Raw genomic sequence first — 144179 nt, forward strand, 5'->3', positions numbered from 1 at the left:
TCCTGATCTCATGCTGAGATCTGATTGGCTGCCAAACATTCAACAAGGAAGTGTTGGCAGCCACCTTGGGAATGAGCTTCAGACGAGTAAAGCAAAGAAAAAGGGCCAGGATAGAGTCACCCTCCGTCCCTAGCCCTGGACTAGTGGTCCCTCACAGACACTGCCAGGGCTAAAGACTATTTTGTTTTTTGATTCTTGGAAAAGTCAGTGGATCCAGATCCGGTGATTTTTACAACACTTAATAAAATGCCCTTTTTTTTATTTGTCCCCAGGTGGGCCAGGACCCGGGCGCATTAGGGGATTGAAAAAGGAGGGGGGCCCTCCTAGGGCTTCTATTAGCCCAGGGCCCTCCACCTCTCTGGTGGCATAAAGCAAAAATGTGTGGGTGGGCCATGTGGTTCGACCTTGCCTTGGGGACTATCAGCTCCCTAGGGCAAAATAATTACTTAAAATAAGGGAGGCCCTTAAAAGACCCCTCCCACAGTCCCGGGGACCGTCACCTCCCCACAGCTAATTCTGAAATGTATGCGGGTGGGCCTGTGCGGCCCCCCCATAGCCCCAGGGACCGCCACCTCCCAGTGCAATCTTTTACAATTAAGGGAGCTGCTCCCCTCTTGCTGCCCTGAGGACTACCACTATCACGAGGCTGATATAAAATGATGAAGGGGGTCTGTTGCTAAATAAAACATTGGAGCCCCCCTCATGGGGACAATAATGGCTCTAGGGACAGCTACTCCCCAGGGTGGGCCTCCCCGGGACATAGCTGTTTGCCCTGACTTGGTGGGAGCTTTGACAGCTCCTGCCAAGTCAGATCCTACTCTCCACTCCCAGCAACTGAGAGATGTCAAACAGCTCTCACATGCTGGCAGCGGAGGTTTTCTCTGTTTCCCTGTCCTCAGACTTGCATGCAGGGAAACAGAGGAAACTATTGTTCTCACAGAAAGGGAGCTGCATGTTAAGCAGCTCTCTGTCTGTGAGATCAATGCCAGCTCCCACATGATGTGGGGAGCTGGCTGGGACTGCAGGGGCCCTGGGGGTCCCCTGGCAGTCTCATTGCCCAAAGGCTTTGTGTGGTGCAGGGTTCGCTGGTTATAGGTGTCACGATTCACCCTGGGCTTACCGTCGATACTGGAGAGAGATGGTGAGTGGCCCCGGTTCCTGCCAGTCCTGCTCTGGCCGCGGGAGGGGCGACCCCTTCCGGTAGCCACGGTGCTGTTTGACAATAGTAAGCCACTACAGTCCGTGCCCTCCAGAAGGAGTCCCAGAGGAAAAACCCCAAGGGGAAAAAACCTCCAACAGGAACTCCCTGAAACAGATGGAGGACACAAGGATTAGAACTCAAGATCCTGGAAGTCTGGAAGACTGAAGACAGAACAAGAACGACTGGCGTCTCAAAAGAAAACCAGCCGGAGCGTGACTACCACCGCTGAAGTTTTGCAACACAATGAGAAGAAAGAAAGATTCCCCTTATATACCCCTAGACAGGAAGTGACAAACAGGAAGAAGTAACACCACCATCTTGGTTTGGGAAGAAGCCATAACTAAAAATAGAAAACATGCTCCTGTGTAAGAGAAACAATGCATGCAGGGAAGAAAGGAAGTGCACAGCATGCTGGGAAGGAGAAAGGCATGCTTTATAAACTAGGCATGTGTATTCAGGAAGAGCTTGTGGTTGTGACAGGTGAAATGGTATTATGGAGGAGGGCCTGGGCACCCTAGAACAGCATTAACCTTGCGCGCTGAGCGCGGCGAGGACCACGACCCGATTCTGGGTCTCCGGCCCTGCCGCGCTTTACAGACAGCGCGCGCCGGAGAAAAGGGCCTCCGTGGGTGCCGCGACCCTTGACCCGGGCCGCGGCTTCCCCCGCGGCCCGCTCGCAGGCCACCGCGGTTTCCCTAGGTTGCGCTGCAGCGGCTCGCGGCGCAACAATAGGTGTTGTTCACAGGGCCTGGCTGCAGGCTGTGAACAGTAGAGGGTTGGGTGGTTACAGGGGCTTGGCCACAGGGCTGTGCGTGGTGTGGATTTGGTTGATTATAGGGGTAGGATGCAGGACTTGGCTGCAGGCCAGACTGTGCAGCCAACCCCCACTGAGCACAGCCAAAGGCCGTGCATCGCAGTGGTTGGATTAACGTATAGTAATGAAAATGACTTTCTGTGAGAACAAAATTGTAATTTACTGAAACAAAACAAACCTTTGCAGGGACGTTAAAGTTAGGAAATAGAATTAAAACATAAAATAGAAATTCACTTAAAAAACAAAACAAATGTTAAAGGGATGTTATAGTTAGGCTCATATTTTAAACGTACAAAACCATAGACATTCACCTGTTATAGTTAGAGTAATCTCAAGTATCTATGGCGGTCATTACGAACATGGTGGTCCGGACCACCATATTATGTTCATTGCAAGACCTTCACAGACGGAACTCTGCCAGTCTACCGCCGCCAGGCAACCTGGCGATGGCAGAGTTACTTATCCGACAGGGCAGCGAGGCAAAAATGTACCTGTTTTCCCCTCAGTCTTTCCCAGGCGGTTTAGCCCACCAGGGAAAGGCTGGCGAAACGGGTGCCCTGGGGCCCCCGTGCACAGCCCCGTTGTGCAGGTCACTGCCCGCTGCACTGCTCCATTGCAATCGGCTCCATGTGGAGCCGGCGTCAATGCACAGGCCCTGCATTCTGCTGGGCCGGCTGGCGGAAACACTGTTTCCATCCACCGGCCCAGTGGAATGTTGTTTATGTGGCCGGCGGGGTCTTCAACGCACTGGCAGTCTTTTTTAGATCACCAGCTCCGAACTCGGCGTGATTTCCCTTCAAGTTCGTAATGAGCACCTATATCTTGTGCCCTATGGTAACTATTACTCGCGCCCTTACCATGCACTGCTAATTACCCCACAATTTACGGCACCCATGACATCTTTGATAACATCACTTGATAATATCAAGTAATTTTTGCAGTAAAGTTCTGACGAAAAATCTATGTATAGTGGGGCCCCGAGTTATAGTTACCTTAGGGCATGAATTATAGTTACTTGAGATAACTCTAACTATAACAGGTGCATTTCTATGGTTTTGTATGTTAAAAATGTGAGCCTAACTAAAACGTCCCTGTTACCTTTAGTTTTTTAAGTGAAGTTCTATGGCTTTTTTAATTCTATTTCTTAACTATAATGACCTTGCAACCTTTGTTTTTTTCAGTGAATTTCCATGTTTTTTTTAATGTAAAGTAATTTTAGGTGACTCCTTACTGTGATGCTTCCAGACATACCTATAACAGTCAAACCCAGTCATGTGATTGGAAAGAAATATGAATGTTCCACCACTAGGAAAACTTAACACTCAAAACACCAGTAAATAAACGAACACATTGTCAAGCGATACTATGATTTGAACCTTCCGCCTCCTGAGTGGTGTGAAAGCTGAATTAATTACTAATAAATTTGCATTGATTAATACTTAAGAATTCACATAAATTAGGCTAACAGAGAGAAAATAGTGTGTCATGGAAAAGGTGCCCACTTGAGTGATCAACTAGTAAAGAATTACAGTTATAGTTTAAATTATGTGCACATGTAGAATAAAATGTATTAGTGGATCATAACAATATATTAAAATCAGAGACATAATAGACAACAAAAGTTACTTGAAGAAAACTGGTGACAGGAACAGGAGAAAAGGAGCCAAACATCGAAGTGTGAAAGGCTGTCTAGTTCTATCATATATTTAGAATTTAGGGTCTATTAGTCCTACTGTGAACTACAATATTCTGACTAATGGCAACTTGAGACGTTATTGTGTAGTTTTAGCTTATCTCCGACTCCACTTGACAGGAGCAGACAGTTGTGTTAGAAGTATGTGTGATAGTTAAGTGAGCAGTCCAGTTTAGTTAGTACAGTTGTGTTAGAATTGTGCGTGATAGTTAGTTAGGTACAAGAGAGATTGGAGGGAGTTAGATGCTGTTTTCTTAGAAGAGACAGAGTGGCAGAACTGTGGGGGGGGCCTGAAGGCCTCCACGGTCCTAGTCGGCTCCCTGCATCCTGCAGGAGCCGGCATTGCTCCCATAAGCATGGAGCTGCTTTTAATGGCAGTTAACGGCTTGCTGAGCAATATTTTCATCTGTCTTCCACGCACGCATCTTTGCGTGCAAGGAAGCCAGACGAAAACTCTGCTTTCGGCAAGTGAAGGCTGTTTGGCAGTTCTCACTTGTAGAAAGTGGACTTTATTTGCTTTTGCTTGGTGGGAGACCATGTTTTCTAAAAAAAAAACATTGCCATTTTTTGTTATGGCGTGGTCCCTCCGGGATACCCTTTCCTTTTTTTTGGAGTGTTTTTTTGGGGACTGGCTTTACCTGAAGCTGAGTCCCAAGATGGCTGCCCACACTTCCATGTTGAAGTGTTGGCAGCCATCCAGAGCTGTCCATTTCCCTGATTGAGCTTCTCAATATTTGCGAAGTTGCAGCCAGAGATATACAAATGTATTCTCCCATTCATTTCTAAAAAATTACCGATCGGATGTATACTAAATAAGCAAAAGCATAATCTGTGCATCAACAGCTAGCTTTTTGCAAAATTTGGTGTAATTCTGTTCAGCAGTTTGGGCTGTGGTAGTGTTCAAAGGTCCTATGGGAATTAACATTCAGAATGCAACTTTTTTGACCCCCCCTTTTTCTCTGCCTCCACTTGACGGATAACGTTGAAACTTTCCGTGCCGAACAAGAATCACTGGGGCACTTTTTAAGGAATGTTTTTTGAAGATTCATGAAACGGTCCCAAACAGATAGCCAATACAAAAAACACTTTTTCTATGGAAATATGTCCCTAACTATAACTACCTACTGCGATAACCAGTAGGAAATATATATATATATATATATATATATATATATATTCTCAAATATATATATTTGAATTTAATTTGAGAATCTTTTTTTACTGAATGAAAAAATTAACAAGTTTATTGTTTTAGTCAGTTAAAACTATAACAATATTTGCAACACAATACAGTATTTTTTACTGTTTTCATGAGAAACCTCCAGAAACTTAAAATGAGCAAGTTGGAAATTGAGTTGCTTGTATTTTAGATAAAAGTTCACAATAGCAAGCAAAGCCGGTTGATGAATATTGAAATCTGCTAAGTACTGTAGTGACAAGATTGAATTGAAGCAAAGAAAGTTGAAAGAGAAGGCAATGGTGATGCAGATTAAATCGGCATAATCAGGAATGCAAGGGAGTTTTTTGCAGGGAAACATATGGTTTCAGAATCAGGCGAAAGGTAGAGGTCAAGGTGGAAATATGAATGTGAATCATGGGCCCGATTACGGGGCCACTCACCTGAAAAGCAGGATGTCTGCAGGGGCGATGGTATGCCCCGACCTCCTGGTACACCTCTCGGCACTTTCTGGTGGGCACAGAAACCCCAGCAGGTGTCCCAAAAGGAGAGGGAGAGTGGAAGAGAAAGAGACAAAATGCTGCCACTTCTTGCCAGTCCAGCCAGGCAAACTGTATCTTCGGGGGGCAGGTCGTTGTTGATAGAGTGGTAGTAGAGGTTGTGCACTCAACTTCCTTGAAAATGAATCTCTCTGTCTGATACGGGCACAGGAGCGTTAGAAGAACACCAGGATGCTCCAGCACTTTTCTTGGATAATAATAACTGTTGGCACAATTACTAACACTGCATTACCAAAAACCCAAACTGAGTACCATAATAATAAGTACTGCGGTACTAGGGCTGGCTTGACAGAGATTCACTGTTGCACACTACAATTAAAACTGTGGATGCACTTATCATGCACAAGAAAGAAAAACAAAGGTATAGATTATACCACATATAACTTTCCTGCATGCAAGGGTTAAACTAAAAGGAACAAAAACAATCCAAGAAACACAAATGTCCACTCTGGGTTTAAACAGTTAGGGTGGCACAGTTTGGTTTGGTTTCACTGTGTGTGTGAAAAACCCTTCAAAAGAAAATTTCTCAAACCTGAAACACAGACATGAATGACACAATTTAAATCCAAGAGTTATGCTATGAGAGAAAGAAAAATCACGTAAATGCTCCTTTAAAATTGCACTGTCACTTTTTGTGGTACTTGAGCTCAAGCAGATTTCCTGAAGCACATTTAGGCAAGTAACTACAATTATAATGTAGAATGTTCAGAAATGCATTTGTCTCTTCAAGATAAGCACTCTGCCAAAATATAAGGTCTGAAATACACCAGCTCTTCTAGGAAAGCGTGGTGCTCAAAGAACAAACTCCCTGTAGAATACCAGTCACTTAGCTGCAGTCTTTTCCAGAGTGCTGGAGGAATGCCTGGTGTCAGCTGGTACAGGAACGAAGAAAAGAATTGCCTCAAAATTCCTGAATACGAGGATGACAGCAGGGGCTTGAATGCCAAATCAGATGCTGAGATCAGGAAGCAAAACAAAGCCAAGCAGGGAGGCATGTTTCACGCTGCTATTTATAGCCAATCAGGAAAGCAGTTGAGTTTCCACATGTGAATGAGTCACTACACCCAATTAGAAGCACGTCTACACCACACCCAATTAGAAGCAGATGTCTACACCTGCTCACATTAGCAAACACGCATTGATAAAATAAGCATTGATAAAACCAATTGTGTAGCACAGCACATTATGTTTACTTAGAAACATGAAGGTTTAACCAAGAACAGAGATATGATTTAACCCTAATCCCTAGGGATGCTGACAGATAACGCAGGAGGCACCTTGGGGATTCCTGACATGAGTACTGTGGTTACTCAGAATGATGTACAGGGAACGAAAATAATGTTACCTTGTCACACTTACGGAGGCCTCGGACTTTGGAAGTGGGAGTGTCTGATGCTAGGACAGGAAGGTGTTGTTCCATAGACGAATGAAATCAATTCTTTTCCAAACATGAGAGGACCAAGAGGTCAAAATTTTAATTTCCAAACAAATGTGAATCAGGTGCAAGGTCCTCAACCCATGCAACAGATGCAAATGCCATGTTTGCAGATGCCACAGTCACAGCAAATGCAATACCAAGTTGAAATGGTACCCAGGCAACAAATTCAGATACCTCAAGTCCCAATGGAACAGCAACAGATGATGCTTCCTCAGCAGGGCACAGGTCAAAGGTTTAACATGAGTAATAACACAATACACCAACACCCATTACACAATGAAGCTGAAGCGAATGAGGACTGAGTGAATGAGAGTTCAGATGAAGAAGAATGTGTGTTAGCAGCTTCATAAGAAGTTTATCAGAACGGTTTATATGTCAAGGGAAAAGTGATGGGTCACAAAGTCTCATGCCTAGTCAAACAGTAGCTACGGGCTCCACTGTGAGAAGTGCTGAAGTCCCTGATTTACCTCTTTCGGGGAAAACAGTAAAGATTGTAGGAGTTTCAAACCAGTATTTGACAAACCTGATTACAGAACCAGTCGCAGTTAAAAATTGAAATTTCAAAGGATTGCACAAATTTATAGTTTGCGAGTAGAGTCCGGTTTCTTTACTAGGAAGAGATTTGCTGTGCAAAACGAGATGTTCAATTACTTCTTCAAATGATGGAATTGTCATTCAGGCAAATAGTGATGAAGAAGATGACCAGTTTGAGGATACAGATTATAGCTCAGTAAAAGAGGAGTATCCATTAATCAGTTTCATTCTTGTTTTTACAGTGCAAGATCTTCCTTCTGACTTACAGGGAACAGTTACAATGAAAGTATGGGATTTTTCAGGGAAAGGCATTGGTCTAATAAGAGGAGTTGAGCCAGTTAAAGTCACAGTCAAGCCAAATGCATGTTTCCCCAGATTCCCCAAAAACCACATGTCACAGGATACTTTTGAAGGGATTGACCGCATAATTCCAGAATTTGTAACACAAGGCGTTCTAAAAGAAGTATTGAGCAGCCCATCTACCTCACCTATGATGGGATTGTGAAAGCCATGTGGGAAATTTCAGATTGTTCAGGAGTTGAGGAAAATCAACACTATTGTGATTAAATGTTGTCCAGTGGTGCCTAATCCAGCAGTGATATTGTTTTAGATCCCATGTGATGCTGAATGGTTTACCATAGTGGACCTATCACAAGCATTCTTTTCTGTACCTTTTCACAAGGATAGCCAATTTCTTTTCTGTTTTAAATTCCTTGATCGCGTGTATTGGTGCAGATTTCTTCAAGTGGTTTCAGAGTCACCGTCCATTTTTTATCAGATACTAAAGAAGAATCTGGAGTCTTTGGAAATGCCTTTCCAATCGACATTGGTCCAGTACATTGATGATTTGTTGGTTGCTTCAAAGACAAAGGAAGAGTGCAGGCAAAATACTAATGCCTTATTAAATCATTTGGGAAAGAACGGACATAAGATGTCCCCAGAAAAATTACAGTATTGCCAGAAAGAAATGAAATATTTGAGACACAAAATCGAAAAGGGAGCTAGAAAGATTTCCAAAGAGAGAGTCACTGCCATATTACAGATGAATCCCCCAGCTATGCAAAGAGATGTCAGAATGTTTCTGAGAATGGTAAGCTATTGTCAACAATGGATTTCCAATTTTTCAATTATTTCAAAGCCATTGCAGAAGTTGACACACAAAAAAGTTACTGTCCCCCTAGAGTTAGACCATGCTTGTATGAAATCTTTCACGGAGTTGAGAGAAAGTCTGTGCAAAGCCCCAGCTTTGGGAATGCCTGACTACACAAAACCATTCATGTTGTTTTGTCATGAACGTGATGTATGTTCGCTTTCTGTTCTAACCCAGGTACATGGTGCTGTAAACTGCCCCGTAGCATATTTTTCTGCTACTTTGGACCCAGTTGCAACAGCTTTACCTGGCTGTTTGCAAACTTTGGCAGTGGTTGATTTGAGCCTCACTCATAGTGAGAGCATTGTGATGGGACATCCCTTAATTGTTTGTGTCCCTCACTCTATTGAAGTTTTGCTTACCTGAACCAAGATCCAGTACCTGATGAATGCAAGGTTGACCCAATATGAAACCGTTATTTTGGGGTCCCAAATGTTACTCTGAAAAGGTGTACAGTGCTTAACCCAGCAGCTTTGCTTCCAAAAGAAAATGTTGAAATTGATAAATTGAAAGATTGAACATGACTGTCTGGTGGTTACTGAGTTGTGCACAAAACCTAGACCAGCTATTCGAGATACCCGATTGGAAGAAAATGACCAAATTATTTTTGTTGATGGTTCTTTTTTAAGAGATAACATGGGAACACTGAAAGTAGAATATGCTGTGTGCACAATTTCTGGTATACTCAAAGCTTCCTGACTTCGAGGAGTGTATTCTGCACAAGTGGCTCAATTGGTGGCTCTTTCAAGTGCATGCCATGTCCATTTTTACAGACAGCCAGTATCGATTTGGAATTGTCCATGACTTCGGTCAGCTATGGTCACAAAGAGGTTTCCTGACCTCTTCTGGTTTGCCAGTTAAAAATGGTGATAGAATCCATGATTTGCTACAAGCCTTACAAATGCCTGAAAAGATTGCTGTGGTGAAATGCAGTGTACATCAGAGATCGCAAGACTTTGTGTCAACAGGAAATGGATTTGTGGATCAAGTAGCAAGGTTTTGCTCATTGAATTGTATATCTTTCAAAGACAAATGGGAACTGTTACCTGAAAAGGAGATGTGTACAAATTATGCTTTCACTGTGATTGACACATGGGAGGAGCTGAAAGCTCTATAGGAAAATTTTGACAAAGAGGAAAAGAAATTGTGGGTTAAAATGAAATGTGTACAAAGAGAAGATGACATATGGGTGTCAGGGGAGGGCCAAGTAGTCCTGCCACATAACCTGTTGACTCAAATAGCTAGATATTGCCATGGCCAAGTACATGTTGGGAGGGATGCAATGATTCAAACTTTTAAGCAGTTTTGGTTTAATACAAAGTTTAGACAGGTTACTGAAGCAGTTTATCATTGTTGCATCATCTGTCAACAGATTAATGTGGGTAAAACGACTGTGGTTAATATGAGCCACATTGGAAAAGCAGGAGGTCCATTTAGCAGAATGTGGATAGATTTCATTGAGATGCCTATGTGTGGAGGATTGAGATATGCGTTGGTGATTGTTTGCATTTTTAGCCACTGGAAGCCTACCCTACATGAATAAATGACAGCCTTACTGTAGCAAAGTTATTGCTTAGGGAACAGATACCTCGTTTTGGTTTTCTGGTCTCTTTAGAATCAGATAGAGGAAGTCACTTAAAAAAAGAAGTAATTAGTTCAGCCTTAAATATTGAGCAGAAGTTGCGCTGTAGTTACTGCCCTGAAGCATCAAGACTTGTAGAGCAAATGAATGGTATCCTGAAGTCACGACTTGCAAAGATGTGTGCGTCCACATATCTGAAATGGCCAGACGCACTACTGTTAGTTCTGATGAATATGAGAAACACATCCTACAGGAAGACTGGACTGTCGCCGCATGAAATACTCATGGGCAGAGCAATGAGATTACCAGCGGTTCCTGCCAATGCTCTTGTGAACATAACAGATGATATGGTGTTGGATTACTGCAATGGTCTGGCTGATGTGGTCCGCTCTTTCTCTCATCAGATGGAGGACGCAACTGTGCAGCCATCCCAAGTCAAGAGTCATAACCTGAGAGCTGGAGACTGGGTTGTGATCAGAAAACACATGAGAAAGACATGTTTGGAGCCCAGGTGGAAAGGGCCTCACCAAGTAGTACTGGTTACTACTACTGTTGTGAAGTGTGCAGGATTTCCGAAATGGATTCATGCCAGCCATACTCAGAAAGTATCCTGCCCTTTGGATAGCAAAGAAGAGCTGTTGAGAGTACCCACAACGTCCAGACAAACTCCAGAAGCAGACAAGGAAATGGAGAATCAGAAACAGAGTCTGAGCAGGCTGAGGAAAATCCAGATACTCCTGTAAGAGACGAGACAAAGGATTTACAGGAGAGTGACATTGAACCAACCTCAACTGAGGTACCAGGAGAGTCTAGTTAGAGGAGGGCTCTCCCAGAAGCAGACAATCTTGAGAATCAAAAAGAACAGCCCACCGACCCGGTGGAAGGAGTTGAGTCAAATCAGAGTCAAAAGGATCTGACTCCTCTAAGAGAACCAGTTGCAGGTACATCAAGTCAAAATCCTGCAGAACAAGAAGCTGTAAACCCAGCCCTGAAAAGAGCATTGACAAAAGTTCACAGAAAGGAGACAAGTGGCCAAGATCACAAGCAAAGAGAAAAGTCTCAGTTGCATTGTCAACAATCAAAGAAGAAGAAGACACTACAAGAAAAGACGATTTGAGTGATGGAGAATTAAGTGGAGATCAAAGACTGAAAAGAAAAAGAATTGCAAATCGAACGTATGCAGGTCCTGGGCGTATGCAACAACTAGTGATTATCAGAATTAATTTTTGACATTGTGTTATGATCATGAGATTGCAGGTCAATATTTTGGCACGTGAAGTTGGTCAATGAACTGAACTTTGATAAGATTCTGTGAAACCAAAAAAAGAAAAGAGACACTGGAAACAATCTGAAAAGACTTTGAGATTAACTGATTTGACAAACTGCTAAACCGATTTGGCAACAGTTACCGATTTTGACCAAAGTTCTGGAAAAGAGACTGAAAGCTATGAATACTTGCAAAAGAAGATTAAAGGTTTTTGTTTTTGTTTGTTTTGCTGTATAGTTGTATTTTCTTTCCTTCTACTTTCTGAAACTTTACAGATCATGAGTGACCATAACCAGCAGGTTAGAAAGAATAGGTGTTGTAAATACATAGGTATTGGCTTAGCAATTGTATACATGATAGCTATGTTTGCTATTGTTTGTGATTATGAGCTTTCTGAATGAAGTTGTAGCTAATCATACCTCTGCTTTAAAAACTACTACTACACTTACAGAGTTAGACAAATTTACAAAGAATGAGATATATTTACAGGTAGATAATTCACAGGGAGATCTTTCCTCTAATGTTTTCTATCGCTTGCTGCATGAATGTGTTGAGATGCTGAATGTGAGAGAGTGTTATGTTTGCTCACAAATTGCCTTCATCAGAAGAAGAAGGGATAACCTATCATAGCTTGCCACTAATGTATGGAATTAGTTGCAGTCTTCTATTAACATGATTCTATAACCAAGAAAACATACAATATTTTATTCAAATCATGGTTTAGTGTCTTCTTTTGTTCCCATTATTAAATACCTGAGTAGAGTGGCTAAGGAAAATAATATAAGCCATAATATACATTGACATTTGGTAAAGCTTACGCGCACAGGAACAACCTTACATGCTTGCTTACACCAGTACAAAAAAGCTTTTTAGATCAGACTGATGACAGGAGAAAGGTATTAAAAGAAAAGTTAGATAAGGGCTTAGTAAAAAGGACATTTAGAAATTATTATGCATTTAGTGGAACTAAAAAACAAGGGAAGTTAGCTTTAGACGCACAACATGTTGGGAAGCTTTGTAAATACATGCCACAATCTAGAACAGATACTTTGTTTGTGGGAATGAATGAATGCAGGCATGTTTCTTTTCAGGAGTAAATGGCCTTTCATGTTAAATGGACAAGACCTAGCGATTACAGGGGTTTATTACATCTGTGGAACAAATTCTTATTACCGTCTTCCAAAAGGATGGTATGGCACATGTACTTGGGAATAGTTTTCCCAAAGATTTATCAACTTTGGAGCTTGAATGAGACACCTACACTGAATGAATTACACCTTACTAGACCAAAGAGAGAGTCTTATTCTGGCATAATTGGAGATTTACTTGGAGCTATAATTCCCTCAGTGGGAGTTATTCTAAATATTTTGAAAATTTAAAAGTTGTCTACTATTGTGGATAACATGCTGACTGGTTTTTCAGGAATTATGATGCTAATGGACACTGAAATGGCTGTGGTAAGATCTATGACTGTTCAGAATGCCTTGCATTAGACATCCTTTTAGCAATGGAGGGCGGAGCCTGTAAAATGCTGAAATCACAACATTGTTGTACTTATATATTCCTGATAATAGTACAGAAATTAGAAACTTCATTAACAATCTGACTAATGTTAAGTCCAACCTGAAAGTTCTGAAAGAACATGGAGTTTGAGAAAAAGTTGGCAAAAGTTTTACTGCTGTTGGAAATTGGCTGGGCAACCTAGTGAAAAGTATAATCATGAAAATAATACAGATACTATTTATTATTATAATTTGTATCATTGGCTTTTGGGGAATTCATAAATTGTATACTGTGATTAAAAGGCAGAAAATAAAAAATGATCAGAGGAGGGAAGAAATTGAATTAGAAAGATACATTTAGAGAAAATCAGGGAAAGAAAAGAAATGTAAAAGGTTATCATGAAACAAAATTTTAGAATAACAAAAATTGTGTTGTGTGATTTAAGGTATGATGACACATTTAGTCATCAGAGAGATTGTGAAAGGTGAATTAATTCCTAATACATTTGCATTGATTAATAGTTAAGAATTCACATGAATTAGGCTACATATAGAAAATAGTGTTGCATTGAAAATGTGCCCACTTGAGTGGCCCCATCACGTGTACGACAATTAATAAAGAATTCACACTAATAGTTTAAATAAAGTGCACATGTATAATAAAATGAATTAGTGAATCATAACAACGTATTAAAATTATGTATTTGCTTAGAATATATGAGCATTGATTAATCGTGGAGCTTTGGGCCTAGTCAACTAAGACCCATGCTAAGTTTCATGATATTAAATAAATGTTCAAAATTATTTTCTGATGCATGGAGAGAAGTTCACTGTTCATTGTTCCTTGTTCACATGAGGTTGACCAAAGCAAGCTGCAATGTTGCAATATTAAGTTAGCTGATGTTCTAACTTTCTCATGAGAACTGCTTGCTACAATGTCCTTTACTCAATGATAATATATTGTAATTTTGATGATGAGAAGCAAAGGTTCCCAGGAGCTGACAATGACTGTACTGACGAGAAACGTGATGGGCACCAAAAGTTACTCAAAGAAAACTGGTGACAGGAACGGGAAAAGAGGAGCCAATCATCGACTTGTGAAAGACTGTCTAGTTATATCATAGATTTAGAATTTAGAGTCTATTGGTTCCACTGTGAATGTACAATATTCTAACCAATGGCAACTTGAGATGTTTTTGTGTAGTTTTAGCTTATCCCCAACTGCACTTGACAGGAGCAGACAGTTGTGTTAGAAATATGTGTGACAGTTAAGTGAGCAGTCCAGTTTAGTTAGCACAGTTGTGTTAGACGTGTGCGTGATAGTTAGCTAGGTACGAGAGAGATGGGAAGGACTTAGATGCTGTTTTCTTAGTTTAATGCCTTTTACCAGTTTCATTAACTTAGAGCCCAACCGTGGCTGAGCCATTCCCTTTTACTGTCCCTTACGGCGAATGCTGACAAGACGGATGTCCAGCTGACATAGAAATTACAGTTTGCTGAATCCATTCAGGAGAGGTATAACAAAATGCAATTGTATATGATATAGATTTTGTTCTTTCTTTTAGGTACCAACCACTATTTTGATAGAGCCCAAGTTAGATGTTTTCCAAATTAACTTTTGACTAAATTACTTTTGCATGAAGCCCAAACATGACATTCTAATTTGAAGGTTAGTTAGTATGCCATGTGTTAACAAATGTGATTAACAAAGAATTGATTTTCTTTACCTGTTGACTCTAAATGTTTGCTATCTCCATTGTTCAGTTATTGATGTTACTGTAACTCTTGAATGTTTAATGATAAATGCTTCAGTTAGATTGAGATTCTTTTGCCGCTTTGGTCACCCTGTGTTGTTTGTATATTCATATCATTTGGTTTTTAGATTAATTTATTAGCATTGTTACTGTAGGGAAATAAACTTTCTACCTTTACTAAGAGGTGTGGTTATTCATGGCCACATGGGTCATGGTGCGGAAAGATTACTGGCTCAAAGTTTCTGGTAATTGATTTTTTGAACGTGCTATGTTATTGTTGGTTAGATTATGAGTAAAGATTGAATATATGGTGGAATCCCTTTAAGCGTAGTCAAAAGGTCCATCAAACCTCTAACGCGTCCCCTAATAAATAAGTTACTAAAGACCAAATAAGGTCAGACCCTCTCACAGTGGCAGCACAAGACTGTGACCTTTTGGCCAGAAGTGACTCTGTTCTGCTCTGCATCCAAACGTTACTATAACATTCATCCCAAACATCTTGCTAGTGTTACTCTTTAAAGAAATTGAATGGAGAAACCATTGCAATGACAATCTCTCTCTCTCTCTCTTCCATCCCACTGTGGGATGGAAGAGAGAGAGAGTGACAGGACCGCGGGTGGGCTGAAGGCCTCCACGGTCCTAGTCGACTCCCTGCATCCCGCAGGAGCCGGAATAGCTCCCAGAGGGGGGGAGCTGCTTTTAATAGCAGCTAACTGCTTGCAGAGCAATATTTTCATCTGTCTTCCCCGCACGCATCTCGGCTGTTTGGCGGCTCTCACTTGCAGAAAGTGTTTTTTGCTTGGGGATGGCGGTCCCCAGGGCCATCACTGGCTCTTCAATTGGAGCCCCACTCCAACTGCAAATTTAGTCCCGGGGAGGTGGTGGTCCCTGGGGCTGCGGGGGTCTGAAACTGACCCCCTCTCTTTTTTCCATGTTTGCCTGGGGAGGTGGCGGTACCCTGGGCTGCGGAGCGGGTGCACGGGCCCCCTGCATTGAAATACAAACAAGCCCATGGGAGGTGGGTTCCCTGGGGCTGCGGGGGGGACATGTCGCCCCCACCTTAGATTTAACTAGAGCCCCAGGGAGCTGGCAGTCCCTGGTTGGGTGGTGTGGGGGCCCGCACAGCCCCCTGCATTCAAATACAAACAAGCCCAGGAGAGGTGGTGGTCTCTGGGGCTGCGGGGGCACCCTTCCACCCCGCATTGAAACAGAATGACCCCCAGGGAGGTGGCAGTCCCCAGGGCTGTGGGGGGCAGTGCAGCCACTCCACATTAGATTTAACTAGAGCCCCGAGGATGTGACAGTCTCCTGGTCTGCGGGGTCCCCCGCATTATATTTCAGTAAAGCCCTGGGAAGTAGCAGTCTCCGGGGCAGTAATAAGCCCAGGAGGGGGGCTTCGTGTGCCCCACCTTGTTCTTTTAGATCCCCTGGGCCTGGCTTACCCAGGGGCTTTAAAAAACCAAGTGCAGAGACGATGTTTTTTTAAAAAACTTTGCTGTTTTTTGCTATGGTGTGGTCCCTCTGGGACCCCCAACACCAGAGCTAAGGAGTCAGGGTGTCTCCTTTGACCTCTTTTCCTTTTTTTGGGGTGTTTTTTTGGGAACTGGCTTCGGCTGAAGCTGAGTCCCAAGATGGCTGCCCACACTTCCATGTTGAAGTGTTGGCAGCCAATCAGAGCTGTGCATTTCCCTGTATGAGCTACTCAATATTCGCGAAGTTGCGGCCAGAGATATACAAATGTATTCCCCCATTAATTTCTCAAAAACTACTGTAGGTATTTATACTAAATAAGCAAAACCATAATCTATGCACCAACAGCTAGCTTTTTGCCAAATTTGGTGTAATTCCATTCAGCGGTTTGGGCTGTAGTAGTGTTCAAAGGTGCTATGGGAATTAACATGGAAAACACAACTTTTTTGACCCCCCCTTTTTCTCGGTCTGCTTGACGGGTCACCTCGAAACGTTCCATGCAGAACAAGAATCACTGGGACACTTTTTAAGGAACGTATTGTGAAGATTCTTGAAACGGTGCCAAACATATAGGAAAAACAAAAAACACATTTTCTATGGAAATAAGGTCCTAACTATAACAGAAAAATGAACGGAGCACTCTTTAAATAATTAATTTAAGATCCTAAGTATGTACATGGAATCAAACGTAATATCATAGAGTGTCATAAATGCTTATAAAGTGATAGACGGGGATAACATAAGTATGTGATGGTTCCAAAACTAGACTGTTTCAGTTATCAGTTTTAATACAAAAGTTACCAATAAATATGAAGCAATAATTATAAAACAAACAAAAAAAGATACATGAATATCACAAAAATATCACAAACACCTCAAATAATAACATATACATGCCGCACATTTAACATAAACAATCTAACCCAATTAGAGACAGAAGTTCTTCCTTAAAGAGCTTAAAGTCCAAACGCCAAACAATCCCAATCAGTTCATGGGAAGTGATGTACAATGTCCAATCAATTAGCTTTGGGCAGTAAGAGTTCTTGTCCTCCAATGTAAGCAGATTGGTTTGTAAATTTCCGATCACATTCAGCCGACACGTGTTTCGTCCTGTAAAGGACTTTATCAAGGCTGACAAAAACAAATCATATCACTCTTTATAATCACTTGTTTTTTCAAATAATCTCAACCAAACTCTTAAAATCAAAGTCTATAATCAATTTCCCTAAGAACCACCACATGCAAGTGAAATTGTTAAAACCAAAAACAAGTGCAATTATCGTGACTCCTATATCAAAATGCCACAGTTACCCCATCAAACACATGTGTATTAGGGACAAACCAAAATCCACATGCCAAGTCTTACATATTATTATTTCAATTGTTGTGTTCCAGGAGACATATTAATATTGTTTTAGTAACCAACAAAAGAAGTAACAACTATATTATATTCATGCAGGTTAGTATTACTGACTTGAACCCAGAGAGTAAACGTCATAAGTGTCTAAAAGATCAGAGACTCAAAATGGTCACATGAGTCAAATATAACATAGTCCAGTTTCCAGCTCCAAGGTGGTGAGGAATTATTAGATAATGTACCTTATCTTCCTGTACTTAGTATAAATTATTCCAGTAATAGTTAACCAATGGAATGCCGAAAAACTGTGCATCTGTAAAAGAGCGTAGTAGATCTCCAATGTACAATAGACCAAATCACATGTACTAAGCACACATTGATCAATCTGAGTACTACACCAACCTGTGTTCAATCGTCTCTAGTCCTAACTATAACCACCTACTGGCAACCGCCAGTAGGTAATATATATATATATATATATATCTTCAAATATATATATTTGTATTTCATTTGAGAAATGGGGAAATGTATCTCTTTTTTTACTGCAAGAATGAATCAGCAGGTTTTTTGTTTTAGTCAGTTAAAACCATAACAATATTTGCAACACAATACAGTATTTTTTTCTGTTTTCATGAGAAACGTCCAGAAACTTAAAATGAGCAAGTTGGAAATTGAATTGCTTGTTTTTAGATAAAAGTTCACATTAGCCCTGATTACCATACTTTTCAGCTAGCTGCTAGGGCTGAATCTCTTTTTCTAAGCCGGAATATTTTCAAATGTAAATGCTGTTTTACCTGTCATCTCTCACAAAGCAATATTCTGCTAATTACAATTTCTATTACAGGAAAAGTTCCAAAGACCATGCGAAATAGGTTTTCTATTATTAAAGAAATCAAGCTATAAAATGCTCAAGTAGAAAACCTCATCAATACGCAGAGTGGCATTGCAGAGTATAGCAGTAATCCTATCAATGGTGAGGAACTGTTTTCTATTTGCGGATGTATTTGTTTATGTACTTTAATAAAATGAAACCTGTTTAACATTCTATTTTGAACTTCCAGACAGCCATTTGAATAAAAAGAACATCGCATTATGCAACTAGTAGGATTTTATAATTCAATGCATGTAAGTTTTGAAAAATATATTTTCCAACTAGCATTGAGTAAAAGACAGATTTTAGTTCGCCAAAACATTATTTGCAAAGCTGAGAATGTTAAAATCGGACAATAAAACGGTTGCCTGTATTACTGAATTGTTTTAAACATGGATCTTGCAGTTCTTGTTAATTTTAAGTGATTTACAATTCCTTTAAAAAGAAGCAAATTTAATGAACAGTAAAGAATTGTTGGAATATTATGCCGGCTGAGATAAGGCAACGAAGAAACACACACAGGGCCTCATTCTGACCCTGGCGGACGGCGGAGGCCGTCCGCCAGGGTACCGCCGCTGAATGACCGCACCGCGGTCAAAAGACCGCGGCGGCCATTCAGACATTTCCTCTGGGCCGGCGGGCGCTCTCCAAAAGAGCGCCCGCCGGCCCAGAGGAAATGCCCCTGCAACGAGGACGCCGGCTCAGAATTGAGCCGGCGTAGTTGCAGGGGTGCGACGGGTGCAGTTGCACCCGTCGCGTATTTCAGTGTCTGCTTAGCGCCAGCCATTAAGAAGGGAGGGAGGAGCAGCTGAGAGGCGGGAGGGAGCGGCGAATGGGGGAGCGAGGGGGGCGGGGCCGCAGGGAGGCAGCGGCAGGGGAAAGCGGCAAGGGGGAGCGCACAAGGGGCGAAAAAGCGGAGAAACAATATAAGAAGGAACTAAAAAAGCACAAATGGGACGCAAAAGGAGCAAAAAGGCACAATAAGCACAATAAAGCAAGGCACAGCAATACAGTCACAATACGGCGAAAAACTGCACAATGCACACAAGTCTAGCGACGCAAATGGGGCAAACAGGCAGAATTAACCAGGGCACACAATACAGTCACAAATACAGAAAACGGCACAAAGCTTACCAGAAGCCCACTAGACGGGCCTCGAACACGCTAGCAGCAGCGTGGGCGGGGGTCAGGGACACGCACACAGCAAGGTGGTGCTGCGGACGTGGGGGAGCGAGCTCTTGGCCAAAATCAGGTCAGAGGTCACTCACCCTCGACGCGCAGCGCCAGCCATTAAGAAGGGAGGGGGGGAGGGAGGAGCATCTGGGAGGTGGGAGGGAGCGGCGAATGGGGGCACGAGGGGGGCGGGGCCGCAGGGAGGCAGCGGCAGGGGAAAGCGGCAAGGGGGAGCGCACAAGGGGCGAAAAAGTGGAGAAACAATCTAAGAAGGCACTAAAAAAGCACAAATGTGACGCAAAAGGAGCAAAACGGCACAATAAGCACAATAAAGCAAGGCACAGCAATACAGTCACAATACGGTGAAAAACGGCACAATGCACACGAGTCTAGAGACGCAAATGGGGCAAACAGGCAGAATTAACCAGGGCACACAATACAGTCACAAATACAGAAAACGGCACAAAGCTTACCAGAAGCCCACTAGATGGGCCTCGAACACGCTAGCAGCAGCGTGGGCGGGGGCCAGGGACACGGACACAGCAAGGTGGTGCTGCGGACGTGGGGGAGCGAGCTCTTGGCCAAAATCAGGTCAGAGGTCGCTCACCCTCGACGCGCAGTGCCAGCCATTAAGAAGGGAGGGGGAAGGAAGGAGCAGCTGGGTGGCGGGAGGGAGCGGCGAATGGGGGCGCGAGGGGGGTGGGGCCGCAGGGAGGCAGCGGCAGGGGAAAACGGCAATGGGGAGCGCACAAGGGGCGAAAAAGCGGAGAAACAATCTAAGAAGGCACTAAAAAAGCACAAATGTGACGCAAAAGGAGCAAAACGGCACAATAAGCACAATAAAGCAAGGCACAGCAATACAGTCACAATACGGTGAAAAACGGCACAATGCACACAAGTCTAGCGACGCAAATGGGGCAAACAGGCAGAATTAACCAGGGCACACAATACAGTCACAAATACAGAAAACGGCACAAAGCTTACCAGAAGCCCACTAGACGGGCCTCGAACACGCTAGCAGCAGCGTGGGCGGGGGTCAGGGACACGCACACAGCAAGGTGGTGCTGCGGACGTGGGGGAGCGAGCTCTTGGCCAAAATCAGGTCAGAGGTCACTCACCCTCGACGCGCAGCGCCAGCCATTAAGAAGGGAGGGGGGAGGGAGGAGCATCTGGGAGGTGGGAGGGAGCGGCGAATGGGGGCACGAGGGGGGCGGGGCCGCAGGGAGGCAGCGGCAGGGGAAAGCGGCAAGGGGGAGCGCACAAGGGGCGAAAAAGTGGAGAAACAATCTAAGAAGGCACTAAAAAAGCACAAATGTGACGCAAAAGGAGCAAAACGGCACAATAAGCACAATAAAGCAAGGCACAGCAATACAGTCACAATACGGCGAAAAACTGCACAATGCACACAAGTCTAGCGACGCAAATGGGGCAAACAGGCAGAATTAACCAGGGCACACAATACAGTCACAAATACAGAAAACGGCACAAAGCTTACCAGAAGCCCACTAGACGGGCCTCGAACACGCTAGCAGCAGCGTGGGCGGGGGTCAGGGACACGCACACAGCAAGGTGGTGCTGCGGACGTGGGGGAGCGAGCTCTTGGCCAAAATCAGGTCAGAGGTCACTCACCCTCGACGCGCAGCGCCAGCCATTAAGAAGGGAGGGGGGAGGGAGGAGCATCTGGGAGGTGGGAGGGAGCGGCGAATGGGGGCACGAGGGGGGCGGGGCCGCAGGGAGGCAGCGGCAGGGGAAAGCGGCAAGGGGGAGCGCACAAGGGGCGAAAAAGTGGAGAAACAATCTAAGAAGGCACTAAAAAAGCACAAATGTGACGCAAAAGGAGCAAAACGGCACAATAAGCACAATAAAGCAAGGCACAGCAATACAGTCACAATACGGTGAAAAACGGCACAATGCACACGAGTCTAGCGACGCAAATGGGGCAAACAGGCAGAATTAACCAGGGCACACAATACAGTCACAAATACAGAAAACGGCACAAAGCTTACCAGAAGCCCACTAGATGGGCCTCGAACACGCTAGCAGCAGCGTGGGCGGGGGCCAGGGACACGGACACAGCAAGGTGGTGCTGCGGACGTGGGGGAGCGAGCTCTTGGCCAAAATCAGGTCAGAGGTCGCTCACCCTCGACGCGCAGTGCCAGCCATTAAGAAGGGAGGGGGAAGGAAGGAGCAGCTGGGTGGCGGGAGGGAGCGGCGAATGGGGGCGCGAGGGGGGTGGGGCCGCAGGGAGGCAGCGGCAGGGGAAAGCGGCAATGGGGAGCGCACAAGGGGCGAAAAAGCGGAGAAACAATCTAAGAAGGCACTAAAAAAGCACAAATGGGACGCAAAAGGAGCAAAAAGGCACAATAAGCACAATAAAGCAAGGCACAGCAATACAGTCACAATACGGCGAAAAACAGCACAATGCACATGAGTCTAGCGACGCAAATGGGACAAACAGGTAGAATTAACCAGGGCACACAATACAGTCACAAATACAGAAAACGGCACAAAGCTTACCAGAAGCCCACTAGACGGGCCTCGAACACGCTAGCAGCAGTGTGGGCGGGGGTCAGGGACACGGACACAGCAAGGTGGTGCTGTGGACGTGCGGGAGCGAGCTCTTGGCCAAAATTAGGTCAGAGGTCGCTCACCCTCGACGCGCAGCGCCAGCCATTAAGAAGGGAGGGGGGAGGGAGGAGCAGCTGGGAGGCGAGAGGGAGCGGCGAATGGGGGCGCAAGGGGGGTGGGGCCGCAGGGAGGCAGCGGCAGGGGAAAGCGGCAAGGGGGAGCGCACAAGGGGCGTAAAAGCGGAGAATCAATCTAAAAAGGCACTAAAAAAGCACAAATGGGACGCAAAAGTAGCAAAAAGGCACAATAAGCACAATAAAGCAAGGCACAGCAATACAGTCACAATTCGGCCGAAAAACGGCACAATGCACACAAGTCTAGCGATGCAAATGTGGCAAACAGGCAGAAATAACCAGGGCACACAATACAGTCACAAATACAGAAAACGGCACAAAGCTTACCAGAAGCCCACTAGACGGGCCTCGAACACGCTAGCAGCAGCGTGGGCGGGGGTCAGGGACACGGACACAGCAAGGTGGTGCTGCGGACTTGGGGGAGCGAGCTCTAGGCCAAAATCAGGTCAGAGGTCGCTCACCCTCGATGCGCAGCGCCAGCCATTAAGAAGGGAGGGGGGAGGGAGGAGCAGCTGGGAGGTGGGAGGGAGCGGCGAATGGGGGCGCGATGGGGGCGGGGCCGCAGGGAGGCAGCGGCAGGGGAAAGCGGCAAGGGGGAGCGCACAAGGGGCGAAAAAGCGGAGAAACAATCTAAGAAGGCACTAAAAAAGCACAAATTGGACGCAAAAGGAGCAAAAAGGCACAATAAGCACAATAAAGCAAGGCACAGCAATACAGTCACAATATGGCGAAAAACGGCACAATGCACACAAGTCTAGCGATGCAAATGGGGCAAACAGGCAGAATTAACCAGGGCACACAATACAGTCACAAATACAGAAAACGGCACAAAGCTTACCAGAAGCCCACTAGACGGGCCTCGAACACGCTAGCAGCAGCGTGGGCGGGGGTCAGGGACACGGACACAGCAAGGTGGTGCTGCAGACTTGGGGGAGCGAGCTCTAGGCCAAAATCAGGTCAGAGGTCGCTCACCCTCGATGCGCAGCGCCAGCCATTAAGAAGGGAGGGGGGAGGGAGGAGCAGCTGGGAGGTGGGAGGGAGCGGCGAATGGGGGCGCGATGGGGGCGGGGCCGCAGGGAGGCAGCGGCAAGGGAAAGCGGCAAGGGGGAGCGCACAAGGGGCGAAAAAGCGGAGAAACAATCTAAGAAGGCACTAAAAAAGCACAAATTGGATGCAAAAGGAGCAAAAAGGCACAATAAGCACAATAAAGCAAGGCACAGCAATACAGTCACAATATGGCGAAAAACGGCACAATGCACACAAGTCTAGCGATGCAAATGGGGCAAACAGGCAGAATTAACCAGGGCACACAATACAGTCACAAATACAGAAAACGGCACAAAGCTTACCAGAAGCCCACTAGACGGGCCTCGAACACGCTAGCAGCAGCGTGGGCGGGGGTCAGGGACACGGACACAGCAAGGTGGTGCTGCGGACGTGGGGGAGCGAGCTCTTGGCCAAAATCAGGTCCTAGGAACCCATGTCCTGTGATGAGGTATTGAGTCCATCACCGGTCTCCCAAACACTACATGCCCTGGCGCCTTACCAGTTGTACAATGGGGAGTCTGACGGTAATTTCTCAAAAAGGAGTATATAGCATATTCGCTGGGCTGACCACTGGCATTAGTGGTGCGTAACACCTTGTTTAACATGCGCATAAAGCGTTCGACCTCACCATTTGCCTGAAGCCACCTTGGGGTGATCCTCTGGTGGCGAACACCAGATTTTTCAAAGTACTCAGATAGTTCCTTGCTCTGAAATGGGGGACCATTGTCAGCCTTGTTCTCAGATATGAGGCCATGAGTTGCCATTTTTTTTCCAGACGGGGAATCACCACTTCCGTGGCAAGAGAGGCGATCACTTCTATTCAGGATATTTGGAAAAATCATCCACCAGAACCAAAGTGTGTCGTCCATAAGGAAGGCTCCCAAAATCCAGGCTGGCAGAAATCCAAGGAGATTCTGGGCTGGGTTCAGTTTCTACCGGAGTGGGGCGGCTCGACTCTCCCGACGCTTGACACAACTGACAGGTTTTTACCACCCCTTCCACCTGTTCATCCATGAGTGGGAACCATAACTTGGATCTTAACCGGCTCTTTGTTTTCACCATTCCTTGGTGTCCATTGTGAGCCAATTGTACCACTCCAGAGGTGAGCGACGATGGGATCACCAATCGGCATCCTTTGAGGAGGCACCCCTCAGCATCTACTGTCAATTCATCTCTAACACGGTACAAACTCCCCAGGATCCTTTGTGACGAGGAAGTCAAAGTGGGAATCTGTTTCTTCACCACAAACCACTGATTATCACAGATGGCTCTTAAGACCTTTTGGAGGCATTCGTCGGTGGCCGTGGCTTGAACAATCTCACTGATAGAGGTCTTGGTCGGGATCGGTCAGAGATCAATCTGACATATTCTTCGGTCTACTCAGCGTCGTTGATCTCGTTTGCTGAGGCGGCTCTCGGGTGTCTGGAAAGGTAATCTGCTGGATTGTCTGATCCCGGACGATACTCAAGCCGGCATTGGTAATCTTGCAACTGGAGCATCCATTTTTCAATCCTCGGCAGAGGCTTCGAAGCTGTGCCATTACACAGAGGTATGAGAGGCTTATGGTCGGTAGTAACTAAGAATGGGTGACCATATACGTACATGTGAAAGTGTTTGCAGCCCCAGTGCACCGCAATGGCCTCCTTCTCTATCTGGGAATACCTCTGCTCTGTTTCAGTCAGAGACCTGCTTGCGAACGCCACCGGGGACCAGTCTTCACGGCTCTGTTTTTGGAACAGTACCGCACCCAATCCCCTTGGGACCGCATCCACTGCAACCTTGGTTTCCTTCTTTGGGTCAAAATACCTTAACGTGGTGTCACTTGAAAGAGCATTCTTGACTGTTTCAAAGGCTTCCTGCTGAACCAAACCCCAAACCCAAGGTTCCGACGATTTTGTCAGGGTTCTAAACGGTTGTGTTAACGACTCCAGATGTTGGATAAACCTGCCACAATAGTTGACCATCCCTAAAAAGCTGCAAACCTCAGTCACGCAGGTCAGGGGAGGAGCGTCCTTAACGTCTCTTACTTTTGCAGGGTGAGGAGCTACACCAGCAGCGGAGAAGACATAGCCAAAAAACTGTATGTGGTCCGTTAAGAATTCACACTTCTGACGATGGAGTGTGAGACCCGATTCTTGAATCCGTCATAGTACATTGCGGAGCTGAGAGTGATGCTCCGCAATAGTGGGGGCATGAATCAAAATATCGTCACTTACATTAATCGTGCCAGGCAGATCTCTCAGCAGTTCCTGTATGGTGTTTTGAAACACCTCCGCCACACTCGATATTCCAAAACTCAAACGTCTACACCTCTTCAAACCAACATGAGTGGAGAATGTTGTTATGTATCTCGACTCCTTGGATAGAACCAATTGGTGGTATCCTGAACGTAGATCCAATTTGGAGAACCAACATGACCCACTGAGCTCCGCTATTAGGTCATCTATGGTGGGTGTTAGATGTCTCTCACGTTTGATCGCGGTGTTGGGAAGGCGCATGTCCACACATATGCAGACTTCTCCTTGTTGTTTTGGCTTGCACGCCACCACTATGGGCGATACCCACAGAGTCGGTCCCGTCACCCTCTCGATTATGCCAGCCTTCTCAAGTTGTTCAAGTTCCTTCTCTACTTGGGGCCGGAGGTGGAATGGTATCCTTCTGTGCCTGAGTGCCACAGGCTGAACAGTCTCATCAATGTGTAGCCTCACCTCCTTGTCCTTTAGGCACCCAATTCCCTCAAATACCTCACGATACTCGGTTATGAGTTCTGCCACCGCCTCCTGGTGTATGCCAAACGCAAAAGTGACAACTCCCAGGTCCTCCGCCATCTGGCAGCCTAATAGCATTCCATGTCCGTCTTCGGCTACATATACTTTAGCGCCAATGACGTTAGACTCATGTGCTACTGTGGCATGGAACATACCCTTTAATGCCAGCGGGGTGTTCTGTCCATATGCATACACTCTGATTTTGGTATTCGTGAGTGTCGGTAGCGGGCTAATTTTTTGATATTCGCTGGCAGCGAGAATATTTATAGACGTCCCTGTGTCGACAACAGTGAGGATGTCATGAGTGTCCACAGTTACCTGGCATCTGGGTAGTCTCTTCGATGACTGGGCTGTGTTTCCAATGGTAAATAACAAATGAATGACATGCTCCTCTGCTTCATCGTCGTCCATGTCATCCCCATGTTCCGATTTACCTGTTGTGATGTTGACTGCTGCTGTGCTGGTACGTGATTTACCTGACCGACACACTCTCGCGAAGTGATTTAACTTCCCACATCCTGCACACTTCCTTCCTCTTGCCGGGCATTCCGTCGGTCGGTGTGGTGGGCCACTGCAGTATTCACATTGTCTCTGCTGTTGTCTTGGCATGCGCGGCTTTGTCTTGGTTGTGGGTGCAGCCACCATGTTCAGAGCTTCTTCTTTGATGGGTCTCTGTAGCGCTGCCTCCATGTGAGACGCCCACGCCTTTGACAGTTCCTTGGTGCGTCCCATCATGAGGATGTCAGCTAGAGACCTCCCTGTTTCCTCAAGGATTTGTTCACGGAGTTTTATTGACGCGCATCCCTGTATTACTTGCCCTCGTATCTCTTCTGCTTCATCTGCGAATCAACAGGTACTGGCCAGGCCACACAGCCGCAAGTGGAACGAGTCAATGGATTCCTCCGGTTGTTGTCTTGCTTGTCTTAAAACGAAGCGCTCATAATCTGTGTTAGCCATTGGTTCAAAATGTTTTTTCAGAGCCGCTATCAGAGTGTGATGCATTTTGGGGGCGTCTTCTTGAAGGTTCTTTTAGATATTGTAAATGTCCTTTCCCCCTAGATGAATGATCATCGCCCTCTTCTGATCGTCCTCTACCTTCGTTGCCTCAAAAAATGACATGACTTTTGCCACCCAGTCTCTCCACTTTGGAGCTTGTGCTGACGGAGCTCCTTCCTCCACAAACGGTTCTATGGGTGGAATAACAGACATTATGGATGACAGGCTGACGTGGCTGTCTGACTACCGTGGACCTGGGACAGTACCTCAGTGCAGTCTGTGTGGCAGCGCAGCGTCCCGATTTTTTTATCTCACCTGGAGAGAGACTTGACCGGTTGGGGCAGCACTCTGTTCTCTGGGTCCCTCTTTGCAGGCACTGCACAAATTTTGCTGCTCTGTGGGTGATTTTGGCAATAGGAGCTCAGTTGAGCAGCACCAGGGGCCTTGGTACATGGTCCTTCATGGGCGTGGCCACCGGCAGCCACACAATGCTCCTCACACGCAGAGCCGTCTTTTCTTCCTTTCGACGTCTCTTGTTTGCAGCCAGCTGTTAGCCTGCTGGCCTGGACACTCCTTCGTTCCAAGGAGCAAGGCAGCGGCGGTGATGATGTTGCTGAGCAACACGACTCAGCGGGGAAGTCAGGGCCCATGCCGCAAGAGCACCGCAGGCGCTGCGGCCGCCGTGAGGCAACAAACGCAGTGAGGGTTCCGAACCCTTGTCGCCAAATTGTAGTGTCGGCGACGGACGGAACTACTGTAGAAATAATTAATGCGGACACGCGGTGTGTTTGCTAACGGGACGCGGCCCGAAATGTGTGCACAGCTCCCACATGTAGACGCAAGTCACTCTCTTGTCTACCGCAGATCTTCTCTGTCCACGCCCCCGGCCCTCCAACCTTTATTACCCTGGTCACGTGACCAGGGGTGAGCTCATTAACACCCGATCAGGAGGGGGAAACACCATGAGGTGTCGGGGAGCAACACACCCCTTCAGCACCTCACAAAATAGGTAGTGCCCAGCGTCCAGTGTTCAGATGATTACATTAAGAAAGGTAAGACAAAAACCTGTCTTGTCACACAGGTTGCTCTTGATAAAGAACTGCATTAAAGTTGATTAGTGGAAGAAAACCTACAGGAGGAAAATTCACCCAAATAAATCCTCTTCACCATGGTAAGAAAATGGTGGAAGAAAAATCTGCTGGTAGTTTCTCTTGAGGACTACGATATCTTGCTACAAATCAAACCACTCAGCACTAAGGGTCAGATGTATAGTAAGCTGATCACAAAATACTGGTTGCAAATTGTTTTTACAACCAGTAAAGATCTTTAAGAGTCAAGCTATGTACTAATAGCTTGTTCATAGAAATCAGATTTGTTAAGGGTTGTGAATCAGTCTACCTGATGAATATAAATGAGAGTGGCCACAAACTGCGACTCACTAAAATCGGATTGGAGGCCGGCCATTAAAGGCATGGTGGCCCTCTGAGAACAGTAGACCATCATATCTGTGACTGGCTTTCAATAATGTAAACTTTTTTTTTTTTTTATTCTGCTGGTTTTCCTTAAAGGAAACAGGACTGTATATAAAAATGAAACCTTACTTTTGTGTTTTATTTGTTTAAGAGTTAATAGTGGTTCACTAGACCACTGCCAACTCATCAGCAATTTTTGTTTACATTCACATAAGGGAAGGGGTCCCTATAGGACACATTTTCTTTTGCAAATGCATTACCTGCTCCTTTGAGGTGCTGGTGATATTACATTGTTTTGCAACTAGATTTCAGTAGCAAAACATTGATACACTAAATACAGATGCAGTATGTTGAAGGGATGTTTACAACACAACCTCTTTAATCACTGAAAGAGTATTCATTTGCAATCAAATTTTAGTGGTCGGAAAATATATTTTTACTCCTAAAAAGAAATTAGAAGTTAGGAAAAATGATATTCTCAATTGCAGCCACTGTATTGGAGCGTATTTGGCTCTTAATCAAGCCCCAAGACCTTCATTACGAGTGCATCGACCCTTTACGTGATAATTATCACACATCTGATACCACTGGGTCTGGAATTTAAGAAGTGCCATTGTTATTGTGTATTCAGTTTTAAGCCCTTAAGCTTTCTGCACCAAAATTCAAATAACCCAATCTGATTCAGGCATTTTTTTGAGGTGTATATTGAAAGTTTTGACCAGCTAAACTCTACCTGAGGAAATTAGTTGGTGCACTGACTTTATTGCACCTTGTAATCACTGGCTGCAGAAACTCCATTAATCTGTAACGGCAAACCCTCCACAAGCTGGAGCTTGTGCAAGGGCCGCAAAATAACAAGGCCTCAAGGTTATAGGTGGACTATGAAATGGAGGACTGGGCTGATTTACTAGGGCCACACAACTGAAGCGAAGGAAGCTCAGATAAAATTCTGTCTCTTCAAAACCCTACACGGCTGGCATTGGACATGCGTGAAACTGAGGGCAGCGGGCCTACTGCCCCACGCAAATTCTTGGCCTTGCCCCCATGCCCACTGTGAGCTATTACACATTATTTGTGACTGTCCCTCCATTCGGCCTCATTGGGACTCAGTGGGGAACACATTAAGTGAGACCTTGCCAATTGTGAACCCTCTCCCCTGATGCCTGATCCTCTTACATAACACGGTGGGGGTCTCCAGACCTATCTTGCCCACGGACCTGCCATGTACACACAACACTAGCCACAGCCAAGATATGTATACTTCGTCACTGGCGTTCCCCCCCGCTTCCCTGTCATGTTGAATGGTTCAAGGCAATGCATCAGAGAGCCTCTCATGAGCGAATCATCTACAACCTGCTTGGTAGGTCTGAGGCCTTTCTTGAAACATGGGCGGCCTTCCACCATGCCGATGGGCACCAATCTTAGATCCCCCCTTCATCTACCCACTCATCGACCCATACACTTCTCCTTCCAGACTCCTCTGACAGCCATGCACAACAGCGTCTCCCCACCTCTTTCATCCCTAAATCTGCCCTTTTATTTCCTTCTATTTTCTCTCCTCCTTCCAATTCCTTCCTAACCTGCCTCCCTCCCTCTGCCCACTTGGTTGCTCACCCATGAAGATACATGCGGATACTTAGCCCTGATTGCTGATTGCCCCATCCACCCATGTACCTATGCCCCAGCGTGCCTCTGTACACCAGAGAGTGACCCCTCCCCTCCCCTTTGATACTGATCCAATGTACTTGGGCCCCCCTCAGGGATCCAAGCTTTAGTTTATGCCTTAGCCCTCATCTTACTATATGTACAGAACTGTGTATTGCCATTGTACTATGATCATTGTGCCTTGTGACTATGTGTTGGTTAGGTTCATGATATTTTGATGTCCTATACTCATTCTCCAATGTTTCACCCTCTGTAATGCATTGTGATGCTTTAATCAATAAAGAATGGCAAAACAAAAACAAGGCCTCAGTGGAATTTACCCACTTGTGAGTGACCTATGTGATGTGGTAGATAGCTTGTTTTTTCATTTAATATATGAATGACGCGTACCTCAGTGATTCCTTTGTTGTATATTAAATACATAAAAAAAGAACACTTTCATTGGGTTGATGTGTAAAATTTGGGGGAGAACAGCTGCAGAAAATAGAACATCTCTTGAGAAAGCAGGACACACTTCCAACCTGCAGCTAGCATGTTTGAATAGCCAGGCAAAACGTCTCAGAGTATCCCAATGCTCACCATAATTCTACAAGATAAATCCTTCCTCATTTTTTTCCAGTCTCCGGGATCAGTGGGACAGCTATCATGATGTCTCCCAACAAGCAACTGACCCAAGCAGTGAAAATAATCCCCAACTCTAACGTCCCCCAGACAGTTGTTATACATTGTAGTATGTTGCTATATGGGCTTGGTTGGCAACCCCAATACCCCTATCTCTGGCTGATGATCGAGACAGAAGGTGGCGTTTAATGTGTCAGGTACTTCTTATGTCTGCAAGCATCAGGTCCAGGTCCCCGCGTGCTGACCTAGGTGCAGTATCCTCCCGCCATCCAGCCCTCATCACTGTTGACTTGGCTTCCCCTGGACCGAGTATCCCTCCATTTCTGTCACAGACTAGGATTCATAGAGCAATGAATCCCAAAAGCCCATCTTCCAGAAGCTCCTACTCTGATTGGAAGTTCCACAGAGTATCATAGTGGATAGATGGGGAAGGAAGTTCCACAGAGTATCAAAGTGGCTAGCTTGGGGAAGAGAATTAGGTAAGTTACTGCGGGGAAGGAGACCTAAAAAAGATAAAGCAAACAAATCTGGACATGCTACACTCTCATGAAACAGACAGGTGCTGTAAAATGCTCCTCCAAAAGACACTCCCATTAGGTATTGGTAAGTTTAGTACACCAAAAGTGACAGCATTATGATACAAAGCAAGAGGATCAAATAATAAACCCAACAATAAGGTGATCATCTTACTAACTCAAATAACACATATTTGATATTTCAATGCTCACAAGATCTAGAAGGTATTGCATTTAGCTCCTTATATTTTACATTGCATGCAAGTATTGTTCTGTCAACACTCGTTAAACTTCACTCCGGAAGTATAGTCCTTGTTCAGTCCCTGTTCTGTACAGTGCAGGGATAGGATGAGTTGATACCACTTGGAAAATCTTTTGATAAGTCTTTTACCATGGTTGAAAACTTTAACAGTCACTTATTATTGATGATGCCAGAATGCATGAAGCTGAAACAATTTCACAATATTAACACCAAACTAAGGATAGGTATTTCCTACTTGAGAGTAGTAGCCAACATCAGAGCTTCATTTTTTAAAGTGGGCTGACTCATAAACTCTGTGACTCCAACTGCTCTGAAGACTCATGTATCAACATCCAAAATCACATCAACGACCGGTGCAAGTGAAGGGGCTACAGTTCCTTATATGGGAATCCTAATCCAAGCTAGCCGCCGAGGCTGTGTAAATTGTGGTCATCTTGAACTAGTGTGAATTAAGGTTGTTCAAATGACAGCCATCTTAACAGAGGTTTATAGTGCTAAGTTGATTGGCAAAACAGTGTTGTTGGTGAAGACCTCGGCACCTGGGGCCCAACAGTTCCACCAGTGTCATCATTGACTGCTTTTCTGGTGGTTGTTGCTGCCAAGTTGATGATTTGTCTCTGATGAGGCTGTGGTGCTAGAGTCAGGGAAACCATCTCTGTAAGAGAATCAGAGGAAGGGAAAGTGAGATGGGCACAGGCACCCCTGGAGCAGGAGAGAGTAATGACACCCACCATCTCCCTACCTCCCCCCTTGAATATTCAATCTTCTTGCTTGTACTTGGAAACTAGATACATGGAGTTTATGTCTCCCCTGTAAGCAACTATCTGCAGTCTTTCAGGAAATCAACAAATCAAAATAAACTTAGATATTCTTAGCTATATAGTGGAGACAGCATATCTTGATCTTGTCTAGCATCAGCAGTGAACTGTGTCTTTTATAGCTGTACTGTGATTACTTGCAGCTGAAGGTGACACATTTTCCTTTTACCATGGCACTTCTTATGGTTCCAGAAGGATTCAATATTGTGGTGGCCATGTTTGTTTGAGATATCTGAGGAAGATTTCTTAGGTGTGCCCATTGTGTAGGGTTTTTTCCCCTCTTGTGTGTGTAGGCCAGGTGCAGTTCTCTCATTCACGGCCCCTTGGAAGTACATGTGGGAGCCACCTCTTTATGGTATATGGGTCCCTTACCTAAAGGCCTCCTCCCTCCTGGGGAAAAGTAAGTCATTCCTTAATACAGCTGCATCTACCTGTGATGTCATATTATCTATACTCAGGATGTGCTTTACCCCATGGTGTTGTGGGAGTTCCTTGAGACAGGTGAGAAACATGAGCAGAATGGATCAGGAGCCATAAGACACATGCAGTAATCACTGTCCCTGTCTGAGTTCCAATCATGTAAAGTATAACCGCTGTCTCTTATATCAGATTTATTTTAGTGTTTCTTAGAATAGCAATGTTTGTACCATGCAGGGCAGTGGTATCATTGGGGTTCAAGATCAAAATGCTGTCCGTAAGGCAATATTTTTTAGGCTATATTCACATAAATTATATTTGAATTGGCGTAAAAGTTTTGAAGGCATTCTACCCAGCCAGAAGTCTTCACTGAAGTTTCTCTATTAGACGCCTCCAGGTTACTAAATTTCTAAATTTGAGTTGTGTTGTACTACACATACATAGAGTGCTGACTGTAAGCGAAAGCACAAGTAGTCTACATTTTATGTGCAAATCAGGTTCATTGTTGTAAACATCCCAGCTTTTATTTTGGGTAACTTGTTTAAAAAAAACATCTCTACAAGGGGAGCAGGGTCTTTAGGGGGCAAGAAAGCAGGTAGCAGCTGGAATGGTTTTGATTTGCTCCAGAAACCTTTCTTCTGGATCCAGTTGTACATCTACGTGTGTCACAGTGTTAATGGTGAATTACACTATGGATGTAGGCATGTCCCAGGAGCACCCTAGAGCAGCATTACACAGTCACCTGGTGTCCTGACAAGCAGTGAAACCCAGGCAGCGTAGCAGTAGTTAGCAGGCCATGTTTTGCAAGATAGGAGTGCAGCATCTCTGTTGAGCTTGGAAGTTTAGCCATCTCTGTGAGTGGGGGCCAGAAGACGGTTGACTGTTGAAAAGTTTGCTGCAGCTACTGGGGGGACTCCAGCAGGATCAGCAAAAAAGGACAGAGATCAGTATTCTTTCCTTTGAAGATGAATGCCATAATATTCTTATTCTTTTGGTTCTCTTTTTAAGCTTTTTTTGTATGTAGTACATGTCTGCAGTAACCTTCTAACAGGCTACATGGAGGGAAGCATATAGTACAGTCAATGCTGCAGTCTGAGGGGTCCCCCCTTGTGACTTCCTTCCTCAGCAGTTGCCCTCTTTTCTGATCCTTTTATAGTTGAGTGTCACCCCTTGATTTCCTTGTCACTTTTCTTTATGAAACGTACCCTGCAAACATGTGTTACCCAGCTGCGGTAGGATCACCTATGGATTCAACAGTAGAAAAAGTCCACATAGTGCATATCCTGTGTTGACACGTTAATCCATTCTGAGGAGAATGTGTCTATTAGTGATTAATGGCCTACGTGGACAATATTAGCAGAAATCTAGGACATTATACCCACGAAGTTAAGAAGAGAGACTGAAGTCCTTCAAAACTTAAAATGTTCCTTGATTCACATCTAATTTCATCTTGGTCTTTCCATGCAAGCTCCTGTTGTATATCCACTGACCCCCATTGAAACCCTGCAGTTCAATATCCTCACTGACTTCCATTGACTTTATTCTCTGATGTAGTTTACTATTTTCAGAATTTATGAAACATGATTGCTGCATGTTTCTTGCCTTGGCTGAGTTTCTACATTTCTATGCTTAAGGTAGGTGTTGGACTTGCACTTTTCTGAAGGATCATTCCCAAACATTTTGTCTTCATCCTCCTGGACCGATATTTGTTCACTTTTAGGACTCTGCACACTTTATCACTTTTAACCATTGCTAAAGTGCTTGTGCTCCCTTGTCTATGCAAGCTTACACTCAATTGGCACATTTAATTTACCTGTAAGTCCCTAGTAACCTGGTACTGAATATAACTTGGGTCTTTTAAATTAAATGCTACTAGATACCCAGCAGCACTGATTGCGCCCTCTATTATGTAGCCCTTTAAACATGTCTCAGGCCTGCCATTGCAGCCTGTATGTACAGTTTTAAAATGACATTTTGACCTGGCAAAATAAACCCTTTGTCAGGCCTATGCCTTCATTTTTAACACATATAAGTCACTCCTAGGCTAGGCCATAAACAGCCCATAGAGCAGGGTGCAGTGTATTTAAGGAGTTAGAGCATTTTTATATTTTACATGTCCTGGTAATGAAACACACTTAAACTTGTTTTTCACTACTGTAAGACCTACATCTTTCATAGGAAAACATTGAGTTAACTCTAAGTGATAACTTTCAATTAGGAGTGGATAGGAATGTTGAGTTTGGTGTCTAAAGAATTGTCATTTAAAATGCTCTCTAATGATAAAGTTGGATTTGAAGTCTAAATTCTGAAAATGGCACTTTTAGAAAGTTGACATTTTCTTACCCTAGGCATTTGGTGCCTGCATCCTGGTTCCTGGGCCACATGACTTGGTGCATATGGTTCCCAGACAGTGAAACAAAGGAGCATAGATTTTGGCAGGACAGGCCATCTCTGACTTGATGAGGGTGAGGAGCTGTCACCTACCGCACTAGCACATCCCAAAGGCACTACCTGAGCACACTCACAAAGGGTTTGACACTGTCTATTGTGACACCAGACGAGCTGGGGCCAGGGCAGAGCCAGGAATGTCCAGGCACCTCTGGGGGTGAGAACCACCAGAACCCTCTTCTACTTCAAAGTGGGCATCAAGTATAAAGATTGGACACTCAGACCTAACTTTTCAGTACACGTCTGGACCTCTGGATACTATGGAAGAGGGACTCTTGTGTTGCTTTGCTGCCAGAAGGACTGCCACTCTGTTGCCCTATTCTATTCTATTCACCAAATTTATACAGTGCATGGCTACCAGTAACCAGGATTCCCAGCACTAGTGGAAGAACAGTGAAAATACAAGCGCAAAACATTAGGGGAAAAGACAGATTTTTAGCTGCTTCCTAAAATGCAGGGCAATGTTTTCACTTCTCAGCTTGAGCGAGCTCCAAAGTTTAGGGGCAAGATATGAAAATGATTAACCTTCGTAATTAGCTCTATTTATCCTGGGTCAAGCTAGAAAATCAAGTTTGCAGTATTTGAGGACTCTGGTGGGTTGATAATGTTTAATCAGTTGGTGGAGATCGTTTGGCCCCACCTTGTGTTTGGCCTGATGAACCAGAAAGAGTACCTTGAACTGAACCCTTCTGCTTATGGACAGCCAATGAAGTGCTTCCCTAGCTGACTGCATTTTTGGAATCTCTACTAGTGCCCGGGCTGCCAGCTCATCTGTTGCTAGAGGGATGGGTTGTTACTTACAGCATGACTATCAGCTGTGTATCATTCGCATAAGACACCATTGAGAACCCAAAGGCACTGATGATGTCTGATAATGAATGGGCATGAATATTAAAAATGTGTAGGGCTCAATAAGGAGCCCTGCAGAACCCCACACTTCAACTGATAAATAGTGGAGTAAAATGATCCCCTGCTGACTTTGAAGCCTCTCTCATCCAAAAAGGAAGCAAGCCATTTTAAAGTTTTTTCAGTAATGCCAATTTTTTTCCAGGCATTGTAGCAGAATAGCGTAGGAAACCATAATTAATGTGGCTCTCAGATCAAGGAGTACGAGTGCCGCTGAGCAACACTGATCAAAGGCCAGTTTAAGAACTTCCGCAGACCTCAGAAGAGCAGTTTCTGTACCACGGCCAGCCGGAAACCCTGTCTGAGTTGATGGAGGAGATTATTGGATTCCAGTAAAACTGATATATTTCTGTTAAAATATTTCTCCAAGATCTTGCTAGGACCAGAGAATAGAGATATAGGCCTATAGTTCTCAAGTGCTTCAAGATCTAGCATGGGTTTCTTGACTAGGGAGCGGGTGATGACATGTTTTCATTCTGATGGTACCCATCCGGTCTTCAATGATAGATTATAAAGTTCTGGCAATGCTGACAACATTTCATAGCCACCCTTCAATACAATATCTATTGGAGCAGGATCAACTGGTGAACCTGATGTAATTGATCCTGCCACACAGGCGACCTCCTCTTTATTTAATTGTGGAATCTTCAAAAGTTTGATTCCATGATATTTTTTGCCGCATCCACCTTCCCAAGGAAGTGAGCTGCCAGTAGTTCACAGCGCTCCTCTGAGGGGGGTGGACCAACATCGACTGGGTTCAGTTTTAGAAAAGACTTTACAATATTGTACATTTCTTCCATGGAGTTTGAGGATGAATTGATCCTACTGGCAAAGTCATTTATGTGAGCTCTTCAAATGGCGTGTTGATATTTCTTTTTACAGGAGCTTTATACATTTCCTTTTCTGCCATTCATAATTAGTTCTCAATTTCTTTTCCTTGACCTTACAATCTTTTTTAGTTGTTTCAATTACTGAGAGAACCAGTTTAGGTTTTCACTGGGTCTAGTTTTTTTACAAATTTGAACCAAGTTTTTTCCTCCACCAGCGACAGAGAGACATCATTTAAATCAGTTGTAAAAAGAGCTAACTTATGTAAAACATGTTTCCAACTGGCTACATCTAGTTTGGACCACTGGTGAGATTTAGTAGCACTGTTAAATTTGGGGATTGCTTTCACTGGTCTTGGAATGGAGAATGGAATAAGATAATGATCATTCCACACTGTAAAGGAGACTCAACTGCCATGTTCTAGTAAAAATGGGGTCTAAAATGTGGCCCTTATGTGTAGGAGAGCTAACTAACTGAGTTAGTTGAAGCACATACAGATCTTGCATAAGGGGAGCGCTCTCCTTAAGAAAAGGAGCAATCCCAAAGGTTTGAGCCTTTTGCAAATATAAACAGGCCCATTTGTGCCAATATCTTGCAGTTCGTGCCACCCTCCAGTACAAAGCTCCAGTGAAGCCAACTCTTTGCACCACAGCAACCACTAGTGACACCTGGCAATGTCAGATCTGCACTTCATGTCACAGCAACAACAGCTAGCAATGACAGCTCCCTAGAAGCTCCAGCAATGACCATCTGTGACACCTGACAGAACCGTTGCACCACAGCGAAAACCGCCAATGACACCCAGGTTGCTCCTCACACTACATTGAGGACCTTCAGCGATGTTCTCCCTGCTCCTTGCAGTTCTTTCCACTGAGAACAGCCTGAACTTGTAACTTTCACTTGGTCTCGCACAATCAGATAACTGCGAGTGCCGCTTTGTGCTTTATGGGGCTTTACATATCTGAAATCTTTTAAATTGCATATCTGCGGCTCTGCTGATTGGACTTTTGTTATTTTGGTCTCAAATAATTTATTACATTTTAATCTATTTTTCTAAGTTGGGATGGGATTTTCTTGTGCAGTATTTCCACTTTATTGCTGTTTGACGTGCTACATAAATGCTTTACAGATTGCCTCTAAATAAAGTTCGACTGTTTTGTGCCAAGCTACCAGAGGGTTGAGCACAGGTTAATTTAGGGTTTGCTTGCTTCTCACTGTGACAGAGATTATGGCTGCTGCTTGAATAGGGTTTCACCCCCTCAACCAGTAACCCAATTTCCAACAGTTGGCCTTTCTTAACAGTGGATCTGTCCAGAATCAATGTTGATTACATGTTATTTTACTCTAATAACTTTGATAACATTTTGTTACCGAATATAGGCTACCCTCTCCTTTTCTGCTTGGTCTGCATAGTTTGTAAATCATTTCTAATGAGATATGAACCACGAGAACTCATTCTTGCCCCTGTGCCTTAAGAAAGAGCATATGCTTTCAAACTCTAGCACTCAAAGCACCATCGTAATCATTAGGATTACCTTCCCAGGAGTCTGACAAAGGAAAATTGCGGGATTCCCTCTCTTGATCACTTTACTTTTGTCAGGTAATGTGTACACCTCTTGGAAGATAATCCTGGGTATACTACCAGAATATTGTAGATGAGATCTCATAATACAAAAAGCCAAATATCAAGTACCAAAATATCCTGAAGGTACGTATCTGTAGGCAAGTTTAGATTTAGTGTGATTAAATCCACATATATGAATCTTAACGATTTATATAGCTTCAAGCATGGACGTCAATTTACCAAAATGCCAAGGATAGCAAATGAGACCTGACGCGTCATTTCATCTTTACTTTCATTCACACATATATGCTTACACAAACACACATTCACTCATACATACACTTTCTTTTCCATCATCCACAAGCATGCACACAACCTACACTTTTACTTACCTCAGCTACCAAGGAAGACAGTGGTGGCCGGCAGCTTTAGGAGGGAGGGAGCTTCACGCTTCATGAGGGGCAAAAGGTGGGGTGGCGTGGCCCCTCTGCTCTAAAGGACAGGCCGCGCCTGAAGGAAGGTCATATTCCAGCTAACTGTACTACATTTTTATTATGCTAATAGTGAATAATGCATTATTCACTATTGGCATAATAAAAAAAAAAACAGGTTGAAAACTAGAAATTGTTGCCCCAAGCAACGTCCATCAGTCCTTGTGTTCCTGGCACAAATGTTGCCACCTCTGAGGCCAGGGGTCGTAGACGCTGTGTCAGGTTCGCAGGGGGCAAGCTGGGGAATGCAACTGCGACCCCTGGCTACCACTGAATTACATCCATGGCTTCAAGGTGTGTGGATGTAGACCACAGCTCCTCCATTTTTCAAGTGCTATACTGGCTCCTAGTTGGACTAAATCTGCCAACAAGGGAGGAATCTCAGAAATAAAGTGCCACCACAATATTTCTTCTTTATTGCTACCTCTCTTTCTATATCTCTACTTCTTTTACCATTTGTAATTATCTTCTTTTTCTGCCTCTTTCTTGCTCTCATTTCTCTTTGTCAGGAATCACACTGTGTGATTTATATATATGAAGGGTGTATGTGAAGCCTGCTTGTCCTGGGTGTCTTACAGTCAGGGGGAAGCCACTGGCCCTCACAGAGTGCTGGTGCTCTGTGGCCTGAAGAGGCACGCACATGGAGGTCACACTGCATGGCAGTGCGTGGGATGTGAACTACGTTTTCCTGCAGGCTGATCTCCCACATATTCCAGAGAGATGGCAGAAATTTCAGATTGTTGGGTAAAACTTACTTCTTACTCGAGGGCATTCTTGGTAGTCATATTGACAATTTCAGACAACCTCAAAGGACATTACTGACCGCACTATTTTCCACATAAGCCATGCAGCAGTTGTACACTAGACCAACCACACATGCAAGCCCTGGCATCCGCTAAATGGTCAACCTCACAAATAAACCTCTAGTTTGCATCAAATCAGAGAAGGCAAATGTAGACCGCAGCTACGGTTTTCAACAAAGTGACCAAGGTTAACTGGTCCACAAACCCAGCTTGCATCACACCAGAAAATAATATAATTCCTGCAGAATCTGGCTCAGTTTGATGCAGACACGGACTAAGAAACGCTAAAGAACCATACAAATGAAAGCAGCACACTTTATAAATGCCAACACCAATACAAACTAAAGGCAAGAAAAGTGAAATTCCGCAGCAATATAGAGTGTGGCTGCCTCACTGAAAGTAACTCCATTTTAAAACAGTGAGTACAATTGCAGGTGCATCACAACAAACATCCATCAATGTTTTCTTCAGGCTCCGTATAAAAATGGGATTAGCCATTTACATTTGCATCTAACCTCTGTGATAATTCACAGATTCATAATGACCAATGACTGATAAGAACATTTGAGGGTAGGTGAAGGCTTCCATAAACAAATCACATGCAGTTTCCCAGTTTCTTTTAGGTTTTAGTATAGTCACACCAAATATTTAATGTTTCTTTACTATCTGAATTTATTAACACAGTTGGATTGAAGTGCTGTGCTGACATGTATAGTTCAGGTGTTATCTACGTTTGCATCATACATCTATTAAGCACACAATAATTATATAATGTGCCTCATGATAAGGTGAAAATGAGGTTGGAAGCAGGTATGTTTACCTCACAAGTTCCTTGTCTCAATGGGATGCAAATCAAAACCTTTCTTTTACAGATAAGGGTTGACTCAAGAGATGTTAAACCATCTAATTAGCAATTGATGTTAGCATTCTTTACTCAATCTTCTTCCTATGCTTTTGACAAGAGGAAAGAAAAGGACAAGGGGGCTGATTTAGACTTTGGCAGAGGGGGTTACTCCATCACAACCGTGACCGATATCCCACCCACTGTATTACAATCCCATTATATCATATGGGAATCATAATACGGCAGACGGGATATCCATCATGTTTGTGACGGAGTAACTCACCCACCAAACTCTAGATCAGGCCCGTAGTCAGCAGTTTGCAACATTCAAGAAAAATGTGAGTTTAGAAACATTCCTAAAGCATTCGTAAGCCTTACGCCTGGAGCAGAAGAGTGGAGAACTGAGTTACCATTACTTGAAGATGACAGTACAGTTCTAGTCATATTCATACAATCTGAAGCACAAATTAGAATTTTGAAAGCTTTTTAAAAGGTCTTGTTATTTTTCATTCCAATGAAAGTAGATTAGCCAACACATTTCGTCCCAATATTCAAGGGAATTCCTCATAGCTGAAAACACAATGTACAAACTTAATAATATACACTACTTCCATTATAAACATTTATTTACAGAAAGCTGAATCAGAATAATGTAAAAACACATAAATATGTAGAGCAAAACCATCAATGGAGAAAAGATAATGATATCTGCACCCCAGCCCCTTAGTAACATCATTGAATACATTTAACCCTTGGGAGTATGCACCGTTGTTGGTTGACTTGAAAGGTTCCAGAGAAGTTAACGCCAGAAACACATATCAAAATCGTGAAGCCAATGTAACTCCACTATCAAGAAACAATTAATTCTAATATATAGGTTTAGTATAAAACATTATTTCAACCAATATATATGCACAGTAGAAACAAATCCAGTAGAGATATTATTATAGGGCCTGATTTAGAAGTTGGCTGTAATAGTCCAGCGGTCGGTTTTCCAACTCAAAATGAAGCCATGACGGTTCGCTTGCACGATTTAGATGTTGGCGGTCCCATAGACTATAACCCTCCCACCGACTCTGCTGAGGATTCCAATCCACCATGAAGGCACCATAGGAAAGAGTGCATGACGGCAGGACTCACTCCACCCGCACTTACCTCTGTGCAGATTTGGATGTGCCTTACCACAAAGCAAAAAGTGGCGGTCCAACCTTCATTTCTGACTTGGCAGATTGGGAGGAAAAGCAGAGAAAACTCATTTTTTCTCTCAAGTCCACCTCTGTTTCTGACTGGACAGGACTTGATGGGACCCACTGTCTGTGCTGCCACAGAGAAAACATGACCCCCCCCCCATCACTGGACACAAAGGTAGGCAACCTGCATTGGCTGTATACGTTGGGGTGTCATTGTACCTGGGCTCGGCCCACTTCAGGCACCTGCATATCACAGTAATCTTTTAAATTACTGTTACATGCATATGTCAGGGGTCCAGGTGGGTCAGACATGGATGGGGACACACCGATACACAACACATATTGAATGCATACACAATTGTCATTATGGTGTCAGTATTCATTGCCAAATGAATGCTGACACTACAATGACGGTACAATCATACTTGTCAACTGTGCCAATGTGTGCACATTACAAGGTGACCTGTACCTGTCATGTTGTGCTTCAAGTTGTGTGTCAGTCAGTACATGTATGTGTGTGTGATGCAATTAGCTGGTTGAAGTGGAGGGAGCTGGTGTGGGTGATGTGCCTGTGTAATCATGTGTGCCCCTTGCATATGTCATGGATGTTGTGTATGTTGTGTTGTGTGTTGTGTTGCTGCATGCAGAATTCAGCTCAGTGTTGTTGTGTGGTGGTCAATGACATGATGTTTGTAGTTGTGTGTGTGTTTGTGTAGATGAGTGTAAAGTTGTGTTGGTTGTGTTGTGTGTGATGCAGGTGAACCTATATGTGAAGGGTAGCGTGTGTGTGTGTGTAACTTAGATCTATTTCATTGCCACTGGCATTGTCCGATGTCCACTGGGTCCAGCGATGTCCTCCCTCCATCAGAAAACCACTGCCAGTACATCACCTGCCCAAACTCAACATCTAAATACAGCCAGTGGGAACCTGCCTGTCTAACGGCTAGAAAGAGCAATCTGTCGTGGTGGTCTTCGGCTCGGCCAAAATACATCTAAATATGGTGGGCAGAACACTGCTGACTTGACGGTCTTCTCAGGCCCGCCGCCAATGCTACTGAGCGGTACCACCACCAAGATTTAAATCAGGCCCATAGTTTGAAGGCCAAAACGTGCCAGTAAGTTAAATCATAATGAAACATGATACAAAATCGTAACAGCCACAATGCAAAGAAACCTAATTTCTGCAATAAGGTGTTCCATTAAGAAACTTACTTTTTCTCACCTAAACATATGTTGAGACCAAGTTCTCCTGTGAGGATTCCCATAGAAGGTGTCAGCATACAGTCGAACTACTGAAGAAGTTCGGGGAAACTAAAGAAGTGGTCAGCATGAATCTTTAGATTCTGGGAAAGCCCAGCAAAGAGAACTGTTTCCTCTCAAGGTCAAGGGACAGTCTTCACGAACATCCCACCACCAAAAGTCAATAGGGTAATCATGTGTGAGGGGAGTCTACATACTTCCTAAGTTCTCTTCTCCTCGGAATTAGGTATGCAGCTGGTAGCCTTCAGCGTTTCGCTTTCCAGGTACACCATGAACAGAAGGCCTCTTCTCACCATTATTTCTCTGAGTGCATTTCCAACTTCCACTCGTAGGCCTATCAGTAGTCTAATAGAAACAATAATCCTTTCTCTATCTAATTAGAGCATGCTAAAACACATGCAGTATTAAAATAAACATTCTCAATCAAGGCCTAATGTCAAGCTAAGTTCTCTCGAAAATCAGAATGGATGCATGTTGCTGTATTATATGTATATATATTAAAGAAACAAAAATCAATGTTAAATTTGAATATACAAAACATTGTTACATTAGTCAGTTAATCAACTTAATACACCTATGTATGAATCCTTAACGCTTGCAGTGGTTACATTCAATTAGTTTGTTTCAATGTAATACACATTAATGAGGTTAAGTTAAATGTTAAATATAAATCTATAGGAGCATATAAATGTATATTCTTGATGTACACAGGGTGGAGCCTAAATTACGCTGCTCCAATCCCTCTCGATGGCTAGTGTAGCCATCACAATATTACATCAATCATTCCCTTGAGACCAGCTCAAGACTTTGTGGCCTTCAGCATCTTGCATTTTGACTCGCCTCCAATTCTACATTCCTTCTTTTTTTTTGACTCCTCTTCCGTGTTCTTTTCCTTCCTTGATTTCCGACACTTGCTCCCTTTAAAAATGGTGAACGAAAAAATCATACAGATAATAATGATTATAAAGGTCTAAATATAGAACCAAAATTATTCTACCTAAGTTCCCAAACCACTTGCAGACTGCAGCAAATCCATATCCAATTCCTTCCTAAGCAATCATAGCCTGTAACTTTTGTAAATCTTCCTTCAATACAATAATGTTTTTAATTAACTTCTTTATGTCCTCACTCTTGTTAGCGATATAAGTGCAACATTGCTGAACCGTCAACATCTTACCAATGCCACCCTCCTTTGCGAGAAGGATGTGGGATGCAAGGCAGTTGAGATCTACTAGTTATCATCTCAGTAAGGCTAACAACAATCCAGCTGTACTAGTGGCTAATGTATCTATTATACAAGAAAGTCAATGAGAGTTGAACTCCTGACTCCTTATGTTTGAATTCTCTTTTTGCCTATTTATTTCTCTGTTGGCCTCCCCATCTTGTCCTTCTTTCCGCAATCACTCTTCTTCTATCTTCAAATTCAACTATAAATATCTTTTCAACATCAGCCACGGAATAGGTCATAGGTGGTCATTACAACCCTGGTGGACGGTGTTAAAGCGGCGGTAAGACCGCCAACAGGCTGCCGAAAAAAAAATTGAATTACGACCGTGGTGGAAACCGCCAACAAAGACAGCCACTTTAACACTCTGACCGTCACGGCGGTACAAACAAACAGCATGGCGGTCACCACCAACAGACAGACGGAGGACAATGTACCGCCCACAGTATCACAACCTACCAATCCGCCACCTTTTCCGGGGCGGATTCACCGTGAACAAAAACACAGCGGAAACAGGACTTCGAAGGGAAAACGCTCACCTCTACACACCCCACGAGGAACCAGGATGCAATGGAGCCAGAGCTTCACATTTTCCCTGCCCTTATCTTCTTGCTCCTCTACCAGGAGCACGAACGCCAGCGGCGAAGATCACGGTGAGTACTGCACCTACGACACAGGAGAGGGAAAAAACAGGGACACACACACGCAACACGCAACACCCCCACCCCCACCCTCACCCACTACAACACACACACTAATACATGTTGATACATTACAGTTACACCCCCAACCCTTCCCTGGAAGAATGCAAAGAGAAAAGGAAATGAGTGTAACCATTGTAATATATTAAAATCCAGTATGCAAAAATATATATACACTATTAACAAATATATACACCAAGAATAGTAGTCCAGGTATTGCTCCATTGAAGTCCGTGGAATACTGGGCCCCCACTGCATGGGCGAGGCCCACACTCAATACCCGAACATGACGGAGAGAACACTGCAGGGGCATCAGATAGCAATAAAACAGGTACCTCAAGGGGAAGGGAAAGGGGGGGCACCTCAGCCGGTTGAGCACACGACGCCAAATCCACGCGGGGCCCCATGCCCACTGTTCAATCCTGGGGAGTGCAAAGCCACAGTCTCTCAAGTCTCTACAGTGGGTGAGTTGCCCACTGTTCAATCCTGAGGAGTGCAAAGCCACAGTCTCTCAAGTCTCTACAGTGGGTGGTTTGCCCACTGTTCAATCATGGGAGTGCAAAGCCACAGTCTCTCAAGTCTCTACAGTGGGTGGTTTGCCCACTGGTCAATCCTGTGGAGTGCAAAGCCACAGTCTCTCAAGTCTCTACAGTGGTTGGGTTGCCCACTGTTCAATCCTGGGAAGTGCAAAGCCACAGTCTCTCAAGTCTCTACAGTGGGTGGGTTGCCCACCGTTCAATCCTGGAGAGTGCAAAGCCACAGTCTCTCAAGTCTCTACTGTGGGTGGTTTGCCCACTGTTCAATCCTGGGGAGTGCAAAGCCACAGTCTCATAAGTGGATAACAGTCTCCATTGGTTCTGGAGGGGGCTTTGTGCCCAGAGTGCTTCATCCTGCCAAGGACAGAGGTAGTGGATGCCTTTCTCCACTGGCTCTGGAGGGGGCTTTGTGCCCAGAGTGCTTCATCCTGCTAAGGACTGTGTGAGTGGATGTATCTGTCCACTGGTTCTGGGGGAGGCTTTGTGCCCAGAGTGATTCATCCTGCTCGTGGCGGACTCAGTAGCGTCAGTGCCCTTGGCGCTCATGGGCCAGCGGAGCTTGTGGCGGCGGTGTCCTGTTCAGCGGTGCTTGTGGTGGGGGTGTCCTTGGCAGCGATGCTTGTGGCGGCGGTGTCCTGGACAGCGGTGCTTGTGGCGCCGGTGTCCTGTTCAGCGGTGCTTGTGGCGAGGGTGTCCTTGGCAGCGGTGCTTGTGGCGGCGGTGTCCTGTTCAGCGGTGCTTGTTGCGGTGGGGTCCTTGGCAGTGACTCAGCAGCTGGCGGTCCTGTCTGGGCCAGCGGGGCTGGTGCTGGCGGTGCTGTGTGGCCCAGTGGGGCTGGTGCTGGCGGTGCTGTGTGGCCCAGCGGGGCTGGTGCTGGCCGTCCTGTCAGGCCCAGCGGGGCTGGTGCTGGCGGTCCTGTCTGGCCCAGCAGGGCTGGTGCTGGCTGTCCTGTCTGGCCCAGCGGGGCTGGTGCTGGCGGTCCTGTCTGGCCCAGCGGGGCTGGTGCTGGCGGTGCTGTGTGGCCCAGCGGGGCTGGTGCTGGGGGTCCTGTCTGGCCCAGCGGAGCTGGTGCTGGTGGTTCTGTCTGGCCCAGCGGGGCTGGTGCTGGTGGTCCTGTCTGGCCCAGCGGGGCTGGTGCTGGTGGTCCTGTCTGGCCCAGCGGGGCTGATGGCGGTGGCCTCCTGGCCAGCGGGGCTGATGGAGGCCCTGATGGCGATGGCCTCCTGGCCAGCGGGGCTTATGGCCTCCTGGCCAGCGGGGCTGATGGCAGAGGCCTCCTGGCCAGCGGGGCTGATGGCGGTGGCCTCCTGGCCAGTGGGGCTGATGGTGGTGGCGGTGGCCTCCTGGCCAGCGGGGCTGATGGCGGTGGCCTCCTGGGCAGCGGGGATGATTACGGTGGCCTCCTGGGCAGCGGGGCTGATCGCGGTGGCCTCCTGGGCAGCGGGGATGATGACGGTCTTCTCCACAGTGATGCTCTTCCCAAACTTGCTGGGTTTCTTGTGCCCCTTCCCCACCTTGGAAGGTGTCGCAGCTGACGCCACACTCCCACCTGTACCCCTGGGAGCGGCTTTGGTAGCTGGAGTCTTCCCCCTCTCCCGCCGGGCACTGGCCAACTTTTGATGCTTGACAGGTGGGGGACTGTCCGTGCTGTGGCTCATTGCCACACTGGCTGCCCTGCTGCCTGGTGCACTCCAGAATCCGGTGACTACTGGCACCACTGGTCCCGGAGATGTTGTGGCTGAGGTGCTAGGTTGGGACCTGGAGAGTAAGGCCCTAGGAGACTGACGGGGTGGGGGAGGTGAGGGAAAGAGGTCAATGGTGGACAGGAAAAGTTTCTTGGGAACACTGGGACGGGTAGCTGGAGGGGGTTTGGGAGTGGAGGAAGAGGTTGTGGTTGTAGGAGGTGTACATTTTGTGACTTTGGGTGAAGGTGCATGCGCTGGAGGCTGTCGTGAGGTGGATGGCTGTTGGGTGTGTGTGTGCCTGCGTTTGTGTATCTTGGGAGGTGGCGTCACAGACACACTGGGAGAGAACACAGGGGACGTGTGAATGGTAGTGGGGGTGGTGACTACACGTGAGCGGGGTGTGGTGGTGTGTGTGCTGGTGATGGAAGTAGTGGCTGTAGATGTAGTGCATGCAGGTGTGAGTGGAGACGAGACTGGGAGGGAGGAGGGAGACGAGGAGGAGGGGGACACAGTGGAGGCAGCGGATGTTGGTGTGTCTGCATGTGTGTGATGCTTGCGTGAGTGCCTGTGGGATGTGTGGTGCTTATGTTTGCCAGAGCTTCCCTTGTGTGTCGAGGTGTGTGCATGCTGGTCTGATGGTGTGCTTGGGGTAGGCTGAGGTACAGGGGTGTGGGTCTGGGTGGAAGAAGTTGGAGCGGGGAGGCTAGAGACAGGGACAATAGCTGCCATCAGTGCTGAGGCCAGAGTCTGAAAAGCTCGCTGAAGGGCTGCCTGACCAGAATGAATGCCCTCCAGGAATGCATTTGTTTGTTGCAACTGCCTCTGTACACCCTGGATGGCATTCAAAATGGTAGACTGCCCAACAGTGAGGGACCTGAGGAGCTCAATGGCCTCCTCACTGAGGACAGCAGGGGTGACTGGGGCAGGGCCTGAGGTGCCTGGAGCGAAGGTGATGCGCACCCTCTTAGGTGAGCGGGCACGGGGCAAAGGCAGAGGGGCTGCTGGGAGGGCGGTGCTGGTAGGAGGGGTGGCGGCTGTACCTGTAGATGCGGGAGACACAGATGTGGCCGCCACCACAAGGGAGGTCCCATCAGAGGACGAGTCCGTATCACTGGTGTCAGCTCCTGTCCCTGCCGTGGAGCTCCCCTCGCCCTCCATCCCACTGGTGAATTCTGAGTCCGTAGTCTCGCCCTCCAGGGCCATGTGGGATGGAGCTCCCTCCTGCTCCGGTGCCACTGCTCCTCCGCCTGATGATGCTAATGCACACAAGAACAGGGAGACTACAAAAAGGGGGGACGACAGAAGAAAGACATGTTGAGTGCATGCATTACCGCTACCGTTGGTGGACACGACAGACACAGAAGCCCCCTGCACTACGCCACGCACTTGGGGTCCACTGTTCAATCCTTGGGACATGGCCTACAAGGCTGTGGCCGACTTTTGCACACATGGATGTCACAGGAGCCTGACTAGGTGTAGTTGGCACTGTACACAGGTGGGGTGGGGTGGGGTGCCACAGGGTCTGCCAGAAGAGGGGGACTTAAACAGCACACTCACCCTGGCCTAGGGAAACCCACAGCCCACCTCCCCCACCCAAACACCTCCACCGTGCGCTGAATCAGCTGAATGAGAGAGTACTCACCGCCTTGTGGCTGCTGTGATGCCCTCAAGCGCCCATCCAACTCTGGGTACGCCACCGCCAGGATCCTCAACATCAGGGGGTTCATGGTGCGACAGGCACCCCTCCCACGTTGGGAGGCCATCCCCAGCTGGGCCTCCGCCGTCTTCTTGCTCCAGCGGCAAATGTCCTCCCATCTCTTACGGCAGTGGGTCCCCCGTCTGTGATAGACCCCCAGGGTCCGGACGTCCTTGGCGATGGCACACCAGATGTCCTTCTTCTGGTGGGTGCTGACCTACATGAATTGTACAGGGGAAAAAGAAAAGTTATTACCAACTGCACGGTCACAGTCATTGGCCCCCATCCCTACCCATGCCATATGGCACATGCACTCACCATCGTTTCATGTACGCCTCAATCCCCCCCCCCCCATCTTTCATCCACCCCACTCCACACAGGCATAGCCCATACAGCATGCTCCCAGTGTACTTACCTGTTTGTCTGGAGGACCGCAGAGTAGCGTGTACTGGGGGAGGACCCCATCCACTAGTTTGTCCAACTCCTCCGATGTGAAGGCAGACGCACAAGCCCTTGTCTCTTCCAGACTGAGGTCACAGCAGCACTTGCAGTGTAGGTCCTCTCTTGTCGAAGATCAGGTATCGAGTGATTGAACAGATAGAAAATGGCGGTCACATCCACGGCGGTGCGTACCGTCACCGCCGGGGTACATCGTCATTGGCTCCTCGGACCCATAGGGTCCAATTTTAACCAATGCAGAATTGCGCCGCGGTCTTCGACCGCCTACCGCGACGGTGTACAACGCCAGCGCAGTTACCTCACATCCCATTGTCCCAATTTACAGGTCAGGCAGCCGCCATTTCAGGTGCCCAGATGGCTTAATTTTTAACTGCGTCACACATACCTAGGCCGTGCCTCAACACTCATACATGCAAATTTCAGATTATGAATCGTGTTCTGTGTAAGCTGTGGGTATGTACCTCTGAGTTGGTTGACTCTGTGCTCGCTGTTGTCCTTCATAGGCACCGTCCGCTGGGACATGTGAGGAGATGCCGGCATCCTCCGGTGTACAGACCGCTGGTGGACCTGTCGATAATGGAGACATGTGATCATCACCTACAGGCTTGATCGTGCCACAATCCTGGAACTGTTTGCCCAGTTGGAGCCAGACCTGATGTCAGCTATCCGCCATCCCACAGGAATCCCCCCTCTAGTGCAGGTGCTGTCAGTACTCCATTTCCTTGCAAGTGGGTCATTTCAAACAACAGTGGCCATAGCATCAGGGAGGTCCCAGCCTATGTTCTCCAATGTGTTATTCTGAGTGTTGTCTGCTCTGCTGAAACACATGGAGAGCTACATTGTTTTCCCTCAGGTGGAGGAGTTGCCTACAGTGAAAGGTGATTTCTATGCCCTGGGACATATACCCAACATCATAGGGGCCATTGATGGGACACATGCAGCTTTGGTCCCCCCCGCAGGAGTGAACAGGTGTACAGAAACCGGAAGAGCTATCATTCGATGAATGTGCAGATGGTGTGTTTGGCAGACCAGTACATCTCCCATGTGAATGCCAAATTACCTGGCTCAGTGCATGGCGCTTACATCCTGCGGAATAGCAACATCCCTTATGTGATGGGGCAACTCCAGAGGCACCGTGTGTGGCTATCAGGTGAGCACCGGGAAGCAAGTCAGTGGGAGTGGTTGTCTAGGTCTGGGGATATCCCTACAGGTTAGTGTGTGTCTAACAGTTGTCCCTCGCCATTTGCAGGTGACTCTGGTTACCCCAACCTGTCATGGCTACTGACCCCAGTGAGGAATCCCAGGACAAGGGCAGAAGACCCTGAGGCCCATGGGCGAACTAGGAGGATTATAGAGCGGACCTTCGGCCTCCTGAAAGCCAGGTTCCGGTGCCTCCATATGACAGGTGGATCCCTATTCTACTCACCAAAGAAGGTGTGCCAGATCATCGTGGCCTGCTGTATGCTTCACAACTTAGCTTTGCGATGACAGGTGCCTTTTCTGCAGGAGGATGGTCCAGATGGAGGTGTTGTGGTAGCTGTGGAGCCTGTGGACAGTGAAGATGAGGAAGCAGAAGAAGAGGACATCGACAACAGGAACTCTGTGATCCTGCAATACTTCCAGTGAGACACAGGTAAGAATACTAACCTGCCTACTACATGTACTTTAACACTACTACCTCTCTACTGTCTCTCCTTTTCACCCAGTGAATGGTCACTGAGTTGTCACTTTCCCTTACGATTTCACAGATGTGGGTCCCACTGTGTGACATCTGCTTTGTTTCCTCATGGACTAGATCTGTGTGAGATAGGTATGTTGACATTACAATTGAAAGAGCATTTTGTCACTGTAATTGCTAATACACTATTTCGAAATCACAGACAGACTCCAGATTGTTTTGTGCTTTAAGGGTGTTTATTTAAGTGCTCAATATTGAAGGGTGCTGTAAAATGGTGAGGGGTGATGGTGTAGGAATGTCCATGGCAGAGTCCAGTCTATTAGTCTCACAGGTGCATTGCCCAAATGGGCATAGGAAGTGGAGCTCGGGCAGTTTGAGGATGGACAGGGTGACAAGGTGGGACAGAAGGATGACAATCACGGTGGTCTCATTTCTTGGCGGGGATCTTGGCATCATTCTCTGTCTTTGTCCTGGATCTCAGGGACCATTTGCGGGGTGGTTCTCCCTCTGCAGGGGGTGGGGTGCTGGTGTGGTGTTCCTGTTGCGATACCTTCTGTCCACTAGCGCCGGCGGATGTGGTGGGAAGTTCATCGTCCAGGCTAGTGTCAGGGGCCCCTTGTTGTGCCACAGTGTCCCTCCTGGTGTTGAGTACTTCCTTCAGCACCCCTACAATGGTGCCCAGGGTGGTATTGATGGATCTGAGTTCCTCCCTGAAGCCCAAATACTGTTCCTCCTGCAGCCGCTGGATCTCCTGAAACTTGGCCAGTACCGTTGCCATAGTCTCCTGGAAATGGTGGTAGGCTCCCATGATGTTGGAGAGGGCCTCATGGAGAGTGGATTTCCTGGGCCTGTCCTCCCCCTGTCGCACAGCAGCCCTCCCAGTTCCCCTGTGTTCCTGGGCCTATGTCCCCTGGACCGCGTGCCCACTGCCACTGCCCCCAGGTCCCTGTTGTTGTTGGGGTGGTGGGTTAGCCTGGGTTCCCTGTAGTGGTGGACACACTGCTGATTGACATGTCCTGGGGACAGAGGTATGGGCCCGCTGGGTGGGTGCTGTGCTGGTGTTTCCAGAGGGGGGAAGCTCTGTGGTGGCCTGTGCCAGTGTGAGGGGAACCGACTGTCCCGAGGTCCCAGATGGGCCGGGCTGGTCATCTAGATCCAGCTGGACAGAGCTGCTGTCATCACTGTGGGCCTCTACTGTTGGTGGTGTGGACATGTGTGGACCCTCGTGTCTGGTGACATTGGGTAGGGGTCCTGCAGGGGTATAAAAGGATGTTTATTGCATCTGTGTGTGCCATGGTGTGCAATGGGTGGGTGACCGTGTACCCCAGTGCTTGCATTCCTGTGTGGGACCGTGTGTGATGGTGGTTTAGGGGTGTGTGTGGATATGTGCAGTGGCCATGCTTTGGTGATGGGTGTCCATGCTTTGTTGTTGCATGCAGGGCTAGGTGTTGGGATGGGTGGGTTGTGATATTGGGACATTTGTGAGGAGTTGGAGTGATGGGGGTGAGGGTGAGGCTGGGGGTATGTGATGGCATGCAGGTAGGGTGGGGGATATAATAGTTAAGATTTGACTTACCAGAGTCCATTCCTCCATCTACTCCTGCGAGGCCCTCAGGATGCAGAATCGCCAAGACTTGCTCCTCCAATGTTGTTAGTTGTGGGGGAGGAGGTGGGGGTCCGCCGCCAGTCCGCTGAACTGAAAGGTGGTGTCTTGAGACCACAGAAGCACCTTCCCCCGTAGGTCGTTCCACCTCTTCCTGATGTCATCCCTATTTCTTGGGTGCTGTCCCACTGCATTGACCCTGTCCACTATTCTTCGCCATAGCTCCATCTTCCTAGCTATGGAGGTGTGCTGCACCTGTGATCCGAATAGCTGTGGCTCTACCCGGACGATTTCCTCCACCATGACCCTGAGCTCCTCCTCAGAGAACCTGGGGTGTCTTTGCCGTGCCATGGAGTGGTGTGGGTGATGTGTGGGGTGGTGTGTGTAGTGATAAGTGGGGTGATATTTAGTGGTGTGTTGTGTGAGGTGCGGGGAAGTTATGTGGGTGATGGTATTGTGTGCCTGTGGATGCTTGGTAGTAGTTTGTAGTGTCTCTCTGTGTGCTTCTTTCTCAATTGCGGTCATAGGGGTTTGTGGGTGATGTGGGTGTGTGTTTTATATTGTAATGGGTGTGTGGGAGTGGTGTGTATATGTGTATCAGGTGTGTGTATTTTGAATTGTCCAATGTGGCAGTGTTTTGTAAGAGTGTGTGTATTTTGAGCGCGGTGGTGTGAACCGCCAATGGAATAACGTGGTTGAGAGACCGTCGTGTGTATTCGTGGGTCGTGATAGTGTGGGCATATTTCTGTTGGCGTGACGGTGGAGGTTTTGTTTTCGCCAGTTTATCACTGACCTTTAGTGTGGCGGACTTGTGTGGGTGTCTGGATTTTGGCGGATTCTGAGTAGGGGGTCATAATGACCGTGGCAGAATTCCGCTGCCGCGGCGGTGTGTTGGCGGTCTTCTGCACGGCGGAAAGCGGCTTTTACCGCCAATGTTGTAATGATCCCCATAGTCTTTGTATGAGAGTAAACAATATCCAGCCTAGCTATGAGCTGGAAGAAACCCCAAAGAGTGTCCATATCTTTAGCATTGGCATGTGGATGCAGATGCTTATACATAGGCAATTTTGAGAAAACTAGGTTTTAATTTGAAAACAATACTTAAAATGACCTTTTCTATATAAGCAAAATGCTACAGGAAATACCATACATGAGAGAAATATGATGACAACTAATCCCCTCATTTATGAAGCAGGCAGTTGTGTTGAAACATAACAGTCCTTAGCATCCATAGTATCGATATATTCATTAAGCAGTCTAAAATAAGCTTTTGAAGAAAAATCTCTACTTGAAGCATATATGTGTAACAACTTAAAACTGAAAGCATTCAAATTCCCAACAGCAGAAGCAGGTGTACTCGAGGTCGGCTTAGGCTCAGATTTAGTTATATTTGAAGGGATTGGGGAAGGCAATCATACACCAAAATAATTTCCCTTACAACAATGGCTATTAGTACACTAGTTATTATAAATCTACATCTATTATGGTTACTAGTTTCCATGACTTCACTGTAATCAGACCATTGAGTAGAACATAGCAGGAAACAGATTTTCTCCATACGTTTGTAAATGGCAAAACTGAGTTAAACAATAGATGTGGTGAAAATATTTACAATGAATCTTCATGAGTCATCCCTAACCAACCCCATCTTCTTCTAGAATGGCACCCTAACACACCTTCTGCAGCCTCTGGCCTAAGAAATCATCTTTTTTCTTTAAAATAAGTTTGGTAAGTTGTCATTATTTCAAAGAAATTTCAAAGTTCAGTTTACAAATTCAAGCAAGCAGTTCAGTTTAAAAAATGTAGTAATAAGACAAATTCAAAAGCAGTACTCCACAATACAGTCAATTTCACAAAGGCTCATTTCCCAGTGTACTATCATCATCCAGATCATAAAACACTCTGGACCTGATTTAGAGTTCGGTAGAGGGATTACTCCATCACAATGGTGACTGATATCCTGTCCACTGTATTACAAGTTTTTATAGGCTATAATGGCATTGTTATACAGCGGACAGGATGTCTGTCATATTTGTGATGAAGTAACATCCTCCGTAAAACTCTAAGTCAGGTCCTCTGTCATAGGCCACAAAATACTTCTACTCTGGCTGAGTAGCGCCAACAGGGCACCCGTGCTCCTTTCGATTTCCTGAGTTTGGGCTGTTCGTCTCCACTGCCACTCATTAGCTTTAGTTTTACCAACATTGGTCTCCAGCTCCAACCTGGCTGGTCACACCACTAGTTCCTTCACCAGGATCAAATTCTCCCAAGACACTCTTTCTGTCTCCACTCCAGATGCTGACACTTCAAGATTCCCTCAGGCCGAAGCTGTGCTACTTCAGGTTCTTTGACTGTCAACAAGCCTTGATTCTCTCACTCATTTTCAGTGCCCCTCTCTGATTCTTCCTGCTTCTCTGCAGCTGCAGTCTGCTTTTCAGGGAGAGGCACTGTCACATCATCGAGAGGACACTCCACTGTCTGGATTTGTAAGGCATGCACCCAGTTGAGGAGATCCTCACATTTAGCAGCAATGTTTGCCACTAGAATAACCTGGAAAGGACCCTTCTAACAAGGTTCCAGGCCCGTCTTCGGAATGTGTTTTCTTACCAAGACCAATCTCCGGGAGTGGGGCCATGGCTCTGCTTCTCATGAAAGAGAGCTGCGGCAGTACCAACCCAGTTAGACACAGAATGCACCACATCAGCCAACCCTTTGCAGCAGTCAAGAATCATATAATCTGTGATATTCATAAGTGCATTTGCAGGCACTGCAGGCAGTATCATTGCACAGCCCATGATGATCTCCTGGGGAGACAGACCTGTCTCCAGCCAGGAATACTGCGACTCATCAGCACCAAGGCCAAAGCATCCGACCACTTCAAAGATGTTGATGCACACACCTTCGATATATGAGATTTCAATGTGCCCTTGACCTACTCCACAATGCCAGAAGCCTCAAGTCGATAACTACAATAATGTAGTCTCTGTTCAACTTGCCATGTAACACACATTTTCAGGATCCCATTATTGAGTTCCTCAGTCTGATACCAGCAAAGTGTGAAAACTGAACCGGGGGATCAGTTCCCTCAAGAACAATTTAACTACAGTGAGACTGTCATTTCTCCTTGTTGGGTAAGCTTCAATCCAACGCGAGAAAATATAAAGATTCACCAGGACGTATCTCAGCCGGTCACACAGAGGCATCTCGATAAAGTCCAGTTGCATCCTGTTAAATGAACCTCCTGGTATGTGACTCATTGTAACATGTGTTCTCCTTCCTACATTAATTTGCTTGCACACAATACATCTGTGACACAAACTGTCAGCCATCAAAAGGAACTGGGGATTGAATCAATTCTGTCAAAACAACATGACCATGGCATCCCTCTCAATGTGTGCAGGACCATGAGAATGCCTACCCATTGGAGAAAGCACTCTGTCCAACAACACAGTTCTTCCATCTGTTGATATTCAGATTTCATCATCTCTCTTGACAAAACTTGCTCTGACCCAACTCTGTTGTTCTGCCTCTGGTACTTCCTGTTGCAGTCACTTAACTTCTTCCCAGGTGTCAGCCATTGTCAACAAAAGGTTAAAGTTGGTCTCATTTGCATATTAATTTTGGTATTCTCCATTTGAAGGTTCGGGACCAATGAGAGCAATACGGTACAACCTCTTCAGCATACCACTTATTAATTGTCACATAGTTGTTTTCGCTCCTATTTATCGAACACTTTACAACTGCAATTTGTTTAGTTTTAGGCAATCGCGATATTCCTAACAGTTTCATGACATGTTCCCCATTTTGAATGGGGGGATCCTGATGATTTCACAAATCCTCTTTGAGACCATAAGTGTCCAAAATCATAGACCACCCTGAAGACGTACTGACTATCAATAAAACTAGTCACTTTCAATTGTTCTGGAACACTGCAGGCTCTAGTAAGAGCAACTAGTTCAGCCACTTATGCAGAGGCCATACCTTGGAGCGAGGAGGCTTCCAGTACTCCAAAAACAGTACAGACTGTGTGGACTGCTCCTAGATTTCCCCCATCATTTCGTAGTCGAGACATCTACAAATAGTATGTAATCAGACTTTGTGAGAGGCTCGTGCCAAATATCTTGTCTCTGCCTGGTGCATAGTTCTGCAACATCCAGACAGTCATGCTCCACCTCCCAATCATCATTTTCTTTAATTGGTAACAGTGTAGCAGGATTCATCACAGCCCACCTCCTAAGGGTGATGATCTCCCAAGCAAGTGCAGTCTGTTCATGTTTAGTCAACCTGGTGTTTGTCAAGTACTGAGAGTGAGTAAGTTTCAGCAATAGTTCTATGGAATGGGGCACCATGACAGTAGGAGGGTGTGCTATGACTATATTCTCAAAACATTCAATGCTGACACCTCCTGCAGCAACAGCTATAAGGCAACTGGGCAGTCTTGCATCTACAGGATTGAGATTAGCAGGAAAAAGAAGCCACAGGTCTTTGTGCATTCCCATGCATTTGTGTAAGGACTGAGAGAATGCAGTCCTCTCTCTCACTGTAGACAGTGTAAAAGCTTTGTTGTAATCAGGCATTCCTGGTGCAGGGGCACAACAGCAACTTTCTTCCAGCCCTAGGAATGCAGTCAAACAGTTGTTGTCTCATGGATGCGGGTCAGACACTTCCTATGTGTCAGTCTCTGTAAAGGTTGTGCCACTAGGGAAAAGTTGGGTATTTACTGGCAACAGCAGTCCATCATTTCCAGAAACATCCTGGCTTCTGTTTAGGTCATTGGCAGATTTGTATTTAGAATCACAGAGATCCTCTTTTGTGACACCTTCCTTGCTCCATTTTCAATATGATGGCCTAGATATAGGACCTCTCTTTGACAGTATTGTAACTTACCCGAGGACACTTTACATCCATTCTCATCCAAGCATCCTGAGTATCTGATGCCACCAACAAGTAGTTGATGTACTGAAATAAGACAGAATTACTGGGCATTACCAAAGACTCAAGATTCTTCTCTATAATCTGATTGAAAATCAAAGGGATCGCTGTAAATCTTTGTGGGACTCGGCATCATGCCAAAGCATGGTTCTGGAACTGGAAGGCAAAACGGTACTGACTGTCCTCATGGAAGGGTATAGAAAAGAAAGTCTGACACAATTGATCACAGTGAACCACTCAGCCTCACAGGGAATTCGAAACAGTATCACAGCTGGATTTGGTGCCACAGGACAACAGAGGACAACAATATTAGTACTGCACCTTCTGGTTTTTACAGGTTTTTTTCTGCAGGCCCATAATGGGTGAGTTACACGGGCTTCCCAAAATCTTTTTCAAAATGCCTTGCTGTATCATTGACTCAATCACTGGGGTTATACCAGCTATCATTTCTGGTGTTAAATTGTACTGAAGCATTCTAGGATACGCAGCATTTGATTTGACATTTATAGGGACAGGCTCAACTCCTTTTATGAACCCTACGTCCTTTTCTTAAAATTCCTAGACTGCAGGCTTCACAGTATCCTTAAAATCCGGTGGTAAATCATCAGTTGTCATCAAAGGCTACAGTCCAATGACTGTTCCCTGGTTTGCTAATCTGAAATCAACATCTTCATCTTGGGTCTGGAATTCCACACTTTTGGTGTACAACAAATGGCACAGTTCAATTTTCAGAGCAAATCGTGTCCCAAGAGAGTTACAGGACTGGAGTCATACATCTCTAATTTGTGCCTCTCTTCAAATGGCTATGTTTTAACAGGAACTTCATTTGTGACAGTGTTTGTCATTTGTTCATTGGCAAATTCTTTGGATTCTTTTTCCCAAAAACGGGGAGGTGTGGAACTTCCACTGTTGCAAAAGTGGAACAGGTAGCACCAGTGTCAGTCAGGATTGACACAGGCTGGCCATTCACCTCAACTTCTACGAACTGACCACTGTGGTATATCTCTAAGATTGAGCGAAGTACACAATCTACCTCCCCCTCAGGTATCGTTATTATCACAGGTCAGAACTGTAGCCCTCAAATGTATTGAAATGGGTTTTGGTTTGGGGAAAAATCTGACTCAATTTTGGAACATAAATAGTTTTAAATTTAGGACTGTTCATATTCTGCTAAGGTATTGACTGTTGGGAGACTTGCATTACTAGAACCTTTCGCATGTTAGATCTTTGCACTCTTGGCATGGGCACATTTTGTAACTGAGTTGGAACGCCATTCTGCAAACCTGGAATTCTGACTATGATTCTCGTTCGTTCCTCTATCGGTGTTCAAACAGCAATCGCGATTCCAATGCCCCAGCGTATTACGATAATAACAAGGATTAGATCTCTTCAATGTTGCAATATCAGTTCTGGTACTTGGGTCAACTGGAGCACCACAACTTCTACTGTGTGGAGCACGATTTCCACCTTGCATCATAAATCCTCACTGTGGGCCTGAAACACCTTGCATTCTACACACATTCCCTACATATGGCTGATGCGGACCTCCTCTTTGCGCTGCCTTCATCTGGACAGCATAAACATTTCTTTCAGTCATTTCTGTTTCACTTCCTATTCATAACTGCAGCATCTAGCTTACCTGAATAAATCACCAATGGACTTGTTCTGCCACCAAATCAAATGCTGCTGGATCATCATACTGAAACTTATGGCATGTTAGAACTTTGCATTCTCGTCATGGGCACATTTTGTAACTGAGATGGAACACCATTCTGTATCCGTACAAACCCTAATTTCTGATTTTGATTCTCATTTGTTCCCCTATTGGAATTCAAGCAGCACTATAACTTCCAATGTTCCAACTTATTACAATAATAACAAAGACTAGGGGGGTCATTCCGACCCTGGCGGTCATGGACCGCCAGGGCCGGGGTTGGAGGATGCACCGCCAACAGGCTGGCGGTGCATCAAGGGCAATTCTGACCGCGGCGGTAAAGCCGCGGTCAGAAAAGGGAAACCGGCGGTTTCCCACCGGTTTTCCCCTGCCCCTGTGAATCCTCCACGGCGGCGCTGCAAGCAGCGCCGCCATGGGGATTCCGACCCCCTTCCCACCAGCCTGGTTCTGGCGGGAACGGGTGTCATGGGGCCCCTGGGGGCCCCTGCAGTGCCCATGCCAGTGGCATGGGCACTGCAGGGGCCCCCTAACAGGGCCCCACATTGATTTTCAGTGTCTGCCTAGCAGACACTGAAAATCGCGACGGGTGCAACTGCACCCGTCGAACACCAGCAACTCCACCGGTTCCATTCGGAGCCGGCTTCCTCATTGCTGGTGCTTTCCCGCTGGGCGGGCGGGCGGCCTTTTGGCAGTCGCCCGCCCGCCCAGCGGGAAAGTCAGAATTACCGCGGCGGTCATTTGACCGCGCTGCGGTATTCTGGCGGGGGAACTTTGGCGGGCGGCCTCCGCCGCCCGCCGAAGTTAGAATGACCCCCTAGATCTCTTCAATGTCGTAATATCAGTCCTGGTACTTGGGTCAGTCATAACACCACAATCCCTATCGTGGGGCACATTATTTCCATTTTGCATCATAGATCCTCACTGTGGGCCTGAAACCCCTTGCATTCCACCCACATTCCCTATATATGGCTGATTCTGACCTCTTTGTGCTGACTTCATCTGGACAGCATAAATATTTCTTTCAATCACTTCTGTTTCAAGTCCAGTTCGTCACTGCAGTATCTAGCATATCTCAATATCTCATCAATGGACTTGTTCTGATAAACAATTCAAAGCCTGCTGGATCATCATACTAATCGCAGGTTGTAGTCCCATCACAAACCTAGATACAAAACCTCCCATGTTTTTTCCCTTTGTGTTTTTCACCCCTCTGTGCTGCTTGAACACCTGCAACAAACTCTTGTAGTACTTATGCACTGTGTCCTTAGGTTCCTGTGTGGTCCTGTCAGTCATTACCCAATCAATATCCTTTGCAGGTACCTTTCCCTTCAGAAATGTAATCATGTGCCAATTCCTTTTCATCACCTCAGGTGACTGCCACGAGTTACTGGATTTCAGTGAGGTTCCTTTTCTAGGCCCTGAATTGCCACTTTATGTTCAGCCCATAGATCACTGGGTACCATAATATTTAAATCAACCCACAACACCTATGAGTTTTTAACAAACTGTTCAACTCGAATGTACCACTGAAAAGGATTGTCTCATAATTTTGGGAGCTCATCTGTGAATACTGCAAGTACACAAATCTCCACCTGCCACTTCCCTCAATAGGAAACTCCGTATTCCTTCTTCGTCTTGAGCTTTCAGGGTGGTTTTACCTTTCCCCCTGCGGTATATCCCACTTTTGATTTCCTTGTGATCTTTCTTCTTAGTCCATCTGCCTTTCCTTTCTTTAAATCCCTCCACTTCTGTGTACTTCCAAGTAGCTCTCTAATTTGCAGTTTCATCTCTGAAACCCTCATACTCATTATGGCTTCCTTATCAAAACATGTGCAATAATTCTTCTGTAAAGATGTATTCCCATTAAGATGTATGTCATACACTTCGGCCAACTCAGAAAGATTGTCAGGGGCCTGCTCTGCACGTCGTGCAACATCCTTGCACATATACACAAGTTAATTATCCTGATAAGTGTCTATGTGAGAAAACCAAAGTTTCCCTGAAATCATTTGGTCTAATTCCAATCTTAACCTAGCCACATCTATGGGCTTCTCCATTTCTGTGAGGCGGATTCATCTTGCTTGACTTCGAATGTTCCCAACCACCAGGAGCCTCATTAAAAAAGATGACCAGATCTTCTATTTTATGTGATTTAACACCATTTTGGGATCCTGTGGTGTTAAATGTTACTCCCCCTCTTGGGCTACTGCCAGAAATATGATGTGGTCAGTTCCAAATAGACATGTGAGACTTCTGAGGTATGAGGACAGCCTCCTCTATAGTAGTTTGTCCTCTTTTACTTAACATCAGAGATGCAGGGCATTATAGGACTAAAGGAATCCCTCTTGTCTCTCCCCAGGTCAGGGGCACAGGGGCTGTGTTTGAAATATTTGTTCCCGTAGAGCATGTCAAAGAATGTGTCATACAACAAGATGACTCTGGTTTATTCATGGGAACTGCGGGGCCAATAGTGATAGGAACAGTTTTTAAATCTGAAGTATTGGGAGTAGAAGACTGTGTAGGGGCACAAATACCTGAAGTTTCTCTCATAGGGATGTAATTTGGATTTACAAGTGCAGTGGCTCCTTCACGGTTTCTACCCATGACAGCTCCACTTAAACTGTCAGGTGTGATAACAATACAAGGTGGTGGACACGATAACAACAGCACATCCAAAAAGTCATCACTTGAATCACTGTCATCACCATCATCCAAGCTCTCTGCACCAACTATCTTTTTCCTCCCCATACTATTATTCTTTTTCTGGGTTTTCTCACTTGGCAATTCAGGGTGCAGTCTAGTTCCTTGAAATATTTCTATTCTCCACTTTTGCTGTTCCGCATAGCATTTAGCATCAACATAAGTATGCTCTCCCCTCCTAGCTTTAGCCTGATATTTTTCCATTTCTTTACCATGGATAGCATGCTCCCAACCACTAAGTGCTTCATATTGTGCAGCCAAGGAGGGTGGCATCATCGCATATAAAACTTTTCTCAATTTTTCAATAATTCTCAAATTGAATGTTCCAACGTGAGTAATCTCAATGCACCTTCATTCTTTATAACCTCATGCCTCTGGCTCAACCAACTGCACGTTTCGAGCCCCACATTTATGGTCGTATAATGACCTGCTGTGCCTTCTAGTGCCACCTTTGTGCTCTCTCGCACAGGAACCCTCACATCTCCTGGGATCATATCTCTAGTAGCTATTGAAACATTTATTTTTTAACCCCTTCGCTGCCAGGCCTTTTCCCCCTTCTGTGCCAGGCCTTTTTTTGGCTATTTGGGGCAGTTTGCGCTTAGGCCCTCTTAACTTTTTGGCCACATAAGCTAGCCAAGCCACATTTGCGTCCTTTTTTTCCAACATCCTATTGATTCTAGAGGTACCCTGACTTTGTGGGTTCCCCTGAAGGAGGCCAATAAATTAGCCAAAATACAGTGAACATTTCGTTTTTTTTTAAAAATGTGAAAAAGTGGCTGCAGAAGAAGGCTTGTGGTTTTTCCCCTGAAATTGGCATCAACAAAGGATTTGCGGTGCTAAAATCACCAGCTTCCCAGGTTTCAGGAACAGGAAGACTTGAATCAGAAAACCCAATTTTTCAACACAAATTTGGCATTTTACTGGGACATACCCCATTTTAACAATTTTTTGTGCTTTCAGCCTCCTTCCAGTCAGTGACAGAAATGGGCGTGAAACCAATGATGGATCCCAGAAACCTAAACATTTCTGAAAAGTAGACAAAATTCTGAATTCAGCAAGGGGTCGTTTGTGTAGATCCTACAAGGGTTTCCTACAGACAATAACAACTGAAAAAGAAAAATATTGAAATTGAGGTGAAAAAAACAGCAATTTTTCTCTACGTTTTACTCTGTAACTTTTTCCTGCAATGTCAGATTTTCGAAAGCAATATACCGTTACGTCTACTGGACTCCTCTGGTTGCAGTGATATATAGGGCTTGTAGGTTCATCAAGAACCCTAGGTACCCAAAGCCAATAAATGAGCTGCACCCTGCAGTGAGTTTTCATTCTATACTGGGTATACAGCAATTCATTTGCTGAAATATAAAGAGTGAAAAATAGCTATTAAGAAAACCTTTGTATTTCCAAAATGGGCACAAGATAAGGTGTTGAGGAGCAGGGTTATTTGCACATCTCTGAATTCCGGGGTGACCATACTAGCATTTGAATTACAGGGCATTTCTCAAATAGATGTCTTTTTTACACAATCTCTTATATTTGGAAGGAAAAAATGTAGGGAAAGACAAGGGGCAATAACACTTGTTTTGCTATTCTATGTTCCCACAAGACTCCTGATAAAAATGATACCTCACTTTTGTGGGTAGGCCTAGCGCCCGCGACAGGAAATGCCCTAAAACACAACATGGACACAAGAGGTATTTTTTGCAAAGTGCCTACCTGTAGATTTTGGCCTCTAGCTCAGCCGGCACCTAGGGAAACCTACTAAACCTGTGCATTTTTTAAAACTAGAGACCTAGGAGAATCCAAGATGGGGTGACTTGTGGGGCTCTGACCAGGTTCTGTTACCCAGAATCCTTTGCAAACCTCACAATTTGGCTAAAAAAACACATTTTCCTCACGTTTTGGTGACAGAAAGTTCTGGAATCTGAGAGGAGCCACAAATTTCCTACCACCCAGCGTTCCCCAAGTCTCCTGATAAAAATGATACCTCACTTGTGTGGGTAGGCCTAGCGCCGGCGACAGGAAATGCCCCAAAACACAACGTGGACACATCACATTTTTTCATTGAAAGCAGTGCCTACCTGTGGATTTTGGCCTCTAGCTCAGCCGGCACCTAGGGAAACCTAGCAAACCAGCACATTTTTGAAAACTAGAAACCCAGGGGAATCCAAGATGGGGTGACTTGTGGGTCTCTGACCAGGTTCTGTTACCCAGAATCCTTTGCAAACATCCGAATTTGGCCACAAAAAGACTTTTTCCTCTCATTTCAGTGACAGAAAGTTCTGGAATCTGACAGGAGCCACAAATTTCCTTCCACCCAGCGTTCCCCCAAGTCTCCCGATAAAAATGGTACCTCACTTGTGTGGGTAGGCCTAGCGCCCACGAAAGGAAATGGCCCAAAACACAACGTGGACACATCACATTTTTTCACAGAAAACAGAGGTGTTTTTTGCAAAGTGCCTACCTGTGGATTTTTGCCTCTAGCTCAGCCGGCCCCAGGGGGGGCAGAAATGGCCTAAAATAAATCCCCCCCCCACCCCCCTAACCCCTCCCCGGGAGCGACCCTTGCCTACGGGGTCGCTCCCCCTGCGTGACATTGGCGCAAAAACAAAAATCCCCAGTGCCTAGTGGTTTCTGCCCCCAGGGGAGCAACCCTTGCCTAATGGGTCGCTCCCCATCTCTAAAAAAATAAACAAAAAAACCCACAAAAATAAAATTTGCCCTGGCGCCTAGAGGTTTCTGCCCCCCCCCCCCCCCCACGCGTGACTTGGCGCAAAAAAAAATCCCCAGTGCCTAGTGGTTTCTGATTGGCATAGCAAAAATTGGGCGATCTGCCCCCAAAGGGGGCAGAAATGGCCTAAATACAATTTTCCCCTCCAGGGGAGTGACCCTTGTCCAAGGGGTCGCTCCCCATCTGTAAAACAAAAAAATAAAAAAAATCCCCGGTGCCTAGTGGTGTCTGCCCCCCTTGGGGGCAGATCGGCCTAATCAAAATAGGCTGATCTGCCCCCCAGGGGGGCAGAAATGGCCTAAAATAAATTTTCCCCCCATGGGAGCAACCCTTGCCTAAGGGGTCGCTCCCCTTGCGTGAAATTCACGTAAAAAAAAAAAAAAACTCCCTGGTGTCTAGTGGTTTCTGTCCCCCTTGGGGGCAGATTGGCCTCATAAAAATAGGCCAATCTGCCTCCAAGGGGGGCAGAAATGGCCTAAATATAATATAAGTTTCATCAGCCAGGCTGCCTTGAAACTAGTGGCACAGTAAGCACGGGACCCATGTCCATGCATACCCTTCCTACTTCGGACAACAACAGCTAAAAGAACAGATGATGGACGGAATATGGAACAAATCAAACATTCACCCATAGTCACAAATCTGGGTTTAATCCATATTTTTTTCTGTTCACCATGGCACCCCAGTTTGGACCCATCCATATGCAAATCAGTACTGACCCTGCTCCCCAATGGAACGGTCCAGTGCAAACTCCAAAGCCAGATCTTCCCTGGACTGAAAACAAGCATCCTGGAACCTCTTTCGGGGTATCATCCCTCATCAATCAGGCTAGTTTGTATCAGGTGGCACAGTGAGCACGGGACCCATGGCTGGGCATACCCTTCCCACTTACGGTGATAAAAGCAAAAAGAACAGATGAGGGACAGCATGTGAAATAAATCAAACATTTACCCCCAGTTACAGATCTGGGTTTAACCCATCATTTTGTCTGCTCACCATGCCATCCAAGTTTGGACCCAACCGTATGCAAATCAGTCTTGACCCTGCTCCCCATTGGAAAAGTCACATGACAGGGGGTAGTTGGCATTCAGACTTTGTGTATTTCTTTTTACTTAGACAGCCCCACTTAATGGGAGCTTAGGTGTATCTTGTTGGGAAATCCTGGGCAAGATGTGAGAAAGGAGCTGGACGCAACCTCTCTTACACCTGAAAAGGCTGTATCCTTCCACCACACAAAGGGCTGCATACTGTCTGTAGCTAGTCTATAGCAAGGGCAGGAAGAGCAGGACATCTATGCACTTCAGAGACATGTCTTTGCAGTCTCTCACACTTCAAAGACAACACTGGGTATAAGAACTGGACCTCAAACACCATCACTTCAGTACACTTCTGGACCTGTGAATACTGTGCCAGGAAGAATGACTGCTGTGCTGCTCAAGGACTTCCACTCTGCTGGACTACGCTCTCCTGGACACTTGCTTTGCTATGCTAACATGCTGCCCTCTTGGTTGGGTGAGAAGGACTTGAACTATATCTCTTGAACCCAGAGTGACTCCAAAGACTAGTGGCTGGCCTCCTGCTCTGAAGTCTCTGAAGTCTTAAGGACATAAAGGACTTCCAAATACCCTGCTTCTGCACCTGGACTCTGCTATCATTGGGGCTACTCTTCCCAGTGGTGTCACCCCAGTCCTGGACCCTGGGAAGTGGGCCTAATGCGCTAGCCAGCAGAACCGACACATCCTCTGTACTAATTAATGCATTCCCTAGCAGAACTAACACATCTCTTTGGCTGAGTGACGCATCTTTGAGCATAACCAACACGTTAACCCTGATCTGTTGATTGGACCTGTCACAAAAGCCTCACATCACTGGCAAGTCCCGTATCTTGGGTTTGACCCATCGTCTTCAGAACGGCTTCTTCCCCGGACAGCTCCTCTCATCTCTCATCAAAGGCAGCCTTGGTGACGACGAAAGCTCCGCATCCCAACTTCATTGCTTATTGGAATTGATGCATCGCCTCAACTGCGCAATGCATCCCTGGCACCGGCCTGCACATCCCAAGCCCTGTTGATGGGACCCTCTTTGATGACGCAGCAGGACCTCATGCCGCAGCCTTGCAACAACTTATAACCAACGCATTGCCTCAGCTGTGTGACGGAACAAGGATTTAAAGTACTTTGTTCAGCATGCATAACTGGGTTCCTGTAGCTGGCCCGTACTCCATCGCAGTCAGGCTGAACTTGTAGCTTTGTCCCTGTCCGGCGTGACCAGATATCCCCAATAGCACTTTGTGGCTTTTGGTGCTATTTTTTACTTGAAAACCTGGCTACTTTTGTGATGTATTTTCACTTTGTTACTGTTCCAAGTGTTGCACAAATACTTTACACATTGCCTTAAAGTTAAGCTTGACTGCTCTGTGCCTACCTACCAAGGGGCTGAGCACATGACAATTTAGGGTTTTCTTGTGTCATATCCTGACATGAAATGTGGTTGTTGCTTGACCTGGGTTCAAACTCTAGTCAACCAGCAACCCACTTTCTTACACATGCCCACTGACATCAAGTGCTTTATTTAACTGGAATTTTGTTAGTTTAAAACAAAAATTCATAAAATCATTTGATGTCTGTTGTTTTGAAGTACATTAGGTGATTGAAGAATCGGCCTTGGATGGTTATGCACCATAATGTTTACCAGCAAATAAGTAAAAAAGGAAAGACAATAAGATAGCCTAATCAAATGGCCTGCAGCAAAGGTCCAAGATACTTAAATGACCAATAATAATAATCAGCACCTTACAATTACCTTACAATTTGTTGTTATTCGGTAACTACGAACGTCTTCAATGTCTACCTTCCTTTCAATGAAAACAACGGTACGTGCTCTACTAGGTGATTTAGAATCTGCAATTATTCAAACATGACCAATAGTAAAGAGATTAGCCCAAAGAGAAAATAGAAAATAATCCTAGAGCGTCGAAACATCAAACCATATATTTCAATTACCGAGTTTAACCTCACTGAAGAGGAAAATGGATGGGGAAGACTAGAGTTCTTGCCTGAAGGCTTCATATGTACCAAGTGAGGACATCTACTGGCTTCGATGATAGCATCATGTGGTCTCTGCACCTTAAATAGGCAAACTATGGCAGACATTCCAGTAAAGAATACATAAAAAGATAAAAATTGAGCTAGCCTCCTAAAATAGAGGCTTATCTGGCTTCCTTCCATTTGGTAATTAAGTCTCCCCTGGGAAAAATCAGATTGCGGATGATTACTGTGGCCATTCAAAATTACAAACTAAACGAGACCTTCAAGGAAAAAAGATGAATTGGTTAATAACCAAGTAAAAAATCGGGGATGGAAAAGGAAACAAGGACATATTAAGTCTGGTTTCTAGATTGAGATCAAAAGATCCCGCACGTAGAAAATCTACAAAAACCTACGTGAATAATGTTGAATAGTACACAAACAAATGCTTAAAGGGAAAACAGGGACTGAGGAAGGTTATCAATAGAAGTCACTTAAGAATGATGAATAAGGAATCCTTCATCGATCCAAGGAAAGGCTATAAACTGTTAATCAACCTCAAAAAGGGATAGCTTCGACAAAAAGCATGGGACTTGCTTAAGTCTGTGTTGAAAACTAAAGACTCGAAAAAAGTCTGGGACCTAGCAAGATGGGGCTGTTTGGAACCTCACTCAAACTTGGATACAGGGGTTGGCCCTGAGGAATGACTAGAACATTTTCATTCCATACATCGAATTTCTAGTATTTCTGAGACAGAAACTGACGACGAGTCATAAATGAAGTATCCCCTAAGTGAATGCACTACATTGGAGCTTACTGAAAAAGAAGTAATCAAGGCCACTTTCAGCCAAGAACCCCCGCAAACCTGCAGGTCCAGACATAACCTCATCCAATATATATCGATTGAGCATTTTAATATTTTTTTTAATAGAAACTATTTTTATTTCTTTTATTGCAGCAGTACAACAAGATCCACTACTGGGACACATGAAACAAACACAGTGTGATTTTTGCCCCCCCCCCCCCACTCACCCTGACAGATACCATGTTTGGCCTGAGGCTGAGACATATGTTAATTCCAGTCCATAATATTGCCACCATTTATTCCAAACCCTCTCATATTTGCGGGGGCCACCCCCTTGCAGTATATATCGTCTCTTCCATCTTGGCACACCAATCCATGCCACTCTTCTAAGCTGATGTAGTCAGGGCCATTGGGGAATTCCATTGCTGCGCTATGTCTCATTTTGCTATTAATGTGCCCAGTTCTACTAGTATCCTATCCCCTGGGGCACCCCTCAGGTCGTCCAGGCTGACTAGAATCACCATCTTCAGGTGAACCTCGATGTACATTCCCATCACCATGGGCCAAAGTAGATATAACAATGTCCCAGTACCTGTAGACAACGGGACACAACCACACCATGTGAAAGAACTGCCCCCCAGGTTCTTTGCATGTGGTACACTCAGGCTTTCCACAATCGGAGGGACGCATGGTAAGCCTGGTATAAATACTTGAATTGTATGAGGCAGGGTCGGGTCGATATTGCCAGCACCTGGTGAGCCATACATGCCTCTCGCTAATCAAGTTTGTCCAAGTCCCCAACTCATTCCTCTCATTTATCCTATAAAGGCCACATCTAGTCCAGGGAGTGTGTTACTAAGGTTTTATAAATCTGTGAGACTCCCCCTCACCAGAGATGGCCCATCAGCATGTGTCCCTCCAGTGGACTATATTCTGAACCTCTTTAAATTTCCCTCTGTATTTGTGGAGTACATGCCAGAACTGCAAGTATGGGAAAAGTGGGAGCTGGGCATTTGAAAATCTGCATGGAGGACCTGTAAGGTCTTAGTGTGATCCCGGTCCCACACATCCCCTAGATGTCCCAACCCCGGAAGCCTTTTGGTGTCACCACGTGGGTTAGTCACCTATCCTCCCACAGGTAAGTATCAAAAAGGAAGGACGGGGCATCTCTGTCTGGTACCCTGTCCAATGGAAAACTTGGGAGACAAATCCCCGTTTGTGCGCACTTGAGCTCAGGGGAGGCATAGAGGATCTTTACATAGACCAGGACATTGGTCCCAAACCCCATTCTGCTGGGGGTTTCATGCAGGAAGGGTCAATTCACCATATCAAATCTTTTTCAAGATATATCAATAAGAGCACGGTTGAACATCATAGGAGCTTAATTCGAGCATCCAAATACGATGTCTGATACTGTAGCATGGGATAAATCTGCACTAGTCAGGGTAAATCAGCTGGGGTATCACCCGCATGAGGCGGTTGGCTAGAAGGTCGGTGTAGAGTTTGACTTCTGTATTGATGAGGGAGATGGGTCTGTATGAAGTGCAATGGCCTATGGGGTGTCCAGGTTTAGGGAAGATGACCAGAGTCTCTAGGTCCTGATCTAGCAGGAGGTGGTCCTTGCTAATTGCTTCAACAAATAGTCCCTGAATGGGGGGGAAGGATCTCTGGTCACAGTTTCTGGTAGTACTCCATCTGGAACCCATCTAGACCTAGCAACTTCCTGGAATTAAGCTCCGACAAATCGTCACCCACCTTTTCAAATGTGACTGGGTGATCAGGCACAGCTCCATCTGTTATGGACAGTTGCGGGAAGGGTAGTTCCATGACCAAAGGGGCAGAGGACTCAGAGGTCAGGTGCACCCATTCTGCGTAGAGTGTCTCATAATACTGAGCAAACGCTGTGCAATCTCCCTGGAGTCCTATTTTACCCTTCCAGCCTGCTCCATTATTCAAGGCACCACTCTGGACTCTGTGCCCTTCGAATCCAGGCATTGCAAAGGTTTCAACAATTTGTCCCCCATTCATATCTTCAGCACTTGCATGACTCCTCCATATAGAGCTGTCGCAGGTACAACCTATCTATTGCCAACTGGTGCTGCATCAAGTCTGTCCTAATGCTCTGCTCCACCCTCTTCTGTGTCAGAATAAAGGCCATGTTCCCAGTTGTCCCCCTGGCACATAAAAGGGTTATGCCCCTCATCGTGGCCTTGCATGCCCCTAAAGTACTCACGGAGAGTCCACGGTACCCTTGTTAAGGTTGAGAAATTCCTTCAACTCTTCAGGTAGGTACTCCGAGAAGGTTTTGTCAGTGGGCAGCCAACTGTTCTGTCGCCACACTTGTGGTTCCCCAATGATTGGGGTCTCCAAGTGGATAACTACGCTGGCATGATCAGAGAGTCTGCAGGGGAGGATCTGCAACCCTGTAGTGTGTAGTAGGTCAAAGGCAGAGAGAAACAGGCAGTCAATGTGGAACAGCAAGCTGTGTGCAGCTGATGAATGAGTGTATTTGCATTTGTCTGGGTTCAAAATGCATCAAGAGTTACTAAGCCCTAGTGCTGTGTACCAGTCGGCCAAAATCTGTGACTGTCGCAAAGGATCACTCTCCCTCATCCAGAACCTTATTGAAGTCACCTCTACCATTGTCACCCAAAAGGGGAGGGCACTCAGTATCTGGCTAAGGGACCGCAGAGTGGAGCGATGGGTGGCTGGTGGACCATATGTGTTAATTAGGCTATGAGGTACCCACCAGGAATCCCTCAAAAATCACATTTCTACCCTGTGCGTCCCTCATGACCTTAGACACCACCAGTGGCAGGGTTCTATGCTGGAGGATTGCTACCCCACTTGATCCGTTTGTGTAACCTGCATGGTAAATTTTGTCATAACCCCTAAGACCAAATATACCAAACCAAAATGTCAAAGGATATAGTGATGCTGGTGTCTTACAGAAAGTGGTATAGTCCCCAAAACTATCAAAGAATGTCAGCTTGCTGGAGGGTCCTGCCCAGGCAGCTGTCTGTACCTCAGCTTGGTCAGGCTGGAGCCCGTTATGGTCCACAGACCCACTAATCCCCTGTCTACCCCTTTGTTCTTCTTCAGATTTTGCGGAGGCCCCACTTTCCACCTGGGCCCCTGGCTGCCATCAGGAATGTTTTTGACGCTTTGTTTCCAATGTCCCCACCGGGTTGTTTCCTGTGGTTTTCGAGAGGGTGGTAAACTGCCCCTTCACAGTTAATGGGTCGCTGCTAGGTGAGCCATGGCCACTCCTCTTCTAAAGGACTACACTCAAATCCACTGATTTATCTCCCAGTCTCAATACTTGAAGGGGCTGGGAATATCTATGGGAAATTCCTCCTTAACTGTATTAATGACTATTCAAAAGCAATCACATCCTCTTAAATCTACAAGTAGGCTTCAGGAAAGGAGTAGGAACCACAGAAAAATCTATGAGTCAGCCTAATTATACAAAGCTGAGGAAATCCACTTTATGCCTGTTTTGTATAGACCTGAAGACAGCATTTAACTCAGTCATTAGAAATCTTCTTTGGTCCACTATGAGAGGTCAGGGGACATCAGGAAATCTCCTGCTAGCATTATAAGAGCTCCATCATAAAACCACTACCAGGGTCAGATGTGGGTCAAAGGAGAAATGCACACCGAACTTCCTAATAAAACTCAGAGTCCATTATGTCTAGTAACTAGAGCCAACAGTATTCAATTTATATATAAATGATGTTGGAAGATTTCTTCTAGAGCTGAACCTGAATGTCCCATTACTGATAATGCTGTACTGCTGGTACAAACCAAACTGAATCATTTACTGAGTGGTTTTGAGCACTTTTGAGACATCAAAAAACTTGCCATCAATGACATAAAAATGTATTGTCTTAAACCTGAACAGTACCCTGAAAAGAACATACCATACCAGAGGAAATACCTTGGAGTGTGTCTATGCTTTTGTTTACATGGGCTTCGATCACAAATTTTTCTGGGCCAGAGCATAGGAGCTGCCGCAAGCTGCAAGACTAAGGGGCAGATTTAAGAGTCCCTAGTGCCACTTTAGCACCGCCTTAGCGTAATCTTTTTGATGGCGCTAAGGTGGCCTTTTCCCCACGCCTCCTTGCACTATTCTTAACTAGCGTCAACAATGTTGACGCTAGTGGTGCAAAGCGCCACCATAGCGTTAAAAATTTTGCAGGGTGCAGGGGGGGCACATGAAAAGTGGCGTAGCATTGGATGCACTGCCACTTTTCTTAAATTCAGACCTAACTTTCGTAGAAAATCAAAAAAGCCCATCCTGCAAGCTTCCAAGTTGAAAGCAGTAGATGGAACTTTGAATGGAACTGAATTGTGAGGCTAGGAATGGATAAAAGAGTTACAAAAGTCTGAAATGTGCCTCCTGTGACACATGTTGGATCCAGATACTCTGATAAAAGGATTACGATTAAAGATGGGAATACCCAGCATTGAGAACACAGTCCATCGTAAATCTGTTCTCTATTGGGCCAGACTATTGTCAAACTCTGCAGCAAGAGTTTATGCCAGGTTTTTTCTTGATGTAACGGTGAACATAGATTCACCAAAAATAGTATGGCTGTATAAAAATAAACAACCTTTGAAGCAGATCAGTTGTGCACAATACTGGGGCTATCCATATCTAATGAATACATCTAATATCAAAAAAATCAAAGTGAAAATATACCTTATGTGCTATAAAACAGCTGATAAAGGGAGGTTGATGTTATCATACATGGAAATCAAACCCTCGAGTACCTATGACTCCTACGTGGACCAGCTAGAACCTGAGGTAAAAAGAAGTCTCAACATTAAATTCAGCTTAGGTACTGTACCCATTATTTTATATGTAAAAAAATGGTTTACCAACAAGGACTGCATGGACCATTGTAATTGTGAATTAGGTTGCTTAGAGATATTAACACATTATGGGCATCATTACAACCCTGGTGGTCGGTGTTAAAGCGGCGGTAATACCGCCAACAGGCCGGCGGTTAAAAAAAATGGGATTTGGACCATGGCGGTTACCGCCATCCAAAACCGCCATTCTGGCGGAATACCATCGGTGGTCATAATACCGGTCGATGGCTGGCAGCCACGGTGGCAGTATGTTGGCGGCCGTCGCCATGGCAGTAGGCAGTCAATACCGCCAATGTTGAAATGAGGGCCTATATGCTGATTTGCACTAAAACCTCGGTGTTAAGGAAGTAGCTTCTTCACCCTCTGTTTTGGAAGCATGTTAAAGGTCTTGTTGTGAGGCCAAGATGTTATGCCGACGGAGAGATTCAGAAATCATATTTCTCCCTGTTGCTGCCATTATTATATTGGGTTGGAATTTAACAAGATTAGAATTGCAGCTTTTATTTTTATGATTGGTCATTTTACTCTATTATTTATATGTCTATTGTTCTGATAAGAATGTGTTTATTTTTCCATATCTTTTAGCTGAAAGAAATAAACATGTTAAGCCAAAGTAAGCTTGTGCATCATCACCAGTTTATAACTTAGTGAAGAATTATGAAGTCATCATAAAAAAGTCAAAGGAAAATAGTCAATATGCATACTTTGTCGCATAATGTACAAAAAACATGAAAAGTCATAGAGAAAACATGAATCACAGTCAAACCATGTAAAATGAGGTAAAATAAAGTGAATGAAAGAATAAATTATAAATGGCAAGATGGTTAAAGGGAAATGTGGACTATGACATACTCTGATCACAAAAGTGAAACAAAACCAACAGAAAAACTCTCATTTGTACCAGAGAGTACAATAATTTCTGTTAAATCTAATTAAACCAAGGTAAAGTAAAATCCTCAATACGCCGTTTGGAACAGGATGAGATGGCATCAGCCCCTCATAAACAATCTAATAGAAGAAAACAAAAAGTGGAAATTGGTAGGATTCTTTTCTCTTCTCTATTTGCAATTCAGGCCAATTATCTCCTTTTCTCAATCCTTCTGTTAGTATTATTCTCAGGATCGGACTCTTCTCCTTTTCTTCCTTTATGGTGTTTTCTCTTGATGGACCTGCAACGGGCTCATGAGGAGTCGGATCACTTTGACTTTGATCCGTCTCAGCTCTTTCCCCCTCTTGGTCTGGCACTTGCTCTGTCTGCTTTTCAACACTGTCTGCTTCTGGGAGAACCTCTGCTGAACTTGGCTCTCCTGCTGTATCCGTTATAAATTCTTCGTCACCCTCCTGTAATTCTTCACCTTCGTCTCTTACAGGGGTAATAGAACCATCTTCCACCAGTTCTGGTTCAACTTCAGGCTCTCTTGGCTCCTTTTCTGGTGCAGGTGCGGCAACCTGTATCGCTGTTGTTGGTGCAATCAACAACACTTCTTCATGATCCTGTGGACATACCACTCTCTTGGTATGGCTTGCGTGTATCCAGTTTGGAAGTCCTGCCCACTTCACAGCTGTTGTAGTTGTTAGCACCACCTGATAAGGACCCCTCCAACGCGGTTCCAAACAGGTCTTGTGAACATGCTTTCAGACAACGACCCAATCACCAGCTCTCAGATTATGGCCTGGATCGTGGATGGGTGGCAGGATGGTGGCCTGCACTTGCTGAGAGAAAGAGCGAACCACATCAGCCAGACCCTTGCAGTAGTCCAACACCATATCATGTGTAATATTCACAAGTGCATTTGCCGGAACTGCTGGCAATCTCATCGCTCTGCCCATGAGGATCTCATGGGGCAACAGCCTTGTCTTCCTGTCAGGTGTATTTCTCATTGACATCAGCACCAAAGGCAATGCATCCGGCCATTTGAGATTCATAGCTGCACACATCTTTGCAATTCTTGATTTCAAGGTACCATTCATCTGCTCCAACAGTCCTGATGCTTCAGGGCGGTAACTAATGTGCAACTTTTGCTCAATGTTTAGTGCTGCACATAAGAGTTTAATCACCTTGTTATTGAAGTGAGTTCCCCTATCTGATTCTAAAGAGATCGTAAACCCGAAATGTGGTATCAACTCCCTAAGTAACAACTTTGCTACTGTGAAACTGTCATTCCTCTTGTAGGGTATGCTTCAATCCAGTGACTAAAAACACACACAATCACCAACACGTACTTCAAACCTCCATACGCAGGCATCTCAATGTAATTCAATTGCTGAATGAACCTCCTTATCTTCCAATGTAGCTCAAGTTCACCACTGTCCCTTTTCCCACATTTAGCTGCTGGCAAATTATACAACAATGACATACTGCCTCTGCTGCCTGCCTAAACTTGGGATTAAACCAGTCAATCTTGAACAATCGAACCATGGCATCCTTCCCAATGTGTGCCTGACCATGGTAATAACGGGCCATTTGCGACAATAAACTATTGGGCAGGACCATCTGACCCTCCTCAAAAACCCAAATTTCATCAGGGCTTTGGACACATTTTAATTTGGACCAGAGCCATTTTTCTTCCTTGTCAACCTTATCTTGCAGTATTTTTAACTCTTCGAAAGTGTTGAGCACTTTCAATGCAAAACCTGTACATGGGTTATATTCTTCTGACATCAGTTCCCACTTGTCTTTGAACGATATACAGTTCACAATGCGCAAAACCTTGCGACTTGATCCACATATCCATTTGCCAGTGAGATGTAGTCTTGCGTCTTTTGATGTGCACTGCATTTTACGACAGCAATTTCTTCAGGTAAGTGTATTGCATATAGCAATTCTTTTATTCTGTCACCATTTCTTACTGGTGAACAAGTAGAGGTCAGGAAACTCCTTTGCGCCCACAATTGACCAAAATCCATATTGGCTGTCAGTATAGATTGTGGCTCTCAGTCTTGCAGAAACGTGACAAGCTCTAGTAAGAGCTACCAATTCTGCCACTTGTGCAGAATATACACTTCGAAGCCAGGAAGCTTCTAATGTACCTGTGATTGTGCATACAGCATATCCTGCTCTCAGTATTCCTGTACCATCTATGAGACATGAGCCATCAACAAAGACAATTTGGTCATTTTCCTCCAATCATGTATCTCTGATTTCAGGTCTTGGTTTCATGCACAATTCAGTTACCTCAAGACAATCATGCTCGATGTCTTTCTCCTTTTCAATCTAAACAGTATCACTCGGAAGTAATGTTGCCGGGTTCAGCACTGTACATCTTTTCAATGTTACATTTGGAGCACCTAGAATGCTCGTCTCATACCTGGTCAATCTGGCACCAGTCAAATACTGTGTTTTCGTCCTTTTTCAGTAAGATCTCAACAGAGTGAGGTACCATTATCGTCAGGGGGTATCCCATCACTACTCCCTCACATTGAGAGAGACTTTGACGAACTGCGGCAACAGCGTGCAGACATCCTGGTAAAGCTGCTGCGACTGGGTCTAAGGTAGCTGAAAAATAGGCTACTGGGGGATAAGCACCTCCATTGACCTGTGTCAGGACAGACAAAGAACAAGCATCACGTTCAAATCAAACCAATGTGAATGGCTTTGTGTAATCAGGCATACCCAACGCTGGAGCTCTGCACAAATTCGCTCTCAAATCAGTAAATGTTTTTATCTGGTCCTGGTCTAATACAATGGGATCTGTAACCTTCTTATGTGTCAGCTGCTGCAATGGTTTGGCAATCTCAGCAAAATTTGTAATCCACTGACGACAATAACCTACCATTCCCAGAAACATCCTGACATCTCTCTGAGAAGTCGGTGGACTTCTTTGCAATATCATTGTAATTCTTTCTCTGGAAATCCTCCTTGACCCCTTCTCAATTTGGTGTCCCAGGTATTCACTGACTTCTGACAATATTGCAATTTCAAAGGTGACACCTTATGTCCAAATTTCCCCAAATGATTAAACAGGGCAATCGAGCCATACTTACACTCGTCCCTTGTCTTGGACGCAATCAGCAAATCATCAATGTACTGCACTAGAGTCGATTGCTACGGTAGTTCCATTGACTCCAAATTATTTTTAAGAATCTGATTGAACAGAGATGGTGACTCCATATACCCTTGAGGAAGCCTGCACCAGCTGTTTACTCTGTCTAGGAATTTGAAACTAAAAAGAAACTGACTATCCTCATGGAGAAGCACAGAAAAGAAAGCTTGTGGCAAATCAACCACTGTGAACCACTTGGCATCACAAGGAATCTGAAACAGTATCACTCATGGGTTTGGCATTACAGGACAACACTTGACCACCATGTCATTCACTTTTCGCAAGTCTTGCACAATTCGTACTTTCCCACAAGGCTTCTTCAGGCCCATTATCAGTGAAATACATGGACTGCTTAACACTTCTTTCAAAACCCCTTGTTTCTGAAAATCTCCAATTATTTGTGCCACTTTCATCAGAACATCCTGTGCCATGTTATACTGCAGAAGCTGCGGAAACATTACATTTGGCTTCAAAGTTATCTTAATGGGTTCCACTCCTTTGATCAGGCTCACTTCTTTACCTGTCAGGTCCCACACATTCTCCTGTACTGTTCCCTGTAAATCTGCATGCAATTCTTTCACAGTAAACATCGGGAAAAACTAAATCAATGGGTACTCTTCATTAATGTTTTTAATCTCAGTTTCAGGAGTTTGTTCTTTGTCATCATCTCTATTCACCTGAACCTCTATTCCAGCAGTTAAACAACTAATTGAACATCTGGTTTTGCAAAACAAGTCCCTTCCTAGTAGAGATACTGGACTTGAGTCACAGACTGCAAACTTATGCAGTCCCTGGAAGTTGCCAATTTCAACCTGCACTGGATCTGTGATCGGATTTATCAGCTGTCTGTTTGCTACCCCTACAACCTGGACTGTTCTGCCTGACAGAGGTAAGTTCGGAACTTCTGCACTTCTCACTGTAGAGCGCGTAGCTCCTATGTCTACTAGAAATGAGATCCTATGACCCACCACCTTTCCTTTTACGAACAGTCCTCTCTGATCTACCTCTAAGGACGCTGCAAGCATGCATGCCTCTTCATCCGCACTCTTACACATTAATTCTTTGTTTATTTCATTCTCACTTTGTAATGGGAATTGGTGCACTGTGTCACTACTTCTGCCTTGCCTCTGACCCGTGACCTGCTGAGTAAGCATCGCCTGTTGCTCTTGCATCGGGGCTTGAGGTATCTGCATTTGCTGTCTAGGTACCTTAGGAACCTGCTGCTGCATTGGTTGCAACTGTGTCATTTGTGCATGCAGCACTTGCACCTGCTGCATGGGTTGAAAATTCTGCACTTGATTCTGAAAAAGCGGATTAAGTCCTCTCATTCTAGGGACTTTCACAATTGAAATGTATTGACATAACCACCTTGCTGAACAACACATCCTGCACCATCAACGGACACTCCTTCTTCCAGCGTCCCACGTTTCCGCACAGAGGACACAGTGACATCTTTTTCATCCCTTGCACATAATTCTGAACCACTACAGTACTGAAATCAAATCCAGACCACGATTCATATTAACTCCACAACCCCTACCTCTCACTTGGGGTTGGAACATGATAGTTCCCTGCTGTTGCAGCATCTGTTGCACTAAAGCTCCTTGCACTCGATTTTGAGCTGCCTTAATTTGCATCACCATCGCCTTCTCCTTCAGCTTTTTCTGCTTCAACTCAATCTCATCACTGCAGTAGTTCGCATCCTGCAATACCTCATCAATCGGTTTCGCTTGCCAGGAAATCAAATGACTCTTAATCATCTGTCCTATTTCAGGTCTCAATCCTTGTACGAACCCGAACACAAAGTGCAACATACCCTTTGGCTCAATCCCTTCCTTACCACCGTACTCCTTGAATGCTTTCAGCAATCTCTCATAGTACGTATGTATCAACTCCTTTACTTCCTGTACTGTCCTGTCAATCCTCTGCCAATCAATATTTTTAGGCAAAATTCTCATCTTCAGAAACACGATCACCTTATAATAATGTTTCATCACTTCAGGTGATGGTGCACCTGTAAATCTATCCCTTTCTGGTTCACTTGTTGGCCAATCTACTGTTCTCTTGCACTCAACCCACAAATCAACTGGAACCACTATCTCCAGTAAAGTATTCAAGTCTTTCCACTGACATTTAGAAAGCTAAACAAATCTATCTGTTGCTGGTACCACTCAACCGGTTTCTCTCTCAATTTTGGATAATCATTTGTGAATGACAGAATATCACTCATGTGTAATGGTACATGAACAAATTGCCCTCCTGGAATTTCTCTCATTGGTAAAATGTTTACTGGATCCTTTTCTTTCTGAGCACTCTCAGATCCTTCTTGTGAATCTTGTTTCCGTTTATCCTTCTTCTTTGCCCATCTGCCTTCCCACTTCTCTAATGCCCCCCAGATCTGAGCACTCTGCAATAATTCTCTAAGGTGCGCTTTCATCCTTGCTGACCTCATGTGTTCAAAATCTTTTGCCTAAAAATCCAACCTGTAGCTTTGTTTCAAATGCTTAGTTTTCTCAATTTCTATGTCATGTTTATCTGCCAGATCTGCCAATTTCTGATGTAACTTACCCACTTCTCTCGTAATTCTCTGACACAAGTATCTCAGCTCTTCTTCTGTATAGGATTCTAAACTATTCACTCCCATAGTTCCTTTCACTAGCTCTGTTATTTCTGTAACCAATCTTACACAATTAATCTGCTCTTCACCCTTGGATGTGTTTCGAGGAGTATTTAAACTATCCAACCACTCATTCAATTGCTGTGCTGTCAATCCCTGTAACAAGATGTTACTTGCATTTGGCAATGGCACCTGTTGTACCACTGCACCTGGAGTTTGCGGTGTCAAAAACTTCAAGCTCTGACTTGCACTCAGTCCATTCACCGCATCTGGAAGCGTAACAAGTGGACTAAGATCCATTAATGGTCTAGATCCATCAAAGGTCTGACCCATAGATGATATTACCTGCACCCCCCCTCCTCCCGAGGCTTTGTGTCATTTCACCCTGTACTCCTGCTATCGACTTATGCTGCGCAAACAATGGTACCGCTGGACCAACAGTAATTGGCAATGATATTGCATTTGGTGTCGCTCTGACACCCGCATTCTGTCGAAGGGCTACTCCCATGCTCTGATTCATCACTGGTGTCACATCTGTCTGAATAACCATGACTCAATTATACATTTTATCAATTTTATTTCCCAATTAGTTACAATACTAAGTCATGAGGTTAATTCAACCTTTATTCAATCAGCTCAGAATTAGTTCATTAATGACCACCAATAACATAATCTAATCAGAACTTGAGAAAACGTATGCTCTAATGGTTCAGCACAAGCAATCAAAGATGAATATATTGACATTAACAGCAGAGATTTCAGCAATCAGTTCGTCAATCATTTGTCACTGTCTGCATCTCCAAAGAATACCTTACCTAACCCAGATTAGCAATGGCATGTGGGATTTCATGTGAAAAACACTTTAGAAACACGAAATTGGAAAACATCTAGCTAGAAGAAAAATTTATTCAAACAGCGCAGTTGGTACCTAGAAAGAAAAGGCACAAAAAGTTAACAGTCACACTGTCATAGCTGCCTATCCACAGAACGGATAAGCAACAAAGTCAGTCTTCGTCTTCAGGTCATCAATCGATCAACAAAGCATCAGGCTCTCAAGCCCATAAACCCAATGACAGAATCTCGAATTGTGTCTCCTGGCATCAACAATTCACCCCTCACATCTCATCATCTCATCTGAAGTTTTTGCCCCTTGTTATGACTTTTATTAAGGTTTTCCAGTCCATCCCCCTAACTCCCAATTGGTCAGTCAATCACCAGTTATTACCCTAACCAATAATATTATTTTTACAAATCTATGAATTCTAATATTTCACTGTTCCCAGTTCATTGATTGGTTCACTGTACGATGTCCTCATCATCCGGCTCCTCAGGTATCGAAAATGTTGCATCTTCTTCTCTAGTCAGTGCTTCTATTGTTCAAGTCCTGGGAAAGTACATTGAGTCTGTCTTATACCAAAGTTGTTCCATATCCTAGTCCCTCATTTCCTGTTTGTCGTTACATTGCAGAAAATTCTAGCCAAGCAGATTTTATTAACGTATGCAGTTCAGGGACAGTTCAACACACCAGTTTCTCTGCAGTGTGCTAGAAATTCAGCTTCTGTATGAGGCCTGGCAACTAGGCCACAACATCAGCTAAGTTGACTCTACAAAATAATGCAAAACATAGGTTATACATCTTAATATGACACACTACTACATTATTTTTGTTCATTTTCAATATTTTATGCATTTTTTATCATTTTAGTACAAGTTCATATGAACTGGCTGTCAGTCTCTGTGGGCACATTTTAAAACGTGATTTATCTACAATTAATTTCTCTATTAACTTTTTGTTATTCAAAACATGTAAACATTCATTAATAATTTCTAATTAGCATATCTGCTTCAACAAGTCCATAGTGAGAAATTGAACAGTGAACTCATGAGAGCAGTTATTACTACAAAATTATATGCATGAAGTAGGGAAGTCCCATCCTGTTGTAGTGCCATCATGGTTGCAGATTTCAATATTCTTTTATGTCTTCATAAACATAATTAAAGTCACTGCAAAGTGACCGTCATTGAACAAGAAAATGTACAGTAATTAAGAGGACATTCTAAGTCAAAGTAGATTTTGGGAAACTACTGCCACTATCTGAAGATCTCTTGCTTAAGCTATCATAATTAAGAAGCTTACTTTGATATAGTCTTTTAGTTAACTTTTTTGTGGGAACTAAAACTCACCGTAGTTCATGTGCAGGAGGTGGGTATCGAGTCATCCATCCAAAATTGGTGGCTGCCCTTTTTGTTCACCTCAGGTATCCCCACCTAGTTTCAGTGGCGGCTTGTGGGGACTAAAAGGGGCGGGGAGGGGCAGCGCAGCGCGTGGTGGGAGGCACCCCTGCCTAGTTTAGAGTTTGAGTGGTGATGGCTTTACAACAGCAGAGACCCTGCTGGATATGGCAGCTGCAAGTTCTCAGCCTTGAAGGAATGCTAAATTAGATGATGTTGGAAGGCCAACATTCTTTATTGGCAGGCCATCCTACAACATTGTCTCCAGTCTTTTTCCAGATTGAAACTAGCATACTTGGCATGATGGTCCCAGGCAAGGAAAAACAAAAACTGTCCCCCAAGCTCTGGAAAAAAAAAAATCACTGCCTGGAAGACATTGTTTTATTTTCTGCAAACACATGCTTTTCAGGGTTAGCATGGAAAATAAAAAAATGCTGACCTGTCAGGCTTGCCACGGTAGCACGGCATGAGTGGGCTACTAAACATTGTTTCTGCTGAAGGAATTTGCACCATGTCAAATGGAACTGTTTCAGCAAGCCCTTTTCACCCCCAAACTGATCAGCCGAGGTTCTCTAAATAAGGCATGCCAGGCACTACATGGAACCTCCATTGCCCAGCCATTAGTCAGCTGAATCACCTGCTGGAACAAATTGGGCTACTGATTGAGGAGGGTGGAAGCTGCATTTGGTTAACAACCATAATCCTTGTCAGGTTTAATTACAAAAATCACCAAATTAGTATGTGCTTAACCCTTTGGTAGCTTGGTACAAACCCAGTCAGGCTTAACTTAAAGAAAAAGTGTAAACTATTTATGCAGCTCAGAAACAGTAACAAAGTGAAAACATAACAGAAGAACATTTCCAAAACAATGTAGAAAAATAGAGTCCATTTTAATGAATAAAATGACACCCGAAATACAAATCTCCAATCAATAGACCCGAAGGTATGACATTTTAAGTTTTTTTTGAGAATATAGCATCTAACAGCAAAAGGCACCATCCGCAGTCATCTGGTTGTGCTAGTGCAGGGGATACTCGCAAGTACAGGCCAACCACAGTGGAGCGCGGATCAGTTATAGGAACCTGCTAGTCCCCTGAAAATGTTACCTTCTCAATGTCCAGTGTGAAGAGTCCAGTTCTCAGTGGAAGAACCCATGAGGAGCAGGAAGAGCGTTGTAGATGGTTGCCGCTGTAGCGAGAAGAGCACACTGGGCAGCACGGATAGCCGTCTTGGAACTTCGTCTTAGCAGATACCACCGGCTATTGTTGCTGTGCTATTGTTGTTGTAGTGTGAAGCTGCAGCTCTCACATTGCATGTCATCGCTGGTGGTCACTGTAACATGAAGAGTGGCGTTCACCAGAGCTTTATGGCAGAGTCTCTGTGCAAATGGGCATGTTCACAGTCACAAACAAACTAAAACATCCGCTTTTCACCTTCTTTCACATGAGGGGTTTAGCTGATGCCAGCCAAGGGACTGGAACCTGATGAAGCACATCTTGGGGACCAGGAACTGCCTAAAGCAGAGGCCAGCATGGCTCAGGAAGGTCCATTTGCAGGTCTAGGCAAGTCAAGTGCAGCAGGTCAGCAGGGCAGCTGCAGGGAGTCCTCTGGAGCTTGTTGTGTCCCTGTAGCTTGGAACAAAAGGCCCTTTAAGTCACTCAGGTAGATTGGGTTGAATGAAGCAGGTGCAGTCTTCCTTCTCAGAGATCAGAGCAGACCTCAAGCAGCAGGGCAGTCTTCTGGGGACCAAGGCAGTCCTTCATCCTGTAATGTCCCCAAGTCCAGGAGTATACTGAAGAGGTGTTCTGAGGGCCTAATATATATACCTGGTGCCAGCCTTTGTAGTGGGGGCTTCCTCATTCTACCCCCATATTGAGTTCTGGACAGTTCTTTCTTTCCCCTGTCAAGGCTCCAAGAAACCTGGGGTAACAAAAGACTATTTCCCGGTTCCTTTGAGTGTGCTTCAAACCAACCCTTTTTAAGTGCAAGTGAGACAGGGAACAACTCCGCCACCAGCCATCCTGGTCGAATTGCTCATCCTGCCAACATCTAGTCCCATATTGTCTCATTGTCTTGAAGCAATACACAAAGCCCAGCAGCAAAGCCATTCAGAGCAGAGCCATTCACAGTCATGTGACCCAGGATACTGGCAGAGGCACGAATGGTTAGGATAAGAAAATCCATTTAAGTCTAAACACTATATTTTCTATCAATCAAATGTTTGCGCTTAGTAAATGTAGTAAGGTAAAACAATAGTATCTAAAAGAAGAGATAGGCCTCACAGTAGTGAAAAACATACTTAGGAGTTTTTCACTATCAGGATCTGTAAAACCTAAACCCACATGTCCTACTTTTTAATACACTGCACCTTGCCCTATGTGCCTTTGGAGCCTACCTTAGGGGTGACATATGTGTATTAAAAAGGGAGGTTTAGGCCTGGCAAAAGGTAGAGTTTGCCAGGGTAAAATGGCAGTTTAAAACTACACTACTGGTTGCAGTGGCAGACCTGAGACATTTTGTAAAGTGCTACCTCAGTGGTTGGCACATAAGTGCTGCAGACCGACCAATAGCATTTAATACACAGGCCCTAAATACATATTGTGACTTATACTAGATACTTATAAGTATATTAAATGTGCCAATCCATTGTAGTCCAATTTTACCATGTTTTATGGAGAAAGCACAAGCACTTTAACACTGGTTACTTTAGACAGCAAAAAGAAAATCCAAAAACTAGGAGGACTAAAGGCAAAAAAGTTTGGGGAAAAACCACATCACAGATGCCAGGTAAAACACTGTTTTTAAATAAATCTCATATCTTTAGTCCTATTTCTGGACTTAAAAAGCATAGTTATAGTTTTTAACGTTCTCAATAATTTTTAAACATATTTTTCAGGTTCGAAATAAATAGCATAATAGGCACTTTTAGGGAAAGTCAATTTTGATGTCAATGAAGTCTTTCTGAAATTAAACACTAAATGATGCTTGTTCATTTTCTTTCTTAGCTCTTAAATGAAACATTGAATTCAGGTTAATCATGCAATCTAGCTAAAGGGAATACTTTTAGTCAAAGAAGAAGTAATTTTTAAAATAAAGGGCCTGATTCACAAAGCCATGTATACACACATGTTTGTGCAGACATATGGCTTGATCTATGAGTGCAAGATGTTAACAAGAGGACATTTTTCATGTGTAAATCATTTTCCTCCTGAGCAATGTTACCCCAAAACGGCTTATTGTTATGTATGAATAAATCACACTCAGGGGTAAAAGGTGTGTGTTACAGTATGGAATTTCTCATGAGATTAGGGGTATTCTCAAACTCCTCTCGCACCCCTTCCCAACATAAAAGTGCTTGCAAGCTGCTCCTGCAAATGTTTGGATTAAGAGAATTAGAGACTCGAAAACATGGTACTCTGCCACAAAAGATATCACCACTGGATGAGCAGGTGGAATCCTTCCTTGCATTGGCAGCCTAATGGACCGAGGGCCATTGCTGTAGGTATACTGGCCCTCATGATGACATTGGTGGTAAACCCCACTTACCACCATGCCGACTGCCGCCAACATTATGCTGCAGCAGCGGATAACCGCCAACCATATTATGACACACACATACCAATCTGTCACTATACAGCCACACACACAAATCCGCCAGCCCAAAGGTCAGTGATAAACTGGTGGTTTCCAAACCCATACTGTTACGCCAACAGAACTACGTCCATCACATTATGACCCATAAATCACCGTGGCGAACATTCAATGGCGGTAAACCATTTGCGGGACATACCGCTGTGCTCAAAATACACACACTCAAGCAAAACTAAACCACATTGGACAATTCAAACTACACACACCTGATACCCATACAAACACTGCAACCACACACCTACACCACTATAAAACACACACCCATAAAACCCACATCCCTTTATGACTAGAAATAATTTCCACCAGAGAGAGATACAGCAAGAGCACCCACACAAACAGAGCCATATAACATCTTCACCTAATCACCATCCACGCACCTTACATCACACACCCCAATACATCACCCCACGCACCCTCACCCACACCACTCACACTACGCCCATGGCACCACAACAACACCCCAGGTTCTCAGAGGAGGAGCTAAGGGTCATGGTGGAGGAAATCATCTGGGAACAGCCACAGCTACTTGGACCACAGGTGCAGCAGACATCCATTGCTAGGAAGATGGAGCTATGGTGGAGAATCGTGGACAATGTCAACGCAGTGGGACAGCACCCCAGAACAAGGGATGACATCAGGAAGAGGTGGAACGACCTACGGGGAAGGTGCGTTCCATGGCAGCAAGACACCAACTAGCTGAACAGAGGACTGGTGGTGGACCCCCACCTCCTCCCCCACAACTAACAACATGGGAGGAGCAAGTCTTGGCAATCATGCATCCTGAGGGCCTGGCAGGAGTAGGAGGAGGACTGGACTCTGGTAAGTCAAATCTCTATTACTATCACCCTCCCTACCTGCATGCCATCACAAACCCTACCCTTACCCTCACTCCCATCACTTCACCACCTCCCACATACCACACCATCACAACCCACTCATCCCAACACCAAGCCCTGCATACAACACCAATGCATGGACACCCCTCACAGATCTGCATGGACACCTATCACCACTGCATGCACATTAGAGAGAATCACCTAGCACACCAAATAGCAACTCATACAAAGGCAAATCTGCCAGGGCAACAACAACCATAGAGGGCAACACACCCATGCACAATATGTCACATGCAGAAACAATAACACTGCATTCACATCCCCAGTGTTAATGGAGAAGAGGTGCCAGCAACTTTCAGTCCCGCCCCAGAAGAGGCCCACAGTGATGACAGCAGCTCTGCTTGCCTGGATCTGGATGACCAACCTGGCCTATCAGGGATCTCCGGATAGTCAGTTACCCAGGCACAGTCACACACCACCACAGAGCCTCCCCCCTCAGGAAACACCATCACATCACCCACCCAGCAGGCCAATACCTCTGTCCCCATGACACTTCAATCAGCAGTGTGTCCACCACAACAGGGACCCCAGGCCACCCCACAAACACAGGATGATCAGGGACCTGGGGTCAGTGGAAGTGGGAACACGGTTCAGGGGACAGAGGCACAGGACAACAGGGAAGCTGGGAGGACTGCTGTGTGAGGACAGACCCAGGGAACCGACTCTCCAGGAGGCTCTCATCGTGATCCTGGGAGCATACCAACATTCCCAGGATACGCTGGGCCAGATACTGGGCAAGTTGCAGGAGAACATGCGGCTGCAGGAGGGACAGTACCTGGGGATCAGGGAGGACTTGAAGGACATCAACACCACCCTGATTTCCATGGCAGGGGTGCTGGAAGACATGGCCAACACAATGAGGGGGGCAGTGGCACACCACTGGGCCCCTGACATTAGCCAAACTGATGAACAGCCCTCCACCTCCCCTGCCGCTAGTGGACAGGAGGCCCCGCCACAGGACCAACAAGCCGCCAGCACCCCTCACCCTGCAAAAGGAGAACCACCACACAAACGTTCCCTGCGATCCAGGAAGAAGCCAGAGACTCTCCTAATTGTCACCCTTGTGTCCCACTCTGTCAGCCTGTCCACCTTGAACTGCCATTGCTCCCCTTCCTATGTCCCCTTGGCCAATGCACCTGTGATACAAATAGACTGGACTCTATCCTGGACTTTCCTCCATCATCAACCCAGCCCACTCCACTACCCCCTCCACTTCTTAGCACTTAAATAAACACCCTTTGAAAAAATACAAGTGTGGAGTATGTCAAATGATTTAAGTATGTATTTGTTTAACAAGGTTTAAACATTGCAATTCAACTGTACAGTAATGTATACATAGGAAAGACCTGTAGTTGGCTGCAGTCAACACACCAGGCGCGATAGTGGGACACAAATATCTGCAAATAGAGATGCCACAAGGTACAATGAGTGGCCATAGAAGTGGGAAAAACTGCCTGCCAGTGACAATGTCAAACACAAAACTGTCAATTAAATGTGAAGTTACACTGTCTTACCTGTGTGTCATTGGAAGTATTGACAAATTATTGCACTTCTGTTGTCCTCATCCTCAACCTCTGCCTCCTCGTCTTCACTGTCTACAGGGTCCACTGCTGCCACATGGCCATCTGCAGCCTCCTCCCCCTGCAGAAAAGGCACCTGGTGACGTAAGGCAAGGTTGTGCAACATACAGCATGCCACGATGATCTGCCAGCCCTTCTTGGGTGAGTAGCACAGGGATCCACCTGTTAGATGGAGGCCACAAAACCTGGCCTTCAGGAGGCCAAAGGTCCTCTCTATAATTCTTCTTGTTCGTCCATGTGCCTCATTGTAACGTTCCTCTGCCCTTGTCCTGGGATTCCTCACAGGGGTCAGTAGCCATGAGACGTTGGGGTAACCAGAGTCACCTGCAAATATTGAAGGACAACTGTTAGCCACACACTAACCCTTAGGGCCACACCATACCCATACACATATACTTGGTGGGAACCAAGCTATTATCCACACCCTGTGCCTCTGGAGTTGAGCCATCACATTTGGGATGCTGCTATTCCTCAGGATAAAGGCATCATGCACAGACCCAGGATATTTTGCATTGACATGTAGAGATGTACTGGTCCCCCAGGCACACCATCTGCACATTCATGGAGTGAAAGCTCTTTAGATTTCTGAACACCTGTTCATTTCGCCGGGGGGGTGACAAATAAAACATGTGTTCCATCAATTCACCCAATAATGTTGGGGATATGTCCCATTGCATAGAAATCTACTTTCATTGTGGCCATATCTTCCACCTGGGAGGAAACAACACTCTGGTCAGCAATTGCGAACATTGGATGAGACATTCCTGCTGCCAAGCACACTGTCACTTGTAAGGAGCCAGTTGCCAGGAAATGGAACACTGATAGCACTTGCACAAGAGGCGGGATCCTGGTGGGGTGACGGATTGCAGAGATTAGGTCAGGCTCCAATTGGGGACATAGCTCTGTGATTGTGGCTCTCTCCAGTAAATAGGTGAGGATAATGTGCCTGTCCTCCATTGTTGCCAAGTCCACCAGGGGTCTGTACACAGGAGGCTGTCTCAATCTCCTATTCATCCACAGTGGTTGCAATCTATGGGGCAAAATGGTGAGCAGCTGGTCATTATCTCTTAATTCCAACCACTACAGTTAAATGCATGTTGTGATTGTAACATTATTTTGTTCAAGATGTCTAAATGGTGCATTTGTGTACTGTGACGCAGTTAGGATCCATGGTCTGCCCCCTCCGCCTCTCCTGTATGGAGGGACAGGTGGAAATGAGGTAATTCTGCTGACGTTGTGCGCCTTTGTGGGAGGCGGTCCAAAAATCACAGTGAAACTCCTCATTGGTTAACATTGGGCCCTATGGGGTACAGTGGCCAATGGTGATGTATGCCAGAGGTGACAGTATGCACCGCCACAGACATGACCACCATTTTCTATCTGTTCACTCACTTTCTACCTGATCTTCAACTGGAAAGGACCTACACTGCATGTGCTGCTGTGACCTGTGTCTGGAACTGACCATGGCTCGTGTGACTGGGGAAAGGGCCCCTGCCTTCACCTCAGTGGAGTTGGAGAGACTGGTGGATGGGGTACTACCCCAGTACCGAATGCTGTATGGGCTTCCAGACCACCAGGTGAGTACACCGTGAGTTTGATGTATGGTGGGTGAATGAATGGAGTGCTGTGTGTGAAGGCCTCATGAAGGGGGTGTGTGGTGGATGGGCCCTGGTCAGACTGCAGCATGTATGGTGGGCAATGTGTGTGCTAATGGGGATGGGAAGGATCATGGTGGGCCATGAGTGTAACAGGAAGGATGGTCGGACTAATACCTTTCCCTATGTCCATTTCCCTGCATGTCAGCACCCATCAAAAGAAGGGAATAATGGGTGGCATCGCAAGGACGTGCGGACCCTGTGGGTCTACGGCAGGGGGAGCGCTCACTGTCGGAAACAGTGGGAGGACCTGAGATGCTGGGCACAGAAGACCGCAGAGGCCCAGCTGGGGATGGCCTCCCAACGAGGAAGGGGTGCCCGTCGAACCTTGACCCCCTGATGGCCTGCATACTGGCAGTGGCTATCCGGAGCTGGATGGGTGCTTGGAGGCATCACAGCAGCCACAATAGGGTGAGTACAGTGCCCCAATATACAACTTGCGCCTAGTGGGGTGGGATCCTGGTGGGGGCCCTTGGGGTGCCCCTAGGTCAGGCCTGGTATTGCAGGGTTGGTCTCATGTTGGGCAGGGTTCTGATGTGAAAGTACTCCAACCAAGCTAGTACGCATCCACTACTGGGCAAGGGTCTGTGGGTCTCAGGTATGCTGCAATTGGCGTTAGGTGTCCCTATCCATGGCCTGGTGACTAGCATTGTGACTGGTAGTGCATTGCCTAGTGCGTAGGGCTGTTCCCTGTGTGTGGGTGTGTTGTGTATGCCACGTGGTGGAGGAGTAGAGGCACCGGTGATGGAGGGAGTGGCATCCCACAGGACCCAGGTAGCAGAATCCACTGATGGTGAGGGCACCAGTGGGATGGAGGGCGAGGGGGAGGACCACGGCAGAGATAGGAGGGGACAGTTCGGACACGGATTCCTCCTCCGATGGAAGCTCCCTGGTGGTGGTGCACAGCTCTGTGCCCACCCTAGCTACAGGTACAGCCGCCATCCCCCGTACCAGCACTACCCTCCCAGCAGCACCTCAGCGAGTTTCCCGTGCTCCCTCACCCAGGAAGTTGGGCATCTCCTTCGTCCCAGGCACCTCAGGCCCTGCCCCAGTTAGCCCTGCTGCCCTGAGTGAAGAGGCTATTGACCTCCTGCGATCCATCACTGTTGGGCAGTCAACTATTGTGCATACCATGCAGGGGTTGGCAGCCCAAATACAACAGACAAATGCATTCCTGGAGGGCATTCACACCTGCATGGCAGCCCAACATAGATCAATCCAAGCTCTGGCCTCCTCTCTGATGGCAGCCATTGTCTCTGTTTCTAGCCTAGCCTACCTCCTCCAACTTCCTCTACCCAATCCCATTCCCCTCAACCACAAATTATCCCAAGCACACAGTCAGACGGGCATGCACCCAGGACAACATACAAGAGTGGACATGGCAAACACAAGCACGACACTTCATCCCACAGGCCCTCACACAAACACCATCCAGAATCAGACATACCAACATCCACTGCTTCCACTGTGGCCCCCCTCCTCCTCGTCATCCACCTACCTCCCAGTTTTGTCTCCACTCACACCTGCATGCAGTACATCCTCATCCACTGCCCCCATCACCAGCACACCTAACATCACACGCCCCTCACTGGAAGTCACCACCCCCACTTCCATGCACATGCCCCCTGTGTCCTTTCCCACTGTGTCTGTGCCTCCTCCTCCCAAAGTACACAAACGCAAGCACTCAAACACCCAACAGCCATCCACCTCACAACAGCATCCAGTCCATGCACCTGCACCCAAACCAGCAGACAGGCACCTCCTACCACCACTACCTCTTCCTCCAGTCCCAAACCATTTCCCTCTTCCCGCCCCAATGTCCCTAAGAAGCTTTTCCTTTCTACCATTGACATCCTCCCTACCCCTCATCCCCGTCCCTCATGTCAGGCCAGGGCGGTCAAGACCAAGGCAAGCACCTCAAACACCCAGTCCACAGGCACAGCAGTGTCCACAGCTACTCCAGGTGGGAGAGGAGCCCGGGCACCAGGCAGCCACACTGAAAGGGTGCCTGCACCAAGTGCTGCAAGGAAGGGCAAGGAGGCACCCCCAGCTGCTAAAAGGAAGGGCAAGGAGGCACCCCCAGCTGCTGCAAGGGAGGGCAAGGAGGTACCCACAGCTGCTGTAAGGAAGGGCAAGGAGCAATCCGCAGCTGCTGAAAGGAAGGGCAAGGGGACTGAACCAGCAGGGAGAAAGGACAAGAGGCCTGGTGCTGGGACTCAGTCGGAGCCCCCACCACCAACCATGGTGATTCAGCCATCCGAGGCTGCAGGGGAAGGGCTGGAGCCTCCCCCCACCACTGCCAGCACCGCCACCAGCAGCAGCAGCTCCATTGGGCAGTCCGAGGCTGCAGGGGATGTGCTGGAGCCTCCCCCCACCACTGCCAGCACTTCCTCCAGCACCACTGCCAGCAGCAGCAGCCCAAGTGGCAGCCGTTCAAGGCTGCAGGGGATGGGCTGGAGCCTCCCCTCACCACTGCCAGCACCGCCACCAGCAGCAGCAGCCCCAGTGGGCAGCCATCCGAGGCTGCAGGGGATGGGCTGGAACCTCCCCCCACCACTGCCAGCTCGACCAGCAGCACCACCACTGCCACCACTGAGCAGCTGTCACCGCTGGCGGACAGTGTGTAGTCCTGCATCCATGGGCTGTTGTGCGGTCTGGCCCCAGTAAATCCTGTGAATCTGACACCCAGGTGAGAGACTGTGACCTTGCACTCCCCAAGATCTGCATCATAGGGCACGACGGCCACTCCAGAACCAGTTGAGGAGCCATCCACTCACCCCATCCTCCACAGGATGAAGCTCACTGGGCAAAATGCCCCCTCCAGAACCAGTGGAAGAAGCCATCTACTCACCCCATCCTCCACAGGATGTAGCTCACTGGGCACAATGCCCCCTCCAGAACCAGTAGAAGAAGCCATCCACTCACCCCATCCTCTACAGGATGAAGCTCACTGGGCACAATGTCCCTCCAGAAACAATGGAAGAAGTCACCCATTTGAGAGAATGTGGGCTTGCACTCACCAGGACCAAGCAGTGGGGGAATCACCCACTTGAAAGACTGTGACCTTGCACTCCCAAGGACCAAGCAGTGGGCAGATCACCCACTTGAAAGACTGTGGCCTTGCACTCCTCAGGACCAACCAGTGGGCAAATTTCCCACTTGAAAGACTTTGGCCTTGTACTCCCCAGGACCAAGCAGTGGGCAAAGTACCCACTTGAAAGACTCTGGCCTTGCACTCCCCAGGACCAAGCAGTGGGCAAATCACCCACTTGAAAGACTGTGGCCTTGCACTTACCAGGACCAAGCAGTGGGCAAATCACCCACTTGAGAGACTGTGGCCTTGCACTCCCCAGGACAGAGCACAGGGCATGTTGCCCCCTCCGGGACCAGTGGTGTTGTAACATCTTCTGGCTGAGGTGTCCCCCCAATTCCCTGTTCCCCTGAGGTGCCTGTCTGTTTTCAACCTGATGCCCCTGCAGTGTTCTCTCCGTGTTGTTGCAGGAGTAAGGTGGGTCCTTCGACTATGTGATGTGGCCCTGTGGGACACAGACATTGAGGACAGGGCAGTGTCCCTACATTTGTAAATATGTATGTACTTTTTGATTTTGATGCACATATTTATACTATTGTATCTTGTTACACTTACTTTAATCAATTCTCTTTGTCCTTGAATTATTCCTGAGGGGTGCAGCTGGATATGTAATGTTACTGCATCTGGTTATGTGTATGGTGTTGGGGGTGGGGGTGGGGGTGTTGCGTGTGTGTGTCACTCTCTTCCCCCCCATGTGCTAGGCGGCAGTACTCACCGTGGTCGTCTTTGGCGGCATTGGAGTTTGTAACTGAGCAGAAGGTAGAACATCATGGGGAACACATGCAACTCGGGCTCCATGGTGTCGTGGTTCTTCCCTGAATCTCCACAGGTGAGTCCTTTGACTTCCGAAATCTGTTTCTGCCAGGCTTTTGATGTTGTTGGTACCGTCCCGGAAAAGGTGGTGGATTAGTGTCTCATAATACAGAGGGCGGAACATTGTCTTCTGCCTGGCTGTAGGTGGTTACCGCTGTGGTGCCTGTTGGTTTCGTTCTGGCGGTCGGTGTGCTAAAGTGGCTGTCTGTCTGAGCAGTTTCAGCCGTGGTCATAATTTTATATTTATTACCGCCGGCCTGTTGGCGGTATTACAGCCGCTTTATCACCAACCGCCAAGGTCGTAATGAGGTCCATTATCTAGGGCAGGTACACTGGATATAGGGGAAAGACCTTTGTGTTAAAGGAACTCTCACTCAATGAATGTTATCCAGCCACATGCTTCATCATTGAGTTCTTCCTGACTCTCTGAGGGTCGGGCATGCTGTGACCTCTTTCCATACAAGGGAGCACTTTTTAAGGAAAAAGGGTGTATAATCTGTCTGAGGTAACCTTTAAAATTGCCTTGGCAGTGCCCAAATCAATATTTATTCACTGGCCAATCTGCCAAGGTTAACAACTGTGGAAAATAGGATGGTTGGAATTACTGTCATTCCTTGACCCTTAAGTGTGATCAACTAGTTTCTACCATGTACCCCAATCCACTGGCTTTTGTCAGGATCAGTATATCACTAATAATACACTTATGGGAAAAGGTGGCTGGCTATTTATTTAATCATTCATACCATGCCACAAACATGGACGGTACACTACTGTAATAACCTTTCTTAGAAGAGAGTCCATTTATTTAATTGATGCCTGCTGCCCTATAGGGATCTCTAGAGGGAAGTTTGCCCAGTAGGTAGTGCCCACTAAAGGTTGACTCTCTATTGATTGTGACACTGTGTATTAGGAGGATGAGTCACGATATCTGCTTTCCTCTTCCCTCCCTCTCTTGATTCTTCATGCAGGTATATCACACCAACAGGGTGGTAGCTTGGTCAGTAACATTGTGTGGGAAGGGTGTAAGCTTCAGATTTCCCAACCATCACACCAGAATATCTTATTAAAATACATTATTAGAAGCAGGACGCGAGGGACACTTAAAAGGCAATGGGAAGAGAGAGCAGTGTGGATTGCTAAGGGTACTTAAAACACAAAAGTTTTCAAACTAACAAGGTTTTAAGGCAGAGATGAGAGATAGTGTGTTTTTGGTCTGTGTTTGCAAGTGAAAATGCAGAGTAAATCTGACAGACACCTTACCATAACCGACTGAAAAGGGCCACATGGGTTCTCATTATCCTAATGAGGCTGCTGGATTAGTGCGGCAGCATCACCTAAATTGTGGAGAACTGAGTCCAATCCCACACTATGTGATGACTGCCGGCCTAATCTATTTAGCAGAACTCCACTAGCAGAGCCTTATTTCCTCCCAAGAGCAGGGATGATTTTTAGCAACAGGGCGCATGACATAATGACTTTTCAGGGAAATTGTGGTTGATCAGATCTCATCCTTTTCTCAGTTACATTAGTCTCACACGTTCAAAGACAAACAAAGGCAGAAAATGGTTCAGTAAGATTTATTGAAGCAGCTGCGGCTTAGATAAAATGGCATGAAATGCAATAATGAGAATGATGAAACATACTAGAAGCAAAATGGTGACAAGGAAAGAGAAACACAGGAAAAGTCATGAAGGTTTTCTTGAAGTATTCCTTGAAACCTGGGACAGGCACAGCTTTACAGCATTTCTTCAGAAAAGTTTTATGAACTGCAAACAGTTGTAAATCTGTATCCATGTGAAGGTGTAACTTTGCAGAGCACATTCATTTTTTTCTTTCTAGATTCAGCCTATATTCAGTTTGTAGGTGTACATCTGCTGGATTGGTGTCCATCAGTGCATTAAGGTTCTCATTTAAAATTTGTCAGACATGAACTCCACCAGAACCGATCCACAGAACTCTGTCAATCAAACTGATGATCGCTCGCTTTATTTAAAGATAGGAGGAACATCATGTTTTTCCCAGTGGTGCCTGTTTTGCCTCCACCTATGTAAATTTTAACCTATGGCCCACAGATTTGTGACCATCGGAGTAAGTACCTCACACCGTCCACCCTACTTAGGGTAGAGGTTCTGAGGTATTTTTTTTCTGTTCAGACCTTGCCAGAGAAACCCTGGTAATTACGAACAGAAAAAGTAAAAAAGGATCCAGTGGTGTCACAACCAATATTTTTTAGTTACACAAACTCCAGCTTCGGGAGTTTATTTTGATGATACAAAAATGTTTTTCTGAGCGGCTGCATGAAATATGTCAGCTCCTCAGCAAAATCTCAGTGCCTTTAGACGACCTGTCATGACGGTGACTTACTTGAAGGGTAATAGCACCACCTACAATTTACTGTGGGAGTCATTCTGAGTTTGGAGAGGCAGCTCACCCACCTTAACAAGACTGAAGGTCCCTCGTCTCACTTAGAGATTGGGCAACATCACCCTCACTTCAGCTGTCACTGCTGGTGGAAATCCTAGATCCACCAGTGGTGTGGTAGGTCATTCTGGTAGGTCTCCCTTTTTAAAACTGAGTGACCATCAAGAGATTTGCCTACCTGGTATCACGTTGGAATGTGTGGTAGTCCTAAGCAAGGAAATTAGTCAATGACCCCCACATGCAGGGAGAAAACACCTTAAATTGTCATGGCTATTATGATATAAGTTTTCTAAAAACTGCTTTGAGATACTCCTTTTTTAAAACTAAAATCTTACCCAAGTGGGTACATCAAGCATGGCGTCTAATCAGCAAAGGGTAAATGCCTTCAATGGACTTGCCACAGTGGTGGATACACTGACACCCCATATACCCCCACTTGCCTGGTAGGGTTCTCTAAATATGATGGACATTCCTGTCATTGGGGGGCGCAGACAGTGGCTTCAGCCTGATCTGCTGAGATAGCAGGCAGGCCACCAGCCCATCTCTAAATGAGCCTCTGTGTCTAGAAATAGTTGTAGTGCTATAGTAATTAGTAAATAACAGGTCATAGTATAAAAAAAGAAGCATTTACAATGCAACGGGTCTCGAGTTTGCTCATGTTAGAGCTGATCGCGTTGTAAACTCCTAACCCGACTTTTCACCTATCGGGCAAAAGTGCATTTATGTGCATAAACCGAAAAGGTGAAATTAACTATGTAAAGCGCTCGACTTCTGCCAAGCGAGATCGCGCTCGTAAATTAGAGAAAAAGAAGTCCACGAGCCCGATAGAAAACAGCGAGCCTCGCATGGTTTCTGTACTTGGTTGCTGCGCTCGAGGAGGGCTAGCTACTGGAAAAGGCATGACGTATGCGTGCCTTCGACCAATGAAAGCAAGCAGATTTTATTAGGCAAGCCTACGAACCAATAAAAAACGCTGACGTGAAGTTGACAGGGCTGCGAGCCCTTTTCTAAATACTAAAGCGTCTCGCTGCGATACGCATGCGCGAGCACATGCAACGCAGGCTCGACCCTAATGAAGGCCATCTTGTGTCGAAGTAGATCAAAATGGTACCTAGTCCACATTCAGACTTGCGCCCATTACCATCTTAATTGGACTGAGAAACTTTGCTCCGGAATCATATTTAATTTAATGAATAAAAAGCTTTCTAGTGTTATTCACTTTTACTGAATCTTGAAAGAGAGAAAATCGAATTTGTCAATATGTCGCCTCAATAAAGTTTGGTGACATACAAGGTAACGAAAGTCAGCTTCTCAGTAGGAAAGACTAGTCTGTGCCTTGAATTTCCAGGTAAGTGGCTGTTGGAAGGTTATCACATGTATTTACGATTGCCTTTCACATTAAAATCAATGCACTAAAATCACTTCCGTGTTGTGTACGGCCCAAGTCACGAGTCTTCAATATCTTTATTTGGCACTATGGAGAGTTTGAAATGCATTCCTATGTTAGGGCTGCTTTTGGTCCTGTTGCTTTGGGCGTCGCTCTGTAGTGAAACAGCATCGCTATTAGGAACGCTGTGTATTGATTTTATCATGACACTTTGTTAGAAACACACAGGACTCCCTATGTACAAATGTATCAATTTTTCTGGAACAGATGTATTATATTTGTCAGGAAGTGGGTGTTTCCCTCTTTGTTCGTGAGGCTTTGAGGTTGTGTGTGGTATATTGATCACATATGAGATCCACACCAAGAAGTGACAACTGGCTTTATTTGAGAGAAATAATTTGACAGAGGCCTTGTTTTAGCTTCCCGTTTGAGGCTGAACTGCGTTTGGTGCCAACTTGTACTAAAGACCAGCCGTATGTTTAGCTGCTCCTACCGCAGTGCCTGCTGTTCATTTTTTGTGTTTCTCTGTTCTCAATAACATCACATATGGCAACCTACATGAGCTTTCTATATCAGATAAATAGAGTATTAAAAAGTATTTGTTGTGGTCAATGAAATTATTCATGCTATCGCCTTCTATTTCACAAGAAATATGCATTCAGGCTTCATTGAAAATATAGTTTATGTCGTTGTTGGCCTAATTTGAAGAGATGGCAAGAGAATAAATGGCTTAGTCTTCATTCCACACATAGAAAGCAATTATGGTGGGGTGTTGACATGACGGCTCCCGCGTGTTGTCTTAAGGATTTTTGGGGCACTAGACAAAACATTTCATGGGCCCCCTGTTCGCAATTGTATTCCCCATTTTCTGCTAATTGAAGGCTGCATGATGTCAAACAAACTTTCTTTAATAGGGTTCACACATACAAAGTTTAAATTTGTCTTTCCAGAGTCCCAAATATCCTGAAGATGCCTCTGGGCAAAGCGAAAGAGATTCAGAGGTAGATGTAGGCAGAGAGGAGAGTGGTTGAGATATGTAAAAAGACAAAGGCAAGGTAGATAAAGAAGGGAGTTTATTTTTCCCAAGGGCCCATTTGGAAGGTTGCGGCCTTAGGCAATTGCCTACTTTGCCCATACTCTAAAACGTCTTTGTGCTTCTGGCATATTGATGTGATTAATTAAGCACCCCCAGCTTTCTGTGTCCATTATCAAACCTCATGGTTTTACCGTCCTTGATCTTCCTATTAAAATGCTGGCAAGTTAATTCAGTGAGTGTTCTCTTATTCCTACAGCTGACATTTGCCGTGAGCTGAAGGAGATAGGTTCGAACCCTGCCAAGACCTCCTGAGGCTTCGTTCAACCATGGTGGGTAAACTGAGTATCATAAAATGTGTAATTACTCCACTGAGAGCCTAATACATCTCTTTGAAAGATGACAACTTCCATTCTCTACATTCTGCATGAGTTTCTATGTGCAATTCAGGTTTCACGCTATAGTGATAGCGATAGTGATATTGAAAGGATCTACAAAGCGCACGGCTATTCAAGAGTGTCCTGACGCTAAGGGCCCAAACAAATGCATACCTGTTACAATCCAAAGCCAGGTCTTAAGCTTTTTCTTAAAGACTGGCTCTAACTTCGTTTTGTGCAAGTCAAGTGGCAAGGTGTTCCAGACTTGTGGACCTGTAGTCTGATGTATCCTAGGCAGAGGATTGGTGGCAGATGGTAGAGCTCTCTCAGGTTTATGAAAAGAGATTCTGGCCGATAAATAAACAGGACCAGATCGATAAAGGGCTCTATGCATTAAAAATGCCAGTTAAAAAAATATCCTTTTTTCAATGGGAAGCCAGTGCAAGTTATGCAGATTCATAGAAATATGCTCTTGTCTTGGAAGGCATTAAACCAGACACGCTGCAGTGTTCTGAACTAACTGGAGTCTATTAAACGGACAATTAGGCAGTTCTGCATATAGCGTATTGGCATAGTCCAAGCTGGGCATCATCAAAACCAATATTACTGTTATATTAGAAAAAAAGGTATAGAAGATACAAGAACTTCTTAGCCTTCCACAGGATGCCTAAACTACACCAACCAGAGAAATAATGTGGTTGTGAAAAGACATCTCAGTATCAAATTTGACGCCTTGATTTTTTGCAGCAGTAGAATGGGTGACAAGAGCAGGTACTCCCAAGGGCCAGTGGACATCTAGACCTAAAGTGTCAAGTCAAAGTCAGTCAAAATAACTTTATTCGGCGTTTTGCCATAAAAGTAAACATGCATACATGAAAGTCATCATAAGATACGATACCTATTACATACATCAAAAGCAAATCTATTAAATCTGAGCTTACCGCCCAAGCTTACTAAAACGGTATAAGATAATAAATACTTATAAAAACATATATAATAATAAGACAATATATTAATAAGACAATGTCTAGTTTCTCTTAGTAAATAGTCACATTACCAGTTCATATCGGTTCCTAATGGTGATAGCAGATTTAATAAAACTAAGAATAGAGATGCACATTTGTTTGGATGAGAGGCTTTGAATGCCAGTCAATCCTTCTTTGTAGGAAGAAGTGTGCAAGTTACGCAAAATGGGTAATAGAAAGGTTTTCCTGGAAACTGAGTAGAGTGTACAGAATAGAATAAAGTGGCAAGTGCTTTGTTTTGAAAAGTTATTGCAAGGGCATGGCGGTAGTGTTTTTCCCACACGCATTTTATCGGGAACGCCACTCTAAAATGGATCATGTTAAATCTAAAAAGTACAAGTAAAGAGTATAAAGAAGGGGTCGGGAACCAAACAAAATAAGGTTCTAACAAGTCCGATGATAGAATTTGTATGTATGAATTAAAATAACTCACTTTCTCTGCCACTTAGTATCTAAGATTCATATCATGCTCTTTATGTTGAAATTTAACAATTTCTTTCACATTGGCCGGCAGGAGCTCTGGTTTAAAATACATATAATCCAAGTCCAAGTTTCGGAAGCCATTGTGAACAAAATTTTGCCATGGGATTTTGTTACAATTTGTTAATGAAATACAGTGTTTTACACAGTCGTGTATTAAAGTAGCCGCCAGATTTAACCATACTTTTATCCATAGCAAAAGGGGGGCAATATCTATCAAGTCTGTAATGTAGCAGATTCCCAGTTTCTCATGGCATAAAATGTTCGCTATGTTCTTAGGTACCATAAGTAACCGATGAAGGAATTTATTCTCTGCGAGCTGTAAAGTACTTGGACTGGTATATCAACAAAGGCCACCCCCGTAAATCACCGCCGAAACACATTTAGAGTTGTAGAGCGTGATGATCTGGTGGACCGGTCTGTGCCCTAATCTACGGGCAAAACGGAAGATTGCCTCAACATTTCTTGCCAGTTGTTGGAACTTAAAATTCAGATGGAATTTCCAAGACAGAGTGGAACTTAAATACAGACCTAGATAGCAAAAGTATTTTACCTTTGTCAAGGTGTTCCCCCCATTGTAAAACATTTGGTGCGAGTGTTTTTAGGACCGCAAGTCATAACGTGGGATTTTTTAAAATTTACTTTCAGATCAAGCTCTCGTGTATGTGTTAAAAAAAGATCAATGAGGGTCTGTAGACCATTGGCAGTGCGGGCAATTAAAACGGCATTGTCGGCATATAATAGAATTGGCAATTGTCTAAAACTCATCCTTGGGAAATCCTTACCGTTTTGGACCAAACCATTTTGCAAGCCATTTATGTACAGTAAAAACAAAAAAGGTGCCAGTGTGCAGCCCTGTCTAACACCTCGATTGGAAGCAAGGGGATGAGACCTTTCACCATGCTGTCCAAACTGAATTAAAATAGAGAGGTCAGAGTATAAACGTTTGATCAAATTCCACAAATCTTGCTCAATCCCCATTGTATCCATTATATCCCACAGTTTTGCTCTATTCACCATATCGAATGCGCTGGACAGATCTTTAAATGCTAAGTGGATAGGTTCCCTTTTGTCAATTACATATTTACTAAGGATAAGATGTAAATTTAGGGCCTGATCCACTGTGCCTAATCCAGGCCTAAACCCGTATTGAATTGGCGATAAAATGTTTGTCCCTACAACCCAATCCTCGAGCCGGGTCAGAATGACACTCCCCAGTATCTTTGTCGTGAAGTCTATTAAAGAGATGGGTCTATAGCAGAAAGGGTCAAGCCTATTACCCTTTTTGAAAATCTGGACGATTATTGCCATTAACCATGAAGAGGGGATAGCACTTTGAATAGCACTGTTCAGAACATTTGTGATTAATGGAGCCCACAGATCAGGTAGAGACCTAAAATGAAATTGTGTACAAAACTGAGCAACTCTGTTTTCTCAGTATTACACTTCAGCTGATTACTCATCAACCACTGAAAAACAGCATAGGACATGGTTAAATCATATCAGAGTTTATTAGTTCTCCCTTTGCTGAATGGAAAGAAAAGCTGGGTGTCATCAGCGTCTGAGATAATCTTAGCTTGGAAGGATTCCAGTAATTTACCCAAGGGAGCCATATAGATATTAAACATAGTGGGGCTCAGCACAGAACCCTGCCGGTCCCCAACCAACAGCATATGGCTGGAGGAAGACTAAGGAAGTAACCAAACCTCCTGCCTTCTAGCCTCAAGAAATGACTTTAACCATTTCCAGGCCTTACCTATAATGCCAATCTCAAGGAAGCAAGAAATCAGTCGGTAATGTGGGACAGTGTTAAACGCCACCAACAGGTCCAATAGCATCTGAACTGCCTTACCCCCTCCATCGTTGATACTTCTTACCTGATTGGAGGCCTCCATCAAAGCAGTATCTGTACTATGTCAGTGCCTAAAACCCTGTTAGAAATGGGCTCTCTAGTAGTGGTTTGCATCCTGTCCAAGCAGGGAACCTCACTCTAGTCGTGGTAAGGGAGTCACACACCTAAGATAACCTCTGTGTCACCCCCTTGGTAGCTTGGCACGAGGAGTCAGGCTCACCTCAGAGGCAATATCTAAAGTATTAGTACACACACAGTAACACAGTGAAAACACCACAAAAGTACTCAATGCCAGTTTAGAAAAATAGCCATTACTTATTTGAATAAACAAGACCAGAACGACAAAAATCCAACATAAACAAACAAATATATGAATTTTTAAAGGTTGAATCTTAATAAAGCACTTAGAAACACAATAGCTCCAACTGGGGCTATCACAACGTAGTTGACGGAGTCATTCCCAACAGTCCGAAGCCACTCACAAGGGAGTGCGAGCCAGTCACAGAGTCGCACGGACCCCAGGTACAGTATCTTTGAAAACGATGAAGAAGCAAAGAAATGGCACAGGGTCGGGGAGGTGAGGCATAGCTGGAGCCGATGCAGCGTCGGTTCCTTACTGCTATTGGGGATGTGAGGCATTGATTCCTTACTGTGAGGCAGGGGAGGTGAGGAGTCGGTTCCTTATGGTTGCAGTGTAGGTGATGTGGCATTGGTGATGAGTCATCGGTTCCTTATGATCCGGCAGGGTCGATGAATCCAGCGGGGCAAAACGCGAGGCGTTGACTTCACAGTGTCGCAATCACAACACAGGACTAGGGGTGCTGCGATGGAGTCCTAGTCAGGTGTCCTGGAATTCAGGTGCTTGGCACTCAGGACTCAGGCTGTTGCAGCACTTCAGGGGCACTACAGCGGTGTTGGGCCTACGGCGTTGGTCGTGGACATTGCACTCAGTGGGACCACGGTTCGTGGTGCACTCAGCAGCTTGGAAAACAGAATATAGAAAGCAAAGTCCAGTTCTTTCACTCCCAGACAGAAGCAGCAAGCAGCAGGCCATCAGAGCAAAACAACAGGCAGAGTGGCAGTCCCTCCTACAGCATACAGCTCTTCTTCCTGGTGGAATGTCCTCCAGAAGTGGAACCCAAAAAGGCGGTGCACCGCCACACAAGTACACATGTTATGTAGATCGAAAGAAAAGTCCAGTGCTCCAGTGATGCAGAAGAACAATTCCTGCAGAAGTGTTCTGAAGTTGTGGTCTCAGAGGCCCAATACTTGTACTCGTTTCTTTCTTTGAAGTAGGAAAACTTCAAAGGAAAGTCCTTGTAGTGCACAAGACCCTGCCTTTCCTTCTCTGGACCCAGACACAGTCCAGGGGGTTGGAGACTGCTTTGTGTAAGGACAGGCACAGCCCCATTTAGGTGCAAGTGTCAGCTCCTCCCACCACTCTAGCCCATGAAGACCCATCAGCATATGCAGGGCACACCTCAGCTCCCTTTTTTGTGACTGTCTAGAGTGAATTCACAAACAGCCCAACTGACATCCTGACCAAGAGGTATATTCCACAGCCAGGCAGAGGCACAGAATGGTTAAGCAAAAAAATGTCCACTTTGTAAAAGTGTCATTTTCAAACTTACAATTTAAAAAACAACTTGACCAAAAGATGTGTTTTCAAATTGTGAGTTCAGAGACCCCAAATTCCATTTCTCTATGTGCTCCCAATGAAAAATTACACTCAAAAGATATTTCAAGGCAATCCCCATAATAACCTAGGAGAGATAAGCCTTCCAATAGTGAAAACAGAATTTAGCAGTATTTCTAATGTATAAAACACCAGTACATGTCCTACCTTTTAAATACACTGCACCCTGCCCATAGGTCTGCCTTGGGCCTACCTTAGGGGTGACTTACATGTAGTAAAAATGAAGGTTTGGGCCTAGCAAGTGGGCACACTTGCCAGGTGAAACTGGTGATTCCAAACCACGTACACAGAAACTGCAGTGGCAGGTCTGAGACATGTTTACAAGGCTACTAATGTGGGTGGCACAATCAGTGCTGCAGGCCCACTGGTAGTACTTGATTTACAGGCCCTGGGAACCAATAATGCACTTTACTAGGGACTTGTTAGTAAATCAAAAGTGCCAATCATGGTTAAACCCATCACAAATGCAATTTAGACACAGAGCACTTGCACTTTAGCACTGGTCAGCAGGGATGAAGTGCCCAGAGTCCTAATGTCAACAAAAACAGGTCAGTAAAAATAGGAAGAGGGAGGCAAAAAGTTTGGGGATGACCCTGCAAAAAGGGTCAGGTCCAAAAAAGATGATTGGCTAGTATATAGGAGCCCGTTGACCTCGAGGTAGGAAGAAAGTTGGGAGTTGACAAATTACAAGGTGCAGGAAGGAGATAGATTAGCCCATAGTTACTTGGCAGGTTAGTATCCACACTCAGCTTTTTTTAATAGGGGAACAATGTTAGCTCTCTTCCAACAGGAAGGCAACATAGCTGAATCCAGAGACTTTTTCAGTATCCCATTGAGAATAGAATTATTAGTATCCACACCTACAGCCAAAATAGAAGATGACATGGGTCAAGTGGAGAGTCTGATTTAAGGTTTAAAATCACCCTATTTGAGTCTTCCAAAGAAATGGAGCTAACCTCCACAAGGTAGCTAGAAAGGGAGGTGTCTATGTCTTTCTGGAATGCACTGCACACAATTGTGTCCGAATTGGCACCTGAAGGAAGGCTGTTATGTATCTCAATAACTATTGTGAAAAAATGTGAGAGTTGTTTACACCAGTCTGCTGAAGCAGCCTAGCATCTCTGAGTAGCCACTGGTTCCGCAAAGTCCTTCACTATTTTTAGAATTTCTTTTGACTTATTAACTGTTTTATCTATAGTTTCTCCAAAATACTGTTTCCAAGCCAGACTAACCAGTCATGTATTTTTTCAAAGCTGCTTTAGAGAGTAATTTAGATTGTGGGCTATAGCTTTTCCTCCACACCTGTTCCACCTTTTTGCATATATTTTTCTACTTCTTCAGAGCATCTGAAAACCAGGGATTAGAAATATTTTCTCTACCAGATACACAAGTAGAAAGACAAGCAATTATCGACTGTAATTTTACAGAAAAAGTGGAACTGGTAGGTTTTTCCAATATCTGTCCAGGAGCCAGAGTGATTGGTAAACCACTTAAATTGAATCAAATAATGATCTGTCCATGCCAAGGTAAGATGTTCAGACATATGCAGGTCAAAATTAGAGAACATCAAGTCTAATATGTGTCCCCCATCATGAGTGGGCTTAGTAACCCATTGGGAAAAACCCAAAAGGTACATTATGTCCAGAAGTGTGAACTAGACTGTCCAAAGCACTGTCCCAATGTTTATTGAGAACGCCCAGGATAACACATTGTGAATACTGTAATGCGACCTGACAGATCACATCATTGAGAGACTATGGAAAAGCACCAGTGGATCCAGGAGGTCTGTAAATCAACAGACCGCCTGCTGATTGTTGCACATTTAATCGTATGCAAAACTTGGGGCTCTATGCGACAGAGAATGACAAAGTCACAAAGTAGGAACTAAAGATGGCATCTTTATAAACAATAGCTATACCACCTCCCCTTGATGAAATGTGATCCAATCTCACCATTTTGTAACCAGCAGGGATTGCTAACTTGATCAGTGGGTGGGAGGATGCATTCATCCATTTCTCCGTAAGGAAAATATTGTCAGACTTTCATCCCTGACAAGTTCATGGATAAAATAAGCATGTTTTTGAAGGGAATGAACATCTCGCAGCAATGTAACAACAGCACCAAATAGCAATGTGCCTTTGGTAAGGTCTCTAATATGGTACTTCCTCAGAGAAAGGCACAGACTAACAACAAAGCCACAAAGTGGACAGGTGGTGCCCCTATCAAAGGGAACAGTTGGCATAGGATGTGAACAGTTAACCAAAACATTAAATCCCAACAGGTCATCCTTTGAGTAAAAGATTCTCACCATATTAACTCTATAAAATAGAACAGCATGGCTAGTGCTGTACGCTTCTGAGGCGCAGACGGGCTTGCCTTAAGTGTACCTTTGTCAGGCCAGTGGCGTATTTGCACAGCCATCCTCATTATATAGGTGTGCCCCAAAAAGCAAGTAGCGGTAAGAGCGTCCTGTCCCATGGACCAAAAAACTAGAGCAGGAATGCCAAGAGCAAAAGGCTCAAACCGCCGCCATAACAGGCAGGTAACAACACAGTAAAATCCCATGCATAAACCGAATATAAAAGTAAAGCAGATCACTTCCAAGATTTCCCCTCTTGAATGAACTAAGTGCAACTATTAGCCGTCAGCAGGATTAAAAAGCAGTTTTGCGTAAAATACCTATTGAAACCTAGGGTGCGTCTGCGTAGCCGTCCTCATTATATAGGTGTGCCCCCAAAAGCAAGAAGGGGTAAGAGCGTCCCATCAACCTAAAAACTAGAGCGGGAACACCAAGAGTGAAAGGCTGAGACCACCGCCATAACAGGCAGCCAAAAACACAGTCAAATCACATGCACAAACCGAATATAAAAAGAAAGCAAATCACTGCCAAGATTTCCCCATTGAATGGACGGAGTGCAACTATTAGCCGTCAGCAGGCTTAAAAAGCAGTTTTACATAAAATACCTATTTAAACCCAGTGTGTGTCCAGGCAGCCATCCTCTTGTATAGGTGTGCCCCAAAAAACAACTATGCCCATAAAACTATTGCACATAAACCTATTGCACAATATTTGCAGAAAGGTATTGACTCCTCATGCCCCCAGTAGGCGCTTCCTATCATCATCATTGTGGGAGTTGCTCTCCCTACTTGATTGTGCCATTTAATGTTTAGTGGGTGAACCTTTCCTGTGAAGGTTCCAGAATATGCAATTACTTCCCACTACTTTTCAAATGCATTGCAAGGCCAACATTTTTTATTTATTTTTATTTTTATTGTTTATTTATTAAAGTTTTCCAGTTGCAACAAACCATCTCATTCAGCCATTTCCTCACCGTGGAAGTCTTATCTCTGACTCAGACACAGGTCACCTGATGCTTCACTAATACTAAAGTTTTCAGTGGGCAGTTTGACAACGCAGCACAAAAGATAGCATTTATTTATTTACCATTTTAAAGGCCCTGTTGCAGCACTAAATTATGTTATGCCAATTCAGCGCTTTTGTAAACTTTTGTAAAGTAGAGTCAAAGGGCCAGATGTACGACCCAGAGTTTTGAGACTCACAGTTTGAGACTCATTTGCGAGTCGCAAAATCATATGTACAATAGTGTACTTCACACTGTTTGCGACCCCCAAAGGGGTCGCAAATTACCTACCTTATTAATATTCATGAGGTAGGTCGCAATTTGCGACCCCATTGGGAATGTCTGCACACACAGGGATGGTGACCTGATGGGGACATCAGTCCATCAGGTCTGTGACTGCTTTTAAATAAAGCTGTTCTTTTTAAAATGAAGCCGTTTCCTTAAAGACAAGTGGGATGCATTTCAAAAACAAAAATGGAAAGTTTTCTTTTCATTTTTTCGGAGCAGGCAGTGTTCCGTGGGACCACTGCCTGCTCTGAGAAAATATTTTCACAACAATTTACATAGGAGAAGGGGTCCCCTAGGGACCCCTTCCCGTTTGCGCATGGGTTAGAACCAATTTGAAATTGGTGCTAACTGTGATTATTTTGTGACTGCATTTACGGCCACACAACAATCATACATCGCACTGCAACTCGCAATTAGGAAGGGAACACCACTTCCTAATTGCGACTCGCAAACCTATTTTGCGATTCGGTAAATAAATTTCCGAATCTCAAAATATGGTTTGTACATACCAAAATGCTATTTTTCTTGTCGCAAAAGGTACACACATCTGGCCCTAAGTGTTTCCTAACTATTTTTGCTGTTCACTGTTTTACCATTTGACGTGTGTAGCTATATAGTGATTTTATTTTTAATATTGTGTTCAGTGTTTTGAGACTTCATTAAATGAGATTACTAATTCATTCATTCATGTGAGTTGAACCAAGTACCTAGGCCCCATGAGACCTTCTAGAACTTAACCCTTGAATGGTAGTGCCTGGCAATATAGTTGACAATGCTTTTTACAATAAAAAGTAGCTTCTGTATAACTTGATAAAGCTCAAGTGTGAATATGTAAATCATCACCTACTCATGGCAAAGTTCAAGTGTACATATGCAAACCATTAACCTACTGATGACAAATCTCGAGTGTATGTATGCAAACCATTCACTTACCTATACCACACCACTGGTAGTCTTCATGAGGGAGGCATTCAGTTTCAAATATTGTTTTTTATTTTAAAAAAATAACTGCCCTACCTCAAGAATGTTTATCAGGACTGAATGTGTTACATTCCTTGTAATGCTTGTCAAATAGATCGGATTTAGGCTTTCTCTGTGTTATGCTATGTGCATTTGTTCAGTTCAGTGTCCTGCCACTGAGCAAGAGTGTGCGCCTAACTCTGCCTATGGAAAGTTGGTTAATTGAAAAGCCAGGCCTTGGGATGAGTTGGAAGCCGCGGTAACACTGAATGGCCAAACTCGGTTTTGGGAAATGGTGAATCATCCTTTTTTTTATTTATCATAATGCCCCTAAGCTAGAATGTTTAATTCCCCCTGACCACTTGATATCACACTTTTTTTAAATGCTTGACTCAGAAAATGTCCCTAATACTTCTTACGAGGAGATGGTCTTAGACAAGCCACTTTATTAAGCTCCTTTATAGACCCAAAAGAAGTGACAATCGTCATTAAAGACAGTCTAGTGGATAAAGCCCGAGTCTCAGACAGTGTCCCAGGAGACCTATTTAAGGCAAATATAAATTCATGGTCACCTCTTATTATGAACGTTTTACATGCCTCATTAATTGGCCCCACAGTACACGTGTGGAAGAAAGCGGCCATTGTCCCCATTTTACAAAAAAAAGACAGAAAACTTATCCAAGGAACTACACCCCATGCCATTGCTAGATTTAACCTCCAAGCTACTAGGGCAGGTACTCCTCTCCTGTTTAGAAATCTGGGCGGAATCAAATAATATTCTTTCCTCAGTCCAGTATGGTTTCCGTCCTGGGATAGGTACGATTGAGCAATGTCTCAACCTATCTCTCGTAGTTGGGAAATACGTCAAAGTCAAGAGGTGTGACCTACATTTAGCATTTATGGACCTCTCCTGTGCTTTTGATAATGTTGATCATTTTAAACTATGGAGTATATTGGATACGATGGGAGAAGAGCTGGCACTTGTTGATTTACTTAAGCGTTTGCATTGTGATACCTTAATTAAAAAATGCTATGGACAGAATGGGGAATGTACGTCTCTAATTAAGTCTAATAGAGGGGTGCAACAAAGATGTATTTTGGCGTCATTTTTATTTCTTCTTTATATTAATGGCCTGGATCAACACTTAATCAAAAAAGGGAAGGACATGCCACAGATAGACCTTCGACTGGTCCCTTGTCTTTTATGTGAAGACAATGCGGTATTCCTTGTGCAGGTAGCTAATGGGCTTCAATCACTTTTGGAATCTTTCACCTTATTTATGTTTGATCTTGATCTGAGAATCAATTTCTTCAAATCATTCACGATGGTGAATGGACCCAAAAATTCAAACAAATCCAGGTGTTATGTGATTGGAGGGTCAAGATTCACAGAGAAATCATTTTTAAATATTTGGGGATACTTTTTGATAGTCACTTTAGTCGGGCCCATTTACTTAATGCAAGAACACAACAATTTCAGGGCGCAATTGAATCCGTTGTCCGTTTCTCATACAGGCTTGGCTCTAGACCAATAAAAGAGCTGTCCCTTATAGTCACAAGCAAATGTATCACTGTGGGTCTTTATGGTGCTGGTGTGTGGTGCTATGTAAATATTGAGCAACTCCAGTCCATTGAAAATAGATTTGTGAATCATATTTTATCAAGTCCAAATTCAGTAGCCACGTCTGTAGGCCGTGCAGAACTGGGTTTAAAATATTTTATTGACTCTGCCCATCTTGCATCTTTACTTTTCTTGCTTGAGATATGGACCTCTCCAGAATCAGCTTTTATTAGACTCGTTGGAAAAGACTGTCTAGCCTTGGATGAAGCAGATGAGATTTCATGGCTGAAATATATTAAGCAGGCTTTTGAGGAACTAGGTATTTCTGACTTCAATACCAACCCTTTATTGATTATGGCTTTGTTTAAAGAACGTGTAAAAAAGATTTTTCTGAGTACTCATTTAACGTTCGTGCAAAAAGACTCAAAATATGTAAACGGTGTTTGACCATTTATAATCTGAATACAATTGCGAAGTTAGAGCCATACCTTGTATTGATATGAAATTCTTAATATAGGTTTTATTTAACAAGGTTTTGACTGCGCGCCATTCACTTCTTGCAAGCCTTTCCTTCACAGGAATTTTGGTTTAAGTCTCTTCCCAAGTGTCTCAGTGGTAATGCATTCCTGCAGAGTACAGTTCATTTGATTGTATATTGCATGATCTACGCCTCTTTACATAGTAAGTTTTTACTTCCTATTTTAAAGTTTAGGAATATTAGACATCATCTACCTGCTCTACCCTATTTACAGCAACTTGGTTCCGTTGAAATATGTAATGCTGTGTTCGACTATATTAGGAGTGTACTGCTTGTTAGGTGTAGATATGCGACTTGACTCACTTTTTAACTGATATTTTTTGTCTTAATAATTACAAATGTCCTTTTTAAGCTTGACTTTAACTTATGAAGACGTCCTAAAGACACACACTCTGTGTAATTTATTTATTTTACTTTTGGTTGTAAAATGTGTATTTTGTGAGATGTTTTTCATCTGTTAGTTTATGGTTTGATGCAGAGCAAAATAAAGAATCGAAAGCCAGGTCTGCAGCTTCTTGTGGAATTCAAGAAGAGAGAGGGAGGCTTTGATGTGGAGAAAAATATTTTTCCTGATCAATTACGTTTCATCAATATCATTTAGATAAATGCCACCTGAAGATATATTATTGTAAATCCTTCTGCCATGAATGACTTTAGCAAATAATATTTGGTTGATCTGAAAACGAAACACTACCTTTATGTTAAAATGGAAATAACAGACGCATTTCTTTCATACAGACACACTGAGTATATTGAACACAGGGGAAATAAGATGCTGAGTTTTTAAAGTCCTTTATTATTTTGGTACAAGGTAATGAGCCATCTTTAATAGTCACTGTTCCTTTTCCCACTCAAACAAAATACCTGTGAAGGCTTAACTCCATATTCTGAGTCTCCATCTTTAGCCCCAGAACCACATCATCCCTGGGCTTCAAACTCTGTACTAGCTTCCTGTAGCCAGCAGACTCTACTGTGAGGCGCTATGCATTGACTATCATGTCCTAGACCTTAAAATAGTCAGTGAACTCTGCAGTTGGAGTGGCTCCCAAGTAGCCTTCGCCTAAAGGACCCATCACTTGGTCAATGAACCTGCGACATCAAAACTGAAAAACTGAGGCATTCTCTTCTCACGTGCATCAGAAACATCTTGGACCATATTGCTTTCTGCAGGGACATGCAGACATTAATGTTTCTAATTACAAGTCTTATTCATCACAACATGTGGCTCCTTGAATTAGACCTGGCGATCAATCAATCAACCATAGCACATGTAGCCCTCGCAACCCAATCTGGTATATAATACAACACATTTTCCCATAAATCGTGGTCCATAGCACCATGTGATTCCCTTTATTCTTAACTGCATTTGCTGTTTTCTGCCCCTTATAGTGAGTACCTCCACATACGCTTTGCTCAACATATAGATTCTCGCACAGATGGACGATTAAACTACGCACAAACCCCTTCCTGTTTTTTCCTGTGCCTGGCATGAAATCCTTATCAAATGCCCCAATTTGCATTATTTTTAAGTCACAATCAATCAATTCACACCTCCTGCTATGTCACATTCAAGTTCCTCTAAACAACACCATAATTGGTATACACAGGTTTCCCTAACCAATACCCTTACCAACTATACCTGTAGGCTCATCTGTGCCTTCTGATGGCAAGACAGCAGCATCGAGACTGTATTAGTGACAGCAGTTCTCTATACGAATGACAACGTGAATGAGAATGAACTGGAGTATGTTGGTCAGCCTTGATGCCATGCTTGTCCATCCTTTTACACCTTGGGTTACAGTTCTTTGGTCCCAGTGCATGTTGGTTGCTTGCAGTTGATCGTCTAATTCTTTAGCAGTGTTCTTGCTGTTGTTCTAGAGGGCCATGTTGGAGGTCCAGCAATGAATGAGAATGGGAAGCGTCAGCATGACTGCAAGGCTGCCCAGGACAGGCTGTGTAGCTATGTAAAAGACATCAGTGAAATGCCGAACATGTGAATAGTGGAACTGGGGAAGTGTCACAATGGTGGTGGTACCAAGGCATTTCAACCATTTCCATGACGCCACAGGTAAGTGCTGGTTTGCAAATGCTGAATGTGTGATAACCTCTCCATCTGGAACGCATGCTCCACTACCTATGTTGTATTCTGGAGAAGGTTTCTATTGTTGCGTTAAAACTCGAACTAGCTTCCTAGCTGTATTTAACTTTGCCACAGCTTATGTTTCTTTGTGTTTTAAATGTAGGTATCTTTGACATAGAACTGGCACACTGCCATTTGCAAATACCTAAAAATGGGAAACTCGAACATACTGGGAGTTAGAAGAAATGCATTAATGGCGATCCCAATTTGATGTTGACTGAAAGACTTAAGTAAACAAGATATTTGCTAAACAATACATAGGAAAGAGCCAATGGCCCATTTTGCAGGATCTGTAAATAGGCCCCTGAATATATATCTTGGGTAGTGAATGGCAAACATAACTCAAGTGAACTAGGCCCGTCAGACTCCTCGTGCTGCTACACTTAGTATAGCGTTGCCTCTGCTTGTGCACTGGTAGCCACTGAACTCCATTAAAGTTTATCAGTTTGATAAATGTGTCAAGTAGAGCTCTTTGAGTGCAAGAAACCATGATATATAGCCAAGGCTCTTTGCAAGGACACCTTTATTTACTTTAGCCAAGGCTAAATAAAAAAAAAACGGAACCTTAAATGCAGAACATTTAAAAAAAGAGGACTGTGTAAAATAGGATGAGTAAATTGCTTTGTAAATTTCTGAAAGTCTGTGCACTTTATCACAGGTGGCAAATCCTACAGGATCATGCTTTTTGAAGTGGTTAAAGCCAATAAATTTTATATTTACTGACATAAGTGTTGCAGATAGGGACATATTCATCAAAATGCAACGTTATTTTCATTTGCAAACCTCATTCCCTAATAACTACATTTAAGAAACTCTCAGAAATATTTCATACGTTACACCCACGACAGTTTAGTTCTGTCTACATACAGTTTCAGTACTTTCAGTTCTAAGAATGGTGGTGAACACATACCATACTCAGTGGTAAGAAAAGTCCACACTTTCACTTCCTGTTGTATGTCTGGCTGTGTTTATACAGGGAGCCTATCTAGTGGAAGCTGTGAGAGCAAAAATATTATTTGTTTTTCTTTTAATATTTTGGAAAGATGTGGGAAACATGGTAAGTCACGAGTTAGAGGGTGAATAAATGATGTTTTTGTCTGTTTGGTGGTCACCACGCAGGAGGGGTGAGAGTGGGCAAAGCCTGAAGCTGGTAGTCATGAACATTCCTTTGTCCTATGTGGGTCGGGTCCGTTTTAAGAACAACAACATGGGAACCTTGGGGAAGTTGTTGAAGAGGGTGAGAAATGTTATTGTTTTCTTTTTTTGGTAGAGAGCACGAGGTGATAACGATGAACGTTTGATTTCAAAGTAATGGTTACTGCAGTATTCGTGGCGTGCCAAGTTTGTTGTTACAATAGCAATATGTAGTACGTATCTGGTTTTTAGCTACGCTTGGAGAATGTGGTAAGCACTGCAGACCATCTGGACCGACGGTTGTCATTATTATTTTTATTTTGGGATGATCAGCATTAGAAGTGTCTTTGCAAAAATCAGGAAACTGAGGAGCTGTGATTGGCTACTGCTAACAGTGAAATCTGATGGATTTCTTCTGATAATGTGTTCATTAGGCTAGTTGTACCGCAGTCGGAATTGCTAGTCAGAGTGGGATATTTTGTGGCGGTTCATTTTATATTTCAAAAGCAGAGACAAGGTGGTACTTCATTTACAATTGACCCTAGCCTAGCCTCACCAGTCTCCATGGGGTACTGACCTGCTGCCAAAATTATGCCAGTATTCCCTGCAGGCTAGTGCCTTTTTGCAAGGAATGGCAACAGAGATTTGTCAGGAGACACGGCAATAGCCCCAGGTATATTGGTCCATTGTGCTCTAAAACGACGGACATAGTGGGGCATAGTGACCACTGTGGACAGATGTAAGCATGTTTAATTTCACATATTATTGAAGCACTGGACAAGTGGCAACGCAGGCCTGCCTTTACGGTCTGGGGAAGGGGGTGCTCCATCAAAAAAGTTGATGGTTATCCCATCCATCAAACCCACAGCTCTCCTGCTCTATTTAGAGCTGGGAGAACCACCATGTTTCCCATAATTAAGTCCATGCTGTCTCTGCAGGCATCACCCTTTCTGTCAGGTAATTTGCTGTCCGTCAAAGTACCTCTGACCATGCGCCCTATGGAGGGCAGGCATTCTGAAGTACTTTTTTGTGTTCAGGGCCGTCAAGGGAAAACCAGCATTTCCAAACAGGAAACCATAGAAATGATCTCCACATGGTGGGAAAATCCTCCCAGTATATCTGGGGCATTTCGTTTTTGATTTAAATAACAAGCTCCCAATTTCAAAGTTTACTTTTGAAAAACAAAAAGCTTTGCTGAGTATCCACATTAAACATGGTGGTTGCTCATAAAAATTTCAGTGCCTTAGAACGAGTTCCTCCAATGGTGGTTCTGCTGAAGGCTCAGAGATCTCACCCTGTTCCACAAAGATCCGTAAGTATGGTGGGAGGTCTCTGCCATCACAGTGGAGTACATTCCTCCACTGCATCATTGGACCTACATACTGGTATCCATATTCTAAATGGGAGCTATACTCTGACACCACTCTGACTCTGGAGTACAGATATTCCCTGGAGACCTATGTTCCTAAAACTTGTGACCTGAGACTAGCAGTGATAGTGCACTTTTGGGTAAGTATGGATCACAAAGCTGGGTGGAGACAATGCCAGACTTAACAAATGATCTTGATCAAGCCAAACTCATCTACCACTTCAATGAAACTTTCTGTGCTGGGACTCTGAAAGTACCTTGCAGTCCCATTCACGCTAACATCTTAAATCCTCTTTTACAACTGCCAATCTTGCATCTATGTGTCATTGAAGATCAGCCTCATGCAGCACGTGTCACCCTTGTTTCCTCCACATTACCAATTTCTTTTACTGCACTGCCTCATTCATGGCCTTTGAGTTTGTCACCTCTCATTAAGGCAAGCCCTCCCGTGCCCCCTCAAACTTATTCACCTCCCAATCATACCACTACCACCCTAGGCAGTAGTACTCAACTACCTCATAAAAATCTTTATTCGCTGCCTGCTATGTGTTCTTCGGTTGCTTTAAAAGATCTGTAGTCATTGCACTACTCCTAAAACCAACCGTCCAAGTATCATCTGTCTCTCTGCTAACATACCTCTCACATCTTTTGAACAACATTTGTTCAAGAGACCTAATTGCTATCTCCATCTTTGCCTCTTTTGGTTTGGGTTCTGCTCTCTCCACTCCACTGAGGTGGTTCTTACTTGTTAGCACATCTGACCTTAATAAGTAAACTTACAAGGGGACGCAAATAGGTTGATGAACCTTTTTACTCGCAATTAAGATGTTCTTACCATAGCTCTAGTACATAATTGTTAGACCTGACATGCCTTAGGGTGGTCACCCCTAACTTTTTGCCTGCCTCCCTCCACTTTTTTGGACACTGTATTTGCTGGCTTTTAGAGTCTGCGCACTTTACCACTGCTAACCAGTGCTAAAGTGCATATGCTCTCTCCCTTTAAACATGGTAACTTTGGATCATACCCAATTGGACTATTTCATTTACTTATAAGTCCCTAGTAATGTGCACTATATGTGCCTAGGGCCTGTAGATTAAATGCTACTAGTGGGCCTGTAGCACTGGTTATGCCACCCACGTAAGTAGCCCCTTTACCTTGTCTCAGGCCTACCATTGCAAGGCCTGTGTGTGCAGTTTCACTGTCACCTCGACTTGGCATTTAAATTGTACTTGCCAAGACTAAGCCTCCCCTTTCCCCATATATAAGTCACCTCTAATGAGTGCCCTAGGTAACCCCTAGGGCAGGGTGCTGTGTGGGTGAAAGGCAGGGCATGTAACTGTGTAGTTTACATGTCCTGGTAGTGTAAAACTCCTAAAATCGTTTTTACACTACTGTGAGGCTTGCTCCTTTCATTGGCTAACATTGGGGTTGCCCTCATACATTATTGAAGTGGTAGCTGCTGAACTGAAGGGAGTAGGAAGGTCATATTTAGTATGGCCAGAATGGTAATACAAAATCCTGCTGACTGGTGAAGTTTGACTTAATATTACTATTCCAGAAATGCCACTTTTAGAAAGTGAGCATTTCTTTGCACTTAAATCTTTCTGTGCCTTACAATCCATGTCTGGCGGAGTTTAGGTGACAGATCCTTGTGCATTCACTCAGACACACCCCAAACACAGGGTACTCAGCCTTACTTGCATACATCTGCCTTTTGAATGGGTCTTCCTGGGATGGGAGGGTGGAGGGCCTGCCTTCACACAAAGGACTGCCACACCCCCTACTGGGACCCTGACAGACAGGATTGAACTGAAAGGGGACTTGGTGCACTTCTAAGCCACTCTTTGAAGTCTCCCCCATTTCAAAGGCACATTTGGATATAAAACAGGGCCTCTGCCCTACCACCTCAGACACTTGCTGGAGAAGAAACCTGAACCAGAACCTGCATCCTGCCAAGAAGAACTGCCTGGCTGCTCAAAGGACTCACCTGACTGCTTTCCACAGAGGACTGCTGCCTTGCTGTTGGCCTGCTGTACTCTTGCCTTGCTGCAGAAGGGCTCTCCAAGGGCTTGGATAGAGCTTGCCTTCTGTTCCCTGAAGTCTCAGGACCAAAATGACTTCCATCTTTCAACAGGACTCCTTGTGCGCTGAAAAATTTGACGCACAGCTTGCTCCGCAGTGAAAAATTCACTGCACGCCGATCCGGAAAGACGCCGCTCGACCCCGCAAGGAAAGATCGAAGTGACGCCTGCGGTGCGACCGGAACTTCGACGCACGGCCCACCTGGACAACGCCGCCCGACTTCCAGAGAGGAAATTGACGCGACGCCTGCCGTGAGGAAGAAAATTCCACGCACAGCCCACCGGAACGACGCGCAGCCGGACGACAAGCCCAGGATTCCATGCACAGACCCCGGGGCGTCTGAAAACCCTGTGACCCACAGAGGAGACCTGTCCGCGTGCCAAAAATCAACGCACGTCTTCCCCGCATGAAAAATAACGACGCAAGTCCGTGTGTGAAGGGGCGAAACCGACGCACAAACAATTTTTCCACGCATCTCCTCCTCTGCGGCCCTTTGCGGAGATTTTCCACTCCAAACCAGGTACTTTGTGCTTGAAAGAGACTTTGTTTGCTTTTTAAAGACCTAAGACACTTTATATCACTTTTCAGTGATATCTCTACAATTTCATATTGCATCTTTTATCGTTTTGACCTGCAAATATCCAGATAAATATTTTATATTTTTCTAAACACTGTGTGGTGTATTTTTGTGGTGCTATATTGTGTTATTGTATGATTTATTGCACAAATACTTTACACATTGCCTTCTAAGTTAAGCCTGACTGCTCAGTGCCAAGCTACCAGAGGGTGGGCACAGGATAATTTGGATTGTGTGTGACTTACCCTGACTAGAGTGAGGTTCCTTGCTTGGACAGGGGGTAACCTGACTGCCACCAAAGACCCCATTTCTAACAATAATCAATAATCAATACACAATAACCAATAATCATTAGTAATCAATAACATCAATAATCAATGGGGTTAGTAATTGTCACGCACCATGACATTTCAGTCATGAATAACCCCACAATTTAGTAAAAGTTTAGAATGTTTATTTCCCTATATTAACAATGCTAAGGTCATGTAGATTAATCTCAAAATCATATGAAACACATATAGAAACAATACTGTCTGTCTAAAGCAGCGGAAGAAACATAATCTAATCAAAGCTTGAACTACAACACATTCTAAGGTTATTGTGTAAATCAATAACAAAGTCAACTGCGTCTATGTTATTATATACATGAAGTTTAGCAGAGAAAGTCGTCAAGCATTAGTCCCTATTATCATAATTCCATTAGTGAGGATCCTTAACCAACATCAGATTAGCATCTGCATGTTGGGCTTCATGCTAAATAGTTTGGTTTCACAAATTTGGAAACATCTAACTATGGCTCTATCAAAACAGCACAGTTGGTACATAGAAAGAAAAAGCAAATATGCATAAAAATCATAGTCTCATTATACCTATCCTCAGTATGGATCAACAAAGCAGAATCAGTCTTCGTCCTCAGGACATCAGTCAATCAGCAAGGCATTAGGCTTCAGCATCAGAGTTCAGGAAAGGCAAAGTCTTTCAGTATTAAAGTTAAGCACGTCTCTTGTCAAGACGAAATATGGGCAATGGTCAGAATGACCTTTCAGCTAGCAAGAAAAATGGGCAAAGTGATCTGTCTTCTCTCAGTGTACTCGTGTTAAGTCAAAACTGTTAAAACTACCCCCAAAATCCTTATTGGTCAGTTAATCATATGTTCACTCTCTGTCCCATAAAACTAAAATCCCAAATCTATGAGTTCTAATATTACTCCATTCACATGTCGTTTACCGTGCAATGTCCTCATGATCCGGTTTGTCAGGTAACAATATTGTTGCAGCTTCTACTCTAGTGAGTATCTTCATTGGTCTTGTCCTGGGAAAGTCAGTCTCACACACATTACACATAAAATGTTACATTAGCTACAACATCATCTTCTAGCAGTCGATTCTCATGAGAAGCAAGCTTCAGCTACGAGCACATAATGTAAAATGGAAAATCACAGTTTAACTCTGTAGGACAGCAATTTATTAACCGTTAAGAAATACAACTTTTTCATGAGGTCTGGCAAGTAGGTCAAGACACCCTGAAGTTAAGGCCTACAATTAATAAAGCTAAAGCTTATTGGATAACCCTTAATATGGCATATTACTACATTAGTCAAAAATATATAGAGACATTTCATATTAACAAATCATTGATTAATACATTTTGTTAACATTGGTGGCCATTCATTGTGATCACATTTTCAAATGCATTCATTATTTTTCTACGTTATTATAATATCTACATAAACTTATTATCCAAAATACATGAACACTCATAATTGTTTTTTATCTAACCCGTAGGATGCCTTGGACGAGGTGATCTCGTCCAAGGCACCGGTTCCCGGGTGCTGTGGACGAGATCTCCTCGTCCTGCACCCGGGACACGGGGGGAGTGCTAGCACTCCCCCCTTTGGGCCCCCCACCCACACACCCCGGTCATGGATGGATGGGGGAATCCCTTCCCCTTCCACCCCTGACCCCCACTTTGGCAATCCGATGACGTCCTCATGCTCACAGCGCGCCGACATCATCAAATATTGCCCAGGGACGCGCTGGAAGCCATTTGCTTCCAGCGCGTAGGGGAGAAAGGACTTACAGGTAAATCCTTCCCTCTTTGGGGGTTGGGGTGGGGACAGACACGGGGGGAAAGGAAAGGGTTTTTCCTTTCCCCCTGTGCCTGTTTTCAGTGGATTCCTGCTCCACGATATCAGTCGGGGCCCGCGATCGTGGAGCAGGAATCCCCATTAGGCACCAGGGATTTCATTTTGGTGTTAGTTTTGGGGGCGACCCCTTGGGTAAGGGTCGCTCCCATTGGGGGCAATTTTTTTTTTCTTATTTCGGCTCTCCCTGGGGGCAGAAATCCACTAGACACCAGGGAAATTATGTTGGGCATTCATTTTAGGGAGCGACCCCTTGGGCAAGGGTCGCTCCCATTGGGGGCTAATTTTTTTTCTTATTTCGGCCCCCCTAGGGGCAGATCGGCCGATTTTTCAGCCGATCTGCACCCAGGGGGGACCAAAAACCACTAGACACCAGGGAAATTATTTTCTTTGTTTTAGGGCAGCGACCCATTGGCAAGGGTCGCTACCCCTGGGGCAATAATTGTTTTATATATTTCAGGCCCCCCTGGGGCTAGATAGGCCATGTTTTTGGCTGATCTGGCCCCCGGGGGGGTCGAAACCCACTAGTCGCCAGGGATTGTGAGGTGTGTGTGTGTTTTGTGTCTTTGGGGGCACCCCCTGGGCAAGGGTTGTCCCCCCAAAGGGGGGGAATTTTGTATTGGCCATCTCTGCCCCCTCTTTTTGTAGGCCCATCTGCCCCCAAGGAGGGCAGAAACCACCAATACGGCAGGGATTTATTTTTTTTGGTTCACCTTTTTTTGTTTGGTGCTGGGGTGCCCCCCGTTTGCACCCTTTGACAAGGGTCGCCCCCTAAAGGGGGCACAGAGCTGTTGGACATTTCTGCCCACCTTGGAGGCAGATCAGCCTATTTTTTTTGCCTCCTAGTGGGGCAGAAGCCACTTAGGCACCAGGGACAATTTCTAAGTTCTTGGTGGCGTGGTGTTTCTCAACTGGCGAAGTATTTGTATTTGTGATTATAACAGTTTATTTCTTCTTTTTGTTCTAGTTCAAAGCTTTTGCTTCCTTTGCTGTGGATCCTTGTGGTTTTGGCAGTAGTTGTCCTGCGGTTTGCATAGTTGCATATTTTAGGTAAGTGAAAGCAATTTACTCCAAAGGAGTATTGTTGACATGCATGAATGACATGTTTGTAGGTGGTGTACTAAATGCAGTATTGTGTGTGATATTGTCCTTAGATTTGAGCACAATGATATTTGTGTTGTCATATGTCTAATTTGCTATTTTCTTTTTTCTTTTTAGTGGGATATCATTGGTGATTGCTGTGTCTGTGCAGTGTAGTTGCTGGTGAGTAGCTTGTTCAGGCAAGTGAGTGGTATAGTTTTTTAGTACATAACTCTTTGTGATAAAGCTACACTTTGTTTATTACTTATTTTAGTGCTAGTTGTTGTTGGCAATCCATTTGTTATTAGTGAGGATCATGGCTAGCAGCAGAGTGACCGCTCAGCAGGTTCTTGGCATGCTGTTTGAGTTGTCTTCAGACCATGATTACGAGATTGACTCTGCATCTGAGGCAGAGGAGGAAGTGAGAGATTTTGGCAGTGAGTTTTCTGTCCAAGAGTATTCTTTTGATGAGGAAGCTACTCTCAGTGCAGATGAAGGGCCTGTTTTAGAGGAGGACATTGATGTGCCAAGAGTGCAGCAGCCTGGGGCTGAAGGATTTCCCATTAGGAGACCTGACACCTGGATTGCCCCAAACATGGAGCAGCCACTGTTACCTGCATTTACTGGTCTCCCAGTGTGTAGAGTCAATACGGAAAACTTTTTGCCTGTCCATTTCTTTCACTTGTTTATGGACAATGTATTTTTGGAAGAGATTGTGGAGCAGACTAATTTTGACGCAGAGCAATATTCGAGGGACAACGCTGCCAGACTTAGGCCTCGGTCCAGAGCTACTCAGTGGGTTCCCACATATCTGGAAGAGATGAAAAGGTTGATGGGGTTGATTAGGAAGCCTTCACTGGCTTCTTATTGGTCTACTAGTCCCTTGATGGCAACAGTTATATTTCCTGCAACTATGACAGGTAATCGCTATTTGCTTCTTCTTCGTATGCTGCATTTTGTAGACAATGCTTTAGCCTTGCCACAAGATCACCCTGATTGTGACCGTCTTTTTAAGATTAGGCCTGTCCTTGATCATTTTGTAGATCGGTTTTCAGAGGTCTATGTTCCAGGCAAAGAGATAAGTGTGGACGAGTCTTTGGTCCTTTTCAAGGGGCGTTTAGTTTTTAAGCAGTACATTCCTAGTAAGAGGGCACGGTATGGGATTAAATTGTAATTGCTGTCTGAAAGCAGTACAGAATATGTGTATAATTTCCGAGTCTACACTGGTAGGGATTCCAGTATTGACCCTCCTGGTTGTCCAGCCACTTTTGGAGTTAGCGATAAAATTATGTGGGAACTTGGTAGACGACTGTTTAACAAAGGTCACCATTTGTACGTAGATAATTTCTACACTGGAGTGCAGTTGTTCAAGGAGTTGTTTAGAGTGGACACTGTTGCTTGTGGCACAATCCGTTCTAACCGGAAAGGCTATCGAAGGGATCTTGTCTGTAAGAAACTTGAGAGGGGACAGTGCAGTGCCTTGTGGAATAATGAGCTGCTAGCTCTGAAATTTTCAGACAGGAGGGATGTGTACATGCTATCTACCATCCATGATGAGAGTACTTCCCCTGTGACTGTTTGGGGTCAGGTTGCGGAAGTGCGCAAACCTGCATGTATTTTGGACTACAATAGGCACATGGGTGGTGTTGATAGAGTAGATCAGAGGTTGGAACCTTACACTGCTCTTCGTAAGTCTTATGTGTGGTATAAAAAGTTGGCCCTACATTTATTTCATTTGGCAACTTTTAATGCTTTTATTGTGTTCAACGATTGTTCACCTGAGTCAAGGATGACATTTGTTAAATTTCAGGAGTCAGTGATAGAGAACCTTATTGTGGTGGAATGGGCAAGAGTTCCTAGAGTAGAACTGGTGGAGGAAGTGGCTAGATTGAAAGATCACCACTTTCCAGGTCACATTCCTCCCACTCCCAAAAAAGACTTGCCCACAAAGAAATGTAGAGTATGTGCCCGGAGATCAATCTGGAGGGAGAGCCGGATGTACTGCCCCGAATGCCGTTCAAAGCTTGGGCTGTGTGTGCCCGGCCATTTTAGAAGTTACCACACTAGGAAAGAATTTTGGGAAATACCGTGAGCGTAAACTGCCTTTTTTATATTTTCATATGTTCAGTTTCATGGTTGGCATTACTGTCATGTATTTAGTTAGAGCTTTTGTGTTTGTAGTTTTGTACTTATTTTATAATTAGTTAGTGGTGTCTTTGTTGTTTATAAACAAAAAAAAGTGATGGCGGTGTGCGTGGGGTGGCGCTTGGCTGGCGGTGTGCATGGGGTGGTGCTTGGCTGGCGGCGTGCTTGGGGTGGCGCTTGGCTGGAGGTATGGGTGGTGTGGCGCTTGGCTGGCGGTGTGCTTGGGGTGGCGCTTGGCTGGTGGTGTGCGTGGGGTGGGGCTTGGCTGGCGGTATGGGTGGTGTGGCACTTGGCTGGCGGTGTGCTTGGGGTGGCGCTTGGCTGGCGGTATTAGTGGGGTGGCGCTTGGCTAGCGGTGCCAGCCAAACGCCAGTCTACACACTCATCAGCTGGTGTTATTGCTGTATCAGGCATGTGGGCGTATGAAAGTGATGGGCCCTTGACTGGCGCTGTCTGTCGATGCGAGTGTTGTAATGTGCTGGGCCCATGGCTGGCGGCGTGAATGGTCTTGTGCATGTCATGTATGAAAGGTGTTTGAATGGACTGTAAAGCAGTTGGTGCCTTGCTGTGGCTTTACAGCTCACAAGCTGTGAGTCATTGGTTCCATTCTTTGGCCTTTCAGTTATTACCAGTGCATTTCACTTTTGTGAAATCTCTTGTTAATAAAATTTGATCTACTGAACCATCACTCACCCTTGTGCCAAATCCAACCAGTCTGTGTGGTAAAAATTAAAAAACCTGCTCTGCTGTAATCAGGCGTTGCAGCACACTTGTGACATGCTAGGTGTCTCAGGTGGGACCCCGATGATGAAGCATGCCACCAACTTGGTTGGTGGGTGAGGGGTCTTTTTCACATAAGCCAAGTGCATTTCTTTTCACAATTTTAGTGTTTGGCACATCACAGACGTATGGGGACACATCAAAATGATATATTACAAAACTACCTGTGTTTGGGGGTGAGGGGGCACCTATGTTTTTGGTCCTGGGTGCGGCCTTCATCTAGGGAAACCTAGACACCCCAAGGAGTCCAGGGAGGTGTGGCCAGCGTGGATCCCCCAACATTTTCTTACACAGACTCCTCTGCAAACCTCAAAATTTGCTTAAAAAAGCATATTTTCCTTACTTTCGTTTGTTCGATCACCGCTCCAGCACAAAATTCCTACTCCCCAGCGTTCCCCTCAGTCTCCCAAGTAAAATGACACCTCACTTGTGTGGGTCCCCAAAGCAGAGCCAGCCTAAAGATGTATACAAAAAAAATATGTGCTTATCAACTCGCTATGCTATCCCTTTAATCTCTACAAGTTTGTGGCCTTTTTCTTTTGCAGGCACCTGGCCCATCCACACAAGTGAGGTATCATTTTTATCGGGAGACTTGGGGAATTCTGGGTGGAAGGAAATTTGGGGCTCCTCTCAGATTCTCTAGTTTTAAAAAATGCACAGGTTTGGTAGGTTTCCCTAGGTGCCGGCTGAGGTAGAGGCCAAAATCTACAGGTAGGCACTTTGTAAAAAACACCTCTGTTTTCTGTCAAAAAATGGGATGTGTCCATGTTGTGTTTTGGGGCATTTCCTGTCGCGGGCCATAGGCCTACCCACACATGTGAGATATCATTTTTATCGGGAGACTTGGGGAAACGCTGAGTGGAAGGAAATTTGTGGCTCCTGTCAGGTTCCAGAACTTTCTGTCACCGTAATGTGAGGAAAATGTGTTTTTTTTGCCAAATTTTGAGGTTTGCAAAGGATTCTGGGTAACAGAACCTGGTCAGAGCCCCACAAGTCACCCCATCTTGGATTCCCCTAGGTCTCTAGTTCTCATAAAAGCACAGGTTTGGTAGGTTTCCCTAGGTGCTGGCTGAGCTAGAGGACAAAATCTACAGGTAGGCACTTTGCAAAAAACACATCTGTTTTCTGTAAAAAAATGGGATGTGTCCACGTTGTGTTTTGGGGCATTTCCTGTCGCGGGCGCTAGACCTACCCACACAAGTGAGGTATCATTTTTATCGGGAGACTTGGGGGAAAATAGAATAGCAAAACAAGTGTTATTGTCCCTTGTCTTTCTCTACATTTTTTCCATCCAAATATAAGAGTGTGTAAAAAAGACGTCTATTTGAGAATTGCCCTGTGATTCACATGCTAGTATGGGCACCCCAGAATTCAGAGATGTGCAAATAACCTCTGCTCCTCAACACCTTATCTTGTGCCCATTTTGGAAATACAAAGGTTTTCTTGATAGCTATTTTTCACTCTTTATATTTCAGCAAATGAATTGCTGTATACACGGTATAGAATGAAAACCCACTGCAGGGTGCAGCTCATTTATTGGCTCTGTGTACCTAGGGTTCTTGATGAACCTACAAGCCTTATATATCCCCGCAACCAGAGGAGTCCAGCAGACGTAACGGTATATTGCTTTCAAAAATCTGACATAGCAGGAAAACGTTACAGAGTAAAACTAGGGGAAAATTGTTGTTTTTTTCACCTCAATTTCAATATTTTTTTTTCAGTTGTTATTTTCTGTAGGAAACCCTTGTAGGATCTACACAAATTAGCCCTTGCTGAATTCAGAATTTTGTCTACTTGTCAGAAAGGTTTAGGTTTCTGGGATCCAGCATTGGTTTCATGCCCATTTCGGTCTCTGACTGGAAGGAGACTGAAAGCACAAAAAATCGTAAAAATGGGGTATGTCCCAGTAAAATGCCAAAATTGTGTTGAAAATTGGGTTTTCTGATTTAAGTCTGCCTGCTCCTGAAAGCTGGGAAGCTGGTGATTTTATCACCGCAAACCCTTTGTTGGTGCCATTTTCAGGGGAAAAAACACAAGCCTTCTTCTACAGCCCCTTTTTCCCATTTGTTTGAAAAAAAAATGAAATTTTCACTGTATTTTGGCTAATTTCTTGGCCTCTTTCAGGGGAACCCACACAGTCTGGTAACCTCTAGAATCCCTAGGATGTTGGAAAAAAAGGATGCAAATTTGGCGTGGGTAACTTATGTGGACAAAAAGTTATGAGGACCTAAGCGAGAACTATTCCTAATAGGCAAAAAAAGGCCTGGCACAGAAGGCCTGGCAGCGAAGGGGCTAAACACCTGCGCTAGCATACTCAATTCTTCAACTTCATCACATCTGCTCATCCCACCTATCTAGCCTTATGGAATTGCCACAAGGCTCTTCAATTTGATGGAGACATATAAGTTACACTTTTGAAGTAAATTTGTACTTCGATATTGTGAGTTGCCAACAATTAGTAAACTTATTCAAAAGTGTAAATTTCTCAAAAGAGTAGGTTACCTTTGTGAATCAGGCCCAGCATATTTGGCATTTCTCCCCAATAAACTGCCAGGTAGCACTTTAACAGAACGAAAAACAAACAGATAATTTCTTCAGTTGCGATATAGCTAAGGTGATCTATTAAGTTCAATTTTTACATCTTTTATGCTTCTCACCAGTAAATATTAAGGGAATTAAATTGTACCCAGATGTCTAGTTTGCTTAAAGTTCCCCTTTGGCTGTGCAGGATATAAGTCATTACCATCTTTCTGGTGTATGTCAAAATTCAAAGCTTGTACGTTTTCAAAGTAATTTGCTGCTGCACAAAACAAATAGATTTTTTCATTTGCAAACCTGCTGAGTTTTCTAATACCATACACTTACGACGATGCCTCTCGGGACATTGTGATTTCAAGCTTTAACAATGTATATAGGTCCCATCATAGTGTGAAAGAGTGGGAAAAGGGGGTAAGGTGTTCTCAGCACTGAATTGACCTCAGCAGCTATTACGATTTATCCACACGGAACTTTAATGCCATAGCTCCTGGCTTCAAAAGGAACCCCAAACGTTACGTAACTGCCCATGTCAAGCACTTCTCAGTCTCACTGGGTAAGGCACCGTGAGGCAGCAAAATGTTTGACTGAGGCAAACCAGTAGGCTTTACTTGACCCATGCTGCATTACGCTCGGGATGAAAAAGGGCACAGGACCCATTCACTTTACCTTTTGTTTACTATGGATGTTTTTTGCACTCTCTCCAAGTGACACACATTGCTTGAGTCACAGCTACTAGAGATACCCATACGATTACTAACTGAAACCTGTTTAGACATTAGGGGCCTGATTACGACGTTGGCAGATGGGATACTCCATCAAATGCGGCGGATATCCCGTTTGTAATATTACAAGTTCCCTTAAATCGTATGGAACCTGTAAAACGGCAGGCGGGATGTCCGTCACATTTGTGACGGAGTTCCCCATCTGCCAAGGTCGTAATCAGGCCATAGATTTCTTATCTTTGAGGGAACTTCTCTATTGCTATTTCATTGGTGGCTGGTGACATGCATACGTGTTGGGGCAAGCAATAAATCATTTTAGCCCACTGTCAGTCACTGTGAGACAGTGAGAATGCCTTTCTGGTCAACACCAAAGCTACTAATCATGGCTCATTATAACCAGTGTTTATAGCGGACCATGACTTAGGGCTCTGGGGTTGAGGATGAAGGTAGTGAGAGTTTCTCATGGTGGTTGCAATGGATCAATAAATCTAAAGTAAAACATGTACTTACCCACTTACAAGCCTCCTCCAGTCCTCCTCGATTTTCTCCAGATGCGGAGCAAGTGGTTTCAGAGCCAATACCCTTAACCATTCCAGACGCTTCTCTCAGAAGGTGTAAAAAGAGAGATCCTGAGTTCCTCCAAATGGGAGGGGGGTCCATGTACATTGCTGGGAGGCCCCCTCAGTTTTCATTTTGGCACTGGTCTCAAGCTGCTGAAAATGTTATGCAGCATGAAAGAAGTAGCAGAATTGGTTGGAGTTGGCTTGCTCGCTGCTCCCTCAGGCACTGGGGGCCTGTGCCTGCTCTAAGACAGCTTGGGTTGGAGAGGTTTAAAGTGTGCGCCTCAGGCTTGCTGTCGCAATACAACTGGCCAAAGTGACATGCATACTTTAAAGTAAAGTGTGGACCACTCCCCCCTGTTGCCAGTTAGCAGCAGTGGTGGCCGTGCACCCGCCATGAAGGTCAGCTGGAGAGCAGTGAAAAATAAAATGGTAACAATTTAATTTTATTGACATTTAATTTTTCAACTTTATAGCGTTTTTCGCAGCAGGGCAACGCTCCTCTGTTCTAATGAGGGACCTGGGGCTGGCTATTTCCCTATTTGAAAATCCAGTTTCTTACATTCTTACATTTATTAAATATGAAGTAATGCATTTTAGATGTCTTATAACACATATCTACTTCATCAACTGTACATTGCAGATTTGCTACATTCAAATCTTAATCTTCTCCCCTTCACCTCTCATAATGTAACCTATTTCCTAACTCTTTTCCCTCTGATATTAGTGTTTGATTAACTGTGAGCATTTTTTCAGAGCTCACAGATGGGCGTTTTATTTGCAACGCAACATCATTGATTACTGATGTACTATTGAAACGTTCAGCTGTCGCTCTTGTAAAAAACACATCCTCCTGAAAAGTATAACTGCTACAAATTGTTAAATATCATGGAATTATTCAAGAAAAATGTAAACACATCAGGTCACCTGTGGAATGACCAAACTACACAACTCTATTAAAGCATACACTTACGTTTTTAAGATATAATATTGCCGTATCGGGGATCTTGTGACAGTTACAAACAGTAATTGAATTAATTAAATATTTAACCATGGAAAAGGGGAGACGACAATAACATTCATGGTGCAGGATTAGCAACATCATTCACTACACTGCGAAGCCACTAGTGTAATTTCTAACCAAACTTGCCCCGTTTGCAACAAGATGTTTCACATTTAAGTTACATTTAGATCAAAGAAAGATGGTGTGTTGCAAATGAATGTTCAAGCCAAAAGAGAGATGGAAGGAAAAACCTAAATATAAGTGATAGCATGACTATTATTGTTTATTTTATTTAAAAAAAAAAAAAAAACTGAAAGCTGTGGCGTCGCAGATGAAAAAGGGAATTGCCAAAATCAACCAGAATATTGAAAGAGCATCTATTAAAACTAATAACGGGCAGAGAACAACTTAAAAAAGGGCTGAGCAGTGAGATAAAGCATTCCCTCAGGAAAAGAAATTCAATGTGTTCCTTTGACCTGTCAATCATGACTTGAACTGTGGTCCATTTGTATATTCACATGCACTGGTGCAGCCCGAAAATGTGCTTGTTGACCTTACTATTCAGATAAAAATGTTGATGGAGGGTGTGCTGAGGTGACCTGTGTAGCTGTATCAACAGCAAGCTGCATTTTTGAGTAGAGGTGCTGCTGGCTTTTAGCCATCACTACTTGTATGGGTGATGTGTGTTTGTATGTATGCATATACTGATTCTTAGACCACATTGTGTATCCTGCTCAGGTTATCTTTTGTTTCATTGATATATGATGGTCCAGTACGACCAAAACATGTACACAATAACATATTTTCTACATTTTCGTTTTAAATGATGGAGTTTTCACCATCAGTTTAATACTTTTTTAAGGAAGATGTGGTGGCCCCCAGAAAGTTCATCCTTCCTGCACAGCCTGCCCAACAGTCACTTAAGTCACAGCCCAACACACAAGCAGGGTCACAAGCAGCTGATGTTCTACATGCTCCCGGAAAACGCAGGGGCACCCATTTCTTCAGACATGCAGTATTTTGCCGCCTCTCCGTGAGAAGCTGACTGTCAGCTGTTGACATACCACGCAACCAGTGGTCCTACCTTTCAATGTCTACATGTTCTGTTAGTGCAGAAAAGGCACAGTACATCTAATTATTTTTTATGTTTTATCTATTTATTTACCATTCCTAGCGCCCAGTGTACACCTAAAGGTTCCCTGGTGCTGTAAATATTATCTCCCGATTGTAGAATGATGCAGAGAAAAGGAAAGTTTTAGGCATTTTTCAAAGTTCAAGAATAGCAGGAATAGACCTGTGTCCAAGAAGCAATGATGTTGGTAGATGTGCTGTTGTGCACCAACAGAGGAATGTCCACACGTACAGGCATATTAATATCTGAAGTCTTTCACCTGTGTGGAGGAAGTTGATCACAATGAGCATGGAGGAGAGCCCTAGGCCAGTATAGCGCCACTTAAGGATGACGGTCTTGATCTATGTTGGGCTGAATGATGATTTGGAGGATCATGAGCCCGACCATCTTTTCAACTGGCAACCAATGCAGACTTCTGGGTATTGCGGTTAGGCATGCCCACTAGGTTTTCCAGGTGATTCCTGTACTGATAAAGTCTTGGAGCCATTACAGCTGATTGATCCATTAGGAACGAGGTCCATAACAGAAGAAGTTACTAATTTCTTGTTTTTCATTTCGAGGTTTACTTTCAATGTAGCACATATTCTAGAAGGACATCAGAATGCGTAAAAGTTGTTTTTGATAACAGGGCACACCAAAATTGTCCATAAATATTCATCCAAGTGGAATTGTACAAATAGAGTCCACAGACACGATATGGAAGTTGAGCACGATTTATTCTTGTTGAGAAATGATAATCCAAGATACAGCCAACACGTGTTTCGTCACATAGACTTTATCAAGGCAGGTTTGGAATTCAAAATTCAAAAATTAGAATTTGTCTTCAGGAACCTCTAAGAAGATGTAGCTGAAGGTACAGGCCATGATAAGCCTGGTTGTAGAATTCTGTGCAAAAATGCGTCGGAGAGTCGTGGAATTTTGGTGTGCCCTGGTATCAAAAACTATTTCCTTCTCTGACTTGTCCTCCAGTCAGTGATATTTTGACATCCTTGGTGGTTGGATGTCACACCAGGTTTGGCACCCATTTGACGTTTTCTTCTAAGGATCCAGAACTTTTCGCTACTATCATACTTACCCATCAGGATTGGAAGTGCAAACCTCTTTGGCATTAAACTACCTTTCTATTTATCCTCATACGTAAAAATTGTAGTTCTGAATACTATACTTGTGAACTTTAAAATAGGCAGTACACAGAAGGGATTGTTGTAAAAGCTCTTTGAAAAATAGAATTTTGTAAATATATAAAGATTATGTAAATTAAAGTAAGAAGTACCCTCACCTCTATAGATGCACAGGTATATGTAATATGGGATGATGTTCAAATCGGAGGCTAGACTTGAAAAGTGGAAGAATTTCCACAGTGATCACACACCCAGAGAGGGTTGTCTGACCATCAACTTTTGTGGAGTGATGTGTTATGTAATCACCCTTTAAATTAGAAGTGTAGATTAGGCATTCAACAGAGGTACGTTACTGATATACTGAAATAGCAGTGGGGGGTTGTCTGAGAGATTGTATATAAAAATAATGTTTTATGTAAGGGATAAGAAGAACGCTAGGCTTGGGAGAGGGAGTATTGGAGCACGCAAGAGCTCCAGACCCAGAGGGTGTGCCGGGAGGAAGATTTACACAATGAGAAATTGGATCAGTGGGAATGTTGAGTTGGGGAATGGAATTCATGCGATGCTGATGAACAATTATTGCAGAAGGGGTGCATAAGGCTTTATGGTGGGTAATGTTTAGATTGATTTTAGGATTTTCAGGAAGCAGGTGGGATTTCTAGCCATTTCTGAAGGATGGAAGTGCTGGTGCTACTCTAGGTTTACATGGGGCAAAGGAGATATTAGAAAGGTGGGAAGAGGAAGAAACTATAATCAACAGGAAGGAGAGCAAGATGTCTAATTTCTGAACGTTAATAATCCATAGTATGAGGCAGGGTAGTAATAAGAATGTGCATTGTTGGCTTATTGAGTTGAGGATGAGGTAAGTGGAGTACAAGAAGAAAGTAATAAATACTCAGAATATATTGTGTGAGATACTCACAGCAGTTGTAATGAATTGCATTTAAAGTAATTACTTTAAAATAGGGGTGTGAGAAATCTGGATAATTTGCTTCTGTCTATTTATGTTACATTTTGAGAAACACACAAAATTACATGCAATTCCACAAAATGCAAATCCATCGTTTATTGCTACATTTAGTGTTAATTTTTGATGCGATCACAAATTTCAAAGTAAAAAATAGCACAAAAAACAAGCGCTGTGAGGAACAGCCTTTAGTGTTCTGGCAGTTTGTGTTATTTCCATGCGATTGAGGTAACATTTTACCTCAAACAGTGTGTAAATACACAATATAGTGTAAAAGCATAATTTCAGGAATTCTGTGAAAAAATCGTTATGAGAAAATCTTAAAATTACTTGAATTACACCTGAATAATGAAAGTTTTGTCTAGGCCAAGTTACAAGCTGCTTATTAAACCTGGTAACCTAGCTGATACAAAGAGGTCTAGTATACTATTAACTATACTTGCTATTAACTATACTTTGGGAGATGGAATAATGTACAATAGACCTATAATTCATCAGTAATACATGCATAAGCAGCACACAACTGGCAGCTATGACAATAACAAATTATGGGCTTTGCATTGGGGCATTTAACATACAAGGCAAAGAGGGTATCCATTTACACTGTCATTATAGAACCTCAATGACGTACTTAGTCATGCATGCCTGATTATACACTTTTGTAGAAATTTGACAGTGTCTTCAAAATGAGAGGCAAACCAAGGAATTACTACTAGTGTAACTTTTAGAGTAACATTTGATAAGAGAATACAGTGCTCTAAGGCAGTACTTTATTGGGGCCTAAAGGCAAAGAGGGTTACTCTTGTCTTGTTACGCAGCAGGACAAATGGTGAACTGCTCACCATGCTTTGCACTTGTTGCACTGCTTCACCAAGCCTCACATATGTTTGGGTAACGCCAGAAGGCCATAGAGCAAATCTGGCTCAAGCCAGCACAACAAATATTTTCATACATGGCACTAAATTGCACCAGCAGGCCCTGAAGACGAGACACAGATTCCATATCCATCGGCCAGAAGTTGTAGACAATAAAGTAAATTTATTAGGGCAGATTAGTCTTTCCTGTTGAGGGGTATGTCTCCCAGAATGTGTCTAAATATTTGTTAGAATACAGGTAGTACTGAACTTGCCTTATTACTGCATGCTCTAACATATTTGATATGACTATAAGAATGGCCATCCGGTGACAAGACAATAGTTGTTTTCCGCCCAGCAGTCTATAGGGGCTTTCTTAATCTCTGAGGTGGCATGTCCTTGTGCCAATAAGGTAGTTCTCAAGTTGACTATTATGTATGCTTATCCTCGATGACGTTTTCAGCAGTTAGTGATCCTCTGAGTTCCCAATGACTGATGATCATTAAGTGACTGAAGTTGCCTGAGGCATAGAAAAGCACCACATGACAGTGTAATTTCATGGTGAAGTTGATAATTGTTTTTGTTAGGACAAATTGCTGAGCTATTAGAAATCCTGGTGGGTGGAGATGATTAGTAACCAGGGCAGACCCTCTGTGACAAGTTTGCCATGTTAATCAATGCAGAAAGGTTTTAAAAACACAGATCATGTGAAAGCAGTCTGTCTACAAATTGGTTACCTCTTAGAATCAGTTTGTATCCCCTTGTCACTAAACTTACCATATTACCATAAAGCCAATTATGCCATGTATAATGATAAAGGGGGTCGATGGCAGAGTTAGTATGTCACTTGCTCTTTAAAGATCATTTATCTTTGAAAACTGGTAGCTGGTTTTAACCAGGTGATAACAGTTTACAGTGTATGGACTTTTAAGATTCTCTTCTGGATTGTCTTCTAGTAATACTCTACTGAGGGATCATGTGTTCTCAGTGCACAGATGGCTAATGATATATTAGAAACATTTGGCTGTATTCTTGTTATTACTGATCGGTGGCAGAGCGGCCCAGGGAAGTGGAACAGACATCAACACCCATCAGCTTCTTGTCTTTTAGGTTTTCTGACTTAATGTCGCTGAAATATGCAGACGATTAGTAGGATGGAAAAAGGCAGACGGGTAGAATTGGATATAGAGCATAGTGATGAAGCAGAAAAAGAAGGTTTACATTTATTAACGCTTAAACGTAGTGCTGCAATAATCATGTGTGACTTTAACCGAACTAATAAAGATTGTACGGGGACAAAATGTGCCCTCAGAGTAGTTTGCCAACATTTATAAGCGTGCTTTATATAACGTGATGTATTAGAATTGCACTAATCCGACATAATCATAAACGTGTGCTACGATTTGCTTGTTTGAAATGTTTTAGCTTAGCATGACTTTAGCGGAGGCTTTGGCCTAGTGGCCTGGTCTCACGGTTTAGATGCTCGTATTTTTCCAATGTGCTATTAAACGTGTATTTTTGCTTGAAGCTGTACTTTTCCACTGAGATCGTTCACATGCTTATCTTAAGGTTTTGTGCCAGCCTGGCATATTTCTCTCCTTACTCCAAGGTCAATCTGCAGGTGCGGACAATGGAAGCTCTGAAAGTGAGTTAATTGGTATAAAATGTTGCAACTTGCGTACCCATCTCCAAGGATAATGTATGCTTAAGTAAAAGCTTGAGAACTGTCGTTTTTGATTGGACAATTTGAAGCTAACCTATGAACCCTCCAATGGAAGACCCTACTGGATTTGAACTGTTGTCTATAAAAACCAGGTGCACGAGAAGAAAGTAGCCATTACAGCCATTACCAGTTCGATACCCGCCATTCTGCAGACTTCGTAGCTATTATGGCCCACTTTGCTGTGACGCCATTTTGAAAGAGACTTTGATGCTTTCTCTAATCGAGAGAAAGAGACTTTAATGATTCTTGCCCTAGAGACTTTAACTTTGATTTGATCCCTTGCATGAAGTAATAGTTTTCCCTTGCCGCCGTGAGGCAATTGCCCCGTCCACCCCTGCCCCTTTGCCCCGTCCCATGCTGATCGAAACGGTACCCATGCTGATCGAGAAACGGTACCTGTGAGACGAAGACTTCCTTGTATGCTGATCGTAATTGGTAAATATGAAAGGAAATTGTACAATTGCATTGTGTTTCTTTTAGGTAACCAACTGCTGATTTTGATAAGATCCCTAGTTAGGAGTTTTCTAAATTAATGTTGCTAAATTGTTTTGCATGAAGTCCCACATGCCGATGCTAATTTGTGGTTAGATGAGGATTCCTTTCGTTGCACGATGCAATTTGAGACCTTGTTATGCTGACTAAATGTATGCAATTAGTTCATTACAGATTATCGTATTAGTGATTTGCATTGCTATTATCGAATGCCTTGTGATTCAAATGCTGCATAGATTGCACTTGTTTCGCCGTTATGGACAGCTATTAATGTTCATTTACGTCTATCATTTGGTGTTGAGACACATTTATATTGTGCTAGCTTTGTTAATATAGGGAAATAAATTTACTAACTTTGCAATTAACTGGTGTGGTTATTCCTGACTGAAAGGTCAGGGTTCGCCGAAATGTATTCTGGATTAATTGTTAAGTGTTATGTTGATCAAGGTATTGCTTATGTTCGTTATTGATTATTGATTTCATGAAATTGATTGATTAAGAGTACGGAGAGTCCCACTTAGTCAAAAGATTCATCGGCCTAAAGAGCGTCCGAATATAGGTAAATTATTAGTACGGACCGCTCTATCAGTAGATGGTAGCAGAGGACGGTTACGTCTTTTGGGACCCTGTACTCTTAAAGTACATGGTGTTGAATTAACGGTTACGCCCTTTGAGACCCCATTCGAGAAGTTGAATTAGATTTTTCTTGGGAAAAATAGATTGACAGAATGATGATGGGCTAGGTCCACCGCGACTTTCCCGGGATCTCGGAGCTTGCGAATGGAGAGAACGGAGGTGTGGAAACAGCGTTGGTGGTACTAGTGATGGTATGAGTGAAGTTAGGGTTTTGCGCTTGCACAGCTTATTGCCGCAGGGTGTGTGAAAAGGTTGAGAGGAATTTTTTTTTTTTTTTAGAGGATAGCGGAGGTGCGACTCCGAGTGTAGAAGTAGAGAAGTCGTCGAACTTCATAGAATTAGCGGAGGTGCGACTCCGAGTGTGAGAGTAGGGAAGTCGTCGAACTTCATGTGCGTGTGGCGCTTTGTGCATAAAAAGGTCCACGTGGTTGTTGTTGTTGAGACGGGCCTTGCGAGGTCAAGAGACTCCGGAGTATGTTGTTCTATGTTGTGGTCTGGGCGGTTTAGTAGGTTGATCGGGCGTGGTCAACGAGTCGGTACGTGTGTTAAGGGAGTGAAAGAAACTTCGACTTCGGGCTTTGACAAGATTCTAAGTGCACTAGAATAGATCATTGACAAGTTGAGAGTAGGTCTGCGGGTCAGATTTGCTTGCGAACGTGGGGACCGAGAAAGACGGAATAACTGCCGAGGCTAGTGAAAAGTCCCTAAGGTCCTGAAGCGACTGTGTTACCCTTCCTGTATTAAACCGACAGATCTGTTTTAGTTTTGTAGCTCGCGATACATGCAAGAAGTTGTTACGAGAGGAGCTGAGTGAAGGAGGACTAGCCGCGAGGCTTTGTCAGCCGCAGTGTGTGTGAGTGTGACGTCACTAGGAGCCGCGCTGGGATAGGTTGGTTGCAGGCAAGGGTCGCGCATGGATTGGACGCAGTCCGTGGGGCTCGAGTGGAAGGGGAAAGGCAAGCGAAGAGTATTCCGGGAATTAAAGTCACCTATTGATTACAAACTTTGTGAAATAAAAGACGAGAAAAATGAAATTCTTTAAAGCATTAAGGAGTGCGATGAAGGGGGAGTCTTACATTAAAGCGAGCGTAGGAGAAGAGACGCCACCCGAAGGTACACCAGCTTACATCGTAATGGAGGAAAAGGGGGTAGCTCCGTGCCTTTGGTTAAAGCAATGGCAGAAGTTGACAGGGAAACATGGGAGCGTAGCATTCCCGATCCACGGGACATTCAATATAAGGATTCTGGAGAATTTGAGGTTCACGATGTACGACATGAAGGTGCCTCCAAGGCCAGCCCAGTTTGAGGCTCTAGCGATTTGGGAATTAATGGCTAGACAGCAACAGAAAAATAAGTTCGAAACAAGGATAAGGAAGGTAGAAAAGACACTAGCGGATGCTAGGTGGGATAATGCACAGAAGGTGTGGAGGTCAGATATATTGCAGGGGATAAAATTGTTTCCCGCAATTACTAAGGAAGAAGAGGAGACAGGTAAGAAAGCTACCTGTAAGACAAACAGAAGGTGTTCCAAGGATAGAGAGGACGAGGAAAAATTGAGAAGAGAAGAGGAGTTGGGGGATGAGGAGCTAATAATGCAATTGCTGAACGACCGTCCACCACCTTATGCAGAGGGTGGACAAGGTCCAAGTACCAGTTCAGCCCCTCCGGCACCGGTACAGAACAGTGAAACTCAGAGTTCAGGAGCATCATCGGGGTCTAAGGACCCGAGTTTACTGTTCACCCCGCAGATACCGCAGGTTAGGAGAATATATCCAGATGTGCCTATGTTGAAACCAGCAGAAAATTATCAGCCGCAGGTCCCAAGATATTACAGCAGTGACAACAGTACGGGAATGGTTCTAGACCCGACTGTAATGGGAATACAGAATGGTCACAACCCAACATTGGCACAAGCTGAATCAACCCAGTTTTTGATGCCTCAAAAGCAGACGCAGGGGGGAACAGCACATGCTCAGATGACGGGGAGCCAGATGGGCATGCCGGCAATGATGACCCATAGTGTGGGAATGAATGTGCCTCAGAACATGGGGAATGGACAAAACCCAGATGCGATATCGCTACCCATTACTGTAGGTCCACCGGTACCTCTGTACAGTCAGCCTAACTTAGGTATGAGCGGTCAGGGATCAATGCTGCAGAATGGGACAGAAAGGAGGTGCATAGAAAACACTCCAGGGATAACTCCGATAGCGGCTCAGCCAAATGGATCCGGATCCTTGATGGAGTTTAGTCCCATATGTGCTCAGTCGACACTGGTGAGGTCGAGTCCCCCACTGATAATACCTCTGTCATCGAACACTGAAAAGTTGCCGCAACCATCAATGGCAGTCGATGTGAACGCTACACTGATGGGGTTGAATGCGCAACAGCTGACACAGTGGTTCAACAGTTTGAATTCCACACAAAGCTCAGACAGTGGGAAGGGAGAAGATTATGTGAATAGGATGAGGTTGAACATGGAAGCCCAAGAATTGGTGGAAGGGACTATGGGTGTGAATAGGTTAGAGTCCTACTCGGAAGAAGAGCTGAGATACCTATGTCCAAGGATTACGAAAGAAGTGAATAAGGTACATAAGAGCTTGCAAGAAATAGCTGACAAAAACGGGGTTGACATAGACAAGACAAAACACTTGAGCAGGAGCTATAGATTGGATTTTGGGACCACAGATTTTGAACACATGAGGTCAGCAGGCATGAAGGCGCACCTTAGAGAATTGTTGCAGAGCGCACAAGTGTGGAGGTGTTTGGACAAGTGGGAAAGTAGGTGGGTAAAGAGAAAGGAAAAGAGGAGGGACAGTGCTACAGAGCACAATGCGAAAAGACCACAGAGTAGCGAGGCAGTAACAATGTTACCAATGAGGGAGACAGCAGGGGGAAAATTAATACATGTACCATGGCACAGAAGTGACATTCAGTCTTTTACGGATGATTTTCCCAAACTGAGAGAGAAACCGATTGAATGGTATCAACAGACTGATAGGTTTGTGAAGCTTGCAAAATGTCTTTGGGAAGATCTGAACACTCTCTTTGAGATTGTGGTTCCGGCAGATTTGTGGGAGGATTGCAAAAGAGCTGTAGGTTGGCCGACGAATGAACCAGAGAGAGACAGGGAGACGGGTGCACCATCGCCTATGGTGATGAGCCTGTACTATAAGGTGATTGAGCATTTGAAGACGAAAGTGGCCGCGAAAAATGTGGATTGGCAGAAGATTGATCGAACTGCCCAAGAGGCTAAAGAGTCGATTCATAGTTACTATGAGAGGTTGTTGAAGGCGTTTAAGAACTACAGCGGCACGGAAACAATAGAGGCGAAGGACATGCTTCATTTTGTGTTCAGATTTGTGGAAGGGCTGAGACCAGAGATAAGCCAGATGATAAAGTCGCATTTGATTTGCTGGCAATCGAAACCGATTGATGAGGTGTTGAATTATGCGAAATACTGTAGCGACGAAATTGAAGTGAAACAGAAAAGGTTGAAAGAGAAGGTGATGATGATGCAACTTAAAGCAGCTCAGACAGGTTTACAAGGTTTGCAAGGGATGCAAGGGTTCCAACAGCAGGTACCGCAACCGCAGCCGCAGTTGCAGGGAAACATGGCGTTTCAGCCAGAGGCAGAGGCAGAGGAGGTTTTGTGAATAATGGTCCGGATTTGAACACTGTTGTGACGGGTGTGCAGGCAATGAAGAAGGTGATGCCGTGTCACGTGTGCGGAATTGTCGGTCATTGGAAACGCGAGTGCCCGATGGTGGTGCAGGAAGGTGCAGGTGCAGGTGTTGGTCAGCAAAACAATGATGTCAATGCATTTCAGACAATGAGGGGACCGAAAATGAGAGGTCCAAACCCAAATTTTCAGACCGTAAATCAGTTGCAGGGATTACAACCTATGCAGCCGCAGCAGATGCAGATGCCTCGTATGCAGATGACGCAAATGCAGCCAATGCAACAGCAGTTATCCATGGTACCTAATCAGCAAATGCAAATACCTTTGGCACCAATGAGTCAGCAGCAAGTGATGGTTCCTCCACAGGTCTCGGGTCAGGTAATGAGTACAAATGGCACCGTACAACAGTTCCCACTACACAGTGAGAGTGGAATAAACAATGTATGGGAGAGTGAAAGCTCAGAAGAAGAAGGAGATTGTGTGCTTGCAGCATCCTTGGAAGTTGATCAAAAGGGTCCGTACGTAGAGGGAAGAGTAATGGGTCATCGTGTTTCATTTTTGGTTGACACAGGAGCCACACGTTCAACTGTTAAGAGCAGTGAAGTACCAAATTTGCCACTCTCAGGGAGGACAGTTCAAGTGGTGGGAGTAGCAAACAGGCACCTGACGAACCCAATTACAGATCCGGTACCAGTCAGCATCGGTAACTATCAAGGGGTGCATCAGTTTGTGGTATGTGACTCAAGCCCGATAGCACTGTTAGGAAGAGACCTATTGTGCAAATTGGGTTGTTCGATCATGTGTTCGAACGAAGGAATAACAATCCAGACGAGCAGTGATGGGGAAGAAGAGGACAGTGTAGAGGGGGATGAGATGGAAACTGTCGATGAAGAGTATCCTCTGATTTGTCTTTTCCCGATGATAACTGAAGAAGATATTCCAGCTGAATTACGGGAAACAGTCGGAAAGGAAGTGTGGGATATGACAGGGAAAGAGGTGGGATTGATGAAAGGGGTGGAACCAGTGAAAGTGACTGTAAAGCCCAATGCAATCTTTCCCCAGACCCTACAATACCACATGGCACAAGACACCCTCATGAAAGTTGCTCAACTCATTGACGAATTTGTAAAGCAGGGAGTACTGAAAGAAGTGTTGAGCAGTCCATGTAATTCACCAATAATGGGACTAATAAAGCCAAGTGGAAAGGTCCGACTTGTGCAGGACTTGAGGAAAATAAATGACATAATAGTCAAATGTTGCCCTGTCGTACCAAATCCAGCTGTGATAATGTTTCAAGTCCCTTGCGATGCCGAATGGTTCTCAGTCATTGACTTGTCACAGGCATTCTTTTCTGTACCTCTTCATGAGGACAGCCAATTCCTCTTTTGTTTCAAATTCTTAGACAGAGTGTACAGTTGGTGTCGAATTCCTCAAGGGTTTTCTGAGTCACCGTCAATATTCAATCAGATTCTAAAGAAAGATTTGGAAGCATTAGAATTGCCATTCGAGTCAACTCTAGTACAGTACATTGATGACTTGCTGATTGCATCAAAGACAGAAAGTGGCTGCACAGCCGACACCATTGCTCTGTTGAACCATTTGGGAAGGAATGGACACAAGGTGTCTCCTTCCAAACTGCAGTTCTGTCAGAAGAAAGTGAAATACTTGGGTCACCAGATAGAGAAAGGGTCAAGGAAAATAATGAAGGAAAGAATAACGAGTGTACTTCAAATGAGTCCACCAAAGACAAGGAGGGAGGTGAGGAAGTTTTTGGGAATGGTGGGCTATTGTCGCCAGTGGATTCCCAACTTCTCGACCCTAGCAAAGCCTTTACTGAAGCTGACCCAGAAGGATGCCTTGGATCAAATTGAGCTGAAAGGAGATGAGATGGATGCTTTTGTTGAATTGAAAGAATGCATGTGCAGGGCTCCAGCTTTAGGTATGCCTGACTACACAAAGCCTTTCACATTGTTTTGTCATGAACGTGATGCATGTTCTTTGTCTGTCTTGACTCAAGCCCATGGTGGCGTAAACAGACCAGTAGCGTATTTTTCAGCTACTTTGGATACGGTCGCAGCAGCACTCCCAGGGTGCTTGCGCGCCGTAGCAGCAGTTGGTATCAGCCTCACTCAGAGTGAAGGAATAGTGATGGGACACCCAGTAACAGTCATGGTCCCTCACTCAGTTGAGATACTTTTGACCCGCTCCCGAACGCAACACATGACTGGAGCAAGACTCACAAGGTATGAAACGATAATTCTGGGCTCACCGAATGTGCAGCTGAAAAGGTGCACTACGTTGAATACAGCAACCTTGCTCCCTGGTGAAAATGCTGAAATTGAGAACGCTGAAGACGTCGAGCATGACTGCCTTCAGGTGACTGAATTTTGCACAAAACCTCGACCTGACATTAAGGACACTAAGCTTGATGAAAATGACCAAATTGTTTTCGTTGATGGTTCATGTCTAAGAGATGGGATGGGAATTTTGAAAGCAGGATATGCTGTATGTACTGTAACAGGTGTCTTGGAAGCGGGGTGGCTTCAAGGAGTCTATTCTGCACAAGTAGCAGAACTTGTAGCCCTTACAAGAGCATGTCAACTGTCTGCATTGATGAAAGTCACCATTTACACTGATAGTCAGTACGGGTTTGTGATTGTGCATGACTTTGGACAACTATGGTCACAGAGAGGTTTTCTGACTTCTTCAGGATCCCCAGTGAAAAACGGGGAGAGAATAAGGGAATTGTTACACGCCATTCAAATGCCAGCTGAAGTTGCAGTGGTAAAGTGCAGTGCTCATACAAAAGGACAGGACTATGTTTCTCTGGGAAATGCATATGCGGATCAAGTCGCAAGATTTTGTGCCTTGAACTGTATATTACTTAGGGATGAATGGAATTCAATAAGTGAACCAGAACTCGAACCGGCTGAAGAATTTGCCTTGAAGGTCGTAGATACAATAGATGAACTAAAAGCATTGCAGAATAACGTCAGGGAGGATGAAAGAGATTCCTGGATTAAATAACAATGTATAAAGAGACCAGACGAGTGATGGGTTTCAAATGAGGGAAAATTTGTTTTGCCAAACAGTCTCTTATCACAGCTTGCGCGGTTCTATCATGGGCAGGCTCACCTAGGGAGAGATGCCATGATAAGATTGTTCAAAACTGATTGGTTTAACCCCAGATTTCGCCAAGCTGCAGAAGCAGTTTGCCATCGATGTGTCACTTGCCAGCAGATGAACCCAGGAAAGGGAACAGTTGTGAACGCCAGCCACATTGGCAGGGCCAGTGGCCCATTTAGTCGAATGCAAATGGACTTCATTGAGATGCCTGTGCATGGAGGTTTGAAGTATGTGTTGGTGATTGTGTGCATTTTTAGTCACTGGATTGAGGCATACCCCACACGTAGAAATGACAGCCTTACAGTTGCAAAGCTATTGTTGAGGGAGTTAATACCACGTTTCGGATTCCCGATCTCTTTAGAATCAGATAGGGGAAGTCACTTCAATAACGAGGTGATAAAGTTACTCTGCGAAGCGCTGAACATTGAGCAAAAGCTGCATTGTAGCTATCGCCCTGAAGCGTCAGGACTGGTGGAGCAAATGAATGGTACACTGAAATCGAGAATGGCGAAAATATGTGCATCGACAAATTTGAAATGGCCTGACGCATTGCCTTTGGTGTTAATGTCAATGAGAAACACCCCTGACAGAAAGACTGGATTGTCCCCGCACGAAATTCTCATGGGCAGGGCTATGAGGCTTCCTGCAGTTCCCGCAAACGCGCTTTTGAATATTACAGATGATATGGTGTTAGACTACTGCAAGGGTCTGGCTGACGTGGTTCGCTCTTTCTCTCACCAGGTGGAAGCAACCACCTTGCCACCGATCCAAGGTCCAGGACACGCACTGAAAGCAGGTGACTGGGTCGTGGTAAAGAAGCACGTGAGGAAGTCGTGTCTGGAACCCCGTTGGAAAGGCCCTTTCCAAGTGATCCTGACGACAACTACCGCTGTGAAGTGTGCGGGGGTTCCCAACTGGATTCACGCCAGTCACACAAAGAAAGTGTTGTGTCCCACAGATGAGGAAGTTGAAGCGCTGAAACTGCCAGTGCCTGATAAAACAGTGCTGTGTGCTGAGACAGAGAAAAACCGAACTGAAAGCGAACAGGCAGGAACGGAAGAGAGAGAGATATTCTCTGAGGACGAAGAGACCAACTCACTTGGGGAAGACCAAGGAGAAAGTTC

Source organism: Pleurodeles waltl, chromosome 8, assembly GCF_031143425.1.
Source record: "Pleurodeles waltl isolate 20211129_DDA chromosome 8, aPleWal1.hap1.20221129, whole genome shotgun sequence".
Taxonomy (NCBI): domain Eukaryota; kingdom Metazoa; phylum Chordata; class Amphibia; order Caudata; family Salamandridae; genus Pleurodeles; species Pleurodeles waltl.